Source organism: Rattus norvegicus, chromosome 11 (genome assembly GCF_021556685.1).
Source record: "Rattus norvegicus strain SHRSP/BbbUtx chromosome 11, alternate assembly SHRSP_T2T, whole genome shotgun sequence".
Lineage (NCBI taxonomy): Eukaryota > Metazoa > Chordata > Mammalia > Rodentia > Muridae > Rattus > Rattus norvegicus.
The window spans coordinates 9,815,374-9,959,552 of record NC_141544.1 but is presented as its reverse complement, the minus strand read 5'-3'; positions in this window follow the sequence as shown (position 1 = coordinate 9,959,552).

Sequence of the window (144,179 nt, the reverse complement as noted above, 5' to 3'; positions counted from 1 at the left end):
CCATGATACTTGGATTCCATTCCTAAAAATGTTGCTCGATATTGAAAAGCAAACTCATACAAGCATGTCCCATTGGGAACTCACTGAATTCGCCTAGAAATTTTGATTCCATTCGTGAAAATTTTTCTATATCCCGAACAGTCCACTTATTACTACTGCGGCCTATTGGGAACTAACCGAATTCACCATGTTACTCAGATTCGGCTCACCAAATTTTTATAAATCTTTAAAAGTACACATATTACAAGACCAGGCTACTAGGAACTAACTGAATTCTCAAAGAAACCGTGTTTCAGTTCGTTAAAACGTTGCTCTATCTTGAATAACAAGCTTATTACACGCGAATCCTATTGGGAACCTACTCAATTCACCATGATACTTGGATTCCGTTCCTTAAAATGTTGCTCGATATTGAAAAGCAAACTCATACAAGCATGTCCCATTGGGAACTCACTGAATTCGCCTAGAAATTTTGATTCCATCCGTGAAAATTTTTCTATATCCCGAACAGTCCACTTATTACTACTGCGGCCTATTGGGAACTAACCGAATTCACCATGTTAGTCAGATTCGGCTCACCAAATTTTTATAAACCTTTAAAAGTACACATATTACAAGAGCAGGCTACTAGGAACTAACTGAATTCACAAAGAAACAGTGTTTACTTCGTTAAAACGGTGCTCTATCTTGAATAACAAGCTTATTACATGGGAATCCTATTGGGAAACTACTCAATTCACCATGATACTTGGATTCCGTTCCTTAAAATGTTGCTCGATATTGAAAAGCAAACTCATACAAGCATGTCCCATTGGGAACTCACTGAATTCGCCTAGAAATTTTGATTCCATTCGTGAAAATTTTCTATATCCCGAACAGTCCACTTATTACTACTGCGGCCTATTGGGAACTAACCGAATTCACCATGTTACTCAGATTCGGGTCACCAAATTTTTATAAATCTTTAAAAGTACACATATTACAAGAGCAGGCTACTAGGAACTAACTGAATTCACAAAAAAACAGTGGTTCAGTTCGTTAAAACGTTGCTCTATCTTGAATAACAAGCTTATTACACGCGAATCCTATTGGAACCTACTCAATTCACCATGATACTTGGATTCCGTTACTTAAAATGTTGCTCGATATTGAAAAGCAAACTCATACAAGCATGTCCCAATGGGAACTCACTGAATTCGCCTAGAAATTATGATTCCATTTGTGAAAATTTTTCTATATCCCGAACAGTCCACTTATTACTACTGCGGCCTATTGGGAACTAACCGAATTCACCATGTTACTCAGATTCGGCACACCAAATTTTTATAAATCTTTAAAAGTAAACATATTACAAGAGCAGGCTACTAGGAACTAACTGAATTCACAAAGAAACAGTGTTTCACTTCGTTAAAACGGTGCTCTATCTTGAATAACAAGCTTATTACATGCGAGTCCTATTTGGAAACTACTCAATTCACCATGGTACTTAGATTCCGTTACTTAAAATGTTGCTCGATATTGAAAAGCAAACTCATACAAGCATGTCCCAATGGGAACTCACTGAATTCGCCTAGAAATTTTGATTCCATTCGTGAAAATTTTTCTATATCCCGAACAGTCCACTTATTACTATTGCCGCCTATTGGGAACTAACCGAATTCATCATGTTACTCAGATTCGGCTCACCAAATTTTTATAAATCTTTAAAAGTACACATATTACAAGACCAGGCTACTAGGAACTAACTGAATTCACAAAGAAACAGTGATTCAGTTCGTTAAAACGTTGCTCTATCTTGAATAACAAGCTTATTACATGGGAATCCTATTGGGAAACTACTCAATTCACCATGATACTTGGATTCCGTTCCTTAAAATGTTGCTCGATATTGAAAAGCAAATTCATACAAGCATGTCCCATTGGGAACTCACTGAATTCGCCTAGAAATTTTGATTCCATCCGTGAAAATTTTTCTATATCCCGAACAGTCCACTTATTACTACTGCGGCCTATTGGGAACTAACCGAATTCACCATGTTACTCAGATTCGGCTCACCAAATTTTTATAAATCTTTAAAAGTACACATATTACAAGAGCAGGCTACTAGGAACTAACTGAATTCACAAAGAAACAGTGTTTACTTCGTTAAAACGGTGCTCTATCTTGAATAACAAGCTTATTACATGGGAATCCTATTGGGAACCTACTCAATTCACCATGATACTTGGATTCCGTTCCTTAAAATGTTGCTCGATATTGAAAAGCAAACTCATACAAGCATGTCCCATTGGGAACTCACTGAATTCGCCTAGAAATTTTGATTCCATTTGTGAAAATTTTCTATATCCCGAACAGTCCACTTATTACTACTGCGGCCTATTGGGAACTAACCGAATTCACCATGTTACTCAGATTCGGGTCACCAAATTTTTATAAATCTTTAAAAGTACACATATTACAAGAGCAGGCTACTAGGAACTAACTGAATTCACAAAGAAACAGTGTTTCAGTTCGTTAAAAAGTTGCTCTATCTTGAATAACATGCTTATTACATGCGAATCCTATTGGGAACTTACTCAATTCACCATGATACTTTGATTCCGTTCATTAAAATGTTGCTCGATACTGAAAAGCAAACTCATACAAGCATGTCCCATTGGGAACTCACTGAATTCGCCTAGAAATTTTGATTCCATTCGTGAAAATTTTCTATATCCCGAACAGTCCACTTATTACTACTGCGGCCTATTGGGAACTAACCGAATTCACCATGTTACTCAGATTCGGCTCACCAAATTTTTATAAATCTTTAAAAGTACACATATTACAAGAGCAGGCTACTAGGAACTAACTAAATTCACAAAGAAACAGTGTTTCAGTTCGTTAAAACGGTGCTCTATCTTGAATAACAAGCTTATTACATGCGAATCCTATTGGGAACCTACTCAATTCACCATGATACTTGGATTCCGTTCCTTAAAATGTTGCTCGATAATGAAAAGCAAACTCATACAAGCATGTCCCATTGGGAACTCACTGAATTCGCCTAGAAATTTTGATTCCATTCGTGAAAATTTTTCTATATCCCGAACAGTCCACTTATTACTACTGCGGCCTATTGGGAACTAACCGAATTCACCATGTTACTCAGATTCGGCTCACCAAATTTTTATAAATCTTTAAAAGTACACATATTACAAGAGAAGGCTACTAGGAACTAACTGAATTCACAAAGAAACAGTGTTTCAGTTCGTTAAAACGTTGCTCTATCTTGAATAACAAGCTTATTACATGCGAATCCTATTGGGAACCTACTCAATTCACCATGATACTGGGATTCCGTTCCTTAAAATGTTGCTCAATATTGAAAAGCAAACTCATACAAGCATGTCCCATTGGGAACTCACTGAATTCGCCTAGAAATTTTGATTCCATTCGTGAAAATTTTCTATATCCCGAACAGTCCACTTATTACTACTGCGGCCTATTGGGAACTAACCGAATTCACCATGTTACTCAGATTCGGCTCACCAAATTTTTATAAATCTTTAAAAGTACACATATTACAAGAGCAGGCTACTAGGAACTAACGGAATTCACAAAGAAACAGTGTTTCAGTTCATTAAAACTTTGCTCTATCTTGAATAACAAGCTTGTTACATGTGAATCCTATTGGGAACCTACTCAATTCACCATGATACTTGGATTCCGTTCCTTAAAATGTTGCTCGATATTGAAAAGCAAACTCATACAAGCATGTCCCATTGGGAACTCACTGAAATCACCTAGAAATTTTGATTCCATTCGTGAAAATTTTTCTATATCCCGAACAGTCCACTTATTACTACTGCGGCCTATTGGGAACTAACCGAAATCACCATGTTACTCAGATTCGGCTCACCAAATTTTTATAAATTTAAAAGTACACATATTACAAGACCAGGCTACTAGGAACTAACTGAATTCACAAAGAAACAGTGTTTCAGTTCGTTAAAACGTTGCTCTATCTTGAATAACAAGCTTATTACATGCGAATCCTATCGGGAACCTACTCAATTCACCATGATACTTGGATTCCGTTCCTTAAAATGTTGCTCGATATTGAAAAGCAAACTCATACAAGCATGTCCCATTGGGAACTCACTGAATTCGCCTAGAAATTTTGATTCCATTCGTGAAAATTTTTCTATATCCCGAACAGTCCACTTATTACTACTGCGGCCTATTGGGAACTAACCGAATTCACCATGTTACTCAGATTCGGCTCACCAAATTTTTATAAATCTTTAAAAGTACACATATTACAAGAGCAGGCTACTAGGAACTAACTGAATTCACAAAGAAACAGTGTTTACTTCGTTAAAACGGTGCTCTATCTTGAATAACAAGCTTATTACATGGGAATCCTATTGGGAACCTACTCAATTCACCATGATACTTTGATTCCGTTCCTTAAAATGTTGCTCGATATTGAAAAGCAAACTCATACAAGCATGTCCCATTGGGAACTCACTGAATTCGCCTAGAAATTTTGATTCCATTTGTGAAAATTTTCTATATCCCGAACAGTCCACTTATTACTACTGCGGCCTATTGGGAACTAACCGAATTCACCATGTTACTCAGATTCGGGTCACCAAATTTTTATAAATCTTTAAAAGTACACATATTACAAGAGCAGGCTACTAGGAACTAACTGAATTCACAAAGAAACAGTGTTTCAGTTCGTTAAAAAGTTGCTCTATCTTGAATAACATGCTTATTACATGCGAATCCTATTGGGAACTTACTCAATTCACCATGATACTTTGATTCCGTTCATTAAAATGTTGCTCGATACTGAAAAGCAAACTCATACAAGCATGTCCCATTGGGAACTCACTGAATTCGCCTAGAAATTTTGATTCCATTCGTGAAAATTTTCTATATCCCGAACAGTCCACTTATTACTACTGCGGCCTATTGGGAACTAACCGAATTCACCATGTTACTCAGATTCGGCTCACCAAATTTTTATAAATCTTTAAAAGTACACATATTACAAGAGCAGGCTACTAGGAACTAACTGAATTCACAAAGAAACAGTGTTTCAGTTCGTTAAGACGGTGCTCTATCTTGAATAACAAGCTTATTACATGCGAATCCTATTGGGAACCTACTCAATTCACCATGATACTTGGATTCCGTTCCTTAAAATGTTGCTCGATAATGAAAAGCAAACTCATACAAGCATGTCCCATTGGGAACTCACTGAATTCGCCTAGAAATTTTGATTCCATTCGTGAAAATTTTTCTATATCCCGAACAGTCCACTTATTACTACTGCGGCCTATTGGGAACTAACCGAATTCACCATGTTACTCAGATTCGGCTCACCAAATTTTTATAAATCTTTAAAAGTACACATATTACAAGAGAAGGCTACTAGGAACTAACTGAATTCACAAAGAAACAGTGTTTCAGTTCGTTAAAACGTTGCTCTATCTTGAATAACAAGCTTATTACATGCGAATCCTATTGGGAACCTACTCAATTCACCATGATACTGGGATTCCGTTCCTTAAAATGTTGCTCAATATTGAAAAGCAAACTCATACAAGCATGTCCCATTGGGAACTCACTGAATTCGCCTAGAAATTTTGATTCCATTCGTGAAAATTTTCTATATCCCGAACAGTCCACTTATTACTACTGCGGCCTATTGGGAACTAACCGAATTCACCATGTTACTCAGATTCGGCTCACCAAATTTTTATAAATCTTTAAAAGTACACATATTACAAGAGCAGGCTACTAGGAACTAACGGAATTCACAAAGAAACAGTGTTTCAGTTCATTAAAACTTTGCTCTATCTTGAATAACAAGCTTGTTACATGTGAATCCTATTGGGAACCTACTCAATTCACCATGATACTTGGATTCCGTTCCTTAAAATGTTGCTCGATATTGAAAAGCAAACTCATACAAGCATGTCCCATTGGGAACTCACTGAAATCACCTAGAAATTTTGATTCCATTCGTGAAAATTTTTCTATATCCCGAACAGTCCACTTATTACTACTGCGGCCTATTGGGAACTAACCGAAATCACCATGTTACTCAGATTCGGCTCACCAAATTTTTATAAATTTAAAAGTACACATATTACAAGACCAGGCTACTAGGAACTAACTGAATTCACAAAGAAACAGTGTTTCAGTTCGTTAAAACGTTGCTCTATCTTGAATAACAAGCTTATTACATTCGAATCCTATCGGGAACCTACTCAATTCACCATGATACTTGGATTCCGTTCCTTAAAATGTTGCTCGATATTGAAAAGCAAACTCATACAAGCATGTCCCATTGGGAACTCACTGAATTCGCCTAGAAATTTTGATTCCATTCGTGAAAATTTTTCTATATCCCGAACAGTCCACTTATTACTACTGCGGCCTATTGGGAACTAACCGAATTCACCATGTTACTCAGATTCGGCTCACCAAATTTTTATAAATCTTTAAAAGTACACATATTACAAGAGCAGGCTACTAGGAACTAACTGAATTCTCAAAGAAACCGTGTTTCAGAACGTTAAAACGTTGCTCTATCTTGAATAACAAGCTTATTACATGGGAATCCTATTGGGAAACTACTCAATTCACCATAATACTTGAATTCCGTTCTTTAAAATGTTGCTGGATATTGAAAAGCAAACTCATACAAGCATGTCCCATTGGGAACTCACTGAAATCACCTAGAAATTTTGATTCCATTCGTGAAAATTTTCTATATCCCGAACAGTCCACTTATTACTACTGCGGCCTATTGGGAACTAACCGAATTCACCATGTTACTCAGATTCGGCTCACCAAATTTTTATAAATCTTTAAAAGTACACATATTACAAGAGCAGGCTACTAGGAACTAACTGAATTCACAAAGAAACAGTGTTTCAGTTCGTTAAAACGTTGCTCTATCTTGAATAACAAGCTTATTACATGCGAATCCTATAGGGAACCTACTCAATTCACCATGATACTGGGATTCCGTTCCTGAAAATGTTGCTCGATATTGAAAAGCAAACTCATACAAGCATGTCCCATTGGGAACTCACTGAATTCGCCTAGAAATTTTGTTTCCATTCGTGAAAATTTTCTATATCCCGAACAGTCCACTTATTACTACTGCGGCCTATTGGGAACTAACCGAATTCACCATGTTACTCAGATTCGGCTCACCAAATTTTTATAAATCTTTAAAAGTACACATATTACAAGAGCAGGCTACTAGGAACTAACTGAATTCACAACGAAACAGTGTTTCAGTTCATTAAAACTTTGCTCTATCTTGAATAACAAGCTTATTACATGTGAATCCTATTGGGAACCTACTCAATTCACCATGATACTTGGATTCCGTTCCTTAAAATGTTGCTCGATAATGAAAAGCAACTCATACAAGCATGTCCCATTAGGAACTCACTGAATTCGCCTAGAAATTTTGATTCCATTCGTGAAAATTTTTCTATATCCCGAACAGTCCACTTATTACTACTGCGGCCAATTGGGAACTAACCGAATTCACCATGTTACTCAGATTCGGCTCACCAAATTTTTATAAATCTTTAAAAGTACACATATTACAAGAGCAGGCTACTAGGAACTAACTGAATTCACAAAGAAACAGTGCTTCAGTTCGTTAAAACGTTGCTCTATCTTGAATAACAAGCTTATTACACGCGAATCCTATTGGGAACCTACTCAATTCACCATGATACTTGGATTCCGTTCCTTAAAATGTTGCTCGATATTGAAAAGCAAACTCATACAAGCATGTCCCATTGGGAACTCAGTGAATTCGCCTAGAAATTTTGATTCCATTCGTGAAAATTTTTCTATATCCCGAACAGTCCACTTATTACAACTGCGGCCTATTGGGAACTAAACGAATTCACCATATTACTCAGATTCGGCTCACCAAATTTTTATAAATCTTTAAAAGTACACATATTACAAGAGCAGGCTACTAGGAACTAACTGAATTCACAAAGAAACAGTGTTTCAGTTCGTTAAAACGGTGCTCTATCTTGAATAACAAGCTTTTAACATGCGAATCCTATTGGGAACCTACTCAATTCACCATGATACTTGGATTCCGTTCCTTAAAATGTTGCTCGATATTAAAATCAAACTCATACAAGCATGTCACATTGGGAACTCACTGAATTCGCCTAGAAATTTTGATTCCATTCGTGAAAATTTTTCTATATCCCGAACAGTCCACTTATTACTACAGCCGACTATTGAGAACTAACTGAATTCAGCATGTTACTCAGATTCGGCTCACCAAATTTTTATAAATCTGTAAAAGTACACATATTACAAGAGCAGGCTACTAGGAACTAACTGAATTCACAAAGAAACCGTGTTTCAGTTCGTTAAAACGTTGCTCTATCTTGAATAACAAGCTTATTACATGCGAATCCTATCGGGAACCTACTCAATTCACCATGATACTTGGATTCCGTTCCTTAAAATGTTGCTCGATATTGAAAAGCAAACTCATACAAGCATGTCCCATTGGGAACTCACTGAATTCGCCTAGAAATTTTGATTCCATTCGTGAAAATTTTTCTATATCCCGAACAGTCCACTTATTACTACTGCGGCCTATTGGGAACTAACCGAATTCACCATGTTACTCAGATTCGGCTCACCAAATTTTTATAAATCTTTAAAAGTACACATATTACAAGAGCAGGCTACTAGGAACTAACTGAATTCTCAAAGAAACCGTGTTTCAGTTCGTTAAAACGTTGCTCTATCTTGAATAACAAGCTTATTACACGCGAATCCTATTGGGAACCTACTCAATTCACCATGATACTTGGATTCCGTTCCTTAAAATGTTGCTCGATATTGAAAAGCAAACTCATACAAGCATGTCCCATTGGGAACTCAGTGAATTCGCCTAGAAATTTTGATTCCATTCGTGAAAATTTTTCTATATCCCGAACAGTCCACTTATAACTACTGCGGCCTATTGGGAACTAACCGAATTCACCATGTTACTCAGATTCGGCTCACCAAATTTTTATAAATCTTTAAAAGTACACATATTACAAGAGCAGGCTACTAGGAACTAACTGAATTCACAAAGAAACAGTGGTTCAGTTCGTTAAAACCTTGCTCTATCTTGAATAACAAGCTTATTACACGCGAATCCTATTGGGAACCTACTCAATTCACCATGATACTTGGATTCCGTTCCTTAAAATGTTGCTCGATATTGAAAAGCAAACTCATACAAGCATGTCCCATTGGGAACTCACTGAAATCACCTAGAAATTTTGATTCCATTCGTGAAAATTTTTCTATATCCCGAACAGTCCACTTATTACTACTGCGGCCTATTGGGAACTAACCGAATTCACCATTTTATTCAGATTCGGCTCACCAAATTTTTATAAATCTTTAAAAGTACACATATTACAAGACCAGGCTACTAGGAACTAACTGAATTCACAAAGAAACAGTGTTTCAGTTCGTTAAAACGTTGCTCTATCTTGAATAACAAGCTTATTACATGCGAATCCTAATGGGAACCTACTCAATTCACCATGATACTGGGATTCCGATCCTTCAAATGTTGCTCGATATTGAAAAGCAAACTCATACAAGCATGTCCCATTGGGAACTCACTGAATTCGCCTAGAAATTTTGATTCCATTCGTGAAAATTTTTCTATATCCCGAACAGTCCACTTATTACTACTGCGGCCTATTGGGAACTGACAGAATTCACCATGTTACTCAGATTCGGCTCACCAAATTTTTATAAATCTTTAAAAGTACACATATTACAAGAGCAGGCTACTAGGGACTAACTGAATTCACAAAGAAACAGTGTTTCAGTTCGTTAAAACGTTGCTCTATCTTGAATAACAAGCTTAATACATGCGAATCCTATTGGGAACCTACTCAATTCACCATGATACTTGGATTCCGTTCCTTAAAATGTTGCTCGATATTGAAAAGCAAACTCATACAAGCATGTCCCATTGGGAACTCACTGAATTCGCCTAGAAATTTTGATTCCATTCGTGAAAATTTTTCTATATCCCGAACAGTCCACTTATTACTACTGCCGACTATTGAGAACTAAATGAATTCAGCATGTTACTCAGATTCGGCTCACCAAATTTTTATAAATCTTTAAAAGTACACATATTACAAGAGCAGGCTACTAGGAACTAACTGAATTCACAAAGAAACAGTGTTTCAGTTCGTTAAAACGTTGCTCTATCTTGAATAACAAGCTTATTACATGCGAATCCTATCGGGAACCTACTCAATTCACCATGATACTTGATTTCCGTTCCTTAAAATGTTGCTCGATATTGAAAAGCAAACTCATACAAGCATGTCCCATTGGGAACTCACTGAATTCGCCTAGAAATTTTGATTCCATTCGTGAAAATTTTTCTATATCCCGAACAGTCCACTTATTACTACTGCGGCCTATTGGGAACTAACCGAATTCACCATGTTACTCAGATTCGGCTCACCAAATTTTTATAAATCTTTAAAAGTACACATATTACAAGAGCAGGCTACTAGGAACTAACTGAATTCTCAAAGAAACCGTGTTTCAGTTCGTTAAAACGTTGCTCTATCTTGAATAACAAGCTTATTACACGGGAATCCTCTTTGGAACCTACTCAATTCACCATGATACTTGGATTCCGTTCCTTAAAATGTTGCTCGATATTGAAAAGCAAACTCATACAAGCATGTCCCATTGGGAACTCAATGAATTAGCCTAGAAATTTTGATTCCATTCGTGAAAATTTTTCTATATCCCGAACAGTCCACTTATTACTACTGCGGCCTATTGGGAACTAACCGAATTCACCTTGTTACTCAGATTCGGCTCACCAAATTTTTATAAATCTTTAAAAGTACACATATTACAAGAGCAGGCTACTAGGAACTAACTGAATTCACAAAGAAACAGTGTTTCAGTTCGTTAAAACGTTGCTCTATCTTGAATAACAAGCTTATTACATGCGAATCCTACTGGGAACCTACTCAATTCACCATGATACTTGGATTCCGTTCCTTAAAATGTTGCTCGATATTGAAAAGCAAACTCATACAAGCATGTCCCATTGGGAACTCAGTGAATTCGCCTAGAAATTTTGATTCCATTCGTGAAAATTTTTCTATTTCCCGAACAGTCCACTTATTACTACTGCGGCCTATTGGGAACTAACCGAATTCACCATGTTACTCAGATTCGGCTCACCAAATTTTTATAAATCTTTAAAAGTACACATATTACAAGAGCAGGCTACTAGGAACTAACTGAATTCACAAAGAAACAGTGTTTCAGTTCGTTAAAACGTTGCTCTATCTTGAATAACAAGCTTATTACACGGGAATCCTATTGGGAACCTACTCAATTCACCATGATACTTGGATTCCGTTCCTTAAAATGTTGCTCGATATTGAAAAGCAAACTCATACAAGCATGTCCCATTGGGAACTCAATGAATTCGCCTAGAAATTTTGATTCCATTCGTGAAAATTTTTCTATATCCCGAACTTTCCACTTATTACAACTGCGGCCTATTGGGAACTAACCGAATTCACCATGTTACTCAGATTCGGCTCACCAAATTTTTATAAATCTTTAAAAGTACACATATTACAAGAGCAGGCTACTAGGAACTAACTGAATTCACAAAGAAACAGTGTTTCAGTTCGTTAAAATGTTGCTCTTCTTGAATAACAAGCTTATTACATGCGAATCCTATTGGGAACCTACTCAATTCACCATGATACTGGGATTCCGTTCCTTAAAATGTTGCTCAATATTGAAAAGCAAACTCATACAAGCATGTCCCATTGGGAACTCACTGAATTCGCCTAGAAATTTTGATTCCATTCGTGAAAATTTTTCTATATCCCGAACAGTCCACTTATTACAACTGCGGCCTATTGGGAACTAAACGAATTCACCATGTTACTCAGATTCGGCTCACCAAATTTTTATAAATCTTTAAAAGTACACATATTACAAGAGCAGGCTACTAGGAACTAACTGAATTCACAAAGAAACAGTGTTTCAGTTCGTTAAAACGGTGCTCTATCTTGAATAACAAGCTTATTACATGCGAATCCTATTGGGAACCTACTCAATTCACCATGATACTTGGATTCCGTTCCTTAAAATGTTGCTCGATATTAAAAAGCAAACTCATACAAGCATGTCCCATTGGGAACTCACTGAATTCGCCTAGAAATTTTGATTCCATTCGTGAAAATTTTTCTATATCCCGAACAGTCCACTTATTACAACTGCGGCCTATTGGGAACTAAACGAATTCACCATGTTACTCAGATTCGGCTCACCAAATTTTTATAAATCTTTAAAAGTACACATATTACAAGAGCAGGCTACTAGGAACTAACTGAATTCACAAAGAAACAGTGTTTCAGTTCGTTAAAACGGTGCTCTATCTTGAATAACAAGCTTATTACATGCGAATCCTATTGGGAACCTACTCAATTCACCATGATACTTGGATTCCGTTCCTTAAAATGTTGCTCGATAATGAAAAGCAAACTCATACAAGCATGTCCCATTGGGAACTCAGTGAATTCGCCTAGAAATTTTGATTCCATTCGTGAAAATTTTTCTATTTCCCGAACAGTCCACTTATTACAACTGCGGCCTACTGGGAACTAACCGAATTCACCATGTTACTCAGATTCGGCTCACCAAATTTTTATAAATCTTTAAAAGTACACATATTACAAGAGCAGGCTACTAGGAACTAACTGAATTCACAAAGAAACAGTGTTTCAGTTCGTTAAAATGTTGCTCTTCTTGAATAACAAGCTTATTACATGCGAATCCTATTGGGAACCTACTCAATTCACCATGATACTGGGATTCCGTTCCTTAAAATGTTGCTCAATATTGAAAAGCAAACTCATACAAGCATGTCCCATTGGGAACTCACTGAATTCGCCTAGAAATTTTGATTCCATTCGTGAAAATTTTTCTATATCCCGAACAGTCCACTTATTACAACTGCGGCCTATTGGGAACTAAACGAATTCACCATGTTACTCAGATTCGGCTCACCAAATTTTTATAAATCTTTAAAAGTACACATATTACAAGAGCAGGCTACTAGGAACTAACTGAATTCACAAAGAAACAGTGTTTCAGTTCGTTAAAACGGTGCTCTATCTTGAATAACAAGCTTATTACATGCGAATCCTATTGGGAACCTACTCAATTCACCTTGATACTTGGATTCCGTTCCTTAAAATGTTGCTCGATATTAAAAAGCAAACTCATACAAGCATGTCACATTGGGAACTCACTGAATTCGCCTAGAAATTTTGATTCCATTCGTGAAAATTTTTCTATATCCCGAACAGTCCACTTATTACAACTGCGGCCTATTGGGAACTAAACGAATTCACCATGTTACTCAGATTCGGCTCACCAAATTTTTATAAATCTTTAAAAGTACACATATTACAAGAGCAGGCTACTAGGAACTAACTGAATTCACAAAGAAACAGTTTTTCAGTTCGTTAAAACGTTGCTCTATCTTGAATAACAAGCTTATTACATGCGAATCCTATTGAGAACCTACTCAATTCACCATGATACTTTGATTCCGTTCATTAAAATGTTGCTCGATATTAAAAAGCAAACTCATACAAGCATGTCACATTGGGAACTCACTGAATTCGCCTAGAAATTTTGATTCCATTCGTGAAAATTTTTCTATATCCCGAACAGTCCCCTTATTACAACTGCGGCCTATTGGGAACTAAACGAATTCACCATGTTACTCAGATTCGGCTCACCAAATTTTTATAAATCTTTAAAAGTACACATATTACAAGAGCAGGCTACTAGGAACTAACGGAATTCACAAAGAAACAGTGTTTCACTTCGTTAAAACGGTGCTCTATCTTGAATAACAAGCTTATTACATGCGAATCCTATTGGGAACCTACTCAATTCACCATGATACTTGGATTCCGTTCCTTAAAATGTTGCTCGATATTGAAAAGCAAACTCATACAAGCATGTCCCATTGGGAACTCACTGAATTCGCCTAGAAATTATGATTCCATTCGTGAAAATTTTTCTATATCCCGAACAGTCCACTTATTACTACTGCGGCCTATTGGGAACTAACCGAATTCACCATGTTACTCAGATTCGGCACACCAAATTTTTATAAATCTTTAAAAGTACACATATTACAAGAGCAGGCTACTAGGAACTAACTGAATTCACAAAGAAACAGTGTTTCAGTTCGTTAAAACGTTGCTCTATCTTGAATAACAAGCTTATTACATGCGAGTCCTATTGGGAAACTACTCAATTCACCATGGTACTTAGATTCCGTTACTTAAAATATTGCTCGATATTGAAAAGCAAACTCATACAAGCATGTCCCAATGGGAACTCACTGAATTCGCCTAGAAATTTTGATTCCATTCGTGAAAATTTTTCTATATCCCGAACAGTCCACTTATTACTATGCCGCCTATTGGGAACTAACCGAATTCACCATGTTACTCAGATTCGGCTCACCAAATTTTTATAAATCTTTAAAAGTACACATATTACAAGAGCAGGCTACTAGGAACTAACTGAATTCACAAAGAAACAGTGTTTCAGTTCGTTAAAACGTTGCTCTATCTTGAATAACAAGCTTATTACATGTGAATCCTATCGGGAACCTACTCAATTCACCATGATACTTGGATTCCGTTCCTTAAAATGTTGCTCGATATTGAAAAGCAAACTCAAACAAGCATGTCCCATTGGGAACTCACTGAATTCGCCTAGAAATTTTTATTCCATTCGTGAAAATTTTTCTATATCCCGAACAGTCCACTTATTACTACTGCGGCCTATTGGGAACTAACCGAATTCACCATGTTACTCAGATTCGGCTCACCAAATTTTTATAAATCTTTAAAAGTACACATATTACAAGACCAGGCTACTAGGAACTAACTGAATTCTCAAAGAAACCGTGTTTCAGTTCGTTAAAACGTTGCTCTATCTTGAATAACAAGCTTATTACACGCGAATCCTATTATGAACCTACTCAATTCACCATGATACTTGGATTCCGTTCCTTAAAATGTTGCTCGATATTGAAAAGCAAATTCATACAAGCATGTCCCATTGGGAACTCAGTGAATTCGCCTAGAAATTTTGATTCCATTCGTGAAAATTTTTCTATATCCCGAACAGTCCACTTATTACAACTGCGGCCTATTTAGAACTAACCGAATTCACCATGTTACTCAGATTCGGCTCACCAAATTTTTATAAATCTTTAAAAGTACACATATTACAAGAGCAGGCTACTAGGAACTAACTGAATTCACAAAGAAACAGTGTTTCAGTTCGTTAAAACGGTGCTCTATCTTGAATAACAAGCTTATTACATGCGAATCCTATTGGGAACCTACTCAATTCACCATGATACTTGATTCCGTTCCTTAAAATGTTGCTCGATAATGAAAAGCAAACTCATACAAGCATGTCCCATTGGGAACTCACTGAATTCGCCTAGAAATTTTGATTCCATTCGTGAAAATTTTTATATCCCGAACAGTCCACTTATTACTACTGCGGCCTATTGGGAACTAACCGAATTCACCATGTTACTCAGATTCGGCTCACCAAATTTTTATAAATCTTTAAAAGTACACATATTACAAGAGAAGGCTACTAGGAACTAACTGAATTCACAAAGAAACAGTGTTTCAGTTCGTTAAAATGTTGCTCTTCTTGAATAACAAGCTTATTACATGCGAATCCTATTGGGAACCTACACAATTCACCATGATACTGGGATTCCGTTCCTTAAAATGTTGCTCAATATTGAAAAGCAAACTCATACAAGCATGTCCCATTGGGAACTCACTGAATTCGCCTAGAAATTTTGATTCCATTCGTGAAAATTTTTCTATATCCCGAACAGTCCACTTATTACAACTGCGGCCTATTGGGAACTAAACGAATTCACCATGTTACTCAGATTCGGCTCACCAAATTTTTATAAATCTTTAAAAGTACACATATTACAAGAGCAGGCTACTAGGAACTAACTGAATTCACAAAGAAACAGTGTTTCAGATCGTTAAAACGGTGCTCTATCTTGAATAACAAGCTTATTACATGCGAATCCTATTGGGAACCTACTCAATTCACCATGATACTTGGATTCCGTTCCTTAAAATGTTGCTCGATATTAAAAAGCAAACTCATACAAGCATGTCACATTGGGAACTCACTGAATTCGCCTAGAAATTTTGATTCCATTCGTGAAAATTTTTCTATATCCCGAACAGTCCACTTATTACAACTGCGGCCTATTGGGAACTAAACGAATTCACCATGTTACTCAGATTCGGCTCACCAAATTTTTATAAATCTTTAAAAGTACACATATTACAAGAGCAGGCTACTAGGAACTAAATGAATTCACAAAGAAACAGTGTTTCAGTTCGTTAAAACGGTGCTCTATCTTGAATAACAAGCTTATTACATGCGAATCCTATTGGGAACCTACTCAATTCACCATGATACTTTGATTCCGTTCATTAAAATGTTGCTCGATATTAAAAAGCAAACTCATACAAGCATGTCACATTGGGAACTCACTGAATTCGCCTAGAAATTTTGATTCCATTCGTGAAAATTTTTCTATATCCCGAAGAGTCCACTTATTACTACTGCGGCCTATTGGGAACTAACCGAATTCACCATGTTACTCAGATTCGGCTCACCAAATTTTTATAAATCTTTAAAAGTACACATATTACAAGAGCAGGCTACTAGGAACTAACTGAATTCTCAAAGAAACCGTGTTTCAGTTCGTTAAAACGTTGCTCTATCGTGAATTACAAGCTTATTACTCGGGAATCCTATTTGGAACCTACTCAATTCACCATGATACTTGGATTCCGTTCCTTAAAATGTTGCTCGATATTGAAAAGCAAACTCATACAAGCATGTCCCATTGGGAACTCAATGAATTAGCCTAGAAATTTTGATTCCATTCGTGAAAATTTTTCTATATCCCGAACAGTCCACTTATTACTACTGCGGCCTATTGGGAACTAACCGAATTCACCATGTTACTCAGATTCGGCTCACCAAATTTTTATAAATCTTTAAAAGTACACATATTACAAGAGCAGGCTACTAGGAACTAACTGAATTCACAAAGAAACAGTGTTTCAGTTCGTTAAACCGTTGCTCTATCTTGAATAACAAGCTTATTACATGCGAATCCTACTGGGAACCTACTCAATTCACCATGATACTTGGATTCCGTTCCTTAAAATGTTGCTCGATATTGAAAAGCAAACTCATACAAGCATGTCCCATTGGGAACTCAGTGAATTCGCCTAGAAATTTTGATTCCATTCGTGAAAATTTTTCTATTTCCCGAACAGTCCACTTATTACTACTGCGGCCTATTGGGAACTAACCGAATTCACCATGTTACTCAGATTCGGCTCACCAAATTTTTATAAATCTTTAAAAGTACACATATTACAAGAGCAGGCTACTAGGAACTAACTGAATTCACAAAGAAACAGTGTTTCAGTTCGTTAAAACGTTGCTCTATCTTGAATAACAAGCTTATTACACGGGAATCCTATTGGGAACCTACTCAATTCACCATGATACTTGGATTCCGTTCCTTAAAATGTTGCTCGATATTGAAAAGCAAACTCATACAAGCATGTCCCATTGGGAACTCAATGAATTCGCCTAGAAATTTTGATTCCATTCGTGAAAATTTTTCTATATCCCGAACTTTCCACTTATTACAACTGCGGCCTATTGGGAACTAACCGAATTCACCATGTTACTCAGATTCGGCTCACCAAATTTTTATAAATCTTTAAAAGTACACATATTACAAGAGCAGGCTACTAGGAACTAACTGAATTCACAAAGAAACAGTGTTTCAGTTCGTTGAAACGTTGCTCTATCTTGAATAACAACCTTATTACATGCGAATCCTATTGGGAACCTACTCAATTCACCATGATACTTGGATTCCGTTCCTTAAAATGTTGCTCGATAATGAAAAGCAAACTCATACAAGCATGTCCCATTGGGAACTCAGTGAATTCGCCTAGAAATTTTGATTCCATTCGTGAAAATTTTTCTATTTCCCGAACAGTCCACTTATTACTACTGCGGCCTATTGGGAACTAACCGAATTCACCATGTTACTCAGATTCGGCTCACCAAATTTTTATAAATCTTTAAAAGTACACATATTACAAGAGCAGGCTACTAGGAACTAACTGAATTCAAAAAGAAACAGTGGTTCAGTTCGTTAAAACGTTGCTCTATCTTGAATAACAAGCTTATTACACGCGAATCCTATTGGGAACCTACTCAATTCACCATGATACTTGGATTCCGTTCCTTAAAATGTTGCTCGATATTGAAAAGCAAACTCATACAAGCATGTCCCATTGGGAACTCACTGAAATCACCTAGAAATTTTGATTCCATTCGTGAAAATTTTTCTATATCCCGAACATTCCACTTATTACTACTGCGGCCTATTGGGAACTAACCGAATTCACCATGTTATTCAGATTCGGCTCACAAAATTTTTATAAATCTTTAAAAGTACACATATTACAAGACCAGGCTACTAGGAACTAACTGAATTCACAAAGAAACAGTGTTTCAGTTCGTTAAAACGTTGCTCTATCTTGAATAACAAGCTTTTACATGCGAATCCTATTGGGAACCTACTCAATTCACCATGATACTGGGATTCCGTTCCTTAAAATGTTGCTTGATATTGAAAAGCAAACTCATACAAGCATGTCCCATTGGGAACTCACTGAATTCGCCTAGAAATTTTGATTCCATTCGTGAAAATTTTCTATATCCTGAACAGTCCTCTTATTACTACTGCGGCCTATTAGGAACTAAACGAATTCACCATGTTACTCAGATTCGGCTCACCAAATTTTTATATATCTTTAAAAGTACACATATTACAAGAGCAGGCTACTAGGAACTCACTGAATTCACAAAGAAACAGTGTTTCAGTTCATTAAAACTTTGCTCTATCTTGAATAACAAGCTTATTACATGTGAATCCTATTGGGAACCTACTCAATTCACCATGATACTTGGATTCCGTTCCTTAAAATGTTGCTCGATAATGAAAAGCAAACTCATACAAGCATGTCCCATTGGGAACTCACTGAATTCGCCTAGAAATTTTGATTCCATTCGTGAAAATTTTTCTATATCCCGAACAGTCCACTTATTACTACTGCGGCCTATTGGGAACTAACCGAATTCACCATGTTACTCAGATTCGGCTCACCAAATTTTTATAAATCTTTAAAAGTACACATATTACAAGAGCAGGCTACTAGGAACTAACTGAATTCACAAAGAAACAGTGTTTCAGTTCGTTAAACCGTTGCTCTATCTTGAATAACAAGCTTATTACATGCGAATCCTACTGGGAACCTACTCAATTCACCATGATACTTGGATTCCGTTCCTTAAAATGTTGCTCGATATTGAAAAGCAAACTCATACAAGCATGTCCCATTGGGAACTCAGTGAATTCGCCTAGAAATTTTGATTCAATTCGTGAAAATTTTTCTATTTCCCGAACAGTCCACTTATTACTACTGCGGCCTATTGGGAACTAACCGAATTCACCATGTTACTCAGATTCGGCTCACCAAATTTTTATAAATCTTTAAAAGTACACATATTACAAGAGCAGGCTACTAGGAACTAACTGAATTCACAAAGAAACAGTGTTTCAGTTCGTTAAAACGTTGCTCTATCTTGAATAACAAGCTTATTACACGGGAATCCTATTGGGAACCTACTCAATTCACCATGATACTTGGATTCCGTTCCTTAAAATGTTGCTCGATATTGAAAAGCAAACTCATACAAGCATGTCCCATTGGGAACTCAATGAATTCGCCTAGAAATTTTGATTCCATTCGTGAAAATTTTTCTATATCCCGAACTTTCCACTTATTACAACTGCGGCCTATTGGGAACTAACCGAATTCACCATGTTACTCAGATTCGGCTCACCAAATTTTTATAAATCTTTAAAAGTACACATATTACAAGAGCAGGCTACTAGGAACTAACTGAATTCACAAAGAAACAGTGTTTCAGTTCGTTGAAACGTTGCTCTATCTTGAATAACAAGCTTATTACATGCGAATCCTATTGGGAACCTACTCAATTCATCATGATACTTGGATTCCGTTCCTTAAAATGTTGCTCGATAATGAAAAGCAAACTCATACAAGCATGTCCCATTGGGAACTCAGTGAATTCGCCTAGAAATTTTGATTCCATTCGTGAAAATTTTTCTATTTCCCGAACAGTCCACTTATTACTACTGCGGCCTATTGGGAACTAAACGAATTCACCATGTTACTCAGATTCGGCTCACCAAATTTTTATAAATCTTTAAAAGTACACATATTACAAGAGCAGGCTACTAGGAACTAACTGAATTCACAAAGAAACAGTGTTTCAGTTCGTTAAAACGGTGCTCTATCTTGAATAACAAGCTTATTACATGCGAATCCTATTGGGAACCTACTCAATTCACCATGATACTTGGATTCCGTTCCTTAAAATGTTGCTCGATATTAAAAAGCAAACTCATACAAGCATGTCACATTGGGAACTCACTGAATTCGCCTAGAAATTTTGATTCCATTCGTGAAAATTTTTCTATATCCCGAACAGTCCACTTATTACAACTGCGGCCTATTGGGAACTAAACGAATTCACCATGTTACTCAGATTCGGCTCACCAAATTTTTATAAATCTTTAAAAGTACACATATTACAAGAGCAGGCTACTAGGAACTAACTGAATTCACAAAGAAACAGTGTTTCAGTTCGTTAAAACGGTGCTCTATCTTGAATAACAAGCTTATTACATGCGAATCCTATTGGGAACCTACTCAATTCACCATGATACTTTGATTCCGTTCATTAAAATGTTGCTCGATATTAAAAAGCAAACTCATACAAGCATGTCACATTGGGAACTCACTGAATTCGCCTAGAAATTTTGATTCCATTCGTGAAAATTTTTCTATATCCCGAAGAGTCCACTTATTACTACTGCGGCCTATTGGGAACTAACCGAATTCACCATGTTACTCAGATTCGGCTCACCAAATTTTTATAAATCTTTAAAAGTACACATATTACAAGAGCAGGCTACTAGGAACTAACTGAATTCTCAAAGAAACCGTGTTTCAGTTCGTTAAAACGTTGCTCTATCGTGAATAACAAGCTTATTACTCGGGAATCCTATTTGGAACCTACTCAATTCACCATGATACTTGGATTCCGTTCCTTAAAATGTTGCTCGATATTGAAAAGCAAACTCATACAAGCATGTCCCATTGGGAACTCAATGAATTAGCCTAGAAATTTTGATTCCATTCGTGAAAATTTTTCTATATCCCGAACAGTCCACTTATTACTACTGCGGCCTATTGGGAACTAACCGAATTCACCATGTTACTCAGATTCGGCTCACCAAATTTTTATAAATCTTTAAAAGTACACATATTACAAGAGCAGGCTACTAGGAACTAACTGAATTCACAAAGAAACAGTGTTTCAGTTCGTTAAACCGTTGCTCTATCTTGAATAACAAGCTTATTACATGCGAATCCTACTGGGAACCTACTCAATTCACCATGATACTTGGATTCCGTTCCTTAAAATGTTGCTCGATATTGAAAAGCAAACTCATACAAGCATGTCCCATTGGGAACTCAGTGAATTCGCCTAGAAATTTTGATTCCATTCGTGAAAATTTTTCTATTTCCCGAACAGTCCACTTATTACTACTGCGGCCTATTGGGAACTAACCGAATTCACCATGTTACTCAGATTCGGCTCACCAAATTTTTATAAATCTTTAAAAGTACACATATTACAAGAGCAGGCTACTAGGAACTAACTGAATTCACAAAGAAACAGTGTTTCAGTTCGTTAAAACGTTGCTCTATCTTGAATAACAAGCTTATTACACGGGAATCCTATTGGGAACCTACTCAATTCACCATGATACTTGGATTCCGTTCCTTAAAATGTTGCTCGATATTGAAAAGCAAACTCATACAAGCATGTCCCATTGGGAACTCAATGAATTCGCCTAGAAATTTTGATTCCATTCGTGAAAATTTTTCTATATCCCGAACTTTCCACTTATTACAACTGCGGCCTATTGGGAACTAACCGAATTCACCATGTTACTCAGATTCGGCTCACCAAATTTTTATAAATCTTTAAAAGTACACATATTACAAGAGCAGGCTACTAGGAACTAACTGAATTCACAAAGAAACAGTGTTTCAGTTCGTTGAAACGTTGCTCTATCTTGAATAACAACCTTATTACATGCGAATCCTATTGGGAACCTACTCAATTCACCATGATACTTGGATTCCGTTCCTTAAAATGTTGCTCGATAATGAAAAGCAAACTCATACAAGCATGTCCCATTGGGAACTCAGTGAATTCGCCTAGAAATTTTGATTCCATTCGTGAAAATTTTTCTATTTCCCGAACAGTCCACTTATTACTACTGCGGCCTATTGGGAACTAACCGAATTCACCATGTTACTCAGATTCGGCTCACCAAATTTTTATAAATCTTTAAAAGTACACATATTACAAGAGCAGGCTACTAGGAACTAACTGAATTCAAAAAGAAACAGTGGTTCAGTTCGTTAAAACGTTGCTCTATCTTGAATAACAAGCTTATTACACGCGAATCCTATTGGGAACCTACTCAATTCACCATGATACTTGGATTCCGTTCCTTAAAATGTTGCTCGATATTGAAAAGCAAACTCATACAAGCATGTCCCATTGGGAACTCACTGAAATCACCTAGAAATTTTGATTCCATTCGTGAAAATTTTTCTATATCCCGAACATTCCACTTATTACTACTGCGGCCTATTGGGAACTAACCGAATTCACCATGTTATTCAGATTCGGCTCACAAAATTTTTATAAATCTTTAAAAGTACACATATTACAAGACCAGGCTACTAGGAACTAACTGAATTCACAAAGAAACAGTGTTTCAGTTCGTTAAAACGTTGCTCTATCTTGAATAACAAGCTTTTACATGCGAATCCTATTGGGAACCTACTCAATTCACCATGATACTGGGATTCCGTTCCTTAAAATGTTGCTTGATATTGAAAAGCAAACTCATACAAGCATGTCCCATTGGGAACTCACTGAATTCGCCTAGAAATTTTGATTCCATTCGTGAAAATTTTCTATATCCTGAACAGTCCTCTTATTACTACTGCGGCCTATTAGGAACTAAACGAATTCACCATGTTACTCAGATTCGGCTCACCAAATTTTTATATATCTTTAAAAGTACACATATTACAAGAGCAGGCTACTAGGAACTCACTGAATTCACAAAGAAACAGTGTTTCAGTTCATTAAAACTTTGCTCTATCTTGAATAACAAGCTTATTACATGTGAATCCTATTGGGAACCTACTCAATTCACCATGATACTTGGATTCCGTTCCTTAAAATGTTGCTCGATAATGAAAAGCAAACTCATACAAGCATGTCCCATTGGGAACTCACTGAATTCGCCTAGAAATTTTGATTCCATTCGTGAAAATTTTTCTATATCCCGAACAGTCCACTTATTACTACTGCGGCCTATTGGGAACTAACCGAATTCACCATGTTACTCAGATTCGGCTCACCAAATTTTTATAAATCTTTAAAAGTACACATATTACAAGAGCAGGCTACTAGGAACTAACTGAATTCACAAAGAAACAGTGTTTCAGTTCGTTAAACCGTTGCTCTATCTTGAATAACAAGCTTATTACATGCGAATCCTACTGGGAACCTACTCAATTCACCATGATACTTGGATTCCGTTCCTTAAAATGTTGCTCGATATTGAAAAGCAAACTCATACAAGCATGTCCCATTGGGAACTCAGTGAATTCGCCTAGAAATTTTGATTCAATTCGTGAAAATTTTTCTATTTCCCGAACAGTCCACTTATTACTACTGCGGCCTATTGGGAACTAACCGAATTCACCATGTTACTCAGATTCGGCTCACCAAATTTTTATAAATCTTTAAAAGTACACATATTACAAGAGCAGGCTACTAGGAACTAACTGAATTCACAAAGAAACAGTGTTTCAGTTCGTTAAAACGTTGCTCTATCTTGAATAACAAGCTTATTACACGGGAATCCTATTGGGAACCTACTCAATTCACCATGATACTTGGATTCCGTTCCTTAAAATGTTGCTCGATATTGAAAAGCAAACTCATACAAGCATGTCCCATTGGGAACTCAATGAATTCGCCTAGAAATTTTGATTCCATTCGTGAAAATTTTTCTATATCCCGAACTTTCCACTTATTACAACTGCGGCCTATTGGGAACTAACCGAATTCACCATGTTACTCAGATTCGGCTCACCAAATTTTTATAAATCTTTAAAAGTACACATATTACAAGAGCAGGCTACTAGGAACTAACTGAATTCACAAAGAAACAGTGTTTCAGTTCGTTGAAACGTTGCTCTATCTTGAATAACAAGCTTATTACATGCGAATCCTATTGGGAACCTACTCAATTCACCATGATACTTGGATTCCGTTCCTTAAAATGTTGCTCGATAATGAAAAGCAAACTCATACAAGCATGTCCCATTGGGAACTCAGTGAATTCGCCTAGAAATTTTGATTCCATTCGTGAAAATTTTTCTATTTCCCGAACAGTCCACTTATTACTACTGCGGCCTATTGGGAACTAAACGAATTCACCATGTTACTCAGATTCGGCTCACCAAATTTTTATAAATCTTTAAAAGTACACATATTACAAGAGCAGGCTACTAGGAACTAACTGAATTCACAAAGAAACAGTGTTTCAGTTCGTTAAAACGGTGCTCTATCTTGAATAACAAGCTTATTACATGCGAATCCTATTGGGAACCTACTCAATTCACCATGATACTTGGATTCCGTTCCTTAAAATGTTGCTCGATATTAAAAAGCAAACTCATACAAGCATGTCACATTGGGAACTCACTGAATTCGCCTAGAAATTTTGATTCCATTCGTGAAAATTTTTCTATATCCCGAACAGTCCACTTATTACAACTGCGGCCTATTGGGAACTAAACGAATTCACCATGTTACTCAGATTCGGCTCACCAAATTTTTATAAATCTTTAAAAGTACACATATTACAAGAGCAGGCTACTAGGAACTAACTGAATTCACAAAGAAACAGTGTTTCAGTTCGTTAAAACGGTGCTCTATCTTGAATAACAAGCTTATTACATGCGAATCCTATTGGGAACCTACTCAATTCACCATGATACTTTGATTCCGTTCATTAAAATGTTGCTCGATATTAAAAAGCAAACTCATACAAGCATGTCACATTGGGAACTCACTGAATTCGCCTAGAAATTTTGATTCCATTCGTGAAAATTTTTCTATATCCCGAAGAGTCCACTTATTACTACTGCGGCCTATTGGGAACTAACCGAATTCACCATGTTACTCAGATTCGGCTCACCAAATTTTTATAAATCTTTAAAAGTACACATATTACAAGAGCAGGCTACTAGGAACTAACTGAATTCTCAAAGAAACCGTGTTTCAGTTCGTTAAAACGTTGCTCTATCGTGAATAACAAGCTTATTACTCGGGAATCCTATTTGGAACCTACTCAATTCACCATGATACTTGGATTCCGTTCCTTAAAATGTTGCTCGATATTGAAAAGCAAACTCATACAAGCATGTCCCATTGGGAACTCAATGAATTAGCCTAGAAATTTTGATTCCATTCGTGAAAATTTTTCTATATCCCGAACAGTCCACTTATTACTACTGCGGCCTATTGGGAACTAACCGAATTCACCATGTTACTCAGATTCGGCTCACCAAATTTTTATAAATCTTTAAAAGTACACATATTACAAGAGCAGGCTACTAGGAACTAACTGAATTCACAAAGAAACAGTGTTTCAGTTCGTTAAACCGTTGCTCTATCTTGAATAACAAGCTTATTACATGCGAATCCTACTGGGAACCTACTCAATTCACCATGATACTTGGATTCCGTTCCTTAAAATGTTGCTCGATATTGAAAAGCAAACTCATACAAGCATGTCCCATTGGGAACTCAGTGAATTCGCCTAGAAATTTTGATTCCATTCGTGAAAATTTTTCTATTTCCCGAACAGTCCACTTATTACTACTGCGGCCTATTGGGAACTAACCGAATTCACCATGTTACTCAGATTCGGCTCACCAAATTTTTATAAATCTTTAAAAGTACACATATTACAAGAGCAGGCTACTAGGAACTAACTGAATTCACAAAGAAACAGTGTTTCAGTTCGTTAAAACGTTGCTCTATCTTGAATAACAAGCTTATTACACGGGAATCCTATTGGGAACCTACTCAATTCACCATGATACTTGGATTCCGTTCCTTAAAATGTTGCTCGATATTGAAAAGCAAACTCATACAAGCATGTCCCATTGGGAACTCAATGAATTCGCCTAGAAATTTTGATTCCATTCGTGAAAATTTTTCTATATCCCGAACTTTCCACTTATTACAACTGCGGCCTATTGGGAACTAACCGAATTCACCATGTTACTCAGATTCGGCTCACCAAATTTTTATAAATCTTTAAAAGTACACATATTACAAGAGCAGGCTACTAGGAACTAACTGAATTCACAAAGAAACAGTGTTTCAGTTCGTTGAAACGTTGCTCTATCTTGAATAACAACCTTATTACATGCGAATCCTATTGGGAACCTACTCAATTCACCATGATACTTGGATTCCGTTCCTTAAAATGTTGCTCGATAATGAAAAGCAAACTCATACAAGCATGTCCCATTGGGAACTCAGTGAATTCGCCTAGAAATTTTGATTCCATTCGTGAAAATTTTTCTATTTCCCGAACAGTCCACTTATTACTACTGCGGCCTATTGGGAACTAACCGAATTCACCATGTTACTCAGATTCGGCTCACCAAATTTTTATAAATCTTTAAAAGTACACATATTACAAGAGCAGGCTACTAGGAACTAACTGAATTCAAAAAGAAACAGTGGTTCAGTTCGTTAAAACGTTGCTCTATCTTGAATAACAAGCTTATTACACGCGAATCCTATTGGGAACCTACTCAATTCACCATGATACTTGGATTCCGTTCCTTAAAATGTTGCTCGATATTGAAAAGCAAACTCATACAAGCATGTCCCATTGGGAACTCACTGAAATCACCTAGAAATTTTGATTCCATTCGTGAAAATTTTTCTATATCCCGAACATTCCACTTATTACTACTGCGGCCTATTGGGAACTAACCGAATTCACCATGTTATTCAGATTCGGCTCACAAAATTTTTATAAATCTTTAAAAGTACACATATTACAAGACCAGGCTACTAGGAACTAACTGAATTCACAAAGAAACAGTGTTTCAGTTCGTTAAAACGTTGCTCTATCTTGAATAACAAGCTTTTACATGCGAATCCTATTGGGAACCTACTCAATTCACCATGATACTGGGATTCCGTTCCTTAAAATGTTGCTTGATATTGAAAAGCAAACTCATACAAGCATGTCCCATTGGGAACTCACTGAATTCGCCTAGAAATTTTGATTCCATTCGTGAAAATTTTCTATATCCTGAACAGTCCTCTTATTACTACTGCGGCCTATTAGGAACTAAACGAATTCACCATGTTACTCAGATTCGGCTCACCAAATTTTTATATATCTTTAAAAGTACACATATTACAAGAGCAGGCTACTAGGAACTCACTGAATTCACAAAGAAACAGTGTTTCAGTTCATTAAAACTTTGCTCTATCTTGAATAACAAGCTTATTACATGTGAATCCTATTGGGAACCTACTCAATTCACCATGATACTTGGATTCCGTTCCTTAAAATGTTGCTCGATAATGAAAAGCAAACTCATACAAGCATGTCCCATTGGGAACTCACTGAATTCGCCTAGAAATTTTGATTCCATTCGTGAAAATTTTTCTATATCCCGAACAGTCCACTTATTACTACTGCGGCCTATTGGGAACTAACCGAATTCACCATGTTACTCAGATTCGGCTCACCAAATTTTTATAAATCTTTAAAAGTACACATATTACAAGAGCAGGCTACTAGGAACTAACTGAATTCACAAAGAAACAGTGTTTCAGTTCGTTAAACCGTTGCTCTATCTTGAATAACAAGCTTATTACATGCGAATCCTACTGGGAACCTACTCAATTCACCATGATACTTGGATTCCGTTCCTTAAAATGTTGCTCGATATTGAAAAGCAAACTCATACAAGCATGTCCCATTGGGAACTCAGTGAATTCGCCTAGAAATTTTGATTCAATTCGTGAAAATTTTTCTATTTCCCGAACAGTCCACTTATTACTACTGCGGCCTATTGGGAACTAACCGAATTCACCATGTTACTCAGATTCGGCTCACCAAATTTTTATAAATCTTTAAAAGTACACATATTACAAGAGCAGGCTACTAGGAACTAACTGAATTCACAAAGAAACAGTGTTTCAGTTCGTTAAAACGTTGCTCTATCTTGAATAACAAGCTTATTACACGGGAATCCTATTGGGAACCTACTCAATTCACCATGATACTTGGATTCCGTTCCTTAAAATGTTGCTCGATATTGAAAAGCAAACTCATACAAGCATGTCCCATTGGGAACTCAATGAATTCGCCTAGAAATTTTGATTCCATTCGTGAAAATTTTTCTATATCCCGAACTTTCCACTTATTACAACTGCGGCCTATTGGGAACTAACCGAATTCACCATGTTACTCAGATTCGGCTCACCAAATTTTTATAAATCTTTAAAAGTACACATATTACAAGAGCAGGCTACTAGGAACTAACTGAATTCACAAAGAAACAGTGTTTCAGTTCGTTGAAACGTTGCACTATCTTGAATAACAAGCTTATTACATGCGAATCCTATTGGGAACCTACTCAATTCACCATGATACTTGGATTCCGTTCCTTAAAATGTTGCTCGATAATGAAAAGCAAACTCATACAAGCATGTCCCATTGGGAACTCAGTGAATTCGCCTAGAAATTTTGATTCCATTCGTGAAAATTTTTCTATTTCCCGAACAGTCCACTTATTACTACTGCGGCCTATTGGGAACTAACCGAATTCACCATGTTACTCAGATTCGGCTCACCAAATTTTTATAAATCTTTAAAAGTACACATATTACAAGAGCAGGCTACTAGGAACTAACTGAATTCAAAAAGAAACAGTGGTTCAGTTCGTTAAAACGTTGCTCTATCTTGAATAACAAGCTTATTACACGCGAATCCTATTGGGAACCTACTCAATTCACCATGATACTTGGATTCCGTTCCTTAAAATGTTGCTCGATATTGAAAAGCAAACTCATACAAGCATGTCCCATTGGGAACTCACTGAAATCACCTAGAAATTTTGATTCCATTCGTGAAAATTTTTCTATATCCCGAACATTCCACTTATTACTACTGCGGCCTATTGGGAACTAACCGAATTCACCATGTTATTCAGATTCGGCTCACAAAATTTTTATAAATCTTTAAAAGTACACATATTACAAGACCAGGCTACTAGGAACTAACTGAATTCACAAAGAAACAGTGTTTCAGTTCGTTAAAACGTTGCTCTATCATGAATAACAAGCTTTTACATGCGAATCCTATTGGGAACCTACTCAATTCACCATGATACTGGGATTCCGTTCCTTAAAATGTTGCTTGATATTGAAAAGCAAACTCATACAAGCATGTCCCATTGGGAACTCACTGAATTCGCCTAGAAATTTTGATTCCATTCGTGAAAATTTTCTATATCCTGAACAGTCCTCTTATTACTACTGCGGCCTATTAGGAACTAAACGAATTCACCATGTTACTCAGATTCGGCTCACCAAATTTTTATATATCTTTAAAAGTACACATATTACAAGAGCAGGCTACTAGGAACTCACTGAATTCACAAAGAAACAGTGTTTCAGTTCATTAAAACTTTGCTCTATCTTGAATAACAAGCTTATTACATGTGAATCCTATTGGGAACCTACTCAATTCACCATGATACTTGGATTCCGTTCCTTAAAATGTTGCTCGATAATGAAAAGCAAACTCATACAAGCATGTCCCATTGGGAACTCACTGAATTCGCCTAGAAATTTTGATTCCATTCGTGAAAATTTTTCTATATCCCGAACAGTCCACTTATTACTACTGCGGCCTATTGTGAACCTACCGAATTCACCATGTTACTCAGATTCGGCTCACCAAATTTTTATAAATCTTTAAAAGTACACATATTACAAGAGCAGGCTACTAGGAACTAACTGAATTCACAAAGAAACAGTGTTTCAGTTCGTTAAAACGTTGCTCTATCTTGAATAACATGCTTATTACATGCGAATCCTATTGGGAACTTACTCAATTCACCATGATACTTTGATTCCTTTCATTAAAATGTTCCTCGATATTGAAAAGCAAACTCATACAAGCATATCCCATTGGGAACTAACTGAATTCGTCTAGAAATTTTGATTCCATTCGTGAAAATTTTTCTATATCCCGAACAGTCCACTTATTACTACTGCGGCCTATTGGGAACTAACCGAATTCACCATGTTACTCAGATTCGGCTCACCAAATTTTTATAAATCTTTAAAAGTACACATATTACAAGAGCAGGCTACTAGGAACTAACTGAATTCACAAAGAAACAGTGTTTCAGTTCGTTAAAACGTTGCTCTATCTTGAATAACAAGCTTAATACATGCGAATCCTATTGGGAACCTACTCAATTCACCATGATACTTGGATTCCGTTCCTTAAAATGTTGCTCGATATTGAAAAGCAAACTCATACAAGCATGTCACATTGGGAACTCACTGAATTCGCCTAGAAATTTTGATTCCATTCGTGAAAATTTTTCTATATCCCGAACAGTCCACTTATTACTACTGCCGACTATTGAGAACTAACTGAACTCAGCATGTTACTCAGATTCGGCTCACCAAATTTTTATAAATCTTTAAAAGTACACATATTACAAGAGCAGGCTACTAGGAACTAACTGAATTCACAAAGAAACAGTGTTTCAGTTCGTTAAAACGTTGCTCTATCTTGAATAACAAGCTTATTACACGGGAATCCTATTGGGAACCTACTCAATTCACCATGATACTTGGATTCCGTTCCTTAAAATGTTGCTCGATATTGAAAAGCAAACTCATACAAGCATGTCCCATTGGGAACTCACTGAATTCGCCTAGAAATTTTGATTCCATTCGTGAAAATTTTTCTATATCCCGAACAGTCCCCTTATTACAACTGCGGCCTATTGGGAACTAACCGAATTCACCATGTTATTCAGATTCGGCTCACCAAATTTTTATAAATCTTTAAAAGTACACATATTACAAGACCAGGCTACTAGGAACTAACTGAATTCACAAAGAAACAGTGTTTCAGTTCGTTAAAACGTTGCTCCTTCTTGAATAACAAGCTTTTACATGCGAATCCTATTGGGAACCTACTCAATTCACCATGATACTGGGATTCCGTTCCTTAAAATGTTGCTTGATATTGAAAAGCAAACTCATACAAGCATGTCCCATTGGGAACTCACTGAATTCGCCTAGAAATTTTGATTCCATTCGTGAAAATTTTCTATATCCTGAACAGTCCTCTTATTACTACTGCGGCCTATTGGGAACTAACCGAATTCACCATGTTACTCAGATTCGGCTCACCAAATTTTTATATATCTTTAAAAGTACACATATTACAAGAGCAGGCTACTAGGAACTCACTGAATTCACAAAGAAACAGTGTTTCAGTTCATTAAAACTTTGCTCTATCTTGAATAACAAGCTTATTACATGTGAATCCTATTGGGAACCTACTCAATTCACCATGATACTTGGATTCCGTTCCTTAAAATGTTGCTCGATAATGAAAAGCAAACTCATACAAGCATGTCCCATTGGGAACTCACTGAATTCGCCTAGAAATTTTGATTCCATTCGTGAAAATTTTTCTATATCCCGAACAGTCCACTTATTACTACTGCGGCCTATTGTGAACCTACCGAATTCACCATGTTACTCAGATTCGGCTCACCAAATTTTTATAAATCTTTAAAAGTACACATATTACAAGAGCAGGCTACTAGGAACTAACTGAATTCACAAAGAAACAGTGTTTCAGTTCGTTAAAACGTTGCTCTATCTTGAATAACATGCTTATTACATGCGAATCCTATTGGGAACTTACTCAATTCACCATGATACTTTGATTCCTTTCATTAAAATGTTCCTCGATATTGAAAAGCAAACTCATACAAGCATATCCCATTGGGAACTAACTGAATTCGTCTAGAAATTTTTATTCCATTCGTGAAAATTTTTCTATATCCCGAACAGTCCACTTATTACTACTGCGGCCTATTGGGAACTAACCGAATTCACCATGTTACTCAGATTCGGCTCACCAAATTTTTATAAATCTTTAAAAGTACACATATTACAAGAGCAGGCTACTAGGAACTAACTGAATTCACAAAGAAACAGTGTTTCAGTTCGTTAAAACGTTGCTCTATCTTGAATAACAAGCTTAATACATGCGAATCCTATTGGGAACCTACTCAATTCACCATGATACTTGGATTCCGTTCCTTAAAATGTTGCTCGATATTGAAAAGCAAACTCATACAAGCATGTCACATTGGGAACTCACTGAATTCGCCTAGAAATTTTGATTCCATTCGTGAAAATTTTTCTATATCCCGAACAGTCCACTTATTACTACTGCCGACTATTGAGAACTAACTGAACTCAGCATGTTACTCAGATTCGGCTCACCAAATTTTTATAAATCTTTAAAAGTACACATATTACAAGAGCAGGCTACTAGGAACTAACTGAATTCACAAAGAAACAGTGTTTCAGTTCGTTAAAACGTTGCTCTATCTTGAATAACAACCTTATTACATGCGAATCCTATCGGGAACCTACTCAATTCACCATGATACTTGGATTCCGTTCCTTAAAATGTTGCTCGATATTGAAAAGCAAACTCATACAAGCATGTCCCATTGGGAACTCAGTGAATTCGCCTAGAAATTTTGATTCCATTCGTGAAAATTTTTCTATATCCCGAACAGTCCACTTATTACTACTGCGGCCTATTGGGAACTAACCGAATTCACCATGTTACTCAGATTCGGCTCACCAAATTTTTATAAATCTTTAAAAGTACACATATTACAAGAGCAGGCTACTAGGAACTAACTGAATTCACAAAGAAACAGTGTTTCAGTTCGTTAAAACGTTGCTCTATCTTGAATAACAAGCTTATTACACGGGAATCCTATTGGGAACCTACTCAATTCACCATGATACTTGGATTCCGTTCCTTAAAATGTTGCTCGATATTGAAAAGCAAACTCATACAAGCATGTCCCATTGGGAACTCACTGAATTCGCCTAGAAATTTTGATTCCATTCGTGAAAATTTTTCTATATCCCGAACAGTCCCCTTATTACAACTGCGGCCTATTGGGAACTAACCGAATTCACCATGTTATTCAGATTCGGCTCACCAAATTTTTATAAATCTTTAAAAGTACACATATTACAAGACCAGGCTACTAGGAACTAACTGAATTCACAAAGAAACAGTGTTTCAGTTCGTTAAAACGTTGCTCTATCTTGAATAACAAGCTTTTACATGCGAATCCTATTGGGAACCTACTCAATTCACCATGATACTGGGATTCCGTTCCTTAAAATGTTGCTTGATATTGAAAAGCAAACTCATACAAGCATGTCCCATTGGGAACTCACTGAATTCGCCTAGAAATTTTGATTCCATTCGTGAAAATTTTCTATATCCTGAACAGTCCTCTTATTACTACTGCGGCCTATTGGGAACTAACCGAATTCACCATGTTACTCAGATTCGGCTCACCAAATTTTTATATATCTTTAAAAGTACACATATTACAAGAGCAGGCTACTAGGAACTCACTGAATTCACAAAGAAACAGTGTTTCAGTTCATTAAAACTTTGCTCTATCTTGAATAACAAGCTTATTACATGTGAATCCTATTGGGAACCTACTCAATTCACCATGATACTTGGATTCCGTTCCTTAAAATGTTGCTCGATAATGAAAAGCAAACTCATACAAGCATGTCCCATTGGGAACTCACTGAATTCGCCTAGAAATTTTGATTCCATTCGTGAAAATTTTTCTATATCCCGAACAGTCCACTTATTACTACTGCGGCCTATTGTGAACCTACCGAATTCACCATGTTACTCAGATTCGGCTCACCAAATTTTTATAAATCTTTAAAAGTACACATATTACAAGAGCAGGCTACTAGGAACTAACTGAATTCACAAAGAAACAGTGTTTCAGTTCGTTAAAACGTTGCTCTATCTTGAATAACATGCTTATTACATGCGAATCCTATTGGGAACTTACTCAATTCACCATGATACTTTGATTCCTTTCATTAAAATGTTCCTCGATATTGAAAAGCAAACTCATACAAGCATATCCCATTGGGAACTAACTGAATTCGTCTAGAAATTTTTATTCCATTCGTGAAAATTTTTCTATATCCCGAACAGTCCACTTATTACTACTGCGGCCTATTGGGAACTAACCGAATTCACCATGTTACTCAGATTCGGCTCACCAAATTTTTATAAATCTTTAAAAGTACACATATTACAAGAGCAGGCTACTAGGAACTAACTGAATTCACAAAGAAACAGTGTTTCAGTTCGTTAAAACGTTGCTCTATCTTGAATAACAAGCTTAATACATGCGAATCCTATTGGGAACCTACTCAATTCACCATGATACTTGGATTCCGTTCCTTAAAATGTTGCTCGATATTGAAAAGCAAACTCATACAAGCATGTCACATTGGGAACTCACTGAATTCGCCTAGAAATTTTGATTCCATTCGTGAAAATTTTTCTATATCCCGGACAGTCCACTTATTACTACTGCCGACTATTGAGAACTAACTGAACTCAGCATGTTACTCAGATTCGGCTCACCAAATTTTTATAAATCTTTAAAAGTACACATATTACAAGAGCAGGCTACTAGGAACTAACTGAATTCACAAAGAAACAGTGTTTCAGTTCGTTAAAACGTTGCTCTATCTTGAATAACAACCTTATTACATGCGAATCCTATCGGGAACCTACTCAATTCACCATGATACTTGGATTCCGTTCCTTAAAATGTTGCTCGATATTGAAAAGCAAACTCATACAAGCATGTCCCATTGGGAACTCACTGAATTCGCCTAGAAATTTTGATTCCATTCGTGAAAATTTTTCTATATCCCGAACAGTCCACTTATTACTACTGCGGCCTATTGGGAACTAACCGAATTCACCATGTTACTCAGATTCGGCTCACCAAATTTTTATAAATCTTTAAAAGTACACATATTACAAGAGCAGGCTACTAGGAACTAACTGAAATCACAAAGAAACAGTGTTTCAGTTCGTTAAAACGTTGCTCTATCTTGAATAACAAGCTTATTACACGGGAATCCTATTGGGAACCTACTCAATTCACCATGATACTTGGATTCCGTTCCTTAAAATGTTGCTCGATATTGAAAAGCAAACTCATACAAGCATGTCCCATTGGGAACTCAATGAATTCGCCTAGAAATTTTGATTCCATTCGTGAAAATTTTTCTATATCCCAAACAGTCCCCTTATTACAACTGCGGCCTATTGGGAACTAACCGAATTCACCATGTTATTCAGATTCGGCTCACCAAATTTTTATAAATCTTTAAAAGTACACATATTACAAGACCAGGCTACTAGGAACTAACTGAATTCACAAAGAAACAGTGTTTCAGTTCGATAAAACGGTGCTCTATCTTGAATAACAAGCTTATTACATGCGAATCCTATTGGGAACCTACTGAATTCACCATGATACTTGGATTCCGTTCCTTAAAATGTTGCTCGATATTAAAAAGCAAACTCATACAAGCATGTCACATTGGGAACTCACTGAATTCGCCTAGAAATTTTGTTTCCATTCGTGAAAATTTTCTATATCCCGAACAGTCCACTTATTACTACTGCGGCCTATTGGGAACTAACCGAATTCACCATGTTACTCAGATTCGGCTCATAAATTTTTATAAATCTTTAAAAGTACACATATTACAAGAGCAGGCTACTAGGAACTAACTGAATTCACAACGAAACAGTGTTTCAGTTCATTAAAACTTTGCTCTATCTTGAATAACAAGCTTATTACATGTGAATCCTATTGGGAACCTACTCAATTCAACATGATACTTGGATTCCGTTCCTTAAAATGTTGCTCGATAATGAAAAGCAACTCATACAAGCATGTCCCATTGGGAACTCACTGAATTCGCCTAGAAATTTTGATTCCATTCTTGAAAATTTTTCTATATCCCGAACAGTCCACTTATTACTACTGCGGCCAATTGGGAACTAACCGAATTCACCATGTTACTCAGATTCGGCTCACCAAATTTTTATAACTCTTTAAAAGTACACATATTACAAGAGCAGGCTACTAGGAACTAACTGAATTCACAAAGAAACAGTGCTTCAGTTCGTTAAAACGTTGCTCTATCTTGAATAACAAGCTTATTACACGCGAATCCTATTGGGAACCTACTCAATTCACCATGATACTTGGATTCCGTTCCTTAAAATGTTGCTCGATATTGAAAAGCAAACTCATACAAGCATGTCCCATTGGGAACTCAGTGAATTCGCCTAGAAATTTTGATTCCATTCGTGAAAATTTTTCTATATCCCGAACAGTCCACTTATTACAACTGCGGCCTATTGGGAACTAAACGAATTCACCATGTTACTCAGATTCGGCTCACCAAATTTTTATAAATCTTTAAAAGTACACATATTACAAGAGCAGGCTACTAGGAACTAACTGAATTCACAAAGAAACAGTGTTTCAGTTCGTTAAAACGGTGCTCTATCTTGAATAACAAGCTTATTACATGCGAATCCTATTGGGAACCTACTGAATTCACCATGATACTTGGATTCCGTTCCTTAAAATGTTGCTCGATATTAAAAAGCAAACTCATACAAGCATGTCACATTGGGAACTCACTGAATTCGCCTAGAAATTTTGATTCCATTCGTGAAAATTTTTCTATATCCCGAAAAGTCCACTTATTACTACAGCCGACTATTGAGAACTAACTGAATCCAGCATGTTACTCAGATTCGGCTCACCAAATTTTTATAAATCTTTAAAAGTACACATATTACAAGAGCAGGCTACTAGGAACTAACTGAATTCACAAAGAAACAGTGTTTCAGTTCGTTAAAACGTTGCTCTATCTTGAATAACAAGCTTATTACATGCGAATCCTATCGGGAACCTACTCAATTCACCATGATACTTGGATTCCGTTCCTTAAAATGTTGCTCGATATTGAAAAGCAAACTCATAAAGCATGTCCCATTGGGAACTCACTGAATTCGCCTAGAAATTTTGATTCCATTCGTGAAAATTTTTCTATATCCCGAACTGTCCACTTATTACTACTGCGGCCTATTGGGAACTAACCGAATTCACCATGTTACTCAGATTCGGCTCACCAAATTTTTATAAATCTTTAAAAGTACACATATTACAAGACAAGGCTACTAGGAACTAACTGAATTCTCAAAGAAACCGTGTTTCAGTTCGTTAAAACGTTGCTCTATCTTGAATAACAAGCTTATTACACGCGAATCCTATTGGGAACCTACTCAATTCACCATGATACTTGGATTCCGTTCCTTAAAATGTTGCTCGATATTGAAAAGCAAACTCATACAAGCATGTCCCATTGGGAACTCAGTGAATTCGCCTAGAAATTTTGATTCCATTCGTGAAAATTTTTCTATATCCCGAACAGTCCACTTATTACTACTGCGGCCTATTGGGAACTAACCGAATTCACCATGTTACTCAGATTCGGCTCACCAAATTTTTATAAATCTTTAAAAGTACACATATTACAAGAGCAGGCTACTAGGAACTAACTGAATTCACAAAGAAACAGTGTTTCAGTTCGTTAAAACGTTGCTCTATCTTGAATAACAAGCTTATTACACGGGAATCCTATTGGGAACCTACTCAATTCACCATGATACTTGGATTCCGTTCCTTAAAATGTTGCTCGATATTGAAAAGCAAACTCATACAAGCATGTCCCATTGGGAACTCAATGTTTCGCCTAGAAATTTTGATTCCATTCGTGAAAATTTTTCTATATCCCGAACAGTCCCCTTATTACAACTGCGGCCTATTGGGAACTAACCGAATTCACCATGTTACTCAGATTCGGCTCACCAAATTTTTATAAATCTTTAAAAGTACACATATTACAAGAGCAGGCTACTAGGAACTAACTGAATTCACAAAGAAACAGTGCTTCAGTTCGTTAAAACGTTGCTCTATCTTGAATAACAAGCTTATTACACGCGAATCCTATTGGGAACCTACTCAATTCACCATGATACTTGGATTCCGTTCCTTAAAATGTTGCTCGATATTGAAAAGCAAACTCATACAAGCATGTCCCATTGGGAACTCAGTGAATTCGCCTAGAAATTTTGATTCCATTCGTGAAAATTTTTCTATATCCCGAACAGTCCACTTATTACAACTGCGGCCTATTGGGAACTAAACGAATTCACCATGTTACTCAGATTCGGCTCACCAAATTTTTATAAATCTTTAAAAGTACACATATTACAAGAGCAGGCTACTAGGAACTAACTGAATTCACAAAGAAACAGTGTTTCAGTTCGATAAAACGGTGCTCTATCTTGAATAACAAGCTTATTACATGCGAATCCTATTGGGAACCTACTGAATTCACCATGATACTTGGATTCCGTTCCTTAAAATGTTGCTCGATATTAAAAAGCAAACTCATACAAGCATGTCACATTGGGAACTCACTGAATTCGCCTAGAAATTTTGTTTCCATTCGTGAAAATTTTCTATATCCCGAACAGTCCACTTATTACTACTGCGGCCTATTGGGAACTAACCGAATTCACCATGTTACTCAGATTCGGCTCATAAATTTTTATAAATCTTTAAAAGTACACATATTACAAGAGCAGGCTACTAGGAACTAACTGAATTCACAACGAAACAGTGTTTCAGTTCATTAAAACTTTGCTCTATCTTGAATAACAAGCTTATTACATGTGAATCCTATTGGGAACCTACTCAATTCACCATGATACTTGGATTCCGTTCCTTAAAATGTTGCTCGATAATGAAAAGCAACTCATACAAGCATGTCCCATTGGGAACTCACTGAATTCGCCTAGAAATTTTGATTCCATTCTTGAAAATTTTTCTATATCCCGAACAGTCCACTTATTACTACTGCGGCCAATTGGGAACTAACCGAATTCACCATGTTACTCAGATTCGGCTCACCAAATTTTTATAAATCTTTAAAAGTACACATATTACAAGAGCAGGCTACTAGGAACTAACTGAATTCACAAAGAAACAGTGCTTCAGTTCGTTAAAACGTTGCTCTATCTTGAATAACAAGCTTATTACACGCGAATCCTATTGGGAACCTACTCAATTCACCATGATACTTGGATTCCGTTCCTTAAAATGTTGCTCGATATTGAAAAGCAAACTCATACAAGCATGTCCCATTGGGAACTCAGTGAATTCGCCTAGAAATTTTGATTCCATTCGTGAAAATTTTTCTATATCCCGAACAGTCCACTTATTACAACTGCGGCCTATTGGGAACTAAACGAATTCACCATGTTACTCAGATTCGGCTCACCAAATTTTTATAAATCTTTAAAAGTACACATATTACAAGAGCAGGCTACTAGGAACTAACTGAATTCACAAAGAAACAGTGTTTCAGTTCGTTAAAACGGTGCTCTATCTTGAATAACAAGCTTATTACATGCGAATCCTATTGGGAACCTACTGAATTCACCATGATACTTGGATTCCGTTCCTTAAAATGTTGCTCGATATTAATAAGCAAACTCATACAAGCATGTCACATTGGGAACTCACTGAATTCGCCTAGAAATTTTGATTCCATTCGTGAAAATTTTTCTATATCCCGAAAAGTCCACTTATTACTACAGCCGACTATTGAGAACTAACTGAATCCAGCATGTTACTCAGATTCGGCTCACCAAATTTTTATAAATCTTTAAAAGTACACATATTACAAGAGCAGGCTACTAGGAACTAACTGAATTCACAAAGAAACAGTGTTTCAGTTCGTTAAAACGTTGCTCTATCTTGAATAACAAGCTTATTACATGCGAATCCTATCGGGAACCTACTCAATTCACCATGATACTTGGATTCCGTTCCTTAAAATGTTGCTCGATATTGAAAAGCAAACTCATAAAGCATGTCCCATTGGGAACTCACTGAATTCGCCTAGAAATTTTGATTCCATTCGTGAAAATTTTTCTATATCCCGAACTGTCCACTTATTACTACTGCGGCCTATTGGGAACTAACCGAATTCACCATGTTACTCAGATTCGGCTCACCAAATTTTTATAAATCTTTAAAAGTACACATATTACAAGACAAGGCTACTAGGAACTAACTGAATTCTCAAAGAAACCGTGTTTCAGTTCGTTAAAACGTTGCTCTATCTTGAATAACAAGCTTATTACACGCGAATCCTATTGGGAACCTACTCAATTCACCATGATACTTGGATTCCGTTCCTTAAAATGTTGCTCGATATTGAAAAGCAAACTCATACAAGCATGTCCCATTGGGAACTCAGTGAATTCGCCTAGAAATTTTGATTCCATTCGTGAAAATTTTTCTATATCCCGAACAGTCCACTTATTACTACTGCGGCCTATTGGGAACTAACCGAATTCACCATGTTACTCAGATTCGGCTCACCAAATTTTTATAAATCTTTAAAAGTACACATATTACAAGAGCAGGCTACTAGGAACTAACTGAATTCACAAAGAAACAGTGTTTCAGTTCGTTAAAACGTTGCTCTATCTTGAATAACAAGCTTATTACACGGGAATCCTATTGGGAACCTACTCAATTCACCATGATACTTGGATTCCGTTCCTTAAAATGTTGCTCGATATTGAAAAGCAAACTCATACAAGCATGTCCCATTGGGAACTCAATGTTTCGCCTAGAAATTTTGATTCCATTCGTGAAAATTTTTCTATATCCCGAACAGTCCCCTTATTACAACTGCGGCCTATTGGGAACTAACCGAATTCACCATGTTACTCAGATTCGGCTCACCAAATTTTTATAAATCTTTAAAAGTACACATATTACAAGAGCAGGCTACTAGGAACTAACTGAATTCACAAAGAAACAGTGCTTCAGTTCGTTAAAACGTTGCTCTATCTTGAATAACAAGCTTATTACACGCGAATCCTATTGGGAACCTACTCAATTCACCATGATACTTGGATTCCGTTCCTTAAAATGTTGCTCGATATTGAAAAGCAAACTCATACAAGCATGTCCCATTGGGAACTCAGTGAATTCGCCTAGAAATTTTGATTCCATTCGTGAAAATTTTTCTATATCCCGAACAGTCCACTTATTACAACTGCGGCCTATTGGGAACTAAACGAATTCACCATGTTACTCAGATTCGGCTCACCAAATTTTTATAAATCTTTAAAAGTACACATATTACAAGAGCAGGCTACTAGGAACTAACTGAATTCACAAAGAAACAGTGTTTCAGTTCGTTAAAACTGTGCTCTATCTTGAATAACAAGCTTATTACATGCGAATCCTATTGGGAACCTACTGAATTCACCATGATACTTGGATTCCGTTCCTTAAAATGTTGCTCGATATTAAAAAGCAAACTCATACAAGCATGTCACATTGGGAACTCACTGAATTCGCCTAGAAATTTTGTTTCCATTCGTGAAAATTTTCTATATCCCGAACAGTCCACTTATTACTACTGCGGCCTATTGGGAACTAACCGAATTCACCATGTTACTCAGATTCGGCTCATAAATTTTTATAAATCTTTAAAAGTACACATATTACAAGAGCAGGCTACTAGGAACTAACTGAATTCACAACGAAACAGTGTTTCAGTTCATTAAAACTTTGCTCTATCTTGAATAACAAGCTTATTACATGTGAATCCTATTGGGAACCTACTCAATTCACCATGATACTTGGATTCCGTTCCTTAAAATGTTGCTCGATAATGAAAAGCAACTCATACAAGCATGTCCCATTGGGAACTCACTGAATTCGCCTAGAAATTTTGATTCCATTCTTTAAAATTTTTCTATATCCCGAACAGTCCACTTATTACTACTGCGGCCAATTGGGAACTAACCGAATTCACCATGTTACTCAGATTCGGCTCACCAAATTTTTATAAATCTTTAAAAGTACACATATTATAAGAGCAGGCTACTAGGAACTAACTGAATTCACAAAGAAACAGTGTTTCAGTTCGTTAAAACGTTGCTCTATCTTGAATAACAAGCTTATTACACGGGAATCCTATTGGGAACCTACTCAATTCACCATGATACTTGGATTCCGTTCCTTAAAATGTTGCTCGATATTGAAAAGCAAACTCATACAAGCATGTCCCATTGGGAACTCAATGTTTCGCCTAGAAATTTTGATTCCATTCGTGAAAATTTTTCTATATCCCGAACAGTCCCCTTATTACAACTGCGGCCTATTGGGAACTAACCGAATTCACCATGTTACTCAGATTCGGCTCACCAAATTTTTATAAATCTTTAAAAGTACACATATTACAAGAGCAGGCTACTAGGAACTAACTGAATTCACAAAGAAACAGTGCTTCAGTTCGTTAAAACGTTGCTCTATCTTGAATAACAAGCTTATTACACGCGAATCCTATTGGGAACCTACTCAATTCACCATGATACTTGGATTCCGTTCCTTAAAATGTTGCTCGATATTGAAAAGCAAACTCATACAAGCATGTCCCATTGGGAACTCAGTGAATTCGCCTAGAAATTTTGATTCCATTCGTGAAAATTTTTCTATATCCCGAACAGTCCACTTATTACAACTGCGGCCTATTGGGAACTAAACGAATTCACCATGTTACTCAGATTCGGCTCACCAAATTTTTATAAATCTTTAAAAGTACACATATTACAAGAGCAGGCTACTAGGAACTAACTGAATTCACAAAGAAACAGTGTTTCAGTTCGTTAAAACGGTGCTCTATCTTGAATAACAAGCTTATTACATGCGAATCCTATTGGGAACCTACTGAATTCACCATGATACTTGGATTCCGTTCCTTAAAATGTTGCTCGATATTAAAAAGCAAACTCATACAAGCATGTCACATTGGGAACTCACTGAATTCGCCTAGAAATTTTGTTTCCATTCGTGAAAATTTTCTATATCCCGAACAGTCCACTTATTACTACTGCGGCCTATTGGGAACTAACCGAATTCACCATGTTACTCAGATTCGGCTCATAAATTTTTATAAATCTTTAAAAGTACACATATTACAAGAGCAGGCTACTAGGAACTAACTGAATTCACAACGAAACAGTGTTTCAGTTCATTAAAACTTTGCTCTATCTTGAATAACAAGCTTATTACATGTGAATCCTATTGGGAACCTACTCAATTCACCATGATACTTGGATTCCGTTCCTTAAAATGTTGCTCGATAATGAAAAGCAACTCATACAAGCATGTCCCATTGGGAACTCACTGAATTCGCCTAGAAATTTTGATTCCATTCTTGAAAATTTTTCTATATCCCGAACAGTCCACTTATTACTACTGCGGCCAATTGGGAACTAACCGAATTCACCATGTTACTCAGATTCGGCTCACCAAATTTTTATAAATCTTTAAAAGTACACATATTACAAGAGCAGGCTACTAGGAACTAACTGAATTCACAAAGAAACAGTGCTTCAGTTCGTTAAAACGTTGCTCTATCTTGAATAACAAGCTTATTACACGCGAATCCTATTGGGAACCTACTCAATTCACCATGATACTTGGATTCCGTTCCTTAAAATGTTGCTCGATATTGAAAAGCAAACTCATACAAGCATGTCCCATTGGGAACTCAGTGAATTCGCCTAGAAATTTTGATTCCATTCGTGAAAATTTTTCTATATCCCGAACAGTCCACTTATTACAACTGCGGCCTATTGGGAACTAAACGAATTCACCATGTTACTCAGATTCGGCTCACCAAATTTTTATAAATCTTTAAAAGTACACATATTACAAGAGCAGGCTACTAGGAACTAACTGAATTCACAAAGAAACAGTGTTTCAGTTCGTTAAAACGGTGCTCTATCTTGAATAACAAGCTTATTACATGCGAATCCTATTGGGAACCTACTGAATTCACCATGATACTTGGATTCCGTTCCTTAAAATGTTGCTCGATATTAAAAAGCAAACTCATACAAGCATGTCACATTGGGAACTCAGTGAATTCGCCTAGAAATTTTGATTCCATTCGTGAAAATTTTTCTATATCCCGAACAGTCCACTTATTACTACAGCCGACTATTGAGAACTAACTGAATCCAGCATGTTACTCAGATTCGGCTCACCAAATTTTTATAAATCTTTAAAAGTACACATATTACAAGAGCAGGCTACTAGGAACTAACTGAATTCACAAAGAAACAGTGTTTCAGTTCGTTAAAACGTTGCTCTATCTTGAATAACAAGCTTATTACATGCGAATCCTATCGGGAACCTACTCAATTCACCATGATACTTGGATTCCGTTCCTTAAAATGTTGCTCGATATTGAAAAGCAAACTCATAAAGCATGTCCCATTGGGAACTCACTGAATTCGCCTAGAAATTTTGATTCCATTCGTGAAAATTTTTCTATATCCCGAACTGTCCACTTATTACTACTGCGGCCTATTGGGAACTAACCGAATTCACCATGTTACTCAGATTCGGCTCACCAAATTTTTATAAATCTTTAAAAGTACACATATTACAAGACAAGGCTACTAGGAACTAACTGAATTCTCAAAGAAACCGTGTTTCAGTTCGTTAAAACGTTGCTCTATCTTGAATAACAAGCTTATTACACGCGAATCCTATTGGGAACCTACTCAATTCACCATGATACTTGGATTCCGTTCCTTAAAATGTTGCTCGATATTGAAAAGCAAACTCATACAAGCATGTCCCATTGGGAACTCAGTGAATTCGCCTAGAAATTTTGATTCCATTCGTGAAAATTTTTCTATATCCCGAACAGTCCACTTATTACTACTGCGGCCTATTGGGAACTAACCGAATTCACCATGTTACTCAGATTCGGCTCACCAAATTTTTATAAATCTTTAAAAGTACACATATTACAAGAGCAGGCTACTAGGAACTAACTGAATTCACAAAGAAACAGTGTTTCAGTTCGTTAAAACGTTGCTCTATCTTGAATAACAAGCTTATTACACGTGAATCCTATTGGGAACCTACTCAATTCACCATGATACTTGGATTCCGTTCCTTAAAATGTTGCTCGATATTGAAAAGCAAACTCATACAAGCATGTCCCATTGGGAACTCAATGTTTCGCCTAGAAATTTTGATTCCATTCGTGAAAATTTTTCTATATCCCGAACAGTCCCCTTATTACAACTGCGGCCTATTGGGAACCAACCGAATTCACCATGTTACTCAGATTCGGCTCACCAAATTTTTATAAATCTTTAAAAGTACACATATTACAAGAGCAGGCTACTAGGAACTAACTGAATTCACAAGGAAACAGTGCTTCAGTTCGTTAAAACGTTGCTCTATCTTGAATAACAAGCTTATTACACGCGAATCCTATTGGGAACCTACTCAATTGACCATGATACTTGGATTCCGTTCCTTAAAATGTTGCTCGATATTGAAAAGCAAACTCATACAAGCATGTCCCATTGGGAACTCAGTGAATTCGCCTAGAAATTTTGATTCCATTCGTGAAAATTTTTCTATATCCCGAACAGTCCACTTATTACAACTGCGGCCTATTGGGAACTAAACGAATTCACCATGTTACTCAGATTCGGCTCACCAAATTTTTATAAATCTTTAAAAGTACACATATTACAAGAGCAGGCTACTAGGAACTAACTGAATTCACAAAGAAACAGTGTTTCAGTTCGTTAAAACGGTGCTCTATCTTGAATAACAAGCTTATTACATGCGAATCCTATTGGGAACCTACTGAATTCACCATGATACTTGGATTCCGTTCCTTAAAATGTTGCTCGATATTAAAAAGCAAACTCATACAAGCATGTCACATTGGGAACTCACTGAATTCGCCTAGAAATTTTGTTTCCATTCGTGAAAATTTTCTATATCCCGAACAGTCCACTTATTACTACTGCGGCCTATTGGGAACTAACCGAATTCACCATGTTACTCAGATTCGGCTCATAAATTTTTATAAATCTTTAAAAGTACACATATTACAAGAGCAGGCTACTAGGAACTAACTGAATTCACAACGAAACAGTGTTTCAGTTCATTAAAACTTTGCTCTATCTTGAATAACAAGCTTATTACATGTGAATCCTATTGGGAACCTACTCAATTCACCATGATACTTGGATTCCGTTCCTTAAAATGTTGCTCGATAATGAAAAGCAACTCATACAAGCATGTCCCATTGGAAACTCACTGAATTCGCCTAGAAATTTTGATTCCATTCTTGAAAATTTTTCTATATCCCGAACAGTCCACTTATTACTACTGCGGCCAATTGGGAACTAACCGAATTCACCATGTTACTCAGATTCGGCTCACCAAATTTTTATAAATCTTTAAAAGTACACATATTACAAGAGCAGGCTACTAGGAACTAACTGAATTCACAAAGAAACAGTGCTTCAGTTCGTTAAAACGTTGCTCTATCTTGAATAACAAGCTTATTACACGCGAATCCTATTGGGAACCTACTCAATTCACCATGATACTTGGATTCCGTTCCTTAAAATGTTGCTCGATATTGAAAAGCAAACTCATACAAGCATGTCCCATTGGGAACTCAGTGAATTCGCCTAGAAATTTTGATTCCATTCGTGAAAATTTTTCTATATCCCGAACAGTCCACTTATTACAACTGCGGCCTATTGGGAACTAAACGAATTCACCATGTTACTCAGATTCGGCTCACCAAATTTTTATAAATCTTTAAAAGTACACATATTACAAGAGCAGGCTACTAGGAACTAACTGAATTCACAAAGAAACAGTGTTTCAGTTCGTTAAAACGGTGCTCTATCTTGAATAACAAGCTTATTACATGCGAATCCTATTGGGAACCTACTGAATTCACCATGATACTTGGATTCCGTTCCTTAAAATGTTGCTCGATATTAAAAAGCAAACTCATACAAGCATGTCACATTGGGAACTCACTGAATTCGCCTAGAAATTTTGATTCCATTCGTGAAAATTTTTCTATATCCCGAACAGTCCACTTATTACTACAGCCGACTATTGAGAACTAACTGAATCCAGCATGTTACTCAGATTCGGCTCACCAAATTTTTATAAATCTTTAAAAGTACACATATTACACGAGCAGGCTACTAGGAACTAACTGAATTCACAAAGAAACAGTGTTTCAGTTCGTTAAAACGTTGCTCTATCTTGAATAACAAGCTTATTACATGCGAATCCTATCGGGAACCTACTCAATTCACCATGATACTTGGATTCCGTTCCTTAAAATGTTGCTCGATATTGAAAAGCAAACTCATAAAGCATGTCCCATTGGGAACTCACTGAATTCGCCTAGAAATTTTGATTCCATTCGTGAAAATTTTTCTATATCCCGAACTGTCCACTTATTCCTACTGCGGCCTATTGGGAACTAACCGAATTCACCATGTTACTCAGATTCGGCTCAGCAAATTTTTATAAATCTTTAAAAGTACACATATTACAAGAGCAGGCTACTAGGAACTAACTGAATTCTCAAAGAAACCGTGTTTCAGTTCGTTAAAACGTTGCTCTATCTTGAATAACAAGCTTATTACACGCGAATCCTATTGGGAACCTACTGAATTCACCATGATACTTGGATTCCGTTCCTTAAAATGTTGCTCGATATTGAAAAGCAAACTCATACAAGCATGTCCCATTGGGAACTCAATGTTTCGCCTAGAAATTTTGATTCCATTCGTGAAAATTTTTCTATATCCCGAACAGTCCCCTTATTACAACTGCGGCCTATTTGGAACTAACCGAATTCACCATGTTACTCAGATTCGGCTCACCAAATTTTTATAAATCTTTAAAAGTACACATATTACAAGAGCAGGCTACTAGGAACTAACTGAATTCACAAAGAAACAGTGTTTCACTTCGTTAAAACGTTGCTCTATCTTGAATAACAAGCTTATTACATGCGAATCCTATTGGGAACCTACTCAATTCACCATGATACTTGGATTCCGTTCCTTAAAATGTTGCTCGATAATGAAAAGCAAACTCATACAAGCATGTCCCATTGGGAACTCACTGAATTCGCCTAGAAATTATGATTCCATTCGTGAAAATTTTTCTATATCCCGAACAGTCCACTTATTACTACTGCGGCCTATTGGGAACTAACCGAATTCACCATGTTACTCAGATTCGGCTCATAAATTTTTATAAATCTTTAAAAGTACACATATTACAAGAGCAGGCTACTAGGAACTAACTGAATTCACAACGAAACAGTGTTTCAGTTCATTAAAACTTTGCTCTATCTTGAATAACAAGCTTATTACATGTGAATCCTATTGGGAACCTACTCAATTCACCATGATACTTGGATTCCGTTCCTTAAAATGTTGCTCGATAATGAAAAGCAACTCATACAAGCATGTCCCATTGGGAACTCACTGAATTTGCCTAGAAATTTTGATTCCATTCTTGAAAATTTTTCTATATCCCGAACAGTCCACTTATTACTACTGCGGCCAATTGGGAACTAACCGAATTCACCATGTTACTCAGATTCGGCTCACCAAATTTTTATAAATCTTTAAAAGTACACATATTACAAGAGCAGGCTACTAGGAACTAACTGAATTCACAAAGAAACAGTGCTTCAGTTCGTTAAAACGTTGCTCTATCTTGAATAACAAGCTTATTACACGCGAATCCTATTGGGACCTACTCAATTCACCATGATACTTGGATTCCGTTCCTTAAAATGTTGCTCGATATTGAAAAGCAAACTCATACAAGCATGTCCCATTGGGAACTCAGTGAATTCGCCTAGAAATTTTGATTCCATTCGTGAAAATTTTTCTATATCCCGAACAGTCCACTTATTACAACTGCGGCCTATTGGGAACTAAACGAATTCACCATGTTACTCAGATTCGGCTCACCAAATTTTTATAAATCTTTAAAAGTACACATATTACAAGAGCAGGCTACTAGGAACTAACTGAATTCACAAAGAAACAGTGTTTCAGTTCGTTAAAACGGTGCTCTATCTTGAATAACAAGCTTATTACATGCGAATCCTATTGGGAACCTACTGAATTCACCATGATACTTGGATTCCGTTCCTTAAAATGTTGCTCGATATTAAAAAGCAAACTCATACAAGCATGTCACATTGGGAACTCACTGAATTCGCCTAGAAATTTTGATTCCATTCGTGAAAATTTTTCTATATCCCGAACAGTCCACTTATTACTACAGCCGACTATTGAGAACTAACTGAATCCAGCATGTTACTCAGATTCGGCTCACCAAATTTTTATAAATCTTTAAAAGTACACATATTACACGAGCAGGCTACAAGGAACTAACTGAATTCACAAAGAAACAGTGTTTCAGTTCGTTAAAACGTTGCTCTATCTTGAATAACAAGCTTATTACATGCGAATCCTATCGGGAACCTACTCAATTCACCATGATACTTGGATTCCGTTCCTTAAAATGTTGCTCGATATTGAAAAGCAAACTCATAAAGCATGTCCCATTGGGAACTCACTGAATTCGCCTAGAAATTTTGATTCCATTCGTGAAAATTTTTCTATATCCCGAACTGTCCACTTATTCCTACTGCGGCCTCTTGGGAACTAACCGAATTCACCATGTTACTCAGATTCGGCTCACCAAATTTTTATAAATCTTTAAAAGTACACATATTACAAGAGCAGGCTACTAGGAACTAACTGAATTCTCAAAGAAACCGTGTTTCAGTTCGTTAAAACGTTGCTCTATCTTGAATAACAAGCTTATTACACGCGAATCCTATTGGGAACCTACTGAATTCACCATGATACTTGGATTCCGTTCCTTAAAATGTTGCTCGATATTGAAAAGCAAACTCATACAAGCATGTCCCATTGGGAACTCAATGTTTCGCCTAGAAATTTTGATTCCATTCGTGAAAATTTTTCTATATCCCGAACAGTCCCCTTATTACAACTGCGGCCTATTTGGAACTAACCGAATTCACCATGTTACTCAGATTCGGCTCACCAAATTTTTATAAATCTTTAAAAGTACACATATTACAAGAGCAGGCTACTAGGAACTAACTGAATTCACAAAGAAACAGTGTTTCACTTCGTTAAAACGTTGCTCTATCTTGAATAACAAGCTTATTACATGCGAATCCTATTGGGAACCTACTCAATTCACCATGATACTTGGATTCCGTTCCTTAAAATGTTGCTCGATAATGAAAAGCAAACTCATACAAGCATGTCCCATTGGGAACTCACTGAATTCGCCTAGAAATTATGATTCCATTCGTGAAAATTTTTCTATATCCCGAACAGTCCACTTATTACTACTGCGGCCTATTGGGAACTAACCGAATTCACCATGTTACTCAGATTCGGCTCATAAATTTTTATAAATCTTTAAAAGTACACATATTACAAGAGCAGGCTACTAGGAACTAACTGAATTCACAACGAAACAGTGTTTCAGTTCATTAAAACTTTGCTCTATCTTGAATAACAAGCTTATTACATGTGAATCCTATTGGGAACCTACTCAATTCACCATGATACTTGGATTCCGTTCCTTAAAATGTTGCTCGATAATGAAAAGCAACTCATACAAGCATGTCCCATTGGGAACTCACTGAATTTGCCTAGAAATTTTGATTCCATTCTTGAAAATTTTTCTATATCCCGAACAGTCCACTTATTACTACTGCGGCCAATTGGGAACTAACCGAATTCACCATGTTACTCAGATTCGGCTCACCAAATTTTTATAAATCTTTAAAAGTACACATATTACAAGAGCAGGCTACTAGGAACTAACTGAATTCACAAAGAAACAGTGCTTCAGTTCGTTAAAACGTTGCTCTATCTTGAATAACAAGCTTATTACACGCGAATCCTATTGGGAACCTACTCAATTCACCATGATACTTGGATTCCGTTCCTTAAAATGTTGCTCGATATTGAAAAGCAAACTCATACAAGCATGTCCCATTGGGAACTCAGTGAATTCGCCTAGAAATTTTGATTCCATTCGTGAAAATTTTTCTATATCCCGAACAGTCCACTTATTACAACTGCGGCCTATTGGGAACTAAACGAATTCACCATGTTACTCAGATTCGGCTCACCAAATTTTTATAAATCTTTAAAAGTACACATATTACAAGAGCAGGCTACTAGGAACTAACTGAATTCACAAAGAAACAGTGTTTCAGTTCGTTAAAACGGTGCTCTATCTTGAATAACAAGCTTATTACATGCGAATCCTATTGGGAACCTACTGAATTCACCATGATACTTGGATTCCGTTCCTTAAAATGTTGCTCGATATTAAAAAGCAAACTCATACAAGCATGTCACATTGGGAACTCACTGAATTCGCCTAGAAATTTTGATTCCATTCGTGAAAATTTTTCTATATCCCGAACAGTCCCCTTATTACAACTGCGGCCTATTGGGAACTAACCGAATTCACCATGTTACTCAGATTCGGCTCACCAAATTTTTATAAATCTTTAAAAGTACACATATTACAAGAGCAGGCTACTAGGAACTAACTGAATTCACAAAGAAACAGTGTTTCACTTCGTTAAAACGTTGCTCTATCTTGAATAACAAGCTTATTACATGCGAGTCCTATTGGGAAACTACTCAATTCTGCATGGTACTTAGATTCCGTTACTTAAAATGTTGCTCGATATTGAAAAGCAAACTCATACAAGCATGTCCCAATGGGAACTCACTGAATTCGCCTAGAAATTTTGATTCCATTCGTGAAAATTTTTCTATATCCCGAACAGTCCACTTATTACTATTGCCGCCTATTGGGAACTAACCGAATTCACCATGTTACTCAGATTCGGCTCAGCAAATTTTTATAAATCTTTAAAAGTACACATATTACAAGACAAGGCTACTAGGAACTAACTGAATTCACAAAGAAACAGTGATTCAGTTAGTTAAAACGTTGCTCTATCTGGAATAACAAGCTTATTACATGGGAATCCTATTGGGAAACTACTCAATTCACCATGATACTTGGATTCCGTTCCTTAAAATGTTGCTCGATATTGAAAAGCAAACTCATACAAGCATGTCCCATTGGGAACTCACTGAAATCACCTAGAAATTTTGATTCCATTCGTGAAAATTTTTCTATATCCCGAACAGTCCACTTATTACTACTGCGGCCTATTGGGAACTAACCGAATTCACCATGTTACTCAGATTCGGCTCACCAAATTTTTATAAATCTTTAAAAGTACACATAGTACAAGAGCAGGCTACTAGGAACTAAGTGAATTCACAAAGAAACAGTGTTTCAGTTCGTTAAAACGTTGCTCTATCTTGAATAACAAGCTTATTACATGTGAATCCTTGGGGAACCTACTCAATTCACCATGATACTTGGATTCCATTCCTTAAAATGTTGCTCGATATTGAAAAGCAAACTCATACAAGCATGTCCCATTGGGAACTCACTGAATTCGCCTAGAAATTTTTATTCCATTCGTGAAAATTTTTCTATATCCCGAACAGTCCACTTATTACTACTGCGGCCTATTGGGAACTAACCGAATTCACCATGTTACTCAGATTCGGCTCACCAAATTTTTATAAATCTTTAAAAGTACACATATTACAAGAGCAGGCTACTAGGAACTAACTGAATTCACAAAGAAACAGTGTTTCAGTTCGTTAAAACGTTGCTCTATCTTGAATAACAAGCTTATTACATGCGAATCCTATTGGGAACCTACTCAATTCACCATGATACTGGGATTCCGTTCCTTAAAATGTTGCTCGATACTGAAAAGCAAACTCATACAAGCATGTCCCATTGGGAACTCACTGAATTCGCCTAGAAATTTTGATTCCATCCGTGAAAATTTTTCTATATCCCGAACAGTCCACTTATTACTACTGCGGCCAAATGGGAACTAACCGAATTCACCATGTTACAAAGATTCGGCTCACCAAATTTTTATAAATCTTTAAAAGTACAAATATTACAAGAGCAGGCTACTAGGAACTAACTGAATTCACAACGAAACAGTGTTTCAGTTCATTAAAACTTTTCTGTATCTTGAATAACAAGCTTATTACATGTGAATCCTATTGGGAACCTACTCAATTCACCATGATACTTGGATTCCGTTCCTTAAAATGTTGCTCGATAATGAAAAGCAACTCATACAAGCTGGCCCATTGGGAACTCACTGAATTCGCCTAGAAATTTTGATTCCATTCGTGAAAATTTTTCTATAACCCGAACAGTCCACTTATTACTACTGCGGCCTATTGGGAACTAACCGAATTCACCATGTTACTCAGATTCGGCTCACCAAATTTTTATAAATCTTTAAAAGTACACATATTACAAGAGCAGGCTACTAGGAACTAACTGAATTCACAAAGAAACAGTGTTTCAGTTCGTTAAAAAGTTGCTCTATCTTGAATAACATGCTTATTACATGCGAATCCTATTGGGAACTTACTAAATTCACCATGATACTTTGATTCCGTTCATTAAAATGTTGCTCGATATTGAAAAGCAAACTCATACAAGCATGTCCCATTGGGAACTCACTGAATTCGCCTAGAAATTTTGATTCCATTCGTGAAAATTTTTCTATATCCCGAACAGTCCACTTATTACTACTGCGGCCTATTGGGAACTAACCGAATTCACCATGTTACTCAGATTCGGCTCACCAAATTTGTATAAATCTTTAAAAGTACACATATTACAAGAGCAGGCTACTAGGAACTAACTGAATTCACAAAGAAACAGTGCTTCAGTTCGTTAAAACGTTGCTCTATCTTGAATAACAAGCTTATTACACGCGAATCCTATTGGGAACCTACTCAATTCACCATGATACTTGGATTCCGTTCCTTAAAATGTTGCTCGATATTGAAAAGCAAACTCATACAAGCATGTCCCATTGGGAACTCAGTGAATTCGCCTAGAAATTTTGATTCCATTCGTGAAAATTTTTCTATATCCCGAACAGTCCACTTATTACAACTGCGGCCTATTGGGAACTAAACGAATTCACCATGTTACTCAGATTCGGCTCACCAAATTTTTATAAATCTTTAAAAGTACACATATTACAAGAGCAGGCTACTAGGAACTAACTGAATTCACAAAGAAACAGTGTTTCAGTTCATTAAAACTTTCCACTATCTTGAATAACAAGCTTATTACATGTGAATCCTATTGGGAACCTACTCAATTCACCATTATACTTGGATTCCGTTCCTTAAAATGTTGCTCGATAATGAAAAGCAAACTCATACAAGCATGTCCCATTGGGAACTCACTGAATTCGCCTAGAAATTTTGATTCCATTCGTGAAAATTTTTCTATATCCCGAACAGTCCACTTATTACTACTGCGGCCTATTGGGAACTAACCGAATTCACCATGTTACTCAGATTCGGCTCACCAAATTTTTATAAATCTTTAAAAGTACACATATTACAAGAGCAGGCTACTAGGAACTAACTGAATTCACAAAGAAACAGTGTTTCAGTTCGTTAAAACGTTGCTCTATCTTGAATAACATGCTTATTACATGCGAATCCTATTGGGTACTTACTCAATTCACCATGATACTTTGATTCCGTTCATTAAAATGTTGCTCGATATTGAAAAGCAAACTCATACAAGCATGTCCCATTGGGAACTCACTGAATTCGCCTAGAAATTTTGATTCCATTCGTGAAATTTTTTCTATATCCCGAACAGTCCACTTATTGCTACTGCGGCCTATTGGGAACTAACCGAATTCACCATGTTACTCAGATTCGGCTCACCAAATTTTTATAAATCTTTAAAAGTACACATATTACAAGAGCAGGCTACTAGGAACTAACTGAATTCACAAAGAAACAGTGTTTCAGTTCCTTAAAACGTTGCTCTATCTTGAATAACAAGCTTATTACATGCGAATCCTATTGGGAACCTACTCAATTCACCATGATACTGGGATTCCGTTCCTTAAAATGTTGCTAGATATTGAAAAGCAAACTCATACAAGCATGTCCCATTGGGAACTCACTGAATTCGCCTAGAAATTTGGATTCCATTCGTAAAAATTTTCTACCTCCCGAACAGTCCACTTATTACTACTGCGGCCTATTAGGAACTAACCGAATAATCCATGTTACTCAGATTCGGCTCACCAAATTTTTATAAATCTTTAAAAGTACACATATTACAAGAACAGGCTCCTAGAAACTAACTGAATTCACAAAGAAACAGTGTTTCAGTTCGTTAAAACGTTGCTCTATCTTGAATAACAAGCTTATTACACGCGAATCCTATTGGGAACCTACTCAATTCACCATGATACTTGGATTCCGTTCCTTAAAATGTTGCTCGATATTGAAAAGCAAACTCATACAAGCATGTCCCATTGGGAACTCACTGAATTCGCCTAGAAATTTTGATTCCATTCGTGAAAATTTTTCTATATTCCGTACAGTCCACTTAATACTACTGCGGCCTATTGGGAACTAACCGAATTATCCATGTTACTCAGATTCGGCTCACCAAATTTTTATAAATCTTTAAAAGTACACATATTACAAGAGCAGGCTACTAGGAACTAACTGAATTCACAAAGAAACAGTGTTTCAGTTCGTTAAAACGTTGCTCTATCTTGAATAACAAGCTTATTACATGCGAATCCTATTGGGAACCTACTCAATTCACCATGATACTGGGATTCCGTTCCTTAAAATGTTGCTCGATATTGAAAAGCAAACTCATACAAGCATGTCCCATTGGGAACTCACTGAATTCGTCTAGAAATTTTGATTCCATTCGTGAAAATTTTTCTATATCCCGAACAGTCCACTTATTACTTCTGCGGCCTATTGGGAACTAACCAAATTCACCATGTTACTCAGATTCGGCTCACCAAATTTTTATAAATCTTTAAAGTACACATATTACAAGAGCAGGTTACTAGGAACTAACTGAATTCACAAAGAAACAGTGTTTCAGTTCGTTAATACTTTGCTCTATCTTGAATAACAAGCTAATTACATGTGAATCCTATTGGAAACCTACTCAATTCACCATGATACTTGGATTCCGTTCCTTAAAATGTTGCTCGATAATGAAAAGCAAACTCATACAAGCATGTCCCATTGGGAACTCAGTGAATTCGCCTAGAAATTTTGATTCCGTTCGTGAAAATTTTTCTATATCCCGAACAGTTCACTTATTACAACTGCGGCCTATTGGGAACTAACCGAATTCACCATGTTACTCAGATTCGGCTCACCAAATTTTTATAAATCTTTAAAAGTACACATATTACAAGAGCAGGCTACTAGGAACTAACTGAATTCACAAAGAAACAGTGTTTCAGTTCGTTAAAATGGTGCTCTATCTTGAATAACAAGCTTATTACATGCGAATCCTATTGGGAACCTACTCAATTCACCATGATACTTGGATTCCGTTCCTTAAAATGTTGCTCGATAATGAAAAGCAAACTCATACAAGCATGTCCCATTGGGAACTCACTGAATTCGCCTAGAAATTTTGATTCCATTCGTGAAAATTTTTCTATATCCCGAACAGTCCACTTATTACTACCTCGGCCTATTGGGAACTAACCGAATTCACCATGTTACTCAGATTCGGCTCACCAAATTTTTATAAATCTTTAAAAGTACACATATTACAAGAGAAGGCTACTAGGAACTAACTGAATTCACAAAGAAACAGTGTTTCAGTTCGTTAAAACGTTGCTCTATCTTGAATAACAAGCTTATTACATGCGTATCCTATTGGGAACCTACTCAATTCACCATGATACTTGGATTCCGTTCCTTAAAATGTTGCTCGATAATGAAAAGCAAACTCATACAAGCATGTCCCATTGGGAACTCACTGAATTCGCCTAGAAATTTTGATTCCATTCGTGAAAATTTTTCTATATCCCGAACAGTCCACTTATTACTACTGCGGCCTATTGGGAACTAACCGAATTCACCATGTTACTCAGATTCGGCTCACCAAATTTTTATAAATCTTTAAAAGTACACATATTACAAGAGCAGGCTTCTAGGAACTAACTGAATTCACAAAGAAACAGTGTTTCAGTTCGTTAAAACGTTGCTCTATCTTGAATAACATGCTTATTACATGCGAATCCTATTGGGAACTTACTCAATTCACCATGATACTTTGATTCCGTTCATTAAAATGTTGCTCGATATTGAAAAGCAAACTCATACAAGCATGTCCCATTGGGAACTCACTGAATTTGCCTAGAAATTTTGATTCCATTCGTGACAATTTTTCTATATCCCGAACAGTCCACTTATTACTACTGCGGCCTATTGGGAACTAACCGAATTCATCATGTTACTCAGATTCGGCTCACCAAATTTTTATAAATCTAAAAGTACACATATTACAAGAGCAGGCTACTAGGAACTAACTGAATTCACAAAGAAACAGTGCTTCAGTTCGTTAAAACGTTGCTCTATCTTGAATAACAAGCTTATTACACGCGAATCCTATTGGGAACCTACTCAATTCACCATGATACTTGGATTCCGTTCCATAAAATGTTGCTCGATATTGAAAAGCAAACTCATACAAGCATGTCCCATTGGGACCTCAGTGAATTCGTCTAGAAATTTTGATTCCATTCGTGAAAATTTTTCTATATCCCGAACAGTCCACTTATTACAACTGCGGCCTATTGGGAACTAACCTAATTCACCATGTTACTCAGATTCGGCTCACCAAATTTTTATAAATCTTTAAAAGTACACATATTACAAGAGCAAGCTACTAGGAACTAACTAAATTCAAAAAGAAACAGTGTTTCAGTTCGTTAAAACGGTGCTCTATCTTGAATAACAAGCTTATTACATGCGAATCCTATTGGGAACCTACTCAATTCACCATGATACTTGGATTCCGTTCCTTAAAATGTTGCTCGATAATGAAAAGCAAACTCATAAAGCATGTCCCATTGGGAACTCACTGAATTCGCCTAGAAATTTTGATTCCATTCGTGAAAATTTTTAAATATCCCGAACAGTCCACTTATTACTACTGCGGCCTATTGGGAACTAACCGAATTCACCATGTTACTCAGATGCGGCTCACCAAATTTTTATAAATCTTTAAAAGTACACATATTACAAGAGCAGGCTACTAGGAACTAACTGAATTCACAAAGAAACAGTGTTTCAGTTCGTTAAAATGGTGCTCTATCTTGAATAACAAGCTTATTACATGCGAATCCTATTGGGAACCTACTCAATTCACCATGATACTTGGATTCTGTTCCTTAAAATGTTGCTCGATAATGAAAAGCAAACTCATACAAGCATGTCCCATTGGGAACTCACTGAATTCGCCTAGAAATTTTGATTCCATTCGTGAAAATTTTTCTATATCCCGAACAGTCCACTTATTACTACTGCGGCCTATTGGGAACTAACCGAATTCACCATGTTACTCAGATTCGGCTCACCAAATTTTTATAAATCTTTAAAAGTACACATATTACAAGAGAAGGCTACTAGGAACTAACTGAATTCACAAAGAAACAGTGTTTCAGTTCGTTAAAACGTTGCTCTATCTTGAATAACAAGCTTATTACATGCGAATCCTATTGGGAACCTACTCAATTCACCATGATACTGGGATTCCGTTCCTTAAAATGTTGCTCGATATTGAAAAGCAAACTCATACAATCATGTCCCATTGGGAACTCACTGAATTCGCCTACAAATTTTGATTCCATTCGTGAAAATTTTCTACATCCCGAACAGTCCACTTATTACTACTGCGGTCTATTGGGAACTAACCAAATTCACCATGTTACTCAGATTCGGCTCACCAAATTTTTATAAATCTTTAAAAGTACACATATTACAAGAGGAGGCTACTAGGAACTAACTGAATTCACAAAGAATCAGTGTTTCAGTTCATTAAAACGTTGCTCTATCTTGAATAACAAGCTTATTACATGCGAATCCTATTGGGAACCTACTCAATTCACCATGATACTAGGATTCCGTTCCTTAAAATGTTGCTCGATATTGAAAAGCAAACTCATACAAGCATGTCCCATTGGGAACTCACTGAATTCGTCTAGAAATTTTGATTCCATTCGTGAAAATTTTTCTATATCCCGAACAGTCCACTTATTACTTCTGCGGCCTATTGGGAACTAACCGAATTCACCATGTTACTCAGATTCGGCTCACCAAATTTTTATAAATCTTTAAAGTACACATATTACAAGAGCAGGTTACTAGGAACTAACTGAATTCACAAAGAAACAGTGTTTCAGTTCGTTAAAACTTTGCTCTATCTTGAATAACAAGCTAATTACATGTGAATCCTATTGGAAACCTACTCAATTCACAATGATACTTGGATTCCGTTCCTTAAAATGTTGCTCGATAATGAAAAGCAAACTCATACAAGCATGTCCCATTGGGAACTCAGTGAATTCGCCTAGAAATTTTGATTCCATTCGTGAAAATTTTTCTATATCTCGAACAGTCCACTTATTACAACTGCGGCCTATTGGGAAATAACCGAATTCACCATGTTACTCAGATTCGGCTCACCAAATTTTTATAAATCTTTAAAAGTACACATATTACAAGAGCAGGCTACTAGGAACTAACTGAATTCACAAAGAAACAGTGTTTCAGTTCGTTAAAACGGTGCTCTATCTTGAATAACAAGCTTATTACATGCGAATCCTATTGGGAACCTACTCAATTCACCATTATACTTGGATTCTGTTCCTTAAAATGTTGCTCGATAATGAAAAGCAAACTCATACAAGCATGTCCCATTGGGAACTCACTGAATTCGCCTAGAAATTTTGATTCCATTCGTGAAAATTTTTCTATATCCCGAACAGTCCACTTATTACTACTGCGGCCTATTGGGAACTAACCGAATTCACCATGTTACTCAGATTCGGCTCACCAAATTTTTATAAATCTTTAAAAGTACACATATTACAAGAGAAGGCTACTAGGAACTAACTGAATTCACAAAGAAACAGTGTTTCAGTTCGTTAAAACGTTGCTCTATCTTGAATAACAAGCTTATTACATGCGAATCCTATTGGGAACCTACTCAATTCACCATGATACTTGGATTCCGTTCCTTAAAATGTTGCTCGATAATGAAAAGCAAACTCATACAAGCATGTCCCATTGGGAACTCAGTGAATTCGCCTAGAAATTTTGATTCCATTCGTGAAAATTTTTCTATATCCCGAACAGTCCACTTATTACAACTGCGGCCTATTGGGAACTAACCGAATAATCCATGTTACTCAGATTCGGCTCACCAAATTTTTATAAATCTGTAAAAGTACACATATTACAAGGGCAGGCTACTAGGAACTAACTGAATTCACAAAGAAACAGTGTTTAAGTTCGTTAAAACGTTGCTCTATCTTGAATAACAAGCTTATTACATGCGAATCCTATTGGGAACCTACTCAATTCACCATGATACTTGGATTCCGTTCCTTAAAATGTTGCTCGATAATGAAAAGCAAACTCATACAAGCATGTCCCATTGGGAACTCACTGAATTCGCCTAGAAATTTTGATTCCATTCGTGAAAATTTTTCTATATCCCGAACAGTCCACTTATTACTACCTCGGCCTATTGGGAACTAACCGAATTCACCATGTTACTCAGATTCGGCTCACCAAATTTTTATAAATCTTTAAAAGTACACATATTACAAGAGAAGGCTACTAGGAACTAACTGAATTCACAAAGAAACAGTGTTTCAGTTCGTTAAAACGTTGCTCTATCTTGAATAACAAGCTTATTACATTCGTATCCTATTGGGAACCTACTCAATTCACCATGATACTTGGATTCCGTTCCTTAAAATGTTGCTCGATAATGAAAAGCAAACTCATACAAGCATGTCCCATTGGGAACTCACTGAATTCGCCTAGAAATTTTGATTCCATTCGTGAAAATTTTTCTATATCCCGAACAGTCCACTTATTACTACTGCGGCCTATTGGGAACTAACCGAATTCACCATGTTACTCAGATTCGGCTCACCAAATGTTTATAAATCTTTAAAAGTACACATATTACAAGAGCAGGCTACTAGGAACTAACTGAATTCACAAAGAAACAGTGTTTCAGTTCGTTAAAACGTTGCTCTATCTTGAATAACATGCTTATTACATGCGAATCCTATTGGGAACTTACTCAATTCACCATGATACTTTGATTCCGTTCATTAAAATGTTGCTCGATATTGAAAAGCAAACTCATACAAGCATGTCCCATTGGGAACTCACTGCATTTGCCTAGAAATTTTGATTCCATTCGTGACAATTTTTCTATATCCCGAACAGTCCACTTATTACTACTGCGGCCTATTGGGAACTAACCGAATTCATCATGTTACTCAGATTCGGCTCACCAAATTTTTATAAATCTAAAAGTACACATATTACAAGAGCAGGCTACTAGGAACTAACTGAATTCACAAAGAAACAGTGCTTCAGTTCGTTAAAACCTTGCTCTATCTTGAATAACAAGCTTATTACACGCGAATCCTATTGGGAACCTATTCAATTCACCATGATACTTGGATTCCGTTCCTTAAAATGTTGCTCGATATTGAAAAGCAAACTCATACAAGCATGTCCCATTGGGACCTCAGTGAATTCGTCTAGAAATTTTGATTCCATTCGTGAAAATTTTTCTATATCCCGAACAGTCCACTTATTACAACTGCGGCCTATTGGGAACTAACCTAATTCACCATGTTACTCAGATTCGGCTCACCAAATTTTAATAAATCTTTAAAAGTACACATATTACAAGAGCAGGCTACTAGGAACTAACTAAATTTAAAAAGAAACAGTGTTTCAGTTCGTTAAAACGGTGCTCTATCTTGAATAACAAGCTTATTACATGCGAATCCTATTGGGAACCTACTCAATTCACCATGATACTTGGATTCCGTTCCTTAAAATGTTGCTCGATAATGAAAAGCAAACTCATAAAGCATGTCCCATTGGGAACTCACTGAATTCGCCTAGAAATTTTGATTCCATTGGTGAAAATTTTTAAATATCCCGAACAGTCCACTTATTACTACTGCGGCCTATTGGGAACTAACCGAATTCACCATGTTACTCAGATGCGGCTCACCAAATTTTTATAAATCTTTAAAAGTACACATATTACAAGAGAAGGCTACTAGGAACTAACTGAATTCACAAAGAAACAGTGTTTCAGTTCGTTAAAACTTTGCTCTATCTTGAATAACAAGCTAATTACATGTGAATCCTATTGGGAACCTACACAATTCACCATGATACTTGGATTCCGTTCCTTAAAATGTTGCTCGATAATGAAAAGCAAACTCATACAAGCATGTCCCATTGGGAACTCACTGAATTCGCCTAGAAATTTTGATTCCATTCGTGAAAATTTTTCTATATCCCGAACAGTCCACTTATTACTACTGCGGCCTATAGGGAACTAACCGAATTCACCATGTTACTCAGATTCGGCTCACCAAATTTTTATAAATCTTTAAAAGTACACATATTACAAGAGCAGGCTACTAGGAACTAACTGAATTCCCAAAGAAACAGTGTTTCAGTTCGTTAAAACGTTGCTCTATCTTGAATAACATGCTTATTACATGCGAATCCTATTGGGAACCTACTCCATTCACCATGATACTTGGATTCCGTTCCTTAAAATGTTGCTCGATATTGAAAAGCAAACTCATACAAGCATGTCCCATTTGGAACTCACTGAATTCGCCTAGAAATTTGGATTCCATTCGTGAAAATTTTCTACATCCCGAACAGTCCACTTATTACTACTGCGGCCTTTTAGTAACTAACCGAATTCACCAAGTTACTCAGATTCAGCTCACCAAATTTTTATAAATCTTTAAAAGTACACATATTACAAGAGCAGGCTACTAGGAACTAACTGAATTCACAAAGAAACAGTGTTTCAGTTCGTTAAAACGGTGCTCTATCTTGAATAACAAGCTTATTACATGCGAATCCTATTGGGAACCTACTCAATTCACCATGATACTTGGATTCCGTTCCTTAAAATGTTGCTCGATAATGAAAAGCAAACTCATACAAGCATGTCCCATTGGGAACTCACTGAATTCTCCTAGAAATTTTGATTCCATTGGTGAAAATTTTTAAATATCCCGAACAGTCCACTTATTACTACTGCGGCCTATTGGGAACTAACCGAATTCACCATGTTACTCAGATTCGGCTCACCAAATTTTTATAAATCTTTAAAAGTACACATATTACAAGAGCAGGCTACTAGGAACTAACTGAATTCACAAAGAAACAGTGTTTCAGTTCGTTAAAACGTTGCTCTATCTTGAATAACAAGCTTATTACATGCGTATCCTATTGGGAACCTACTCAATTCACCATGATACTTGGATTCCGTTCCTTAAAATGTTGCTCGATAATGAAAAGCAAACTCATACAAGCATGTCCCATTGGGAACTCACTGAATTCGCCTAGAAATTTTGATTCCATTCGTGAAAATTTTTCTATATCCCGAACAGTCCACTTATTACTACTGCGGCCTATTGGGAACTAACCGAATTCACCATGTCACTCAGATTCGGCTCACCAAATTTTTATAAATCTTTAAAAGTACACATATTACAAGAGCAGGCTACTAGGAACTAACTGAATTCACAAAGAAACAGTGTTTCAGTTCGTTAAAACGTTGCTCTATCTTGAATAACATGCTTATTACATGCGAATCCTATTGGGAACTTACTCAATTCACCATGATACTTTGATTCCGTTCATTAAAATGTTGCTCGATATTGAAAAGCAAACTCATACAAGCATGTCCCATTGGGAACTCACTGAATTTGCCTAGAAATTTTGATTCCATTCGTGACAATTTTTCTATATCCCTAACAGTCCACTTATTACTACTGCGGCCTATTGGGAACTAACCGAATTCATCATGTTACTCAGATTCGGCTCACCAAATTTTTATAAATCTAAAAGTACACATATTACAAGAGCAGGCTACTAGGAACTAACTGAATTCACAAAGAAACAGTGCTTCAGTTCGTTAAAACGTTGCTCTATCTTGAATAACATGCTTATTACATGCGAATCCTATTGGGAACCTACTCCATTCACCATGATACTTGGATTCCGTTCCTTAAAATGTTGCTCGATATTGAAAAGCAAACTCATACAAGCATGTCCCATTTGGAACTCACTGAATTCGCCTAGAAATTTGGATTCCATTCGTGAAAATTTTCTACATCCCGAACAGTCCACTTATTACTACTGCGGCCTTTTAGGAACTAACCGAATTCACCATGTTACTCAGATTCAGCTCACCAAATTTTTATAAATCTTTAAAAGTACACATATTACAAGAGCAGGCTACTAGGAACTAACTGAATTCACAAAGAAACAGTGTTTCAGTTCGTTAAAACGGTGCTCTATCTTGAATAACAAGCTTATTACATGCGAATCCTATTGGGAACCTACTCAATTCACCATGATACTTGGATTCCGTTCCTTAAAATGTTGCTCGATAATGAAAAGCAAACTCATACAAGCATGTCCCATTGGGAACTCACTGAATTCGCCTAGAAATTTTGATTCCATTGGTGAAAATTTTTAAATATCCCGAACAGTCCACTTATTACTACTGCGGCCTATTGGGAACTAACCGAATTCACCATGTCACTCAGATTCGGCTCACCAAATTTTTATAAATCTTTAAAAGTACACATATTACAAGAGCAGGCTACTAGGAACTAACTGAATTCACAAAGAAACAGTGTTTCAGTTCGTTAAAACGTTGCTCTATCTTGAATAACATGCTTATTACATGCGAATCCTATTGGGAACTTACTCAATTCACCATGATACTTTGATTCCGTTCCTTAAAATGTTGCTCGATATTGAAAAGCAAACTCATACAAGCATGTCCCATTGGGAACTCACTGAATTTGCCTAGAAATTTTGATTCCATTCGTGACAATTTTTCTATATCCCGAACAGTCCACTTATTACTACTGCGGCCTATTGGGAACTAACCGAATTCATCATGTTACTCAGATTCGGCTCACCAAATTTTTATAAATCTAAAAGTACACATATTACAAGAGCAGGCTACTAGGAACTAACTGAATTCACAAAGAAACAGTGCTTCAGTTCGTTAAAACGTTGCTCTATCTTGAATAACAAGCTTATTACACGCGAATCCTATTGGGAACCTACTCAATTCACCATGATACTTGGATTCCGTTCCTTAAAATGTTGCTCGATATTGAAAAGCAAACTCATACAAGCATGTCCCATTGGGACCTCAGTGAATTCGTCTAGAAATTTTGATTCCATTCGTGAAAATTTTTCTATATCCCGAACAGTCCACTTATTACAACTGCGGCCTATTGGGAACTAACCTAATTCACCATGTTACTCAGATTCGGCTCACCAAATTTTTATAAATCTTTAAAAGTACACATATTACAAGAGCAGGCTACTAGGAACTAACTAAATTCAAAAAGAAACAGTGTTTCAGTTCGTTAAAACGGTGCTCTATCTTGAATAACAAGCTTATTACATGCGAATCCTATTGGGAACCTACTCAATTCACCATGATACTTGGATTCCGTTCCTTAAAATGTTGCTCGATAATGAAAAGCAAACTCATAAAGCATGTCCCATTGGGAACTCACTGAATTCGCCTAGAAATTTTGATTCCATTGGTGAAAATTTTTAAATATCCCGAACAGTCCACTTATTACTACTGCGGCCTATTGGGAACTAACCGAATTCACCATGTTACTCAGATGCGGCTCACCAAATTTTTATAAATCTTTAAAAGTACACATATTACAAGAGAAGGCTACTAGGAACTAACTGAATTCACAAAGAAACAGTGTTTCAGTTCGTTAAAACGTTGCTCTATCTTGAATAACAAGTTTATTACATGTGAATCCTATTGGGAACCTACACAATTCACCATGATACTTGGATTCCGTTCCTTAAAATGTTGCTCGATAATGAAAAGCAAACTCATACAAGCATGTCCCATTGGGAACTCACTGAATTCGCCTAGAAATTTTGATTCCATTCGTGAAAATTTTTCTATATCCCGAAGAGTCCACTTATTACTACTGCGGCCTATAGGGAACTAACCGAATTCACCATGTTACTCAGATTCGGCTCACCAAATTTTTATAAATCTTTAAAAGTACACATATTACAAGAGCAGGCTACTAGGAACTAACTGAATTCCCAAAGAAACAGTGTTTCAGTTCGTTAAAACGTTGCTCTATCTTGAATAACATGCTTATTACATGCGAATCCTATTGGGAACCTACTCCATTCACCATGATACTTGGATTCCGTTCCTTAAAATGTTGCTCGATATTGAAAAGCAAACTCATACAAGCATGTCCCATTTGGAACTCACTGAATTCGCCTAGAAATTTGGATTCCATTCGTGAAAATTTTCTACATCCCGAACAGTCCACTTATTACTACTGCGGCCTTTTAGGAACTAACCGAATTCACCATGTTACTCAGATTCAGCTCACCAAATTTTTATAAATCTTTAAAAGTACACATATTACAAGAGCAGGCTACTAGGAACTAACTGAATTCACAAAGAAACAGTGTTTCAGTTCGTTAAAACGGTGCTCTATCTTGAATAACAAGCTTATTACATGCGAATCCTATTGGGAACCTACTCAATTCACCATGATACTTGGATTCCGTTCCTTAAAATGTTGCTCGATAATGAAAAGCAAACTCATACAAGCATGTCCCATTGGGAACTCACTGAATTCGCCTAGAAATTTTGATTCCATTGGTGAAAATTTTTAAATATCCCGAACAGTCCACTTATTACTACTGCGGCCTATTGGGAACTAACCGAATTCACCATGTTACTCAGATTCGGCTCACCAAATTTTTATAAATCTTTAAAAGTACACATATTACAAGAGCAGGCTACTAGGAACTAACTGAATTCACAAAGAAACAGTGTTTCAGTTCGTTAAAACGTTGCTCTATCTTGAATAACAAGCTTATTACACGCGAATCCTATTGGGAACCTACTCAATTCACCATGATACTTGGATTCCGTTCCTTAAAATGTTGCTCGATAATGAAAAGCAAACTCATACAAGCATGTCCCATTGGGAACTCACTGAATTCGCCTAGAAATTTTGATTCCATTCGTGAAAATTTTTCTATATCCCGAACAGTCCACTTATTACTACTGCGGCCTATTGGGAACTAACCGAATTCACCATGTCACTCAGATTCGGCTCACCAAATTTTTATAAATCTTTAAAAGTACACATATTACAAGAGCAGGCTACTATGAACTAACTGAATTCACAAAGAAACAGTGTTTCAGTTCGTTAAAACGTTGCTCTATCTTGAATAACATGCTTATTACATGCGAATCCTATTGGGAACTTACTCAATTCACCATGATACTTTGATTCCGTTCATTAAAATGTTGCTCGATATTGAAAAGCAAACTCATACAAGCATGTCCCATTGGGAACTCACTGAATTTGCCTAGAAATTTTGATTCCATTCGTGACAATTTTTCTATATCCCGAACAGTCCACTTATTACTACTGCGGCCTATTGGGAACTAACCGAATTCATCATGTTACTCAGATTCGGCTCACCAAATTTTTATAAATCTAAAAGTACACATATTACAAGAGCAGGCTACTAGGAACTAACTGAATTCACAAAGAAACAGTGCTTCAGTTCGTTAAAACGTTGCTCTATCTTGAATAACAAGTTTATTACATGTGAATCCTATTGGGAACCTACTCCATTCACCATGATACTTGGATTCCGTTCCTTAAAATGTTGCTCGATATTGAAAAGCAAACTCATACAAGCATGTCCCATTTGGAACTCACTGAATTCGCCTAGAAATTTGGATTCCATTCGTGAAAATTTTCTACATCCCGAACAGTCCACTTATTACTACTGCGGCCTTTTAGGAACTAACCGAATTCACCATGTTACTCAGATTCGGCTCACCAAATTTTTATAAATCTTTAAAAGTACACATATTACAAGAGCAGGCTACTAGGAACTAACTGAATTCACAAAGAAACAGTGTTTCAGTTCGTTAAAACGGTGCTCTATCTTGAATAACAAGCTTATTACATGCGAATCCTATTGGGAACCTACTCAATTCACCATGATACTTGGATTCCGTTCCTTAAAATGTTGCTCGATAATGAAAAGCAAACTCATACAAGCATGTCCCATTGGGAACTCACTGAATTCGCCTAGAAATTTTGATTCCATTGGTGAAAATTTTTAAATATCCCGAACAGTCCACTTATTACTACTGCGGCCTATTGGGAACTAACCGAATTCACCATGTTACTCAGATTCGGCTCACCAAATTTTTATAAATCTTTAAAAGTACACATATTACAAGAGCAGGCTACTAGGAACTAACTGAATTCACAAAGAAACAGTGTTTCAGTTCGTTAAAACGTTGCTCTATCTTGAATAACAAGCTTATTACACGCGAATCCTATTGGGAACCTACTCAATTCACCATGATACTTGGATTCCGTTCCTTAAAATGTTGCTCGATAATGAAAAGCAAACTCATACAAGCATGTCCCATTGGGAACTCACTGAATTCGCCTAGAAATTTTGATTCCATTCGTGAAAATTTTTCTATATCCCGAACAGTCCACTTATTACTACTGCGGCCTATTGGGAACTAACCGAATTCACCATGTCACTCAGATTCGGCTCACCAAATTTTTATAAATCTTTAAAAGTACACATATTACAAGAGCAGGCTACTATGAACTAACTGAATTCACAAAGAAACAGTGTTTCAGTTCGTTAAAACGTTGCTCTATCTTGAATAACATGCATATTACATGCGAATCCTATTGGGAACTTACTCAATTCACCATGATACTTTGATTCCGTTCATTAAAATGTTGCTCGATATTGAAAAGCAAACTCATACAAGCATGTCCCATTGGGAACTCACTGAATTTGCCTAGAAATTTTGATTCCATTCGTGACAATTTTTCTATATCCCGAACAGTCCACTTATTACTACTGCGGCCTATTGGGAACTAACCGAATTCATCATGTTACTCAGATTCGGCTCACCAAATTTTTATAAATCTAAAAGTACACATATTACAAGAGCAGGCTACTAGGAACTAACTGAATTCACAAAGAAACAGTGCTTCAGTTCGTTAAAACGTTGCTCTATCTTGAATAACAAGTTTATTACATGTGAATCCTATTGGGAACCTACACAATTCACCATGATACTTGGATTCCGTTCCTTAAAATGTTGCTCGATAATGAAAAGCAAACTCATACAAGCATGTCCCATTAGGAACTCACTGAATTCGCCTAGAAATTTTGATTCCATTCGTGAAAATTTTCTATATCCCGAACAGTCCACTTATTACTACTGCGGCCTATAGGGAACTAACCGAATTCACCATGTTACTCAGATTCGGCTCACCAAATTTTTATAAATCTTTAAAAGTACACATATTACAAGAGCAGGCTACTAGGAACTAACTGAATTCCCAAAGAAACAGTGTTTCAGTTCGTTAAAACGTTGCTCTATCTTGAATAACATGCTTATTACATGCGAATCCTATTGGGAACCTACTCCATTCACCATGATACTTGGATTCCGTTCCTTAAAATGTTGCTCGATATTGAAAAGCAAACTCATACAAGCATGTCCCATTTGGAACTCACTGAATTCGCCTAGAAATTTGGATTCCATTCGTGAAAATTTTCTACATCCCGAACAGTCCACTTATTACTACTGCGGCCTTTTAGGAACTAACCGAATTCACCATGTTACTCAGATTCAGCTCACCAAATTTTTATAAATCTTTAAAAGTACACATATTACAAGAGCAGGCTACTAGGAACTAACTGAATTCACAAAGAAACAGTGTTTCAGTTCGTTAAAACGGTGCTCTATCTTGAATAACAAGTTTATTACATGCGAATCCTATTGGGAACCTACTCAATTCACCATGATACTTGGATTCCGTTCCTTAAAATGTTGCTCGATAATGAAAAGCAAACTCATACAAGCATGTCCCATTGGGAACTCACTGAATTCGCCTAGAAATTTTGATTCCATTCGTGAAAATTTTTAAATATCCCGAACAGTCCACTTATTACTACTGCGGCCTATTGGGAACTAACCGAATTCACCATGTTACTCAGATTCGGCTCACCAAATTTTTATAAATCTTTAAAAGTACACATATTACAAGAGCAGGCTACTAGGAACTAACTGAATTCACAAAGAAACAGTGTTTCAGTTCGTTAAAACGTTGCTCTATCTTGAATAACAAGCTTATTACATGCGTATCCTATTGGGAACCTACTCAATTCACCATGATACTTGGATTCCGTTCCTTAAAATGTTGCTCGATAATGAAAAGCAAACTCATACAAGCATGTCCCATTGGGAACTCACTGAATTCGCCTAGAAATTTTGATTCCATTCGTGAAAATTTTTCTATATCCCGAACAGTCCACTTATTACTACTGTGGCCTATTGGGAACTAACCGAATTCACCATGTCACTCAGATTCGGCTCACCAAATTTTTATAAATCTTTAAAAGTACACATATTACAAGAGCAGGCTACTAGGAACTAACTGAATTCACAAAGAAACAGTGTTTCAGTTCGTTAAAACGTTGCTCTATCTTGAATAACATGCTTATTACATGCGAATCCTATTGGGAACTTACTCAATTCACCATGATACTTTGATTCCGTTCATTAAAATGTTGCTCGATATTGAAAAGCAAACTCATACAAGCATGTCCCATTGGGAACTCACTGAATTTGCCTAGAAATTTTGATTCCATTCGTGACAATTTTTCTATATCCCGAACAGTCCACTTATTACTACTGCGGCCTATTGGGAACTAACCGAATTCATCATGTTACTCAGATTCGGCTCACCAAATTTTTATAAATCTAAAAGTACACATATTACAAGAGCAGGCTACTAGGAACTAACTGAATTCACAAAGAAACAGTGCTTCAGTTCGTTAAAACGTTGCTCTATCTTGAATAACAAGCTTATTACATGCGAATCCTATTGGGAACCTACTCAATTCACCATGATACTTGGATTCCGTTCCTTAAAATGTTGCTCGATAATGAAAAGCAAACTCATACAAGCATGTCCCATTGGGAACTCACTGAATTCGCCTAGAAATTTTGATTCCATTGGTGAAAATTTTTAAATATCCCGAACAGTCCACTTATTACTACTGCGGCCTATTGGGAACTAACCGAATTCACCATGTTACTCAGATTCGGCTCACCAAATTTTTATAAATCTTTAAAAGTACACATATTACAAGAGCAGGCTACTAGGAACTAACTGAATTCACAAAGAAACAGTGTTTCAGTTCGTTAAAACGTTGCTCTATCTTGAATAACAAGCTTATTACATGCGTATCCTATTGGGAACCTACTCAATTCACCATGATACTTGGATTCCGTTCCTTAAAATGTTGCTCGATAATGAAAAGCAAACTCATACAAGCATGTCCCATTGGGAACTCACTGAATTCGCCTAGAAATTTTGATTCCATTCGTGAAAATTTTTCTATATCCCGAACAGTCCACTTATTACTACTGCGGCCTATTGGGAACTAACCGAATTCACCATGTCACTCAGATTCGGCTCACCAAATTTTTATAAATCTTTAAAAGTACACATATTACAAGAGCAGGCTACTAGGAACTAACTGAATTCACAAAGAAACAGTGTTTCAGTTCGTTAAAACGTTGCTCTATCTTGAATAACATGCTTATTACATGCGAATCCTATTGGGAACTTACTCAATTCACCATGATACTTTGATTCCGTTCATTAAAATGTTGCTCGATATTGAAAAGCAAACTCATACAAGCATGTCCCATTGGGACCTCAGTGAATTCGTCTAGAAATTTTGATTCCATTCGTGAAAATTTTTCTATATCCCGAACAGTCCACTTATTACAACTGCGGCCTATTGGGAACTAACCTAATTCACCATGTTACTCAGATTCGGCTCACCAAATTTTTATAAATCTTTAAAAGTACACATATTACAAGAGCAGGCTACTAGGAACTAACTAAATTTAAAAAGAAACAGTGTTTCAGTTCGTTAAAACGGTGCTCTATCTTGAATAACAAGCTTATTACATGCGAATCCTATTGGGAACCTACTCAATTCACCATGATACTTGGATTCCGTTCCTTAAAATGTTGCTCGATAATGAAAAGCAAACTCATAAAGCATGTCCCATTGGGAACTCACTGAATTCGCCTAGAAATTTTGATTCCATTGGTGAAAATTTTTAAATATCCCGAACAGTCCACTTATTACTACTGCGGCCTATTGGGAACTAACCGAATTCACCATGTTACTCAGATGCGGCTCACCAAATTTTTATAAATCTTTAAAAGTACACATATTACAAGAGAAGGCTACTAGGAACTAACTGAATTCACAAAGAAACAGTGTTTCAGTTCGTTAAAACGTTGCTCTATCTTGAATAACAAGCTTATTACATGTGAATCCTATTGGGAACCTACTCAATTCACCATGAGACTTGGATTCCGTTCATTAAAATGTTGCTCGATATTGAAAAGCAAACTCATACAAGCATGTCCCATTGGGACCTCAGTGAATTCGTCTAGAAATTTTGATTCCATTCGTGAAAATTTTTCTATATCCCGAACAGTCCACTTATTACAACTGCGGCCTATTGGGAACTAACCTAATTCACCATGTTACTCAGATTCGGCTCACCAAATTTTTATAAATCTTTAAAAGTACACATATTACAAGAGCAGGCTACTAGGAACTAACTAAATTTAAAAAGAAACAGTGTTTCAGTTCGTTAAAACGGTGCTCTATCTTGAATAACAAGCTTATTACATGCGAATCCTATTGGGAACCTACTCAATTCACCATGATACTTGGATTCCGTTCCTTAAAATGTTGCTCGATAATGAAAAGCAAACTCATAAAGCATGTCCCATTGGGAACTCACTGAATTCGCCTAGAAATTTTGATTCCATTGGTGAAAATTTTTAAATATCCCGAACAGTCCACTTATTACTACTGCGGCCTATTGGGAACTAACCGAATTCACCATGTTACTCAGATGCGGCTCACCAAATTTTTATAAATCTTTAAAAGTACACATATTACAAGAGAAGGCTACTAGGAACTAACTGAATTCACAAAGAAACAGTGTTTCAGTTCGTTAAAACGTTGCTCTATCTTGAATAACAAGTTTATTACATGTGAATCCTATTGGGAACCTACACAATTCACCATGATACTTGGATTCCGTTCCTTAAAATGTTGCTCGATAATGAAAAGCAAACTCATACAAGCATGTCCCATTGGGAACTCACTGAATTCGCCTAGAAATTTTGATTCCATTCGTGAAAATTTTTCTATATCCCGAACAGTCCACTTATTACTACTGCGGCCTATAGGGAACTAACCGAATTCACCATGTTACTCAGATTCGGCTCACCAAATTTTTATAAATCTTTAAAAGTACACATATTACAAGAGCAGGCTACTAGGAACTAACTGAATTCCCAAAGAAACAGTGTTTCAGTTCGTTAAAACGTTGCTCTATCTTGAATAACATGCTTATTACATGCGAATCCTATTGGGAACCTACTCCATTCACCATGATACTTGGATTCCGTTCCTTAAAATGTTGCTCGATATTGAAAAGCAAACTCATACAAGCATGTCCCATTTGGAACTCACTGAATTCGCCTAGAAATTTGGATTCCATTCGTGAAAATTTTCTACATCCCGAACAGTCCACTTATTACTACTGCGGCCTTTTAGTAACTAACCGAATTCACCAAGTTACTCAGATTCAGCTCACCAAATTTTTATAAATCTTTAAAAGTACACATATTACAAGAGCAGGCTACTAGGAACTAACTGAATTCACAAAGAAACAGTGTTTCAGTTCGTTAAAACGGTGCTCTATCTTGAATAACAAGCTTATTACATGCGAATCCTATTGGGAACCTACTCAATTCACCATGATACTTGGATTCCGTTCCTTAAAATGTTGCTCGATAATGAAAAGCAAACTCATACAAGCATGTCCCATTGGGAACTCACTGAATTCGCCTAGAAATTTTGATTCCATTGGTGAAAATTTTTAAATATCCCGAACAGTCCACTTATTACTACTGCGGCCTATTGGGAACTAACCGAATTCACCATGTTACTCAGATTCGGCTCACCAAATTTTTATAAATCTTTAAAAGTACACATATTACAAGAGCAGGCTACTAGGAACTAACTGAATTCACAAAGAAACAGTGTTTCAGTTCGTTAAAACGTTGCTCTATCTTGAATAACAAGCTTATTACATGCGTATCCTATTGGGAACCTACTCAATTCACCATGATACTTGGATTCCGTTCCTTAAAATGTTGCTCGATAATGAAAAGCAAACTCATACAAGCATGTCCCATTGGGAACTCACTGAATTCGCCTAGAAATTTTGATTCCATTCGTGAAAATTTTTCTATATCCCGAACAGTCCACTTATTACTACTGCGGCCTATTGGGAACTAACCGAATTCACCATGTCACTCAGATTCGGCTCACCAAATTTTTATAAATCTTTAAAAGTACACATATTACAAGAGCAGGCTACTAGGAACTAACTGAATTCACAAAGAAACAGTGTTTCAGTTCGTTAAAACGTTGCTCTATCTTGAATAACATGCTTATTACATGCGAATCCTATTGGGAACTTACTCAATTCACCATGATACTTTGATTCCGTTCATTAAAATGTTGCTCGATATTGAAAAGCAAACTCATACAAGCATGTCCCATTGGGAACTCACTGAATTTGCCTAGAAATTTTGATTCCATTCGTGACAATTTTTCTATATCCCGAACAGTCCACTTATTACTACTGCGGCCTATTGGGAACTAACCGAATTCATCATGTTACTCAGATTCGGCTCACCAAATTTTTATAAATCTAAAAGTACACATATTACAAGAGCAGGCTACTAGGAACTAACTGAATTCACAAAGAAACAGTGCTTCAGTTCGTTAAAACGTTGCTCTATCTTGAATAACAAGTTTATTACATGTGAATCCTATTGGGAACCTACACAATTCACCATGATACTTGGATTCCGTTCCTTAAAATGTTGCTCGATAATGAAAAGCAAACTCATACAAGCATGTCCCATTGGGAACTCACTGAATTCGCCTAGAAATTTTGATTCCATTCGTGAAAATTTTTCTATATCCCGAACAGTCCACTTATTACTACTGCGGCCTATAGGGAACTAACCGAATTCACCATGTTACTCAGATTCGGCTCACCAAATTTTTATAAATCTTTAAAAGTACACATATTACAAGAGCAGGCTACTAGGAACTAACTGAATTCCCAAAGAAACAGTGTTTCAGTTCGTTAAAACGTTGCTCTATCTTGAATAACATGCTTATTACATGCGAATCCTATTGGGAACCTACTCCATTCACCATGATACTTGGATTCCGTTCCTTAAAATGTTGATCGATATTGAAAAGCAAACTCATACAAGCATGTCCCATTTGGAACTCACTGAATTCGCCTAGAAATTTGGATTCCATTCGTGAAAATTTTCTACATCCCGAACAGTCCACTTATTACTACTGCGGCCTTTTAGGAACTAACCGAATTCACCATGTTACTCAGATTCAGCTCACCAAATTTTTATAAATCTTTAAAAGTACACATATTACAAGAGCAGGCTACTAGGAACTAACTGAATTCACAAAGAAACAGTGCTTCAGTTCGTTAAAACGTTGCTCTATCTTGAATAACAAGTTTATTACATGTGAATCCTATTGGGAACCTACACAATTCACCATGATACTTGGATTCCGTTCCTTAAAATGTTGCTCGATAATGAAAAGCAAACTCATACAAGCATGTCCCATTGGGAACTCACTGAATTCGCCTAGAAATTTTGATTCCATTCGTGAAAATTTTTCTATATCCCGAACAGTCCACTTATTACTACTGCGGCCTATAGGGAACTAACCGAATTCACCATGTTACTCAGATTCGGCTCACCAAATTTTTATAAATCTTTAAAAGTACACATATTACAAGAGCAGGCTACTAGGAACTAACTGAATTCCCAAAGAAACAGTGTTTCAGTTCGTTAAAACGTTGCTCTATCTTGAATAACATGCTTATTACATGCGAATCCTATTGGGAACCTACTCCATTCACCATGATACTTGGATTCCGTTCCTTAAAATGTTGCTCGATATTGAAAAGCAAACTCATACAAGCATGTCCCATTTGGAACTCACTGAATTCGCCTAGAAATTTGGATTCCATTCGTGAAAATTTTCTACATCCCGAACAGTCCACTTATTACTACTGCGGCCTTTTAGGAACTAACCGAATTCACCATGTTACTCAGATTCAGCTCACCAAATTTTTATAAATCTTTAAAAGTACACATATTACAAGAGCAGGCTACTAGGAACTAACTGAATTCACAAAGAAACAGTGTTTCAGTTCGTTAAAACGGTGCTCTATCTTGAATAACAAGCTTATTACATGCGAATCCTATTGGGAACCTACTCAATTCACCATGATACTTGGATTCCGTTCCTTAAAATGTTGCTCGATAATGAAAAGCAAACTCATACAAGCATGTCCCATTGGGAACTCACTGAATTCGCCTAGAAATTTTGATTCCATTGGTGAAAATTTTTAAATATCCCGAACAGTCCACTTATTACTACTGCGGCCTATTGGGAACTAACCGAATTCACCATGTCACTCAGATTCGGCTCACCAAATTTTTATAAATCTTTAAAAGTACACATATTACAAGAGCAGGCTACTAGGAACTAACTGAATTCACAAAGAAACAGTGTTTCAGTTCGTTAAAACGTTGCTCTATCTTGAATAACATGCTTATTACATGCGAATCCTATTGGGAACTTACTCAATTCACCATGATACTTTGATTCCGTTCATTAAAATGTTGCTCGATATTGAAAAGCAAACTCATACAAGCATGTCCCATTGGGAACTCACTGAATTTGCCTAGAAATTTTGATTCCATTCGTGACAATTTTTCTATATCCCGAACAGTCCACTTATTACTACTGCGGCCTATTGGGAACTAACCGAATTCATCATGTTACTCAGATTCGGCTCACCAAATTTTTATAAATCTAAAAGTACACATATTACAAGAGCAGGCTACTAGGAACTAACTGAATTCACAAAGAAACAGTGCTTCAGTTCGTTAAAACGTTGCTCTATCTTGAATAACAAGCTTATTACACGCGAATCCTATTGGGAACCTACTCAATTCACCATGATACTTGGATTCCGTTCCTTAAAATGTTGCTCGATATTGAAAAGCAAACTCACACAAGTATGTCCCATTGGGACCTCAGTGAATTCGTCTAGAAATTTTGATTCCATTCGTGAAAATTTTTCTATATCCCGAACAGTCCACTTATTACAACTGCGGCCTATTGGGAACTAACCTAATTCACCATGTTACTCAGATTCGGCTCACCAAATTTTTATAAATCTTTAAAAGTACACATATTACAAGAGCAGGCTACTAGGAACTAACTAAATTCAAAAAGAAACAGTGTTTCAGTTCGTTAAAACGGTGCTCTATCTTGAATAACAAGCTCATTACATGCGAATCCTATTGGGAACCTACTCAATTCACCATGATACTTGGATTCCGTTCCTTAAAATGTTGCTCGATAATGAAAAGCAAACTCATAAAGCATGTCCCATTGGGAACTCACTGAATTCGCCTAGAAATTTTGATTCCATTGGTGAAAATTTTTAAATATCCCGAACAGTCCACTTATTACTACTGCGGCCTATTGGGAACTAACCGAATTCACCATGTTACTCAGATGCGGCTCACCAAATTTTTATAAATCTTTAAAAGTACACATATTACAAGAGAAGGCTACTAGGAACTAACTGAATTCACAAAGAAACAGTGTTTCAGTTCGTTAAAACGTTGCTCTATCTTGAATAACAAGTTTATTACATGTGAATCCTATTGGGAACCTACACAATTCACCATGATACTTGGATTCCGTTCCTTAAAATGTTGCTCGATAATGAAAAGCAAACTCATACAAGCATGTCCCATTGGGAACTCACTGAATTCGCCTAGAAATTTTGATTCCATTCGTGAAAATTTTTCTATATCCCGAACAGTCCACTTATTACTACTGCGGCCTATAGGGAACTAACCGAATTCACCATGTTACTCAGATTCGGCTCACCAAATTTTTATAAATCTTTAAAAGTACACATATTACAAGAGCAGGCTACTAGGAACTAACTGAATTCCCAAAGAAACAGTGTTTCAGTTCGTTAAAACGTTGCTCTATCTTGAATAACATGCTTATTACATGCGAATCCTATTGGGAACCTACTCCATTCACCATGATACTTGGATTCCGTTCCTTAAAATGTTGATCGATATTGAAAAGCAAACTCATACAAGCATGTCCCATTTGGAACTCACTGAATTCGCCTAGAAATTTGGATTCCATTCGTGAAAATTTTCTACATCCCGAACAGTCCACTTATTACTACTGCGGCCTTTTAGGAACTAACCGAATTCACCATGTTACTCAGATTCAGCTCACCAAATTTTTATAAATCTTTAAAAGTACACATATTACAAGAGCAGGCTACTAGGAACTAACTGAATTCACAAAGAAACAGTGCTTCAGTTCGTTAAAACGTTGCTCTATCTTGAATAACAAGTTTATTACATGTGAATCCTATTGGGAACCTACACAATTCACCATGATACTTGGATTCCGTTCCTTAAAATGTTGCTCGATAATGAAAAGCAAACTCATACAAGCATGTCCCATTGGGAACTCACTGAATTCGCCTAGAAATTTTGATTCCATTCGTGAAAATTTTTCTATATCCCGAACAGTCCACTTATTACTACTGCGGCCTATAGGGAACTAACCGAATTCACCATGTTACTCAGATTCGGCTCACCAAATTTTTATAAATCTTTAAAAGTACACATATTACAAGAGCAGGCTACTAGGAACTAACTGAATTCCCAAAGAAACAGTGTTTCAGTTCGTTAAAACGTTGCTCTATCTTGAATAACATGCTTATTACATGCGAATCCTATTGGGAACCTACTCCATTCACCATGATACTTGGATTCCGTTCCTTAAAATGTTGCTCGATATTGAAAAGCAAACTCATACAAGCATGTCCCATTTGGAACTCACTGAATTCGCCTAGAAATTTGGATTCCATTCGTGAAAATTTTCTACATCCCGAACAGTCCACTTATTACTACTGCGGCCTTTTAGGAACTAACCGAATTCACCATGTTACTCAGATTCAGCTCACCAAATTTTTATAAATCTTTAAAAGTACACATATTACAAGAGCAGGCTACTAGGAACTAACTGAATTCACAAAGAAACAGTGTTTCAGTTCGTTAAAACGGTGCTCTATCTTGAATAACAAGCTTATTACATGCGAATCCTATTGGGAACCTACTCAATTCACCATGATACTTGGATTCCGTTCCTTAAAATGTTGCTCGATAATGAAAAGCAAACTCATACAAGCATGTCCCATTGGGAACTCACTGAATTCGCCTAGAAATTTTGATTCCATTGGTGAAAATTTTTAAATATCCCGAACAGTCCACTTATTACTACTGCGGCCTATTGGGAACTAACCGAATTCACCATGTCACTCAGATTCGGCTCACCAAATTTTTATAAATCTTTAAAAGTACACATATTACAAGAGCAGGCTACTAGGAACTAACTGAATTCACAAAGAAACAGTGTTTCAGTTCGTTAAAACGTTGCTCTATCTTGAATAACATGCTTATTACATGCGAATCCTATTGGGAACTTACTCAATTCACCATGATACTTTGATTCCGTTCATTAAAATGTTGCTCGATATTGAAAAGCAAACTCATACAAGCATGTCCCATTGGGAACTCACTGAATTTGCCTAGAAATTTTGATTCCATTCGTGACAATTTTTCTATATCCCGAACAGTCCACTTATTACTACTGCGGCCTATTGGGAACTAACCGAATTCATCATGTTACTCAGATTCGGCTCACCAAATTTTTATAAATCTAAAAGTACACATATTACAAGAGCAGGCTACTAGGAACTAACTGAATTCACAAAGAAACAGTGCTTCAGTTCGTTAAAACGTTGCTCTATCTTGAATAACAAGCTTATTACACGCGAATCCTATTGGGAACCTACTCAATTCACCATGATACTTGGATTCCGTTCCTTAAAATGTTGCTCGATATTGAAAAGCAAACTCACACAAGTATGTCCCATTGGGACCTCAGTGAATTCGTCTAGAAATTTTGATTCCATTCGTGAAAATTTTTCTATATCCCGAACAGTCCACTTATTACAACTGCGGCCTATTGGGAACTAACCTAATTCACCATGTTACTCAGATTCGGCTCACCAAATTTTTATAAATCTTTAAAAGTACACATATTACAAGAGCAGGCTACTAGGAACTAACTAAATTCAAAAAGAAACAGTGTTTCAGTTCGTTAAAACGGTGCTCTATCTTGAATAACAAGCTTATTACATGCGAATCCTATTGGGAACCTACTCAATTCACCATGATACTTGGATTCCGTTCCTTAAAATGTTGCTCGATAATGAAAAGCAAACTCATAAAGCATGTCCCATTGGGAACTCACTGAATTCGCCTAGAAATTTTGATTCCATTGGTGAAAATTTTTAAATATCCCGAACAGTCCACTTATTACTACTGCGGCCTATTGGGAACTAACCGAATTCACCATGTTACTCAGATGCGGCTCACCAAATTTTTATAAATCTTTAAAAGTACACATATTACAAGAGAAGGCTACTAGGAACTAACTGAATTCACAAAGAAACAGTGTTTCAGTTCGTTAAAACGTTGCTCTATCTTGAATAACAAGTTTATTACATGTGAATCCTATTGGGAACCTACACAATTCACCATGATACTTGGATTCCGTTCCTTAAAATGTTGCTCGATAATGAAAAGCAAACTCATACAAGCATGTCCCATTGGGAACTCACTGAATTCGCCTAGAAATTTTGATTCCATTCGTGAAAATTTTTCTATATCCCGAACAGTCCACTTATTACTACTGCGGCCTATAGGGAACTAACCGAATTCACCATGTTACTCAGATTCGGCTCACCAAATTTTTATAAATCTTTAAAAGTACACATATTACAAGAGCAGGCTACTAGGAACTAACTGAATTCCCAAAGAAACAGTGTTTCAGTTCGTTAAAACGTTGCTCTATCTTGAATAACATGCTTATTACATGCGAATCCTATTGGGAACCTACTCCATTCACCATGATACTTGGATTCCGTTCCTTAAAATGTTGCTCGATATTGAAAAGCAAACTCATACAAGCATGTCCCATTTGGAACTCACTGAATTCGCCTAGAAATTTGGATTCCATTCGTGAAAATTTTCTACATCCCGAACAGTCCACTTATTACTACTGCGGCCTTTTAGGAACTAACCGAATTCACCATGTTACTCAGATTCAGCTCACCAAATTTTTATAAATCTTTAAAAGTACACATATTACAAGAGCAGGCTACTAGGAACTAACTGAATTCACAAAGAAACAGTGTTTCAGTTCGTTAAAACGGTGCTCTATCTTGAATAACAAGCTTATTACATGCGAATCCTATTGGGAACCTACTCAATTCACCATGATACTTGGATTCCGTTCCTTAAAATGTTGCTCGATAATGAAAAGCAAACTCATACAAGCATGTCCCATTGGGAACTCACTGAATTCGCCTAGAAATTTTGATTCCATTGGTGAAAATTTTTAAATATCCCGAACAGTCCACTTATTACTACTGCGGCCTATTGGGAACTAACCGAATTCACCATGTCACTCAGATTCGGCTCACCAAATTTTTATAAATCTTTAAAAGTACACATATTACAAGAGCAGGCTACTAGGAACTAACTGAATTCACAAAGAAACAGTGTTTCAGTTCGTTAAAACGTTGCTCTATCTTGAATAACAAGCTTATTACATGCGTATCCTATTGGGAACCTACTCAATTCACCATGATACTTGGATTCCGTTCCTTAAAATGTTGCTCGATAATGAAAAGCAAACTCATACAAGCATGTCCCATTGGGAACTCACTGAATTCGCCTAGAAATTTTGATTCCATTCGTGAAAATTTTTCTATATCCCGAACAGTCCACTTATTACTACTGCGGCCTATTGGGAACTAACCGAATTCACCATGTCACTCAGATTCGGCTCACCAAATTTTTATAAATCTTTAAAAGTACACATATTACAAGAGCAGGCTACTAGGAACTAACTGAATTCACAAAGAAACAGTGTTTCAGTTCGTTAAAACGTTGCTCTATCTTGAATAACATGCTTATTACATGCGAATCCTATTGGGAACTTACTCAATTCACCATGATACTTTGATTCCGTTCATTAAAATGTTGCTCGATATTGAAAAGCAAACTCATACAAGCATGTCCCATTGGGAACTCACTGAATTCGCCTAGAAATTTTGATTCCATTCGTGACAATTTTTCTATATCCCGAACAGTCCACTTATTACTACTGCGGCCTATTGGGAACTAACCGAATTCATCATGTTACTCAGATTCGGCTCACCAAATTTTTATAAATCTAAAAGTACACATATTACAAGAGCAGGCTACTAGGAACTAACTGAATTCACAAAGAAACAGTGCTTCAGTTCGTTAAAACGTTGCTCTATCTTGAATAACAAGTTTATTACATGCGAATCCTATTGGGAACCTACACAATTCACCATGATACTTGGATTCCGTTCCTTAAAATGTTGCTCGATAATGAAAAGCAAACTCATACAAGCATGTCCCATTGGGAACTCACTGAATTCGCCTAGAAATTTTGATTCCATTCGTGAAAATTTTTCTATATCCCGAACAGTCCACTTATTACTACTGCGGCCTATAGGGAACTAACCGAATTCACCATGTCACTCAGATTCGGCTCACCAAATTTTTATAAATCTTTAAAAGTACACATATTACAAGAGCAGGCTACTAGGAACTAACTGAATTCCCAAAGAAACAGTGTTTCAGTTCGTTAAAACGTTGCTCTATCTTGAATAACATGCTTATTACATGCGAATCCTATTGGGAACTTACTCAATTCACCATGATACTTTGATTCCGTTCATTAAAATGTTGCTCGATATTGAAAAGCAAACTCATACAAGCATGTCCCATTGGGAACTCACTGAATTTGCCTAGAAATTTTGATTCCATTCGTGACAATTTTTCTATATCCCGAACAGTCCACTTATTACTACTGCGGCCTATTGGGAACTAACCGAATTCATCATGTTACTCAGATTCGGCTCACCAAATTTTTATAAATCTAAAAGTACACATATTACAAGAGCAGGCTACTAGGAACTAACTGAATTCACAAAGAAACAGTGCTTCAGTTCGTTAAAACGTTGCTCTATCTTGAATAACAAGTTTATTACATGTGAATCCTATTGGGAACCTACACAATTCACCATGATACTTGGATTCCGTTCCTTAAAATGTTGCTCGATAATGAAAAGCAAACTCATACAAGCATGTCCCATTGGGAACTCACTGAATTCGCCTAGAAATTTTGATTCCATTCGTGAAAATTTTTCTATATCCCGAACAGTCCACTTATTACTACTGCGGCCTATAGGGAACTAACCGAATAATCCATGTTACTCAGATTCGGCTCACCAAATTTTTATAAATCTTTAAAAGTACACATATTACAAGAGCAGGCTACTAGGAACTAACTGAATTCCCAAAGAAACAGTGTTTAAGTTCGTTAAAACGTTGCTCTATCTTGAATAACATGCTTATTACATGCGAATCCTATTGGGAACCTACTCCATTCACCATGATACTTGGATTCCGTTCCTTAAAATGTTGCTCGATATTGAAAAGCAAACTCATACAAGCATGTCCCATTTGGAACTCACTGAATTCGCCTAGAAATTTGGATTCCATTCGTGAAAATTTTCTACATCCCGAACCGTCCACTTATTACTACTGCAGCCTTTTAGGAACTAACCGAATTCACCATGTTACTCAGATTCAGCTCACCAAATTTTTATAAATCTTTAAAAGTACACATATTACAAGAGCAGGCTACTAGGAACTAACTGAATTCACAAAGAAACAGTGTTTCAGTTCGTTAAAACGGTGCTCTATCTTGAATAACAAGCTTATTACATGCGAATCCTATTGGGAACCTACTCAATTCACCATGATACTTGGATTCCGTTCCTTAAAATGTTGCTCGATAATGAAAAGCAAACTCATACAAGCATGTCCCATTGGGAACTCACTGAATTCGCCTAGAAATTTTGATTCCATTCGTGAAAATTTTTAAATATCCCGAACAGTCCACTTATTACTACTGCAGCCTATTGGGAACTAACCGAATTCACCATGTTACTCAGATTCGGCTCACCAAATTTTTATAAATCTTTAAAAGTACACATATTACAAGAGCAGGCTACTAGGAACTAACTTAATTCACAAAGAAACAGTGATTCAGTTCGTTAAAACGTTGCTCTATCTTGAATAACAAGCTTATTACATGCGTATCCTATTGGGAACCTACTCAATTCACCATGATACTTGGATTCCGTTCCTTAAAATGTTGCTCGATAATGAAAAGCAAACTCATACAAGCATGTCCCATTGGGAACTCACTGAATTCGCCTAGAAATTTTGATTCCATTCGTGAAAATTTTTCTATATCCCGAACAGTCCACTTATTACTACTGCGGCCTATTGGGAACTAACCGAATTCACCATGTCACTCAGATTCGGCTCACCAAATTTTTATAAATCTTTAAAAGTACACATATTACAAGAGCAGGCTACTAGGAACTAACTGAATTCACAAAGAAACAGTGTTTCAGTTCGTTAAAACGTTGCTCTATCTTGAATAACATGCTTATTACATGCGAATCCTATTGGGAACTTACTCAATTCACCATGATACTTTCATTCCGTTCATTAAAATGTTGCTCGATATTGAAAAGCAAACTCATACAAGCATGTCCCATTGGGAACTCACTGAATTTGCCTAGAAATTTTGATTCCATTCGTGACAATTTTTCTATATCCCGAACAGTCCACTTATTACTACTGCGGCCTATTGGGAACTAACCGAATTCATCATGTTACTCAGATTCGGCTCACCAAATTTTTATAAATCTAAAAGTACACATATTACAAGAGCAGGCTACTAGGAACTAACTGAATTCACAAAGAAACAGTGCTTCAGTTCGTTAAAACGTTGCTCTATCTTGAATAACAAGCTTATTACACGCGAATCCTATTGGGAACCTACTCAATTCACCATGATACTTGGATTCCGTTCCTTAAAATGTTGCTCGATATTGAAAAGCAAACTCATACAAGCATGTCCCATTGGGACCTCAGTGAATTCGTCTAGAAATTTTGATTCCATTCGTGAAAATTTTTCTATATCCCGAACAGTCCACTTATTACAACTGCGGCCTATTGGGAACTAACCTAATTCACCATGTTACTCAGATTCGGCTCACCAAATTTTTATAAATCTTTAAAAGTACACATATTACAAGAGCAGGCTACTAGGAACTAACTAAATTCAAAAAGAAACAGTGTTTCAGTTCGTTAAAACGGTGCTCTATCTTGAATAACAAGCTTATTACATGCGAATCCTATTGGGAACCTACTCAATTCACCATGATACTTGGATTCCGTTCCTTAAAATGTTGCTCGATAATGAAAAGCAAACTCATAAAGCATGTCCCATTGGGAACTTACTGAATTCGCCTAGAAATTTTGATTCCATTCGTGAAAAATTTTAAATATCCCGAACAGTCCACTTATTACTACTGCGGCCTATTGGGAACTAACCGAATTCACCATGTTACTCAGATTCGGCTCACCAAATTTTTATAAATCTTTAAAAGTACACATATTACAAGAGCAGGCTACTAGGAACTAACTGAATTCACAAAGAAACAGTGTTTCAGTTCGTTAAAACGGTGCTCTATCTTGAATAACAAGCTTATTACATGCGAATCCTATTGGGAACCTACTCAATTCACCATGATACTTGGATTCCGTTCCTTAAAATGTTGCTCGATAATGAAAAGCAAACTCATACAAGCATGTCCCATTGGGAACTCACTGAATTCGCCTAGAAATTTTGATTCCATTGGTGAAAATTTTTAAATATCCCGAACAGTCCACTTATTACTACTGCGGCCTATTGGGAACTAACCGAATTCACCATGTTACTCAGATTCGGCTCACCAAATTTTTATTAATCTTTAAAAGTACACATATTACAAGAGAAGGCTACTAGGAACTAACTGAATTCACAAAGAAACAGTGTTTCAGTTCGTTAAAACGTTGCTCTATCTTGAATAACAAGTTTATTACATGTGAATCCTATTGGGAACCTACTCAATTCCCATGATACTTGGATTCCGTTCCTTAAAATGTTGCTCGATAATGAAAAGCAAACTCATACAAGCATGTCCCATTGGGAACTCACTGAATTCGCCTAGAAATTTTGATTCCATTCGTGAAAATTTTTCTATATCCCGAACAGTCCACTTATTACTACTGCGGCCTATAGGGAACTAACCGAATTCACCATGTTACTCAGATTCGGCTCACCAAATTTTTATAAATCTTTAAAAGTACACATATTACAAGAGCAGGCTACTAGGAACTAACTGAATTCCCAAAGAAACAGTGTTTCAGTTCGTTAAAACGTTGCTCTATCTTGAATAACAAGCTTATTACATGCGAATCCTATTGGGAACCTACTCAATTCACCATGATACTGGGATTCCGTTCCTTAAAATGTTGCTCGATATTGAAAAGCAAACTCATACAAGCATGTCCCATTTGGAACTCACTGAATTCGCCTAGAAATTTGGATTCCATTCGTGAAAATTTTCTACATCCCGAACAGTCCACTTATTACTACTGCGGCCTATTAGGAACTAACCGAATTCACCATGTTACTCAGATTCGGCTTACCAAATTTTTGTAAATCTTTAAAAGTACACATATTACAAGAGCAGGCTACTAGGAACTAACTGAATTCACAAAGAAACAGTGTTTCAGTTCGTTAAATCGTTGCTCTATCTTGAATAACAAGCTTATTACACGCGAATACTATTGGAAACCTACTCAATTCACCATGATAATTGGATTCCGTTCCTTAAAATGTTGCTCGATATTGAAAAGCAAACTCACACAAGCATGTCCCATTGGGAACTCACTGAATTCGCCGAGAAATTTTGATTCCATTCGTGAAAATTTTTCTATATCCCGAACAGTCCACTTATTACTACTGCGGCCTATTGAGAACTAACCGAATTCACCATGTTACTCAGATTCGGCTCACCAAATTTTTATAAATCTTTAAAAGTACACATATTACAAGAGCCGGCTAATAGGAACTAACTGAATTCACAAAGAAACAGTGTTTCAGTTCGTTAAAACGTTGCTCTATCTTGAATAACAAGCTTATTACATGCGAATCCTATTGGGAACCTACTCAATTCACCATGATACTGGGATTCCGTTCCTTAAAATGTTGCTCGATACTGAAAAGCAAACTCATACAAGCATGTCCCATTGGGAACTCACTGAAATCGCCTAGAAATTTTGATTCCATTCGTGAAAATTTTCTATATCCCGAACAGTCCACTTATTACTACTGCGGCCTATTGGGAGCTAACCGAATTCACCATGTTACTCAGATTCGGCTCACCAAATCTTTATAAATCTTTAAAAGTACACATATTACAAGAGCAGGCTACTAGGAACTAACTGAATTCACAAAGAAACAGTGTTTCAGTTCGTTAAAACGTTGCTCTATCTTGAATAACATGCTTATTACATGCGAATCCTATTGGGAACTTACTCAATTCACCATGATACTTTGATTCCGTTCATTAAAATGTTGCTCGATATTGAAAAGCAAACTCATACAAGCATGTCCCATTGGGAACTCACTGAAATCGCCTAGAAATTTTGATTCCATTCGTGAAAATTTTTCTATATACCGAACAGTCCACTTATTACTACTGCGGCCTATTGGGAACTAACCGAATTCACCATGTTACTCATATTCGGCTCACCAAATTTTTATAAATCTTTAAAAGTACACATATTACAAGAGCAGGCTACTAGGAACTAACTGAATTCACAAAGAAACAGTGCTTCAGTTCGTTAAAACGTTGCTCTATCTTGAATAACAAGCTTATTACACGCGAATCCTATTGGGAACCTACTCAATTCACCATGATAATTGGATTCCGTTCCTGAAAATGTTGCTCGATATTGAAAAGCAAACTCATACAAGCATGTCCCATTGGGAACTCACTGAATTCGCCTAGAAATTTTGGTTCCATTCGTGAAAATTTTTCTATATCCCGAACAGTCCACTTATTACAACTGCGGCCTATTGGGAACTAACCGAATTCACCATGTTACTCAGAATCGGCTTACCAAATTTTTATAAATCTTTAAAAGTACACATATTACAAGAGCAGGCTACTAGGAACTAACTGAATTCACAAAGAAACAGTGTTTCAGTTCGTTAAAACGGTGCTCTATCTTGAATAACAAGCTTATTACATGCGAATCCTATTGGGAACCTACTCAATTCACCATTATACTGGGATTCCGTTCCTTAAAATGTTGCTCGATATTGAAAAGCAAACTCATACAAGCATGTCCCATTGGGAACTCACTGAATTCGCCTAGAAATTTTGATTCCATACGTGAAAATTTTTCTATATCCCGAACAGTCCACTTATTACTACTGCGGCCTATTGGGAACTAACCGAATTCTCCATGTTACTCAGATTCGGCTCACCAAATTTTTATAAATCTTTAAAAGTACACATATTACAAGAGCAGGCTAGTAGGAACTAACTGAATTCACAAAGAAACAGTGTTTCAGTTCGTTAAAACGTTGCTCTATCTTGAATAACAAGCTTATTACATGCGAATCCTATTGGGAACCTACTCAATTCACCATGATACTGGGATTCCGTTCTTTAAAATGTTGCTCGATACTGAAAAGCAAACTCATACAAGCATGTCCCATTGGGAACTCACTGAATTCGCCTAGAAATTTTGATTCCATTCGTGAAAATTTTCTATATCCCGAACAGTCCACTTATTACTACTGCGGCCTATTGGGAGCTAACCGAATTCACCATGTTACTCAGAATCGGCTTACCAAATTTTTATAAATCTTTAAAAGTACACATATTACAAGAGCAGGCTACTAGGAATTAACTGAATTCACAAAGAAACAGTGTTTCAGTTCGTTAAAACGGTGCTCTATCTTGAATAACAAGCTTATTACATGCGAATCCTATTGGGAACCTACTCAATTCACCATTATACTGGGATTCCGTTCCTTAAAATGTTGCTCGATATTGAAAAGCAAACTCATACAAGCATGTCCCATTGGGAACTCACTGAATTCGCCTAGAAATTTTGATTCCATTCGTGAAAATTTTTCTATATCCCGAACAGTCCACTTATTACTACTGCAGCCTATTGGGAACTAACCGAATTCTCCATATTACTCAGATTCGGCTCACCAAATTTTTATAAATCTTTAAAAGTACACATATTACAAGAGCAGGCTACTAGGAACTAACTGAATTCACAAAGAAACAGTGTTTCAGTTCGTTAAAACGTTGCTCTATCTTGAATAACAAGCTTATTACATGCGAATCCTATTGGGAACCTACTCAATTCACCATGATACTGGGATTCCGTTCCTTAAAATGTTGCTCGATATTGAAAAGCAAACTCATACAAGCATGTCCCATTGGGAACTCACTGAATTCGCCTAGAAATTTTGATTCCATTCGTTAAAATTTATCTATATCCCGAACAGTCCACTTATTACTACTGCGGCCTATTGGGAACTAACCGAATTCACCATGTTACTCAGATTCGGCTCACCAAATTTTTATAAATCTTTAAAAGTACACATATTACAAGAGCAGGCTACTAGGAACTAACTGAATTCACAAAGAAACAGTGCTTCAGTTCGTTAAAACGTTGCTCTATCTTGAATAACAAGCTTATTACACGCGAATCCTATTGGGAACCTACTCAATTCACCATGATAATTGGATTCCGTTCCTGAAAATGTTGCTCGATATTGAAAAGCAAACTCATACAAGCATGTCCCATTGGGAACTCAATGAATTCGCCTAGAAATTTTGATTCCATTCGTGAAAATTTTTCTATATCCCGAACAGTCCACTTATTACAACTGCGGCCTATTGGGAACTAACCGAATTCACCATGTTACTCAGAATCCGCTTACCAAATTTTTATAAATCTTTAAAAGTACACATATTACAAGAGCAGGCTACTAGGAACTAAATGAATTCACAAAGAAACAGTGTTTCAGTTCGTTAAAACGGTGCTCTATCTTGAATAACAAGCTTATTACATGCGAATCCTATTGGGAACCTACTCAATTCACCATGATACTAGGATTCCGTTCCTTAAAATGTTGCTCGATATTGAAAAGCAAACTCATACAAGCATGTCCCATTGGGAACTCACTGAATTCGCCTAGAAATTTTGATTCCATTCGTGAAAATTTATCTATATCCCGAACAGTCCACTTATTACTACTGCGGCCTTTTGGAAACTAACCGAATTCACCATGTTACTCATGTTCGGCTCACCAAATTTTTATAAATCTTTAAAAGTACACATATTACAAGAGCAGGCTACTAGGAACTAACTGAATTCACAAAGAAACAGTGTTTCAGTTCGTTAAAACTTTGCTCTATCTTGAATAAAAAGCTAATTACATGTGAATCCTATTGGGAACCTACACAATTCACCATGATACTTGGATTCCGTTCCTTAAAATGTTGCTCGATAATGAAAAGCAAACTCATACAAGCATGTCCCATTGGGAACTCAGTGAATTCGCCTAGAAATTTTGATTCCATTCGTGAAAATTTTTCTATATCCCGAACAGTCCACTTATTACTACTGCGGCCTATTGGGAACTAACCGAATTCACCATGTTACTCAGATTCGGCTCACCAAATTTTTATAAATCTTTAAAAGTACACATATTACAAGAGCCGGCTAATAGGAACTAACTGAATTCACAAAGAAACAGTGTTTCAGTTCGTTAAAACGTTGCTCTATCTTGAATAACAAGCTTATTACATGCGAATCCTATTGGGAACCTACTCAATTCACCATGATACTGGGATTCCGTTCCTTAAAATGTTGCTCGATACTGAAAAGCAAACTCATACAAGCATGTCCCATTGGGAACTCACTGAAATCGCCTAGAAATTTTGATTCCATTCGTGAAAATTTTCTATATCCCGAACAGTCCACTTATTACTACTGCGGCCTATTGGGAGCTAACCGAATTCACCATGTTACTCAGATTCGGCTCACCAAATCTTTATAAATCTTTAAAAGTACACATATTACAAGAGCAGGCTACTAGGAACTAACTGAATTCACAAAGAAACAGTGTTTCAGTTCGTTAAAACGTTGCTCTATCTTGAATAACATGCTTATTACATGCGAATCCTATTGGGAACTTACTCAATTCACCATGATACTTTGATTCCGTTCATTAAAATGTTGCTCGATATTGAAAAGCAAACTCATACAAGCATGTCCCATTGGGAACTCACTGAAATCGCCTAGAAATTTTGATTCCATTCGTGAAAATTTTTCTATATACCGAACAGTCCACTTATTACTACTGCGGCCTATTGGGAACTAACCGAATTCACCATGTTACTCATATTCGGCTCACCAAATTTTTATAAATCTTTAAAAGTACACATATTACAAGAGCAGGCTACTAGGAACTAACTGAATTCACAAAGAAACAGTGCTTCAGTTCGTTAAAACGTTGCTCTATCTTGAATAACAAGCTTATTACACGCGAATCCTATTGGGAACCTACTCAATTCACCATGATAATTGGATTCCGTTCCTGAAAATGTTGCTCGATATTGAAAAGCAAACTCATACAAGCATGTCCCATTGGGAACTCACTGAATTCGCCTAGAAATTTTGGTTCCATTCGTGAAAATTTTTCTATATCCCGAACAGTCCACTTATTACAACTGCGGCCTAAAGGGAACTAACCGAATTCACCATGTTACTCAGAATCGGCTTACCAAATTTTTATAAATCTTTAAAAGTACACATATTACAAGAGCAGGCTACTAGGAACTAACTGAATTCACAAAGAAACAGTGTTTCAGTTCGTTAAAACGTTGCTCTATCTTGAATAACAAGCTTATTACTTGCGAATCCTACTGGGAACCTACTCAATTCACCATGATACTTGGATTCCGTTCCTTAAAATGTTGCTGATATTGAAAAACAAACTCATACAAGCATGTCCCATTGGGAACTCACTGAATTCGCCTAGAAATTTTGATTCCATTCGTGACAATTTTTCTATATCCCGAACAGTCCACTTATTACTACTGCGGCCTATTGGGAACTAACCAAATTCACCATGTTACTCAGATTCGGCTCACCAAATTTTTATAAATCTTTAAAAGTACACATATTACAAGAGCAGGCTACTAGGAACTAACTGAATTCACAAAGAAACAGTGTTTCAGTTCGTTAAAACGTTGCTCTATCTTGAATAACAAGCTTATTACATGCGAATCCTATTGGGAACCTACTCAATTCACCATGATACTGGGATTCCGTTCCTTAAAATGTTGCTCGATACTGAAAAGCAAACTCATACAAGCATGTCCCATTGGGAACTCACTGAAATCGCCTAGAAATTTTGATTCCATTCGTGAAAATTTTCTATATCCCGAACAGTCCACTTATTACTACTGCGGCCTATTGGGAGCTAACCGAATTCACCATGTTACTCAGATTCGGCTCACCAAATCTTTATAAATCTTTAAAAGTACACATATTACAAGAGCAGGCTACTAGGAACTAACTGAATTCACAAAGAAACAGTGTTTCAGTTCGTTAAAACGTTGCTCTATCTTGAATAACATGCTTATTACATGCGAATCCTATTGGGAACTTACTCAATTCACCATGATACTTTGATTCCGTTCATTAAAATGTTGCTCGATATTGAAAAGCAAACTCATACAAGCATGTCCCATTGGGAACTCACTGAATTCGCCTAGAAATTTTGATTCCATTCGTGACAATTTTTCTATATCCCGAACAGTCCACTTATTACTACTGCGGCCTATTGGGAACTAACCAAATTCACCATGTTACTCAGATTCGGCTCACCAAATTTTTATAAATCTTTAAAAGTACACATATTACAAGAGCAGGCTACTAGGAACTAACTGAATTCACAAAGAAACAGTGTTTCAGTTCGTTAAAACGTTGCTCTATCTTGAATAACAAGCTTATTACATGCGAATCCTATTGGGAACCTACTCAATTCACCATGATACTGGGATTCCGTTCCTTAAAATGTTGCTCGATACTGAAAAGCAAACTCATACAAGCATGTCCCATTGGGAACTCACTGAAATCGCCTAGAAATTTTGATTCCATTCGTGAAAATTTTCTATATCCCGAACAGTCCACTTATTACTACTGCGGCCTATTGGGAGCTAACCGAATTCACCATGTTACTCAGATTCGGCTCACCAAATCTTTATAAATCTTTAAAAGTACACATATTACAAGAGCAGGCTACTAGGAACTAACTGAATTCACAAAGAAACAGTGTTTCAGTTCGTTAAAACGTTGCTCTATCTTGAATAACATGCTTATTACATGCGAATCCTATTGGGAACTTACTCAATTCACCATGATACTTTGATTCCGTTCATTAAAATGTTGCTCGATATTGAAAAGCAAACTCATACAAGCATGTCCCATTGGGAACTCACTGAATTCGCCTAGAAATTTTGATTCCATTCGTGAAAATTTTTCTATATACCGAACAGTCCACTTATTACTACTGCGGCCTATTGGGAACTAACCGAATTCACCATGTTACTCAGATTCGGCTCACCAAATTTTTATAAATCTTTAAAAGTACACATATTACAAGAGCAGGCTACTAGGAACTAACTGAATTCACAAAGAAACAGTGCTACAGTTCGTTAAAACGTTGCTCTATCTTGAATAACAAGCTTATTACACGCGCATCCTATTGGGAACCTACTCAATTCACCATGATAATTGGATTCCGTTCCTGAAAATGTTGCTCGATATTGAAAAGCAAACTCATACAAGCATGTCCCATTGGGAACTCACTGAATTCGCCTAGAAATTTTGGTTCCATTCGTGAAAATTTTTCTATATCCCGAACAGTCCACTTATTACAACTGCGGCCTATTGGGAACTAACCGAATTCACCATGTTACTCAGAATCGGCTTACCAAATTTTTATAAATCTTTAAAAGTACACATATTACAAAGGCAGGCTACTAGGAACTAACTGAATTCACAAAGAAACAGTGTTTCAGTTCGTTAAAACGGTGCTCTATCTTGAATAACAAGCTTATTACATGCGAATCCTATTGGGAACCTACTCAATTCACCATTATACTGGGATTCCGTTCCTTAAAATGTTGCTCGATATTGAAAAGCAAACTCATACAAGCATGTCCCATTGGGAACTCACTGAATTCGCCTAGAAATTTTGATTCCATACGTGAAAATTTTTCTATATCCCGAACAGTCCACTTATTACTACTGCGGCCTATTGGGAACTAACCGAATTCTCCATGTTACTCAGATTCGGCTCACCAAATTTTTATAAATCTTTAAAAGTACACATATTACAAGAGCAGGCTAGTAGGAACTAACTGAATTCACAAAGAAACAGTGTTTCAGTTCGTTAAAACGTTGCTCTATCTTGAATAACAAGCTTATTACATGCGAATCCTATTGGGAACCTACTCAATTCACCATGATACTGGGATTCCGTTCCTTAAAATGTTGCTCGATACTGAAAAGCAAACTCATACAAGCATGTCCCATTGGGAACTCACTGAATTCGCCTAGAAATTTTGATTCCATTCGTGAAAATTTTCTATATCCCGAACAGTCCACTTATTACTACTGCGGCCTATTGGGAGCTAACCGAATTCACCATGTTACTCAGAATCGGCTTACCAAATTTTTATAAATCTTTAAAAGTACACATATTACAAGAGCAGGCTACTAGGAATTAACTGAATTCACAAAGAAACAGTGTTTCAGTTCGTTAAAACGGTGCTCTATCTTGAATAACAAGCTTATTACATGCGAATCCTATTGGGAACCTACTCAATTCACCATTATACTGGGATTCCGTTCCTTAAAATGTTGCTCGATATTGAAAAGCAAACTCATACAAGCATGTCCCATTGGGAACTCACTGAATTCGCCTAGAAATTTTGATTCCATTCGTGAAAATTTTTCTATATCCCGAACAGTCCACTTATTACTACTGCAGCCTATTGGGAACTAACCGAATTCTCCATATTACTCAGATTCGGCTCACCAAATTTTTATAAATCTTTAAAAGTACACATATTACAAGAGCAGGCTACTAGGAACTAACTGAATTCACAAAGAAACAGTGTTTCAGTTCGTTAAAACGTTGCTCTATCTTGAATAACAAGCTTATTACATGCGAATCCTATTGGGAACCTACTCAATTCACCATGATACTGGGATTCCGTTCCTTAAAATGTTGCTCGATATTGAAAAGCAAACTCATACAAGCATGTCCCATTGGGAACTCACTGAATTCGCCTAGAAATTTTGATTCCATTCGTGAAAATTTATCTATATCCCGAACAGTCCACTTATTACTACTGCGGCCTATTGGGAACTAACCGAATTCACCATGTTACTCAGATTCGGCTCACCAAATTTTTATAAATCTTTAAAAGTACACATATTACAAGAGCAGGCTACTAGGAACTAACTGAATTCACAAAGAAACAGTGCTTCAGTTCGTTAAAACGTTGCTCTATCTTGAATAACAAGCTTATTACACGCGAATCCTATTGGGAACCTACTCAATTCACCATGATAATTGGATTCCGTTCCTGAAAATGTTGCTCGATATTGAAAAGCAAACTCATACAAGCATGTCCCATTGGGAACTCAATGAATTCGCCTAGAAATTTTGATTCCATTCGTGAAAATTTTTCTATATCCCGAACAGTCCACTTATTACAACTGCGGCCTATTGGGAACTAACCGAATTCACCATGTTACTCAGAATCCGCTTACCAAATTTTTATAAATCTTTAAAAGTACACATATTACAAGAGCAGGCTACTAGGAACTAAATGAATTCACAAAGAAACAGTGTTTCAGTTCGTTAAAACGGTGCTCTATCTTGAATAACAAGCTTATTACATGCGAATCCTATTGGGAACCTACTCAATTCACCATGATACTAGGATTCCGTTCCTTAAAATGTTGCTCGATATTGAAAAGCAAACTCATACAAGCATGTCCCATTGGGAACTCACTGAATTCGCCTAGAAATTTTGATTCCATTCGTGAAAATTTATCTATATCCCGAACAGTCCACTTATTACTACTGCGGCCTTTTGGAAACTAACCGAATTCACCATGTTACTCATGTTCGGCTCACCAAATTTTTATAAATCTTTAAAAGTACACATATTACAAGAGCAGGCTACTAGGAACTAACTGAATTCACAAAGAAACAGTGTTTCAGTTCGTTAAAACTTTGCTCTATCTTGAATAAAAAGCTAATTACATGTGAATCCTATTGGGAACCTACACAATTCACCATGATACTTGGATTCCGTTCCTTAAAATGTTGCTCGATAATGAAAAGCAAACTCATACAAGCATGTCCCATTGGGAACTCAGTGAATTCGCCTAGAAATTTTGATTCCATTCGTGAAAATTTTTCTATATCCCGAACAGTCCACTTATTACTACTGCGGCCTATTGGGAACTAACCGAATTCACCATGTTACTCAGATTCGGCTCACCAAATTTTTATAAATCTTTAAAAGTACACATATTACAAGAGAAGGCTACTAGGAACTAACTGAATTCACAAAGAAACAGTGTTTCAGTTCGTTAAAACGTTGCTCTATCTTGAATAACAAGTTTATTACATGTGAATCCTATTGGGAACCTACACAATTCACCATGATACTTGGATTCCGTTCCTTAAAATGTTGCTCGATAATGAAAAGCAAACTCATACAAGCATGTCCCATTGGGAACTCACTGAATTCGCCTAGAAATTTTGATTCCATTCGTGAAAATTTTTTATATCCCGAACAGTCCACTTATTACTACTGCGGCCTATAGGGAACTAACCGAATTCACCATGTTACTCAGATTCGGCTCACCAAATTTTTATAAATCTTTAAAAGTACACATATTACAAGAGCAGGCTACTAGGAACTAACTGAATTCCCAAAGAAACAGTGTTTCAGTTCGTTAAAACGTTGCTCTATCTTGAATAACATGCTTATTACATGCGAATCCTATTGGGAACCTACTCCATTCACCATGATACTTGGATTCCGTTCCTTAAAATGTTGTTCGATATTGAAAAGCAAACTCATACAAGCATGTCCCATTTGGAACTCACTGAATTCGCCTAGAAATTTGGATTCCATTCGTGAAAATTTTCTACATCCCGAACAGTCCACTTATTACTACTGCGGCCTTTTAGGAACTAACCGAATTCACCATGTTACTCAGATTCAGCTCACCAAATTTTTATAAATCTTTAAAAGTACACATATTACAAGAGCAGGCTACTAGGAACTAACTGAATTCACAAAGAAACAGTGTTTCAGTTCGTTAAAACGGTGCTCTATCTTGAATAACAAGCTTATTACATGCGAATCCTATTGGGAACCTACTCAATTCACCATGATACTTGGATTCCGTTCCTTAAAATGTTGCTCGATAATGAAAAGCAAACTCATACAAGCATGTCCCATTGGGAACTCACTGAATTCGCCTAGAAATTTTGATTCCATTGGTGAAAATTTTTAAATATCCCGAACAGTCCACTTATTACTACTGCGGCCTATTGGGAACTAACCGAATTCACCATGTTACTCAGATTCGGCTCACCAAATTTTTATTAATCTTTAAAAGTACACATATTACAAGAGAAGGCTACTAGGAACTAACTGAATTCACAAAGAAACAGTGTTTCAGTTCGTTAACGTTGCTCTATCTTGAATAACAAGTTTATTACATATGAATCCTATTGGGAACCTACTCAATTCCCATGATACTTGGATTCCGTTCCTTAAAATGTGGCTCGATAATGAAAAGCAAACTCATACAAGCATGTCCCATTGGGAACTCACTGAATTCGCCTAGAAATTTTGATTCCATTCGTGAAAATTTTTCTATATCCCGAACAGTCCACTTATTACTACTGCGGCCTATAGGGAACTAACCGAATTCACCATGTTACTCAGATTCGGCTCACCAAATTTTTATAAATCTTTAAAAGTACACATATTACAAGAGCAGGCTACTAGGAACTAACTGAATTCCCAAAGAAACAGTGTTTCAGTTCGTTAAAACGTTGCTCTATCTTGAATAACAAGCTTATTACATGCGAATCCTATTGGGAACCTACTCAATTCACTATGATACTGGGATTCCGTTCCTTAAAATGTTGCTCGATATTGAAAAGCAAACTCATACAAGCATGTCCCATTTGGAACTCACTGAATTCGCCTAGAAATTTGGATTCCATTCGTGAAAATTTTCTACATCCCGAACAGTCCACTTATTACTACTGCGGCCTATTAGGAACTAACCGAATTCACCATGTTACTCAGATTCGGCTCACCAAATTTTTATAAATCTTTAAAAGTACACATATTACAAGAGCAGGCTACTAGGAACTAACTGAATTCACAAAGAAACAGTGTTTCAGTTCGTTAAATCGTTGCTCTATCTTGAATAACAAGCTTATTACACGCGAATACTATTGGGAACCTACTCAATTCACCATGATAATTGGATTCCGTTCCTTAAAATGTTGCTCGATATTGAAAAGCAAACTCACACAAGCATGTCCCATTGGGAACTCACTGAATTCGCCGAGAAATTTTGATTCCATTCGTGAAAATTTTTCTATATCCCGAACAGTCCACTTATTACTACTGCGGCCTATTGGGAACTAACCGAATTCACCATGTTACTCAGATTCGGCTCACCAAATTTTTATTAATCTTTAAAAGTACACATATTACAAGAGAAGGCTACTAGGAACTAACTGAATTCACAAAGAAACAGTGTTTCAGTTCGTTAACGTTGCTCTATCTTGAATAACAAGTTTATTACATATGAATCCTATTGGGAACCTACTCAATTCCCATGATACTTGGATTCCGTTCCTTAAAATGTGGCTCGATAATGAAAAGCAAACTCATACAAGCATGTCCCATTGGGAACTCACTGAATTCGCCTAGAAATTTTGATTCCATTCGTGAAAATTTTTCTATATCCCGAACAGTCCACTTATTACTACTGCGGCCTATAGGGAACTAACCGAATTCACCATGTTACTCAGATTCGGCTCACCAAATTTTTATAAATCTTTAAAAGTACACATATTACAAGAGCAGGCTACTAGGAACTAACTGAATTCCCAAAGAAACAGTGTTTCAGTTCGTTAAAACGTTGCTCTATCTTGAATAACAAGCTTATTACATGCGAATCCTATTGGGAACCTACTCAATTCACCATGATACTGGGATTCCGTTCCTTAAAATGTTGCTCGATATTGAAAAGCAAACTCATACAAGCATGTCCCATTTGGAACTCACTGAATTCGCCTAGAAATTTGGATTCCATTCGTGAAAATTTTCTACATCCCGAACAGTCCACTTATTACTACTGCGGCCTATTAGGAACTAACCGAATTCACCATGTTACTCAGATTCGGCTCACCAAATTTTTATAAATCTTTAAAAGTACACATATTACAAGAGCAGGCTACTAGGAACTAACTGAATTCACAAAGAAACAGTGTTTCAGTTCGTTAAATCGTTGCTCTATCTTGAATAACAAGCTTATTACACGCGAATACTATTGGGAACCTACTTAATTCACCATGATAATTGGATTCCGTTCCTTAAAATGTTGCTCGATATTGAAAAGCAAACTCACACAAGCATGTCCCATTGGGAACTCACTGAATTCGCCGAGAAATTTTGATTCCATTCGTGAAAATTTTTCTATATCCCGAACAGTCCACTTATTACTACTGCGGCCTATTGAGAACTAACCGAATTCACCATGTTACTCAGATTCGGCTCACCAAATTTTTATAAATCTTTAAAAGTACACATATTACAAGAGCCGGCTAATAGGAACTAACTGAATTCACAAAGAAACAGTGTTTCAGTTCGTTAAAACGTTGCTCTATCTTGAATAACAAGCTTATTACATGCGAATCCTATTGGGAACCTACTCAATTCACCATGATACTGGGATTCCGTTCCTTAAAATGTTGCTCGATACTGAAAAGCAAACTCATACAAGCATGTCCCATTGGGAACTCACTGAAATCGCCTAGAAATTTTGATTCCATTCGTGAAAATTTTCTATATCCCGAACAGTCCACTTATTACTACTGCGGCCTATTGGGAGCTAACCGAATTCACCATGTTACTCAGATTCGGCTCACCAAATCTTTATAAATCTTTAAAAGTACACATATTACAAGAGCAGGCTACTAGGAACTAACTGAATTCACAAAGAAACAGTGTTTCAGTTCGTTAAAACGTTGCTCTATCTTGAATAACATGCTTATTACATGCGAATCCTATTGGGAACTTACTCAATTCACCATGATACTTTGATTCCGTTCATTAAAATGTTGCTCGATATTGAAAAGCAAACTCATACAAGCATGTCCCATTGGGAACTCACTGAATTCGCCTAGAAATTTTGATTCCATTCGTGAAAATTTTTCTATATACCGAACAGTCCACTTATTACTACTGCGGCCTATTGGGAACTAACCGAATTCACCATGTTACTCAGATTCGGCTCACCAAATTTTTATAAATCTTTAAAAGTACACATATTACAAGAGCAGGCTACTAGGAACTAACTGAATTCACAAAGAAACAGTGCTTCAGTTCGTTAAAACGTTGCTCTATCTTGAATAACAAGCTTATTACACGCGAATCCTATTGGGAACCTACTCAATTCACCATGATAATTGGATTCCGTTCCTGAAAATGTTGCTCGATATTGAAAAGCAAACTCATACAAGCATGTCCCATTGGGAACTCACTGAATTCGCCTAGAAATTTTGGTTCCATTCGTGAAAATTTTTCTATATCCCGAACAGTCCACTTATTACAACTGCGGCCTAAAGGGAACTAACCGAATTCACCATGTTACTCAGAATCGGCTTACCAAATTTTTATAAATCTTTAAAAGTACACATATTACAAGAGCAGGCTACTAGGAACTAACTGAATTCACAAAGAAACAGTGTTTCAGTTCGTTAAAACGTTGCTCTATCTTGAATAACAAGCTTATTACTTGCGAATCCTACTGGGAACCTACTCAATTCACCATGATACTTGGTTTCCGTTCCTTAAAATGTTGCTGATATTGAAAAGCAAACTCATACAAGCATGTCCCATTGGGAACTCACTGAATTCGCCTAGAAATTTTGATTCCATTCGTGACAATTTTTCTATATCCCGAACAGTCCACTTATTACTACTGCGGCCTATTGGGAACTAACCAAATTCACCATGTTACTCAGATTCGGCTCACCAAATTTTTATAAATCTTTAAAAGTACACATATTACAAGAGCAGGCTACTAGGAACTAACTGAATTCACAAAGAAACAGTGTTTCAGTTCGTTAAAACGTTGCTCTATCTTGAATAACAAGCTTATTACATGCGAATCCTATTGGGAACCTACTCAATTCACCATGATACTGGGATTCCGTTCCTTAAAATGTTGCTCGATACTGAAAAGCAAACTCATACAAGCATGTCCCATTGGGAACTCACTGAAATCGCCTAGAAATTTTGATTCCATTCGTGAAAATTTTCTATATCCCGAACAGTCCACTTATTACTACTGCGGCCCTTTGGGAGCTAACCGAATTCACCATGTTACTCAGATTCGGCTCACCAAATCTTTATAAATCTTTAAAAGTACACATATTACAAGAGCAGGCTACTAGGAACTAACTGAATTCACAAAGAAACAGTGTTTCAGTTCGTTAAAACGTTGCTCTATCTTGAATAACATGCTTATTACATGCGAATCCTATTGGGAACTTACTCAATTCACCATGATACTTTGATTCCGTTCATTAAAATGTTGCTCGATATTGAAAAGCAAACTCATACAAGCATGTCCCATTGGGATCTCACTGAATTCGCCTAGAAATTTTGATTCCATTCGTGAAAATTTTTCTATATACCGAACAGTCCACTTATTACTACTGCGGCCTATTGGGAACTAACCGAATTCACCATGCTACTCAGATTCGGCTCACCAAATTTTTATAAATCTTTAAAAGTACACATATTACAAGAGCAGGCTACTAGGAACTAACTGAATTCCCAAAGAAACAGTGTTTCAGTTCGTTAAAACGTTGCTCTATCTTGAATAACAAGCTTATTACACGCGAATACTATTGGGAACCTACTCAATTCACCATGATAATTGGATTACGTTCCTTAAAATGTTGCTCGATATTGAAAAGCAAACTCACACAAGCATGTCCCATTGGGAACTCACTGAATTCGCCGAGAAATTTTGATTCCATTCGTGAAAATTTTTCTATATCCCGAACAGTCCACTTATTACTACTGCGGCCTATTGAGAACTAACCGAATTCACCATGTTACTCAGATTCGGCTCACCAAATTTTTATAAATCTTTAAAAGTACACATATTACAAGAGCCGGCTAATAGGAACTAACTGAATTCACAAAGAAACAGTGTTTCAGTTCGTTAAAACGTTGCTCTATCTTGAATAACAAGCTTATTACCTGCGAATCCTATTGGGAACCTACTCAATTCACCATGATACTGGGATTCCGTTCCTTAAAATGTTGCTCGATACTGAAAAGCAAACTCATACAAGCATGTCCCATTGGGAACTCACTGAAATCGCCTAGAAATTTTGATTCCATTCGTGAAAATTTTCTATATCCCGAACAGTCCACTTATTACTACTGCGGCCTATTGGGAGCTAACCGAATTCACCATGTTACTCAGAATCCGCTTACCAAATTTTTATAAATCTTTAAAAGTACACATATTACAAGAGCAGGCTACTAGGAACTAAATGAATTCACAAAGAAACAGTGTTTCAGTTCGTTAAAACGGTGCTCTATCTTGAATAACAAGCTTATTACATGCGAATCCTATTGGGAACCTACTCAATTCACCATGATACTAGGATTCCGTTCCTTAAAATGTTGCTCGATATTGAAAAGCAAACTCATACAAGCATGTCCCATTGGGAACTCACTGAATTCGCCTAGAAATTTTGATTCCATTCGTGAAAATTTATCTATATCCCGAACAGTCCACTTATTACTACTGCGGCCTTTTGGAAACTAACCGAATTCACCATGTTACTCATGTTCGGCTCACCAAATTTTTATAAATCTTTAAAAGTACACATATTACAAGAGCAGGCTACTAGGAACTAACTGAATTCACAAAGAAACAGTGTTTCAGTTCGTTAAAACTTTGCTCTATCTTGAATAAAAAGCTAATTACATGTGAATCCTATTGGGAACCTACACAATTCACCATGATACTTGGATTCCGTTCCTTAAAATGTTGCTCGATAATGAAAAGCAAACTCATACAAGCATGTCCCATTGGGAACTCAGTGAATTCGCCTAGAAATTTTGATTCCATTCGTGAAAATTTTTCTATATCCCGAACAGTCCACTTATTACTACTGCGGCCTATTGGGAACTAACCGAATTCACCATGTTACTCAGATTCGGCTCACCAAATTTTTATAAATCTTTAAAAGTACACATATTACAAGAGAAGGCTACTAGGAACTAACTGAATTCACAAAGAAACAGTGTTTCAGTTCGTTAAAACGTTGCTCTATCTTGAATAACAAGTTTATTACATGTGAATCCTATTGGGAACCTACACAATTCACCATGATACTTGGATTCCGTTCCTTAAAATGTTGCTCGATAATGAAAAGCAAACTCATACAAGCATGTCCCATTGGGAACTCACTGAATTCGCCTAGAAATTTTGATTCCATTCGTGAAAATTTTTTATATCCCGAACAGTCCACTTATTACTACTGCGGCCTATAGGGAACTAACCGAATTCACCATGTTACTCAGATTCGGCTCACCAAATTTTTATAAATCTTTAAAAGTACACATATTACAAGAGCAGGCTACTAGGAACTAACTGAATTCCCAAAGAAACAGTGTTTCAGTTCGTTAAAACGTTGCTCTATCTTGAATAACATGCTTATTACATGCGAATCCTATTGGGAACCTACTCCATTCACCATGATACTTGGATTCCGTTCCTTAAAATGTTGCTCGATATTGAAAAGCAAACTCATACAAGCATGTCCCATTTGGAACTCACTGAATTCGCCTAGAAATTTGGATTCCATTCGTGAAAATTTTCTACATCCCGAACAGTCCACTTATTACTACTGCGGCCTTTTAGGAACTAACCGAATTCACCATGTTACTCAGATTCAGCTCACCAAATTTTTATAAATCTTTAAAAGTACACATATTACAAGAGCAGGCTACTAGGAACTAACTGAATTCACAAAGAAACAGTGTTTCAGTTCGTTAAAACGGTGCTCTATCTTGAATAACAAGCTTATTACATGCGAATCCTATTGGGAACCTACTCAATTCACCATGATACTTGGATTCCGTTCCTTAAAATGTTGCTCGATAATGAAAAGCAAACTCATACAAGCATGTCCCATTGGGAACTCACTGAATTCGCCTAGAAATTTTGATTCCATTGGTGAAAATTTTTAAATATCCCGAACAGTCCACTTATTACTACTGCGGCCTATTGGGAACTAACCGAATTCACCATGTTACTCAGATTCGGCTCACCAAATTTTTATTAATCTTTAAAAGTACACATATTACAAGAGAAGGCTACTAGGAACTAACTGAATTCACAAAGAAACAGTGTTTCAGTTCGTTAACGTTGCTCTATCTTGAATAACAAGTTTATTACATATGAATCCTATTGGGAACCTACTCAATTCCCATGATACTTGGATTCCGTTCCTTAAAATGTGGCTCGATAATGAAAAGCAAACTCATACAAGCATGTCCCATTGGGAACTCACTGAATTCGCCTAGAAATTTTGATTCCATTCGTGAAAATTTTTCTATATCCCGAACAGTCCACTTATTACTACTGCGGCCTATAGGGAACTAACCGAATTCACCATGTTACTCAGATTCGGCTCACCAAATTTTTATAAATCTTTAAAAGTACACATATTACAAGAGCAGGCTACTAGGAACTAACTGAATTCCCAAAGAAACAGTGTTTCAGTTCGTTAAAACGTTGCTCTATCTTGAATAACAAGCTTATTACATGCGAATCCTATTGGGAACCTACTCAATTCACCATGATACTGGGATTCCGTTCCTTAAAATGTTGCTCGATATTGAAAAGCAAACTCATACAAGCATGTCCCATTTGGAACTCACTGAATTCGCCTAGAAATTTGGATTCCATTCGTGAAAATTTTCTACATCCCGAACAGTCCACTTATTACTACTGCGGCCTATTAGGAACTAACCGAATTCACCATGTTACTCAGATTCGGCTCACCAAATTTTTATAAATCTTTAAAAGTACACATATTACAAGAGCAGGCTACTAGGAACTAACTGAATTCACAAAGAAACAGTGTTTCAGTTCGTTAAATCGTTGCTCTATCTTGAATAACAAGCTTATTACACGCGAATACTATTGGGAACCTACTCAATTCACCATGATAATTGGATTCCGTTCCTTAAAATGTTGCTCGATATTGAAAAGCAAACTCACACAAGCATGTCCCATTGGGAACTCACTGAATTCGCCGAGAAATTTTGATTCCATTCGTGAAAATTTTTCTATATCCCGAACAGTCCACTTATTACTACTGCGGCCTATTGGGAACTAACCGAATTCACCATGTTACTCAGATTCGGCTCACCAAATTTTTATTAATCTTTAAAAGTACACATATTACAAGAGAAGGCTACTAGGAACTAACTGAATTCACAAAGAAACAGTGTTTCAGTTCGTTAACGTTGCTCTATCTTGAATAACAAGTTTATTACATATGAATCCTATTGGGAACCTACTCAATTCCCATGATACTTGGATTCCGTTCCTTAAAATGTGGCTCGATAATGAAAAGCAAACTCATACAAGCATGTCCCATTGGGAACTCACTGAATTCGCCTAGAAATTTTGATTCCATTCGTGAAAATTTTTCTATATCCCGAACAGTCCACTTATTACTACTGCGGCCTATAGGGAACTAACCGAATTCACCATGTTACTCAGATTCGGCTCACCAAATTTTTATAAATCTTTAAAAGTACACATATTACAAGAGCAGGCTACTAGGAACTAACTGAATTCCCAAAGAAACAGTGTTTCAGTTCGTTAAAACGTTGCTCTATCTTGAATAACAAGCTTATTACATGCGAATCCTATTGGGAACCTACTCAATTCACCATGATACTGGGATTCCGTTCCTTAAAATGTTGCTCGATATTGAAAAGCAAACTCATACAAGCATGTCCCATTTGGAACTCACTGAATTCGCCTAGAAATTTGGATTCCATTCGTGAAAATTTTCTACATCCCGAACAGTCCACTTATTACTACTGCGGCCTATTAGGAACTAACCGAATTCACCATGTTACTCAGATTCGGCTCACCAAATTTTTATAAATCTTTAAAAGTACACATATTACAAGAGCAGGCTACTAGGAACTAACTGAATTCACAAAGAAACAGTGTTTCAGTTCGTTAAATCGTTGCTCTATCTTGAATAACAAGCTTATTACACGCGAATACTATTGGGAACCTACTCAATTCACCATGATAATTGGATTCCGTTCCTTAAAATGTTGCTCGATATTGAAAAGCAAACTCACACAAGCATGTCCCATTGGGAACTCACTGAATTCGCCGAGAAATTTTGATTCCATTCGTGAAAATTTTTCTATATCCCGAACAGTCCACTTATTACTACTGCGGCCTATTGAGAACTAACCGAATTCACCATGTTACTCAGATTCGGCTCACCAAATTTTTATAAATCTTTAAAAGTACACATATTACAAGAGCCGGCTAATAGGAACTAACTGAATTCACAAAGAAACAGTGTTTCAGTTCGTTAAAACGTTGCTCTATCTTGAATAACAAGCTTATTACATGCGAATCCTATTGGGAACCTACTCAATTCACCATGATACTGGGATTCCGTTCCTTAAAATGTTGCTCGATACTGAAAAGCAAACTCATACAAGCATGTCCCATTGGGAACTCACTGAAATCGCCTAGAAATTTTGATTCCATTCGTGAAAATTTTCTATATCCCGAACAGTCCACTTATTACTACTGCGGCCTATTGGGAGCTAACCGAATTCACCATGTTACTCAGATTCGGCTCACCAAATCTTTATAAATCTTTAAAAGTACACATATTACAAGAGCAGGCTACTAGGAACTAACTGAATTCACAAAGAAACAGTGTTTCAGTTCGTTAAAACGTTGCTCTATCTTGAATAACATGCTTATTACATGCGAATCCTATTGGGAACTTACTCAATTCACCATGATACTTTGATTCCGTTCATTAAAATGTTGCTCGATATTGAAAAGCAAACTCATACAAGCATGTCCCATTGGGAACTCACTGAATTCGCCTAGAAATTTTGATTCCATTCGTGAAAATTTTTCTATATACCGAACAGTCCACTTATTACTACTGCGGCCTATTGGGAACTAACCGAATTCACCATGTTACTCAGATTCGGCTCACCAAATTTTTATAAATCTTTAAAAGTACACATATTACAAGAGCAGGCTACTAGGAACTACCTGAATTCACAAAGAAACAGTGCTTCAGTTCGTTAAAACGTTGCTCTATCTTGAATAACAAGCTTATTACACGCGAATCCTATTGGGAACCTACTCAATTCACCATGATAATTGGATTCCGTTCCTGAAAATGTTGCTCGATATTGAAAAGCAAACTCATACAAGCATGTCCCATTGGGAACTCACTGAATTCGCCTAGAAATTTTGGTTCCATTCGTGAAAATTTTTCTATATCCCGAACAGTCCACTTATTACAACTGCGGCCTAAAGGGAACTAACCGAATTCACCATGTTACTCAGAATCGGCTTACCAAATTTTTATAAATCTTTAAAAGTACACATATTACAAGAGCAGGCTACTAGGAACTAACTGAATTCACAAAGAAACAGTGTTTCAGTTCGTTAAAACGTTGCTCTATCTTGAATAACAAGCTTATTACTTGCGAATCCTACTGGGAACCTACTCAATTCACCATGATACTTGGTTTCCGTTCCTTAAAATGTTGCTGATATTGAAAAGCAAACTCATACAAGCATGTCCCATTGGGAACTCACTGAATTCGCCTAGAAATTTTGATTCCATTCGTGACAATTTTTCTATATCCCGAACAGTCCACTTATTACTACTGCGGCCTATTGGGAACTAACCAAATTCACCATGTTACTCAGATTCGGCTCACCAAATTTTTATAAATCTTTAAAAGTACACATATTACAAGAGCAGGCTACTAGGAACTAACTGAATTCACAAAGAAACAGTGTTTCAGTTCGTTAAAACGTTGCTCTATCTTGAATAACAAGCTTATTACATGCGAATCCTATTGGGAACCTACTCAATTCACCATGATACTGGGATTCCGTTCCTTAAAATGTTGCTCGATACTGAAAAGCAAACTCATACAAGCATGTCCCATTGGGAACTCACTGAAATCGCCTACAAATTTTGATTCCATTCGTGAAAATTTTCTATATCCCGAACAGTCCACTTATTACTACTGCGGCCTATTGGGAGCTAACCGAATTCACCATGTTACTCAGATTCGGCTCACCAAATCTTTATAAATCTTTAAAAGTACACATATTACAAGAGCAGGCTACTAGGAACTAACTGAATTCACAAAGAAACAGTGTTTCAGTTCGTTAAAACGTTGCTCTATCTTGAATAACATGCTTATTACATGCGAATCCTATTGGGAACTTACTCAATTCACCATGATACTTTGATTCCGTTCATTAAAATGTTGCTCGATATTGAAAAGCAAACTCATACAAGCATGTCCCATTGGGAACTCACTGAATTCGCCGAGAAATTTTGATTCCATTCGTGAAAATTTTTCTATATACCGAACAGTCCACTTATTACTACTGCGGCCTATTGGGAACTAACCGAATTCACCATGTTACTCAGATTCGGCTCACCAAATTTTTATAAATCTTTAAAAGTACACATATTACAAGAGCAGGCTACTAGGAACTAACTGAATTCACAAAGAAACAGTGCTTCAGTTCGTTAAAACGTTGCTCTATCTTGAATAACAAGCTTATTACACGCGAATCCTATTGGGAACCTACTCAATTCACCATGATAATTGGATTCCGTTCCTGAAAATGTTGCTCGATATTGAAAAGCAAACTCATACAAGCATGTCCCATTGGGAACTCACTGAATTCGCCTAGATATTTTGGTTCCATTCGTGAAAATTTTTCTATATCCCGAACAGTCCACTTATTACAACTGCGGCCTATTGGGAACTAACCGAATTCACCATGTTACTCAGAATCGGCTTACCAAATTTTTATAAATCTTTAAAAGTACACATATTACAAGAGCAGGCTACTAGGAACTAACTGAATTCACAAAGAAACAGTGTTTCAGTTCGTTAAAACGGTGCTCTATCTTGAATAACAAGCTTATTACATGCGAATCCTATTGGGAACCTACTCAATTCACCATTATACTGGGATTCCGTTCCTTAAAATGTTGCTCGATATTGAAAAGCAAACTCATACAAGCATGTCCCATTGGGAACTCACTGAATTCGCCTAGAAATTTTGATTCCATACGTGAAAATTTTTCTATATCCCGAACAGTCCACTTATTACTACTGCGGCCTATTGGGAACTAACCGAATTCTCCATGTTACTCAGATTCGGCTCACCAAATTTTTATAAATCTTTAAAAGTACACATATTACAAGAGCAGGCTACTAGGAACTAACTGAATTCACAAAGAAACAGTGTTTCAGTTCGTTAAAACGTTGCTCTATCTTGAATAACAAGCTTATTACATGCGAATCCTATTGGGAACCTACTCAATTCACCATGATACTGGGATTCCGTTCCTTAAAATGTTGCTCGATATTGAAAAGCAAACTCATACAAGCATGTCCCATTGGGAACTCACTGAATTCGCCTAGAAATTTTGATTCCATTCGTGAAAATTTATCTATATCCCGAACAGTCCACTTATTACTACTGCGGCCTATTGGGAACTAACCGAATTCACCATGTTACTCAGATTCGGCTCACCAAATTTTTATAAATCTTTAAAAGTACACATATTACAAGAGCAGGCTACTAGGAACTAACTGAATTCCCAAAGAAACAGTGTTTCAGTTCGTTAAAACGTTGCTCTATCTTGAATAACAAGCTTATTACATGCGAATCCTATTGGGAACCTACTCAATTCACCATGATACTGGGATTCCGTTCCTTAAAATGTTGCTCGATATTGAAAAGCAAACTCATACAAGCATGTCCCATTTGGAACTCACTGAATTCGCCTAGAAATTTGGATTCCATTCGTGAAAATTTTCTACATCCCGAACAGTCCACTTATTACTACTGCGGCCTATTAGGAACTAACCGAATTCACCATGTTACTCAGATTCGGCTCACCAAATTTTTATAAATCTTTAAAAGTACACATATTACAAGAGCAGGCTACTAGGAACTAACTGAATTCACAAAGAAACAGTGTTTCAGTTCGTTAAATCGTTGCTCTATCTTGAATAACAAGCTTATTACACGCGAATACTATTGGGAACCTACTCAATTCACCATGATAATTGGGTTCCGTTCCTTAAAATGTTGCTCGATATTGAAAAGCAAACTCACACAAGCATGTCCCATTGGGAACTCACTGAATTCGCCTAGAAATTTTGATTCCATTCGTGAAAATTTTTCTATATCCCGAACAGTCCACTTATTACTACTGCGGCCTATTGAGAACTAACCGAATTCACCATGTTACTCAGATTCGGCTCACCAAATTTTTATAAATCTTTAAAAGTACACATATTACAAGAGCCGGCTAATAGGAACTAACTGATTTCACAAAGAAACAGTGTTTCAGTTCGTTAAAACGTTGCTCTATCTTGAATAACAAGCTTATTACATGCGAATCCTATTGGGAACCTACTCAATTCACCATGATACTGGGATTCCGTTCCTTAAAATGTTGCTCGATACTGAAAAGCAAACTCATACAAGCATGTCCCATTGGGAACTCACTGAAATCGCCTAGAAATTTTGATTCCATTCGTGAAAATTTTCTATATCCCGAACAGTCCACTTATTACTACTGCGGCCTATTGGGAGCTAACCGAATTCACCATGTTACTCAGATTCGGCTCACCAAATCTTTATAAATCTTTAAAAGTACACATATTACAAGAGCAGGCTACTAGGAACTAACTGAATTCACAAAGAAACAGTGCTTCAGTTCGTTAAAACGTTGCTCTATCTTGAATAACAAGCTTATTACACGCGAATCCTATTGGGAACCTACTCAATTCACCATGATAATTGGATTCCGTTCCTGAAAATGTTGCTCGATATTGAAAAGCAAACTCATACAAGCATGTCCCATTGGGAACTCACTGAATTCGCCTAGAAATTTTGGTTCCATTCGTGAAAATTTTTCTATATCCCGAACAGTCCACTTATTACAACTGCGGCCTATTGGGAACTAACCGAATTCACCATGTTACTCAGAATCGGCTTACCAAATTTTTATAAATCTTTAAAAGTACACATATTACAAGAGCAGGCTACTAGGAACTAACTGAATTCACAAAGAAACAGTGTTTCAGTTCGTTAAAACGGTGCTCTATCTTGAATAACAAGCTTATTACATGCGAATCCTATTGGGAACCTACTCAATTCACCATTATACTGGGATTCCGTTCCTTAAAATGTTGCTCGATATTGAAAAGCAAACTCATACAAGCATGTCCCATTGGGAACTCACTGAATTCGCCTAGAAATTTTGATTCCATACGTGAAAATTTTTCTATATCCCGAACAGTCCACTTATTACTACTGCGGCCTATTGGGAACTAACCGAATTCTCCATGTTACTCAGATTCGGCTCACCAAATTTTTATAAATCTTTAAAAGTACACATATTACAAGAGCAGGCTAGTAGGAACTAACTGAATTCACAAAGAAACAGTGTTTCAGTTCGTTAAAACGTTGCTCTATCTTGAATAACAAGCTTATTACATGCGAATCCTATTGGGAACCTACTCAATTCACCATGATACTGGGATTCCGTTCCTTAAAATGTTGCTCGATACTGAAAAGCAAACTCATACAAGCATGTCCCATTGGGAACTCACTGAATTCGCCTAGAAATTTTGATTCCATTCGTGAAAATTTTCTATATCCCGAACAGTCCACTTATTACTACTGCGGCCTATTGGGAGGTAACCGAATTCACCATGTTACTCAGAATCGGCTTACCAAATTTTTATAAATCTTTAAAAGTACACATATTACAAGAGCAGGCTACTAGGAACTAACTGAATGCACAAAGAAACAGTGTTTCAGTTCGTTAAAACGGTGCTCTATCTTGAATAACAAGCTTATTACATGCGAATCCTATTGGGAACCTACTCAATTCACCATTATACTGGGATTCCGTTCCTTAAAATGTTGCTCGATATTGAAAAGCAAACTCATACAAGCATGTCCCATTGGGAACTCACTGAATTCGCCTAGAAATTTTGATTACATTCGTGAAAATTTTTCTATATCCCGAACAGTCCACTTATTACTACTGCGGCCTATTGGGAACTAACCGAATTCACCATGTTACTCAGATTCGGCTCACCAAATTTTTATAAATCTTTAAAAGTACACATATTACAAGAGCAGGCTACTAGGAACTAACTGAATTCACAAAGAAACAGTGTTTCAGTTCGTTAAAACGTTGCTCTATCTTGAATAACAAGCTTATTACATGCGAATCCTATTGGGAACCTACTCAATTCACCATGATACTGGGATTCCGTTCCTTAAAATGTTGCTCGATATTGAAAAGCAAACTCATACAAGCATGTCCCATTGGGAACTCACTGAATTCGCCTAGAAATTTTGATTCCATTCGTGAAAATTTATCTATATCCCGAACAGTCCACTTATTACTACTGCGGCCTATTGGGAACTAACCGAATTCACCATGTTACTCAGATTCGGCTCACCAAATTTTTATAAATCTTTAAAAGTACACATATTACAAGAGCAGGCTACTAGGAACTAACTGAATTCACAAAGAAACAGTGTTTCAGTTCGTTAAAACGTTGCTCTATCTTGAATAACAAGCTTATTACACGCGAATCCTATTGGGAACCTACTCAATTCACCATGATAATTGGATTCCGTTCCTGAAAATGTTGCTCGATATTGAAAAGCAAACTCATACAAGCATGTCCCATTGGGAACTCAATGAATTCGCCTAGAAATTTTGATTCCATTCGTGAAAATTTTTCTATATCCCGAACAGTCCACTTATTACAACTGCGGCCTATTGGGAACTAACCGAATTCACCATGTTACTCAGAATCCGCTTACCAAATTTTTATAAATCTTTAAAAGTACACATATTACAAGAGCAGGCTACTAGGAACTAAATGAATTCACAAAGAAACAGTGTTTCAGTTCGTTAAAACGGTGCTCTATCTTGAATAACAAGCTTATTACATGCGAATCCTATTGGGAACCTACTCAATTCACCATGATACTAGGATTCCGTTCCTTAAAATGTTGCTCGATATTGAAAAGCAAACTCATACAAGCATGTCCCATTGGGAACTCACTGAATTCGCCTAGAAATTTTGATTCCATTCGTGAAAATTTATCTATATCCCGAACAGTCCACTTATTACTACTGCGGCCTTTTGGAAACTAACCGAATTCACCATGTTACTCAGATTCGGCTCACCAAATTTTTATAAATCTTTAAAAGTACACATATTACAAGAGAAGGCTACAGGGACTAACTGAATTCACAAAGAAACAGTTTTTCAGTTCGTTAAAACGTTGCTCTATCTTGAAACAAGTTTATTACATGTGAATCCTATTGGGAACCTACTCAATTCACCATGATACTTGGATTCCGTTCCTTAAAATGTTGCTCGATAATGAAAGCAAACTCATACAAGCATGTCCCATTGGGAACTCACTGAATTCGCCTAGAAATTTTGATTCCATTCGTGAAAATTTTTCTATATCCCGAACAGTCCACTTATTACTACTGCGGCCTATTGGGAGCTAACCGAATTCACCATGTTACTCAGAATCGGCTTACCAAATTTTTATAAATCTTTAAAAGTACACATATTACAAGAGCAGGCTACTAGGAACTAACTGAATTCACAAAGAAACAGTGTTTCAGTTCGTTAAAACGGTGCTCTATCTTGAATAACAAGCTTATTACATGCGAATCCTATTGGGAACCTACTCAATTCACCATTATACTGGGATTCCGTTCCTTAAAATGTTGCTCGATATTGAAAAGCAAACTCATACAAGCATGTCCCATTGGGAACTCACTGAATTCGCCTAGAAATTTTGATTCCATTCGTGAAAATTTTTCTATATCCCGAACAGTCCACTTATTACTACTGCGGCCTATTGGGAACTAACCGAATTCTCCATGTTACTCAGATTCGGCTCACCAAATCTTTATAAATCTTTAAAAGTACCCATATTACAAGAGCAGGCTACTAGGAACTAACTGAATTCACAAAGAAACAGTGTTTCAGTTCGTTAAAACGTTGCTCTATCTTGAATAACATGCTTATTACATGCGAATCCTATTGGGAACTTACTCAATTCACCATGATACTTTGATTCCGTTCATTAAAATGTTGCTCGATATTGAAAAGCAAACTCATACAAGCATGTGCCAATGGGAACTCACTGAATTCGCCTAGAAATTTTGATTCCATTCGTGAAAATTTTTCTATATACCGAACAGTCCACTTATTACTACTGCGGCCTATTGTGAACTAACCGAATTCACCATGTTACTCAGATTCGGCTCACCAAATTTTTATAAATCTTTAAAAGTACACATATTACAAGAGCAGGCTACTAGGAACTAACTGAATTCACAAAGAAACAGTGCTTCAGTTCGTTAAAACGTTGTTCTATCTTGAATAACAAGCTTATTACACGCGAATCCTATTGGGATCCTACTCAATTCACCATGATAATTGGATTCCGTTCCTGAAAATGTTGCTCGATATTGAAAAGCAAACTCATACAAGCATGTCCCATTGGGAACTCAGTGAATTCGCCTAGAAATTTTGATTCCATTCGTGAAAATTTTTCTATATCCCGAACAGTCCACTTATTACAACTGCGGCCTATTGGGAACTAACCGAATTCACCATGTTACTCAGAATCCGCTTACCAAATTTTTATAAATCTTTAAAAGTACACATATTACAAGAGCAGGCTACTAGGAACTAAATGAATTCACAAAGAAACAGTGTTTCAGTTCGTTAAAACGGTGCTCTATCTTGAATAACAAGCTTATTACATGCGAATCCTATTGGGAACCTACTCAATTCACCATGATACTAGGATTCCGTTCCTTAAAATGTTGCTCGATATTGAAAAGCAAACTCATACAAGCATGTCCCATTGGGAACTCACTGAATTCGCCTAGAAATTTTGATTCCATTCGTGAAAATTTATCTATATCCCGAACAGTCCACTTATTACTACTGCGGCCTATTGTGAACTAACCGAATTCACCATGTTACTCAGATTCGGCTCACCAAATTTTTATAAATCTTTAAAAGTACACATATTACAAGAGAAGGCTACAGGGACTAACTGAATTCACAAAGAAACAGTTTTTCAGTTCGTTAAAACGTTGCTCTATCTTGAAACAAGTTTATTACATGTGAATCCTATTGGGAACCTACTCAATTCACCATGATACTTGGATTCCGTTCCTTAAAATGTTGCTCGATAATGAAAGCAAACTCATACAAGCATGTCCCATTGGGAACTCACTGAATTCGCCTAGAAATTTTGATTCCATTCGTGAAAATTTTTCTATATCCCGAACAGTCCACTTATTACTACTGCGGCCTATTGGGAGCTAACCGAATTCACCATGTTACTCAGAATCGGCTTACCAAATTTTTATAAATCTTTAAAAGTACACATATTACAAGAGCAGGCTACTAGGAACTAACTGTATTCACAAAGAAACAGTGTTTCAGTTCATTAAAACGGTGCTCTATCTTGAATAACAAGCTTATTACATGCGAATCCTATTGGGAACCTACTCAATTCACCATGATACTGGGATTCCGTTCCTTAAAATGTTGCTCGATATTGAAAAGCAAACTCATACAAGCATGTCCCATTGGGAACTCACTGAATTCGCCTAGAAATTTTGATTCCATTCGTGAAAATTTTTCTATATCCCGAACAGTCCACTTATTACTACTGCGGCCTATTGGGAACTAACCGAATTCTCCATGTTACTCAGATTCGGCTCACCAAATTTTTATTAATCTTTAAAAGTACACATATTACAAGAGCAGGCTACTAGGAACTAACTGAATTCACAAAGAAACAGTGTTTCAGTTCGTTAAAACGTTGCTCTATCTTGAATAACAAGCTTATTACATGCGAATCCTATTGGGAACCTACTCAATTCACCATGATACTGGGATTCCGTTCCTTAAAATGTTGCTCGATATTGAAAAGCAAACTCATACAAGCATGTCCCATTGGGAACTCACTGAATTCGCCTAGAAATTTTGATTCCATTCGTGAAAATTTATCTATATCCCGAACAGTCCACTTATTACTACTGCGGCCTATTGGGAACTAACCGAATTCACCATGTTACTCAGATTCGGCTCACCAAATTTTTATAAATCTTTAAAAGTACACATATTACAAGAGCAGGCTACTAGGAACTAACTGAATTCACAAAGAAACAGTGTTTCAGTTCGTTAAAACTTTGCTCTATCTTGAATAACAAGCTACTTACATGTGAATCCTATTGGGAACCTACTCAATTCACCATGATACTTGGATTCCGTTCCTTAAAATGTTGCTCGATAATGAAAAGCAAACACATACAAGCATGTCCCATTGGGAACTCAGTGAATTGCCTAGAAATTTTGATTCCATTCGTGAAAATTTTTCCAAATCCCGAACAGTCCACTTATTACTACTGCGGCCTATTGGGAACTAACCGAATTCACCATGTTACTCAGATTCGGCTCACCAAATTTTTATAAATCTTTAAAAGTACACATATTACAAGAGCAGGCTACTAGGAACTAAATGAATTCACAAAGAAACAGTGCTTCAGTTCGTTAAAACGTTGCTCTATCTTGAATAACAAGCTTATTACACGCGAATCCTATTGGGAACCTACTCAATTCACCATGATAATTGGATTCCGTTCCTTAAAATGTTGCTCGATATTGAAAAGCAAACTCATACAAGCATGTCCCATTGGGAACTCAGTCAATTCGCCTAGAAATTTTGATTCCATTCGTGAAAATTTTTCTATATGCCGAACAGTCCACTTATTACAACTGCGGCCTATTGGGAACTAACCGAATTCACCATGTTACTCAGATTTGGCTCACCAAATTTTTATAAATCTTTAAAAGTACACATATTACAAGAGCAGGCTACTAGGAACTAACTGAATGCACAAAGAAACAGTGTTTCAGTTCGTTAAAACGGTGCTCTATCTTGAATAACAAGCTTATTACATGCGAATCCTATTGGGAACCTACTCAATTCACCATGATACTGGGATTCCGTTCCTTAAAATGTTGCTCGATATTGAAAAGCAAACTCATACAAGCATGTCCCATTGGGAACTCACTGAATTCGCCTAGAAATTTTGATTCCATTCGTGAAAATTTATCTATATCCCGAACAGTCCACTTATTACTACTGCGGCCTATTGTGAACTAACCGAATTCACCATGTTACTCAGATTCGGCTCACCAAATTTTTATAAATCTTTAAAAGTACACATATTACAAGAGAAGGCTACAGGGACTAACTGAATTCACAAAGAAACAGTTTTTCAGTTCGTTAAAACGTTGCTCTATCTTGAAACAAGTTTATTATATGTGAATCCTATTGGGAACCTACTCAATTCACCATGATACTTGGATTCCGTTCCTTAAAATGTTGCTCGATAATGAAAGCAAACTCATACAAGCATGTCCCATTGGGAACTCACTGAATTCGCCTAGAAATTTTGATTCCATTCGTGAAAATTTTTCTATATCCCGAACAGTCCACTTATTACTACTGCGGCCTATTGGGAGCTAACCGAATTCACCATGTTACTCAGAATCGGCTTACCAAATTTTTATAAATCTTTAAAAGTACACATATTACAAGAGCAGGCTACTAGGAACTAACTGTATTCACAAAGAAACAGTGTTTCAGTTCGTTAAAACGGTGCTCTATCTTGAATAACAAGCTTATTACATGCGAATCCTATTGGGAACCTACTCAATTCACCATGATACTGGGATTCCGTTCCTTAAAATGTTGCTCGATATTGAAAAGCAAACTCATACAAGCATGTCCCATTGGGAACTCACTGAATTCGCCTAGAAATTTTGATTCCATTCGTGAAAATTTTTCTATATCCCGAACAGTCCACTTATTACTACTGCGGCCTATTGGGAACTAACCGAATTCTCCATGTTACTCAGATTCGGCTCACCAAATTTTTATTAATCTTTAAAAGTACACATATTACAAGAGCAGGCTACTAGGAACTAACTGAATTCACAAAGAAACAGTGTTTCAGTTCGTTAAAACGTTGCTCTATCTTGAATAACAAGCTTATTACATGCGAATCCTATTGGGAACCTACTCAATTCACCATGATACTGGGATTCCGTTCCTTAAAATGTTGCTCGATATTGAAAAGCAAACTCATACAAGCATGTCCCATTGGGAACTCACTGAATTCGCCTAGAAATTTTGATTCCATTCGTGAAAATTTATCTATATCCCGAACAGTCCACTTATTACTACTGCGGCCTATTGGGAACTAACCGAATTCACCATGTTACTCAGATTCGGCTCACCAAATTTTTATAAATCTTTAAAAGTACACATATTACAAGAGCAGGCTACTAGGAACTAACTGAATTCACAAAGAAACAGTGTTTCAGTTCGTTAAAACTTTGCTCTATCTTGAATAACAAGCTACTTACATGTGAATCCTATTGGGAACCTACTCAATTCACCATGATACTTGGATTCCGTTCCTTAAAATGTTGCTCGATAATGAAAAGCAAACTCATACAAGCATGTCCCATTGGGAACTCAGTGAATTCGCCTAGAAATTTTGATTCCATTCGTGAAAATTTTTCCAAATCCCGAACAGTCCACTTATTACTACTGCGGCCTATTGGGAACTAACCGAATTCACCATGTTACTCAGATTCGGCTCACCAAATTTTTATAAATCTTTAAAAGTACACATATTACAAGAGCAGGCTACTAGGAACTAAATGAATTCACAAAGAAACAGTGCTTCAGTTCGTTAAAACGTTGCTCTATCTTGAATAACAAGCTTATTACACGCGAATCCTATTGGGAACCTACTCAATTCACCATGATAATTGGATTCCGTTCCTTAAAATGTTGCTCGATATTGAAAAGCAAACTCATACAAGCATGTCCCATTGGGAACTCAGTCAATTCGCCTAGAAATTTTGATTCCATTCGTGAAAATTTTTCTATATGCCGAACAGTCCACTTATTACAACTGCGGCCTATTGGGAACTAACCGAATTCACCATGTTACTCAGATTCGGCTCACCAAATTTTTATAAATCTTTAAAAGTACACATATTACAAGAGCAGGCTACTAGGAACTAACTGAATGCACAAAGAAACAGTGTTTCAGTTCGTTAAAACGGTGCTCTATCTTGAATAACAAGCTTATTACATGCGAATCCTATTGGGAACCTACTCAATTCACCATGATACTGGGATTCCGTTCCTTAAAATGTTGCTCGATATTGAAAAGCAAACTCATACAAGCATGTCCCATTGGGAACTCACTGAATTCCCCTAGAAATTTGGATTCCATTCGTGAAAATTTTCTACATCCCGAACAGTCCACTTATTACTACTGCGGCCTATTAGGAACTAATCGAATTCACCATGTTACTCAGATTCGGCTAACCAAATTTTTATAAATCTTTAAAAGTACACATATTACAAGAGCAGGCTCCTAGAAACTAACAGAATTCACAAAGAAACAGTGTTTCAGTTCGTTAAAACGTTGCTCTATCTTGAATAACAAGCTTATTACACGCGAATCCTATTGGGAACCTACTCAATTCACCATGATACTTGGATTCCGTTCCTTAAAATGTTGCTCGATATTGAAAAGCCAACTCATACAAGCATGTCCCATTGGGAACTCACTGAATTCGCCTAGAAATTTTGATTCCATTCGTGAAAATTTTTCTATATCCCGAACAGTCCACTTATTACTACTGCGGCCTATTGGGAACTAACCGAATTCACCATGTTACTCAGATTCGGCTCACCAAATTTTTATAAATCTTTAAAAGTACACATATTACAAGAGCAGGCTACTAGGAACTAACTGAATTCACAAAGAAACAGTGTTTCAGTTCGTTAAAACGTTGCTCTATCTTGAATAAGAAGCTTATTACATGCGAATCCTATTGGGAACCTACTCAATTCACAATGATACTGGGATTCCGTTCCTGAAATGTTGCTCGATATTGAAAAGCAAACTCATACAAGCATGTCCCATTGGGAACTCACTGAATTCGCCTAGAAATTTTGATTCCATTCGTGAAAATTTTCTATATCCCGAACAGTCCACTTATTACTACTGCGGCCTATTGGGAGCTAACCGAATTCACCATGTTACTCAGATTCGGCTCACCAAATCTTTATAAATCTTTAAAAGTACACATATTACAAGAGCAGGCTACTAGGAACTAACTGAATTCACAAAGAAACAGTGTTTCAGTTCGTTAAAACGTTGCTCTATCTTGAATAACATGCTTATTACATGCGAATCCTATAGGGAACTTACTCAATTCACCATTATACTTTGATTCCGTTCATTAAAATGTTGCTCGATATTGAAAAGCAAACTCATACAAGCATGTCCCATTGGGAACTCACTGAATTCGCCTAGAAATTTTGATTCCATTCGTGAAAATTTTCTATATCCCGAACAGTCCACTTATTACTACTGCGGCCTATTGGGAACTAACCGAATTCACCATGTTACTCAGATTCGGCTCACCAAATTTTTATAAATCTTTAAAAGTACACATATTACAAGAGCAGGCTACTAGGAACTAACTGAATTCACAAAGAAACAGTGCTTCAGTTCGTTAAAACGTTGCTCTATCTTGAATAACAAGCTTATTACACGCGAATCCTATTGGGAACCTACTCAATTCACCATGATAATTGGATTCCGTTCCTTAAAATGTTGCTCGATATTGAAAAGCAAACTCATACAAGCATGTCCCATTGGGAACTCAGTCAATTCGCCTAGAAATTTTGATTCCATTCGTGAAAATTTTTCTATATGCCGAACAGTCCACTTATTACAACTGCGGCCTATTGGGAACTAACCGAATTCACCATGTTACTCAGATTCGGCTCACCAAATTTTTATAAATCTTTAAAAGTACACATATTACAAGAGCAGGCTACTAGGAACTAACTGAATGCACAAAGAAACAGTGTTTCAGTTCGTTAAAACGGTGCTCTATCTTGAATAACAAGCTTATTACATGCGAATCCTATTGGGAACCTACTCAATTCACCATGATACTGGGATTCCGTTCCTTAAAATGTTGCTCGATATTGAAAAGCAAACTCATACAAGCATGTCCCATTGGGAACTCACTGAATTCCCCTCGAAATTTGGATTCCATTCGTGAAAATTTTCTACATCCCGAACAGTCCACTTATTACTACTGCGGCCTATTAGGAACTAATCGAATTCACCATGTTACTCAGATTCGGCTCACCAAATTTTTATAAATCTTTAAAAGTACACATATTACAAGAGCAGGCTCCTAGAAACTAACAGAATTCACAAAGAAACAGTGTTTCAGTTCGTTAAAACGTTGCTCTATCTTGAATAACAAGCTTATTACACGCGAATCCTATTGGGAACCTACTCAATTCACCATGATACTTGGATTCCGTTCCTTAAAATGTTGCTCGATATTGAAAAGCCAACTCATACAAGCATGTCCCATTGGGAACTCACTGAATTCGCCTAGAAATTTTGATTCCATTCGTGAAAATTTTTCTATATCCCGAACAGTCCACTTATTACTACTGAGGCCTATTGGGAACTAACCGAATTCTCCATGTTACTCAGATTCGGCTCAACAAATTTTTATAAATCTTTAAAAGTACACATATTACAAGAGCAGGCTACTAGGAACTAACTGAATTCACAAAGAAACAGTGTTTCAGTTCGTTAAAACGTTGCTCTATCTTGAATAACAAGCTTATTACATGCGAATCCTATTGGGAACCTACTCAATTCACCATGATACTGGGATTCCGTTCCTTAAAATGTTGCTCGATATTGAAAAGCAAACTCATACAAGCATGTCCGATTGGGAACTCACTGAATTCGCCTAGAAATTTTGATTCCATTCGTGAAAATTTTTCTATATCCCGAACAGTCCACTTATTACTACTGCGGCCTATTGGGAACTAACCGAATTCACCATGTTACTCTATTCGGCTCACCAAATTTTTATAAATCTTTAAAAGTACACATATTACAAGAGCAGGCTACTAGGAACTAACTGAATTCACAAAGAATCAGTGTTTCAGTTCGTTAAAACGTTGCTCTATCTTGAATAACAAGCTTATTACACGCGAATCCTATTGGGAACCTACTCAATTCACCATGATACTTGGATTCCGTTCCTTAAAATGTTGCTCGATATTGAAAAGCAAACTCATACAAGCATGTCCCATTGGGAACTCACTGAATTCGCCTAGAAATTTTGATTCCATTCGTGAAAATTTTTCTATATCCCGAACAGTCCACTTATTACTACTGCGGCCTATTGGGAACTAACCGAATTCACCATGTTACTCAGATTCGGCTCACCAAATTTTTATAAATCTTTAAAAGTACACATATTACAAGAGAAGGCTACAGGGACTAACTAAATTCACAAAGAAACAGTGTTTCAGTTCGTTAAAACGTTGCTCTATCTTGAATAACAAGTTTATTACATGTGAATCCTATTGGGAACCTACTCAATTCACCATGATACTTGGATTCCGTTCCTTAAAATGTTGCTCGATAATGAAAAGCAAACTCATACAAGCATGTCCCATTGGGAACTCACTGAATTCGCCTAGAAATTTTGATTCCATTCGTGAAAATTTTTCTATATCTCGAACAGTCCACTTATTACTACTGCGGCCTATTGGGAACTAACCGAATTCACCATGTTACTCAGATTCGGCTCACCAAATTTTTATAAATCTTTAAAAGTACACATATTACAAGAGCAGGCTTCTAGGAACTAACTGAATTCACAAAGAAACAGTGCTTCAGTTCGTTAAAACGTTGCTCTATCTTGAATAACAAGCTTATTACACGCGAATCCTATTGGGAACCTACTCAATTCACCATGATAATTGGATTCCGTTCCTTAAAATGTTGCTCGATATTGAAAAGCAAACTCATACAAGCATGTCCCATTGGGAACTCAGTGAATTCGCCTAGAAATTTTGATTCCATTCGTGAAAATTTTTCTATATGCCGAACAGTCCACTTATTACAACTGCGGCCTATTGGGAACTAACCGAATTCACCATGTTACTCAGATTCGCCTCACCAAATTTTTATAAATCTTTAAAAGTACACATATTACAAGAGCAGGCTACTAGGAACTAACTGAATTCACAAAGAAACAGTATTTCAGTTCGTTAAAACGTTGCTCTATCTTGAATAACAAGTTTATTACATGTGAATCCTATTGGGAACCTACTCAATTCACCATGATACTTGGATTCCGTACCTTAAAATGTTGCTCGATAATGAAAAGCAAACTCATACAAGCATGTCCCATTGGGAACTCACTCAATTCGCCTAGAAATTTTGATTCCATTCGTGAAAATTTTTCTATATCCCGAACAGTCCACTTATTACTACTGCGGCCTATTGAGAACTAACCAAATTCACCATGTTACTCAGATTCGGCTCACCAAATTTTTATAAATCTTTAAAAGTACACATATTACAAGAGTAGGCTACTAGGAACTAACTGAATTCACAAAGAAACAGTGTTTCAGTTCGTTAAAACGTTGCTCTATCTTGAATAACAAGCTTATTACATGCGAATCCTATTGGGAACCTACTCAATTCACCATGATACTGGGATTCCGTTCCTTAAAATGTTGCTCGATAATGAAAAGCAAACTCATACAAGCATGTCCCATTGGGAACTCACTGAATTCGCCTAGAAATTTTGATTCCATTCGTGAAAATTTTTCTATATCCCGAACAGTCCACTTATTACTACTGCGGCCTATTGAGAACTAACCAAATTCACCATGTTACTCAGATTCGGCTCACCAAATTTTTATAAATCTTTAAAAGTACACATATTACAAGAGCAGGCTACTAGGAACTAACTGAATTCACAAAGAAACAGTGTTTCAGTTCGTTAAAACGTTGCTCTATCTTGAATAACAAGCTTATTACATGCGAATCCTATTGGGAACCTACTCAATTCACCATGATACTGGGATTCCGTTCCTTAAAATGTTGCTCGATATTGAAAAGCAAACTCATACAAGCATGTCCCATTGGGAACTCACTGAATTCGCCTAGAAATTTGGATTCCATTCGTGAAAATTTTCTACATCCCGAACAGTCCACTTATTACTACTGCGGCCTATTAGGAACTAACCGAATTCACCATGTTACTCAGATTCGGCTCACCAAATTTTTATAAATCTTTAAAAGTACACATATTACAAGAGCAGGCTCCTAGAAACTAACAGAATTCACAAAGAAACAGTGTTTCAGTTCGTTAAAACGTTGCTCTATCTTGAATAACAAGCTTATTGCATGCGAATCCTATTGGGAACCTACTCAATTCACCATGATACTTGGATTCCGTTCCTTAAAATGTTGCTCGATATTGAAAAGCAAACTCATACAAGCATGTCCCATTGGGAATTCACTGAATTCGCCTAGAAATTTTGATTCCATTCGTGAAAATTTTTCTATATCCCGAACAGTCCACTTATTACTACTGCGGCCTATTGGGAAATAACCGAATTCTCCATGTTACTCAGATTCGGCTCACCAAATTTTTATAAATCTTTAAAAGTACACATATTACAAGAGCAGGCTACTAGGAACTAACTGAATTCACAAAGAAACAGTGTTTCAGTTCGTTAAAACGTTGCTCTATCTTGAATAACAAGCTTATTACATGCGAATCCTATTGGGAACCTACTCAATTCACCATGATACTGGGATTCCGTTCCTTAAAATGTTGCTCGATATTGAAAAGCAAACTCATACAAGCATGTCCCATTGGGAACTCACTGAATTCGCCTAGAAATTTTGATTCCATTCGTGAAAATTTTTCTATATCCCGAACAGTCCACTTATTACTACTGCGGCCTATTGGGAACTAACCGAATTCACCATGTTACTCAGATTCGGCTCACCAAATTTTTATAAATCTTTAAAAGTTCACATATTACAAGAGCAGGCTACTAGGAACTAACTGAATTCACAAAGAAACAGTGTTTCAGTTCGTTAATACTTTGCTCTATCTTTAATAACAAGCTAATTACATGTGAATCCTATTGGGAACCTACTCAATTCACCATGATACTTGGATTCCGTTCCTTAAAATGTTGCTCGATAGTGAAGAGCAAACTCACACAAGCATGTCCCATTGGGAACTCACTGAATTCGCCTAGAAATTTTGATTCCATTCGTGAAAATTTTTCTATATCCCGAACAGTCCACTTATTACTACTGCGGCCTATTGGGAACTAACCGAATTCACCATGTTACTCTATTCGGCTCACCAAATTTTTATAAATCTTTAAAAGTACACATATTACAAGAGCAGGCTACTAGGAACTAACTGAATTCACAAAGAAACAGTGTTTCAGTTCGTTAAAACGTTGCTCTATCTTGAATAACAAGCTTATTACACGCGAATCCTATTGTGAACCTACTCAATTCACCATGATACTTGGATTCCGTTCCTTAAAATTTTGCTCGATATTGAAAAGCAAACTCATACAAGCATGTCCCATTGGGAACTCACTGAATTCGCCTAGAAATTTTGATTCCATTCGTGAAAATTTTTCTATATCCCGAACAGTCCACTTATTACTACTGCGGCCTATTGGGAACTAACCGAATTCACCATGTTACTCAGATTCGGCTCACCAAATTTTTATAAATCATTAAAAGTACACATATTACAAGAGCAGGCTACTAGGAACTAACTGAATTCACAAAGAAACAGTGTTTCAGTTCGTTAAAACGTTGCTCTATCTTGAATAACAAGCTTATTACACGCGAATCCTATTGGGAACCTACTCAATTCACCATGATAATTGGATTCCGTTCCTTAAAATGTTGCTCGATATTTAAAGCAAACTCACACAAGCATGTCCCATTGGGAACTCACTGATTTCGCCTAGAAATTTTGATTCCATTCGTGAATATTTTTCTATATCCCGAACAGTCCACTTATTACTACTACGGCCTATTGATAACTAACCGAATTCACCATGTTACTCAGATTCGGCTCACCAAATTTTTATAAATCTTTAAAAGTACACATATTACAAGAGCAGGCTACTAGGAACTAACTGAATTCACAAGGAAACAGTGTTTCAGTTCCTTAAAACGTTGCTCTATCTTGAATAAGAAGCTTATTACATGCGGATCCTATTGGGAACCTATGCAATTCACCATGATACTGGAATTCCGTTCCTTAAAATGTTGCTCGATATTGAAAAGCAAACTCATACAAGCATGTCCCATTGGTAACTCACTGATTTCGCCTAGAAATTTTTATTCCATTCGTGAAAATTTTTCTATATCCCGAACAGTCCACTTATTACTACTGCGGCCTATTGGGAACTAACCGAATTCACCATGTTACTCAGATTCGGCTCAACAAATTTTTATAAATCTTTAAAAGTACACATATTACAAGAGCAGGCTACTAGGAACTAAATGAATTCACAAAGAAACAGTGTTTCAGTTCGTTAAAACGTTGCTCTATATTGAATAACAAGCTTATTACATGCGAATCCTATTGGGAACCTACTCAATTCACCATGATACTTGGATTCCGTTCCTTAAAATGTTGCTCGATATTGAAAAGCAAACTCATACAAGCATGTCCCATTGGGAACTCAGTGAATTCGCCTAGAAATTTTGATTCCATTCGTGAAAATTTTCTATTTCCCGAACAGTCCACTTATTACTACTGCGGCCTATTGGGAACTAATCGAATTCACCATGTTACTCAGATTCGGCTCACCAAATTTTTATAAATCTTTTAAAGTACACATATTACAAGAGCAGGCTACTAGGAACTAACTGAATTCACAGAGAAACAGTTTTTCAGTTCGTTAAAACGTTGCTCTATCTTGAATAACAAGCTTATTACATGCGAATCCTATTGGGAACCTACTCAATTCACAATGATACTGGGATTCCGTTCCTTAAAATGTTGCTCGATATTGAAAAGCAAACTCATACAAGCATGTCCCATTGGGAACTCACTGAATTCGCCTAGAAATTTTGATTCCATTCGTGAAAATTTTTCTATATCCCGAACAGTCCACTTATTACTACTGAGGCCTATTGGGAACTAACCGAATTCACCATGTTACTCAGATTCGGCACACCAAATTTTTATAAATCTTTAAAAGTACACATATTACAAGAGCAGGCTACTAGGAACTAACTGAATTCACAAAGAAACAGTGTTTCAGTTCATTAAAACTTTGCTCTATCTTGAATAACAAGCTTATTACATGTGAATCCTATTGGGAAACTACTCAATTCACCATGATACTTGGATTCCGTTCCTTAAAATGTTGCTCGATAATGAAAAGCAAACTCATACAAGCATGTCCCATTGGGAACTCACTGAATTCGCCTAGAAATTTTGATTCCATTCGTGAAAATTTTTCTATATCCCGAACAGTCCACTTATTACTACTGCGGCCTATTGGGAACTAATCGAATTCACCATATTATTCAGATTCGGCTCACCAAATTTTTATAAATCTTTAAAAGTACACATATAAGAAGAGCAGGCTACTACGAAATAACTGAATTCACAAAGAAACAATGTTTCAGTTCGGTAAAACGTTGCTCTATCTTGAATAACAAGCTTATTACATGCGAATCCTATTGGGAACTTATTCAATTCACCATGATACTTGGATTCCGTTCCTTAAAATGTTGCTCAATATTGTAAAGCAAACTCATACAAGCATGTCCCATTGGGAACTCACTGAATTCGCCTAGAAATTTTGATTCCACTCGTGAAAATTTTTCTATATCCCGAACAGTCCACTTATTACTACTGCGTCCTATTGGGAACTAACCGAATTCACCATGTTACTCAGATTCGGCTCACCAAATTTTTATAAATCTTTAAAAGTACACATATTACAAGAGCAGGCTACTAGGAACTAACTGAATTCACAAAGAAACAGTGTTTCAGTTCGTTAAAACGTTGCTCTATCTTGAATACAAGCTTATTACATGCGAATCCTATTGGGAACCTATTCAATTCACCATGATACTTGGATTCCGTACCATAAAATGTTGCTCAATATTGTAAAGCAAACTCATACAAGCATGTCCCATTGGGAACTCACTGAATTCGCCTAGAAATTCTGATTCCACTCGTGAAAATTTTTCTATATCCCGAACAGTCCACTTATTACTACTGCGGCCTATTGGGAACTAACCGAAATCACCATGTTACTCAGATTCGGCTCACCAAATTTTTATAAATCTTTAAAAGAACACATATTACAAGAGCAGGCTACTAGGAACTAACTGAATTCACAAAGAAACAGTGTTTCAGTTCGTTAAAACGTTGCTCTATCTTGAATAACAAGCTTATTACATGCGAATCCTATTGGGAACCTACTCAATTCACCATGATACTTGGATTCCGTTCCTTAAAATGTTGCTCGATATTGAAAATCAAACTCATACAAGCATGTCCCATTGGGAACTCACTGAATTCGCCTAGAAATTTTGATTCCATTCGTGAAAATTTTTCTATATCCCGAACAGTCCACTTATTACTACTGCGGCCTATTGGGAACTAACCGAATTCACCATGTTACTCAGATTCGGCACACCAAATTTTTATGAATCTTTAAAAATACACATATTACATGAGCAGGCTACTAGGAACTAACTGAATTCACAAAGAAACAGTGTTTCAGTTCGTTAACGTTGCTCTATCTTGAATAACAAGCTTATTACATGCGAATCCTATTGGGAACCTACTCAATTCACCATGATACTTGGATTCCATTCCTTAAAATGTTGCTCGATATTGAAAAGCAAACTCAAACAAGCATGTCCCATTTGGAACTCACTGAATTCGCCTAGAAATTTTGATTCCATTCGTGAAAATTTTTCTATATCCCGAACAGTCCACTTATTACTACTGCGGCCTATTGGGAATTAACCGAATTCACCATGTTACTCAGATTCGGCTCACCAATTTTTTTAAATCTTTAAAGGTATACGTATTACAAAAGCAGGCTAATAGGATCTGACTGAATTCACAAAGAAACAGTGTTTCAGTTCGTTAAAACGTGGCTCTATCTTGAATAACAAGCTTATTACATGCGAATCCTATTGGGAACCTACTCAATTCACCATGATACTTGGAATCCGTTCCTTAAAATGTTGCTCGATAATGAAAAGCAAACTCATACAAGCATGTGCCATTGGGAACTAACTGAATTCGCCTAGAAATTTTGATTCCATTCGTGAAAATTTTTCTATATCCTGAACAGTCCACTTATTACCACTGCGGCCTATTGGGAACTAACCGAATTCACCATGTTACTCAGATTCAGCTCACCAAATTTTTATAAATCTTTAAAAGTACACATATTACAAGAGCAGGCTACTAGGAACTAACTGAATTCACAAAGAAACAGTGTTTCAGTTCGTTAAAACGTTGGTCTATCTTGAATAACAAGCTTATTACATGCGAATCCTATTGGGTACCTACTCAATTCACCATGATACTTGGATTCCGTTCCTTAAAATGTTGCTCGATATTGGAAAGCAAACTCATACAAGCATGTCCTATTGGGAACTCACTGAATTCGCCTAGAAATTTTGATTCCATTCGTGAAAATTTTTCTATATCCCGAACAGTCCACTTATTTCTACTGCGGCCTATTGGGAACTAACCGAATTCACCATGTTACTGAGATTCGGCTCACCAAATTTTTATAAACTTTAAAAGTACACATATTACAAGAGCAGGCTACTAGGAACTAACTGAATTCACAAAGAAACAGTGTTTCAGTTCGTTAAAACGTTGCTCTATCTTGAATAACAAGCTTATTACATGCGAATCCTATTGGGAACCTACAAAATTCACCATGATACTTGGATTCCGTTCCTTAAAATGTTGCTCGATATTGAAAAGCAAACTCATACAAGCATGTCACATTGGGAACTCACTGAATTCGCCTAGAAATTTTGATTCCATTCGTGACAATTTTTCGATATCCCGAACAGTCCTCTTAATACTACTGCGGCCTATTGGGAACTAATCGAATTCACCACGTTACTCAGATTCGGCTCACCAAATTTTTATAAATCTTTAAAAGTACACATATTACAAGAGCAGGCTACTAGGAACTAACTGAATTCACAAAGAAACAGTGTTTCAGTTCGTTAAAACGTTGCTCTATGTTGAATAAAAAGCTTATTACATGCTAATCCTATTGGGAACCTACTCAATTCACAATGATACTTGGATTCCGTTCCTTAAAATGTTGCTCGATATTGAAAAGCAAACTCATACAAGCATGTCCCATTGGGAACTCACTGAATTCGCCTAGAAATTTTGATTCCATTCGTGAAAATTTTTCTATATCCCGAGCAGTCCACTTATTACTACTGCGGCCTATTGGGAACTAACCGAATTCACCATGTTACTCAGATTCGGCTCACCAAATTTTTATAAACCTTTAAAAGTAAACGTATTACAAGAGCAGGCTACTAGGAACTAACTGAATTCACAAAGAAACAGTGTTTCAGTTCGTTAAAACGTTGCTCTATCTTGAATAACAAGCTTATTACATGCGAATCCTACTGGGAACCTACTCAATTCACCATGATACTTGGATTCCGTTCCTTAAAATGTTGCTGATATTGAAAAACAAACTCATACAAGCATGTCCCATTGGGAACTCACTGAATTCGCCTAGAAATTTTGATTCCATTCGTGAAAATTTTCTATATCCCGAACAGTCCCTTATTACTACTGCCGAGTATTGAGAACTAACTGAATTCACCATGTTACTCAGATTCGGCTCACCAAATTTTTATAAATCTTTAAAAGTACACATATTACAAGAGCAGGCTACTAGGAACTAACTGAATTCACAAAGAAACAGTGTTTCAGTTCGTCAAAACGTTGCTCTATCTTGAATAATAAGCTTATTACATGCGAATCCTATCGGGAACCTACTAAATTCACCATGATACTTGGATTCCGTTCTTTAAAATGTTGCTCGATATTGAAAAGCAAACTCATACAAGCATGTCCCATTGGGAACTCACTGAATTCGCCTAGAAATTTTTATTCCATTCGTGATAATTTTTCTATATCCCGAACAGTCCACTTATTACTACTGCGGCCTATTGGGAACTAACCGAATTCACCATGTTACTCAGATTCGGCTCACCAAATTTTTATAAATCTTTAAAAGTACACATATTACAAGAGCAGGCTACTAGGAACTAAATGAATTCACAAAGAAACAGTGTTTCAGTTCGTTAAAACGTTGCTCTATCTTGAATAACAAGCTTATTACATGCGAATCCTATTGGGAACCTACTCAATTCACCATGATACTTGGATTCCGTTCCTTAAAATGTTGCTGATATTGAAAAACAAACTCATACAAGCATGTCCCATTGGGAACTCACTGAATTCGCCTAGAAATTTTGATTCCATTCGTGAAAATTTTTCTATATCCCGAACAGTCCCTTATTACTACTGCCGAGTATTGAGAACTAACTGAATTCACCATGTTACTCAGATTCGGCTCACCAAATATTTATAAATCTTTAAAAGTACACATATTACAAGAGCAGGCTACTAGGAACTAACTGAATTCACAAAGAAACAGTGTTTCAGTTCGTCAAAACGTTGCTCTATCTTGAATAATAAGCTTATTACATGCGAATCCTATCGGGAACCTACTAAATTCACCATGATACTTGGATTCCGTTCTTTAAAATGTTGCTCGATATTGAAAAGCAAACTCATACAAGCATGTCCCATTGGGAACTCACTGAATTCGCCTAGAAATTTTTATTCCATTCGTGAAAATTTTTCTATATCCCGAACAGTCCACTTATTACTACTGCGGCCTATTGGGAACTAACCGAATTCACCATGTTACTCAGATTCGGCTCACCAAATTTTTATAAATCTTTAAAAGTACACATATTACAAGAGCAGGCTACTAGGAACTAAATGAATTCACAAAGAAACAGTGGTTCAGTTCGTTAAAACGTTGCTCTATCTTGAATAACAAGCTTATTACACGCGAATCCTATTGGGAACCTACTCAATTCACCATGATACTTGGATTCCGTTCCTTAAAATGTTGCTCGATATTGAAAAGCAAACTCATACAAGCATGTCCCATTGGGAACTCACTGAATTCGCCTAGAAATTTCGATTCCATTCGTGAAAATTTTTCTATATCCCGAACAGTCCACTTATTACTACTGCGGCCTATTGGGAACTAACCGAATTCACCATGTTACTCAGATTCGGCTCACCAAATTTTTATAAATCTTTAAAAGTACACATATTACAAGAGCAGGCTACTAGGAAATAACTGAATTCACAAAAAAACAGTGTTTCAGTTCGTTAAAACGTTGCTCTATCTTGAATAACAAGCTTATTACATGCGAATACTATTGGGAACCTACTCAATTCACCATGGTACTTAGATTCCGTTCCTTAAATGTTGCTCGATATTGAAAAGCAAACTCATACAAGCATGTCCCATTGGGAACTCACTGAATTTGCCTAGAAATTTTGATTCCATTCGTGAAAATTTTTCTATATCCCGAACAGTCCACTTATTACTACTGCGGCCTATTGGGAACTAATCGAATTCACCATATTATTCAGATTCGGCTCACCAAATTTTTATAATCTTTAAAAGTACACATATAAGAAGAGCAGGCTACTACGAAATAACTGAATTCACAAAGAAACAATGTTTCAGTTCGTTAAAACGTTGCTCTATCTTGAATAACAAGCTCATTACATGCGAATCCTTTTGGGAACTTATTCAATTCACCATGATACTTGGATTCCGTTCCTTAAAATGTTGCTCAATATTGTAAAGCAAACTCATACAAGCATGTCCCATTGGGAACTCACTGAATTCGCCTAGAAATTTTGATTCCACTCGTGAAAATTTTTCTATATCCCGAACAGTCCACTTATTACTACTGCGTCCTATTGGGAACTAACCGAATTCACAATGTTACTCAGATTTGGCTCACCAAATTTTTATAAATCTTTAAAAGTACACATATTACAAGAGAAGGCTACTAGGAACTAACTGAATTCACAAAGAAACAGTGTTTCAGTTCGTTAAAACGTTGCTCTATCTTGAATTACAAGCTTATTACATGCGAATCCTATTGGGAACCTACTCAATTCACCATGATACTTGGATTCCGTACCATAAAATGTTGCTCAATATTGTAAAGCAAACTCATACAAGCATGTCCCATTGGGAACTCACTGAATTCGCCTAGAAATTCTGATTCCACTCGTGAAAATTTTTCTATATCCCGAACAGTCCACTTATTACTACTGCGGCCTATTGGGAACTAACCGAAATCACCATGTTACTCAGATTCGGCTCACCAAATTTTTATAAATCTTTAAAAGAACACATATTACAAGAGCAGGCTACTAGGAACTAACTGAATTCACAAAGAAACAGTGTTTCAGTTCGTTAAAACGTTGCTCTATCTTGAATAACAAGCTTATTACATGCGAATCCTATTGGGAACCTACTCTATTCACCATGATACTTGGATTCCGTTCCTTAAAATGTTGCTCGATATTGAAAATCAAACTCATACAAGCATGTCCCATTGGGAACTCACTCAATTCGCCTAGAAATTTTGATTCCATTCGTGAAAATTTTTCTATATCCCGAACAGTCCACTTATTACTACTGCGGCCTATTGGGAACTAACCGAATTCACCATGTTACTCAGATTCGGCTCACCAAATTTTTATGAATCTTTAAAAGTACACATATTACATGAGCAGGCTACTAGGAACTAACTGAATTCACAAAGAAACAGTGTTTCAGTTCGTTAACGTTGCTCTATCTTGAATAACAAGCTTATTACATGCGAATCCTATTGGGAACCTACTCAATTCACCATGATACTTGGATTCCATTCCTTAAAATGTTGCTCGATATTGAAAAGCAAACTCAAACAAGCATGTCCCATTGGGAACTCACTGAATTCGCCTAGAAATTTTGATTCCATTCGTGAAAATTTTTCTATATCCCGAACAGTCCACTTATTACTACTGCGGCCTATTGGGAATTAACCGAATTCACCATGTTACTCAGATTCGGCTCACCAATTTTTTTAAATCTTTAAAGGTACACGTATTACAAGAGCAGGCTACTAGGATCTGACTGAATTCACAAAGAAACAGTGTTTCAGTTCGTTAAAACGTTGCTCTATCTTGAATAACAAGCTTATTACATGTGAATCCTATTGGGAACCTACTCAATTCACCATGATACTTGGATTCCGTTCCTTAAAATGTTGCTCGATAATGAAAAGCAAACTCATACAAGCATGTCCCATTGGGAACTAACTGAATTCGCCTAGAAATTTTGATTCCATTCGTGAAAATTTTTCTATATCCTGAACTGTCCACTTATTACCACTGCGGCCTATTGGGAACTAACCGAATTCACCATGTTACTCAGATTCAGCTCACCAAATTTTTATAAATCTTTAAAAGTACACATATTACAAGAGCAGGCTACTAGGAACTAACTGAATTCACAAAGAAACAGTGTTTCAGTTCGTTAAAGCGTTGGTCTATCTTGAATAACAAGCTTATTACATGCGAATCCTATTGGGTACCTACTCAATTCACCATGATACTTGGATTCCGTTCCTTAAAATGTTGCTCGATATTGAAAAGCAAACTCAAACAAGCATGTCCCATTGGGAACTCACTGAATTCGCCTAGAAATTTTGATTCCATTCGTGAAAATTTTTCTATATCCCGAACAGTCCACTTATTACTACTGCGGCCTATTGGGAATTAACCGAATTCACCATGTTACTCAGATTCGGCTCACCAATTTTTTTAAATCTTTAAAGGTACACGTATTACAAGAGCAGGCTACTAGGATCTGACTGAATTCACAAAGAAACAGTGTTTCAGTTCGTTAAAACGTTGCTCTATCTTGAATAACAAGCTTATTACATGTGAATCCTATTGGGAACCTACACAATTCACCATGATACTTGGATTCCGTTCCTTAAAATGTTGCTCGATAATGAAAAGCAAACTCATACAAGCATGTCCCATTGGGAACTAACTGAATTCGCCTAGAAATTTTGATTCCATTCGTGAAAATTTTTCTATATCCTGAACTGTCCACTTATTACCACTGCGGCCTATTGGGAACTAACCGAATTCACCATGTTACTCAGATTCAGCTCACCAAATTTTTATAAATCTTTAAAAGTACACATATTACAAGAGCAGGCTACTAGGAACTAACTGAATTCACAAAGAAACAGTGTTTCAGTTCGTTAAAACGTTGGTCTATCTTGAATAACAAGCTTATTACATGCGAATCCTATTGGGTACCTACTCAATTCACCATGATACTTGGATTCCGTTCCTTAAAATGTTGCTCGATATTGAAAAGCAAACTCAAACAAGCATGTCCCATTGGGAACTCACTGAATTCGCCTAGAAATTTTGATTCCATTCGTGAAAATTTTTCTATATCCCGAACAGTCCACTTATTACTACTGCGGCCTATTGGGAATTAACCGAATTCACCATGTTACTCAGATTCGGCTCACCAATTTTTTTAAATCTTTAAAGGTACACGTATTACAAGAGCAGGCTACTAGGATCTGACTGAATTCACAAAGAAACAGTGTTTCAGTTCGTTAAAACGTTGCTCTATCTTGAATAACAAGCTTATTACATGCGAATCCTATTGGGAACCTACTCAATTCACCATGATACTTGGATTCCGTTCCTTAAAATGTTGCTCGATAATGAAAAGCAAACTCATACAAGCATGTCCCATTGGGAACTAACTGAATTCGCCTAGAAATTTTGATTCCATTCGTGAAAATTTTTCTATATCCTGAACTGTCCACTTATTACCACTGCGGCCTATTGGGAACTAACCGAATTCACCATGTTACTCAGATTCAGCTCACCAAATTTTTATAAATCTTTAAAAGTACACATATTACAAGAGCAGGCTACTAGGAACTAACTGAATTCACAAAGAAACAGTGTTTCAGTTCGTTAAAACGTTGGTCTATCTTGAATAACAAGCTTATTACATGCGAATCCTATTGGGTACCTACTCAATTCACCATGATACTTGCATTCCGTTCCTTAAAATGTTGCTCGATATTGGAAAGCAAACTCATACAAGCACGTCCTATTGGGAACTCACTGAATTCGCCTAGAAATTTTGATTCCATTCGTGAAAATTTTTCTATATCCCGAACAGTCCACTTATTTCTACTGCTGCCTATTGGGAACTAACCGAATTCACCATGTTACTGAGATTCGGCTCACCAAATTTTTATAAACCTTTAAAAGTACACATATTACAAGAGCAGGCTACTAGGAACTAACTGAATTCACAAAGAAACAGTGTTTCAGTTCGTTAAAACGTTGCTCTATCTTGAATAACAAGCTTATTACATGCGAATCCTTTTGGGAACCTACTCAATTCACCATGATACTTGGATTCCGTTCCTTAAAATGTTGCTCGATATTGAAAAGCAAACTCATACAAGCATGTCCCATTGGGAACTCACTGAATTCGCCTAGAAATTTTGATTCCATTCGTGACAATTTTTCTATATCCCGAACAGTCCGCTTATTACTACTGCCGCTTTTTGGGAACTAACCGAATTCACCATGTTACTCAGATTCGGCTCACCAAATTTTTATAAATCTTTAAAAGTACACATATTACAAGAGCAGGCTACTAGGAACTAACTGAATTCAGTAAGAAACAGTGTTTCAGTTCGTTAAAACGTTGCTCTATCTTGAATAACAAGCTTATTACATGGGAATCCTATTGGGAACCTACTCAATTCACCATGATACTTGGATTCCGTTCCTTAAAATGTTGCTCGATATTGAAAAGCAAACTCATACAAGCATGTCCCATTGGGAACTCACCGAATTCGCCTAGAAATTTTGATTCCATTCGTGACAATTTTTCTATATCCTGAACAGTCCACTTATTACTACTGTGGCCTATTTGGAACTAACCGAATTCACCATGTTACTCAGATTCGGCTCACCAAATTTTTATAAACCTTTAAAAGTACACATATTACAAGAGCAGGCTACTAGGAACTAACTGAATTCACAAAGAAACAGTGTTTCAGTTCGTTAAAACGTTGCTCTATCTTGAATAACAAGCTTATTACATGCGAATCCTATTGGTAACCTACTCAATACACCATGAACTTGGATTCCGTTCCTTAAAATGTTGCTCGATATTGAAAAGCAAACTCATACAAGCATGTCCCATTGGGAACTCACTGAATTCGCCTAGAAATTTTGATTTCATTCGTGGAAATTTTTCTATATCCCGAGCAGTCCACTTATTACTACTGCGGCCTATTGGGAACTAACCGAATTCACCATGTTACTCAGATTCGGCTCACCAAATTTTTATAAACCTTTAAAAGTACACATATTACAAGAGCAGGCTACTAGGAACTAAATGAATTCACAAAGAAACAGTGTTTCAGTTCGTTAAAACGTTGCTCTATCTTGAATAACAAGCTTATTACATGCGAATCCTATTGGGAACCTACTCAATTCACCAGGATACTTGGATTCCGTTCCTTAAAATGTTGCTCGATATTGAAAAGCAAACTCATACAAGCATGTCCCATTGGGAACTCACTGAATTCGCCTAGAAATTTTGATTCCATTCGTGAAAATTTTTCTATATCCCGAACAGTCCACTTATTACTACTGCCGCCTATTGGGAACGAACCGAATTCACCATGTTACTCAGATTCGGCTCACCAAATTTTTATAAATCTTTAAAAGTACACATATTACAAGAGCAGGCTACTAGGAACTAACTGAATTCACAAAGAAACAGTGTTTCAGTTCGTTAAAACGTTGCTCTATCTTGAATAACAAGCTTATTACATGCGAATCCTAGTGGGAACCTACACAATTCACCATGATACTTGGATTTCGTTCCTTAAAATGTTGCTCGATATTGAAAAGCAAACTCATACAAGCATGTCCCATTGGGAACTCACTGAATTCGCCTAGAAATTTTGATTCCATTCGTGAAAATTTTTCTATATCCCGAACAGTCCACTTATTACTACTGCCGCCTATTGGGAACTAACCGAATTCACCATGTTACTCAGATTCGGCTCACCAAATTTTTATAAATCTTTAAAAGTACACATATTACAAGAGCAGGCTACTAGGAACTAACTGAATTCACAAAGAAACAGTGTTTCAGTTCGTTAAAACGTTGCTCTATCTTGAATAACAAGCTTATTACATGCGAATCCTAGTGGGAACCTACACAATTCACCATGATACTTGGATTTCGTTCCTTAAAATGTTGCTCGATATTGAAAAGCAAACTCATACAAGCATGTCCCATTGGGAACTCACTGAATTCGCCTAGAAATTTTGATTCCATTCGTGACAATTTTTCTATATCTCGAACAGTCCGCTTATTACTACTGCCGCTTATTGGGAACTAACCGAATTCACCATGTTACTCAGATTCGGCTCACCAAATTTTTATAAATCTTTAAAAGTACACATATTACAAGAGCAGGCTACTAGGAACTAACTGAATTCAGTAAGAAACAGTGTTTCAGTTCGTTAAAACGTTGCTCTATCTTGAATAACAAGCTTATTACATGGGAATCCTATTGGGAACCTACTCAATTCACCATGATACTTGGATTCCGTTCCTTAAAATGTTGCTCGATATTGAAAAGCAAACTCATACAAGCATGTCCCATTGGGAACTCACCGAATTCGCCTAGAAATTTTGATTCCATTCGTGACAATTTTTCTATATCCTGAACAGTCCACTTATTACTACTGTGGCCTATTTGGAACTAACCGAATTCACCATGTTACTCAGATTCGGCTCACCAAATTTTTATAAACCTTTAAAAGTACACATATTACAAGAGCAGGCTACTAGGAACTAACTGAATTCACAAAGAAACAGTGTTTCAGTTCGTTAAAACGTTGCTCTATCTTGAATAACAAGCTTATTACATGCGAATCCTATTGGTAACCTACTCAATACACCATGAACTTGGATTCCGTTCCTTAAAATGTTGCTCGATATTGAAAAGCAAACTCATACAAGCATGTCCCATTGGGAACTCACTGAATTCGCCTAGAAATTTTGATTTCATTCGTGGAAATTTTTCTATATCCCGAGCAGTCCACTTATTACTACTGCGGCCTATTGGGAACTAACCGAATTCACCATGTTACTCAGATTCGGCTCACCAAATTTTTATAAACCTTTAAAAGTACACATATTACAAGAGCAGGCTAATAGGAACTAAGTGAATTCACAAAGAAACAGTGTTTCAGTTCGTTAAAACGTTGCTCTATCTTGAATAACAAGCTTATTACATGCGAATCCTATTGGGAACCTACTCAATTCACCAGGATACTTGGATTCCGTTCCTTAAAATGTTGCTCGATATTGAAAAGCAAACTCATACAAGCATGTCCCATTGGGAACTCACTGAATTCGCCTAGAAATTTTGATTCCATTCGTGAAAATTTTTCTATATCCCGAACAGTCCACTTATTACTACTGCCGCCTATTGGGAACTAACCGAATTCACCATGTTACTCAGATTCGGCTCACCAAATTTTTATAAATCTTTAAAAGTACACATATTACAAGAGCAGGCTACTAGGAACTAACTGAATTCACAAAGAAACAGTGTTTCAGTTCGTTAAAACGTTGCTCTATCTTGAATAACAAGCTTATTACATGCGAATCCTAGTGGGAACCTACACAATTCACCATGATACTTGGATTTCGTTCCTTAAAATGTTGCTCGATATTGAAAAGCAAACTCATACAAGCATGTCCCATTGGGAACTCACTGAATTCGCCTAGAAATTTTGATTCCATTCGTGAAAATTTTTCTATATCCCGAACAGTCCACTTATTACTACTGCCGCCTATTGGGAACTAACCGAATTCACCATGTTACTCAGATTCGGCTCACCAAATTTTTATAAATCTTTAAAAGTACACATATTACAAGAGCAGGCTACTAGGAACTAACTGAATTCACAAAGAAACAGTGTTTCAGTTCGTTAAAACGTTGCTCTATCTTGAATAACAAGCTTATTACATGCGAATCCTAGTGGGAACCTACACAATTCACCATGATACTTGGATTTCGTTCCTTAAAATGTTGCTCGATATTGAAAAGCAAACTCATACAAGCATGTCCCATTGGGAACTCACTGAATTCGCCTAGATATTTTGATTCCATTCGTGAAAATTTTTCTATATCCCGAACAGTCCACTTATTACTACTGCGGCCTATTGGGAACTAACCGAATTCACCATGTTACTCAGATTCGGCTCACCAAATTTTTATAAACCTTTAAAAGTACACATATTACAAGAGCAGGCTACTAGGATCTAACTGAATTCACAAAGAAACAGTGTTTCAGTTCGTTAAAACGTTGCTCTATCTTGAATAACAAGCTTATTACATGCGAATCCTATTGGGAACCTACTCAATTCACCATGATACTTGGATTCCGTTCCTTAAAATGTTGCTCGATATTGAAAAGCAAACTCATACAAGCATGTCCCATTGGGAACTCACTGAATTCGCCTAGAAATTTTGATTCCATTCGTGACAATTTTTCTATAGGCCGAACAGTCCACTTATTACTACTACGGCCTATTGGGAACTAACCGAATTCACCACATTACTCAGGTTCGGCTCACCAAATTTTTATAAATCTTTAAAAGTACACATATTACAAGAGCAGGCTACTAGGAACTAACTGAATTCACAAAGAAACAGTGTTTCAGTTCGTTAAAACGTTGCTCTATCTTGAATCAAAAGCTTATTACATGCGAATCCTTTTGGGAACCTACTCAATTCACCATGATACTTGGATTCCGTTCCTTAAAATGTTGCTCGATATTGAAAAGCAAACTCATACAAGCATGTCCCATTGGGAACTCACTGAATTCGCCTAGAAATTTTGATTCCATTCGTGACAATTTTTCTATATCCCGAACAGTCCGCTTATTACTACTGCCGCTTATTGGGAACTAACCGAATTCACCATGTTACTCAGATTCGGCTCACCAAATTTTTATAAACCTTTAAAAGTACACGTATTACAAGAGCAAGCTACTAGGATCTAACTGAATTCACAAAGAAACAGTGTTTCAGTTCGTTAAAACTTTGCTCTATCTTGAATAACAAGCTTATTACATGCGAATCCTATTGGGAACCTACTCAATTCACCATGATACATGGATTCCGTTCCTTAAAATGTTGCTCGATATTGAAAAGCAAACTCATACAAGGATGTGCCATTGGGAACTCACTGAATTCGCCTAGAAATTTTGATTCCATTCGTGACAATTTTTCTATATCCCGAACAGTCCACTTATTACTACTGCGGCCTATTGGGAACTAACCGAATTCACAATGTTACTCAGATTCGGCTCACCAAATTTTTATAAACCTTTAAAAGTACACATATTACAAGAGCAGGCTACTAGGAACTAACTGAATTCACAAAGAAACAGTGTTTCAGTTCGTTAAACGTTGCTCTATCTTGAATAACAAGCTTATTACATGCGAATCCTATTGGGAACCTACTCAATTCACCATGAACTTGGATTCCGTTCCTTAAAATGTTGCTCGATATTGAAAAGCAAACTCATACAAGCATGTCCCATTGGGAACTCACTG